The sequence below is a fragment of the Capricornis sumatraensis genome, chromosome 11 (assembly GCF_032405125.1).
Source record: "Capricornis sumatraensis isolate serow.1 chromosome 11, serow.2, whole genome shotgun sequence".
Taxonomy (NCBI): domain Eukaryota; kingdom Metazoa; phylum Chordata; class Mammalia; order Artiodactyla; family Bovidae; genus Capricornis; species Capricornis sumatraensis.
In genome coordinates, this window is record NC_091079.1 from 53,366,488 (window position 1) to 53,510,666 (window position 144,179).

The 144,179-nt window shown below is 40.4% G+C and overlaps 3 protein-coding genes and 1 non-coding gene across 4 annotated transcripts in view; 1 reads left to right on the forward strand and 3 right to left on the reverse strand.

Annotated features, from left to right (window-relative positions):
• Nucleotides 1-10,271: 10,271 nt before the first annotated feature.
• TRNAG-CCC (transfer RNA glycine (anticodon CCC)) lies at nt 10,272-10,344 on the reverse strand. The gene has a single exon. It is a non-coding gene; the product is annotated as a tRNA-Gly (tRNA).
• A 25,214-nt stretch (nt 10,345-35,558) lies between these two features.
• On the reverse strand, nt 35,559-67,063 carry TRAM1 (translocation associated membrane protein 1). Its single transcript, XM_068983270.1, has 11 exons — nt 66,787-67,063; nt 56,674-56,737; nt 55,089-55,210; nt 54,858-54,974; nt 53,519-53,577; nt 51,764-51,848; nt 45,265-45,335; nt 44,938-45,042; nt 43,985-44,128; nt 42,926-43,086; nt 35,559-37,122 (listed from the first exon to the last, which is right to left on the reverse strand). Exons 1-11 carry the CDS (start codon nt 66,907-66,909, stop codon nt 37,049-37,051), a joined length of 1,125 nt encoding a protein of 374 aa, XP_068839371.1. The 5' UTR covers nt 66,910-67,063; the 3' UTR covers nt 35,559-37,048.
• A 20,302-nt stretch (nt 67,064-87,365) lies between these two features.
• Nucleotides 87,366-121,422, reverse strand: LACTB2 (lactamase beta 2). The gene is made up of 7 exons (XM_068983949.1): nt 121,286-121,422; nt 114,471-114,634; nt 106,491-106,617; nt 94,883-95,061; nt 91,724-91,872; nt 88,562-88,643; nt 87,366-87,926 (listed from the first exon to the last, which is right to left on the reverse strand). Exons 1-7 carry the CDS (start codon nt 121,405-121,407, stop codon nt 87,883-87,885), a joined length of 867 nt encoding a protein of 288 aa, XP_068840050.1. The 5' UTR covers nt 121,408-121,422; the 3' UTR covers nt 87,366-87,882.
• An 8,657-nt stretch (nt 121,423-130,079) lies between these two features.
• XKR9 (XK related 9) overlaps nt 130,080-144,179 on the forward strand; it is a 22,181-nt gene continuing 8,081 nt past the window's right edge. Inside the window, exon 1 of the mRNA XM_068984114.1 lies at nt 130,080-130,351. Coding sequence (XP_068840215.1) covers nt 130,080-130,351 — 272 coding nt within the window. The remainder of the gene's footprint in view (nt 130,352-144,179) is intronic.

Consider the following 144,179-nt stretch of genomic DNA (forward strand, 5'->3'; position numbering starts at 1 on the left):
AGAAGCAAATGGCAACCCACTCCAGTATTCTTGCCTGAGAAATCCCATGGACAAAAGAGCCTGGATGGCTATAGTCCATGGGGTTGCAAAGAGTCGAATATGACTGAACAAAGATAAGCAGATGGCGGGAGCTTTAAGGAGCCTGTCAGTGAAGTTTCCTTTCAGAGAAGAGCCAATGGGAAGATGCTTCACTTTGGACATTCTACATCTTTTCTCTTTTCTAAGGAGAGTTTCAGCTTTTTTAGGCTTAGCCCATGTCAATACTGGAGAAGAGGGTCAGAGAAAAGCAGCTGGAAGTGAAAATTATTTACTTTAAGCACTTAAATGGTTCTGTGAAATTATGGTATTCAGTGGCTTTCAATCAAATTGATCTTAATTTTCTAGTCACTTCACTTCTAACTCGATCTTGTAAAATAGCTTCGCCATTAAGGATGCAGAACTGGGATCAGGACGTTGGTTTTCTGTTCTGCCTAGGATTGCACTGCTCTTCTTTCCTCATCTTTTGCCCACTCCCTGCTGAGACCTCTGTCGATTCCCACCTTGCTGCAAATGATTGCTTAGGTGTTAATTTAATCATGAAATTTAATATTTTACCTCATATTTATTCTGAAGCATTTCTAGGCTTACAGGGTGTTTAGAACTGACAGGGTCATTCATTCATTCAGTATCTCATATTTGTGCTTTGTGCAAGGCATTGCCCCAGGCCCTCAGTAGCTTCCCTTCCAATAGTGGAGGTAAATACGCAGAAAAGCCATTATAACCCGCTCAAACAAATGCTATTATAGAAGCGTGAGCCGGTAATAGGGAAGAACAAATCTGGCTCCATATTGAATCTGTTTCTTTTACTTTAACCTTTGTATTCTATTGCTTTTGATACAAGTTAATTATATTTCCTGTAGCCTGAAATATACAGGATAGCTCATTTTCAAGGCTCTGACCTTTAAAGGTATAAAACTTTCCCATTCATAGAAAGATTAAAAAAAAAACCTGCAGAATTGTGAGTAACATTTATCTTGTTGGAGGTTTACAGGAACAACATGACCGGACCTATGTGGACAGCTGTTAGAACAAAGGACTCTAGCACTGGGAAGTCTGCAGCAACCAACCACACCCATTCCCCTTTTAGAATAAAAGAAGCCTGGACTCTAACTTGGGTAAGATGGTTCTTTAGGACACTGGTCTACCATCTCAATCTGCTGGCTTTCTGAATAAAGTCACTATTTCTTGCCCCAACAACTCATCTCTCAATCTATTGGTCTATCATGTGGTAAGCAGTATGAGTTTAGATTGGTAACAAGCAAAGCACAGTGGGAAAAAAGGAGAAGTAGTTTCTATCAGGAGAAGATTGTGAAGACTTCCCAGAGCTGGCAGCGAGCAGATCATATTCAGAAAACAGGTGTAGGAATAATGTTTCCATTGGAGAACAATGTATACAAAGACATGGAGAAGCGGAGGGACCACTAGTGGCTAAGGACTGATTTGAGTATGGTGTCAGCAGTGAAGCCACTGCCAATGACCTTGAAATGCTGGGGTAAAATCTTGAAGGACTTTGTCTATGTGCAAATACAAGAGAATTTATATTTTAAACTAGTAGTGATGGGAAAAACATTGTAGATTTTTTAGCAGATATTTTATGTTAGAATGTCCACTCTGAAACTGAGGGTTATGGATAGGGTAGGAGGTGGAATCAGTGAGATGCAACTCAGGGAAATCTCGAAAGAGGCTAATGCAATAGTCCCAGCAATAGTGAAAGTCTGAGCCAGGGCTCTAGGCATAAAGGGGAGAGATGTTCTAGACTGAACGATTAACTGGGTGGGAAAGGGAAGAATATAAAATGAACCCAGGCTTTTTTGGCTTCACTAGTGGGATGAAAGATTGTACCATTCACCTACACAAAATCTAGATATTTTCATTCAGGGTTGAATGATGAATTCAGTTTTTTGCTTTCTAGGTTCTAATTAAAAACATGGAATCCTGGAAATATGCCATGTGAAAAATTTGAGACAGGGTCAAGGAAAGAATGGTGGGGTTTTTGCTGTTCAGTTGCTAAATTGTGTATGACTCTGCAATCCCATGGACTGCAGCACACCATGCTTCCCATGGATCCCTTCACCAACTCCCGGAGCTTACTCAAACTCATGTCCATTGAGTTGATGCCATCCAACCATCTCATCCTCTGTCGTCCCCTTCTCCTCTGCCTTCAATATTTCCCAGCATCAGGGTCTTTTCCAGTGAGTCAGCTCATCGCATCAGGTGGCCAAAATATGGGAGTTTTAGCTTCAGCATCAGTTATTCCAATGAATATTCAGGGCCGATATCCTTTAGGATGGACTAGTTTGATCTCCTAAAGGCCAAAGGACTCTCAAAAGTTCTCCAACACCACGGTTCGAAAGCACCAATTCTTCACCACTCAGCTTTCTTTATAGTCCAACTCTCATCCATCAGTTCAGTTCAGTTGCTCAGTCATGTCCGACTTTTTGCGACCCCAAGGACTGCAGCATGCCAGCCTTCCCTGTCCATCACCAACTCCCAGAATTTACTCCAACTCAAGTCCATCAAGTCGGTGATGCCATCCAACCATCTCTCACATCCATACTTACATCCATAGGGTTGACTGGTTTGATCTCCTTGCTGTCCAGGGGAATCTCAAGTCTTCTCCAACACCACAGTTCAAAAGCATCAGTGGTGGTGTACTCCACACTTAAAGATTAGAGATAATGTCCTCAATTCTGAATAGATTCCAGGTCCTGCCCTAGATGATTTAGAAGGTTCATGTGAGGCTTAAGAATCCGTTTATAAAAAGCTCTTTAGGGGATTCTGATTAACAGCTAGAGCTGAGAGCCATAAATCAGTTCAGTTCAGTCGCTCAGTCATGTCCAACTCTTTGCGACCCCATGAATCACAGCACGCCAGGCCTCCCTGTCCATCACCAACTCCCGGAGTTCACTCAGACTCACGTCCATCGAGTCAGTGATGCCATCCAGCTATCTCATCCTCTGTCATCCCCTTCTCCTCCTGCCCCCAATCCCTCCCAGCATCAAAGTCTTTTCCAATGAGTCAACTCTTCACATGAGGTGGCCAAAGTACTGGAGTTTCAGCTTTAGCATCATTCCTTCCAAAGAAATCCCAGAGCTGATCTCCTTTAGAATGGACTGGTTGGATCTCCTTGCAGTTCAAGGGACTCTCAAGAGTCTTCTCCAACACCACAGTTCAAAAGCATCAATTCTTCAGTACTCAGCTTTCTTCACAGTCCAACTCTCACATCCATACATGACCACTGGAAAAACCATAGCCTTGACTAGATGGACCTTTGTTGGCAAAGTAATGTCTCTGCTTTTGAATATACTATCTAGGTTGGTCATAACTTTTCTTCCAAGGAGTAAGCGTCTTTTAATTTCATGGCTGCAGTCACCATCTGCAGTGATTTTGGAGCCCAAAAAAATAAACTCTGACACTGTTTCCACTGTTTCCCCATCTATTTCCCCTGTTTCCCTATCTATTTCCCATGAAGTGATGGGACCAGATGCCATGATCTTCATTTTCTGAATGTTGAGCTTTAAGGCAACTTTTTCACTCTCTTCTTTTACTTTCATCAAGAGGCTTTTTAGTTCCTCTTCACTTTCTGCCATAAGGGTGATGTCATCTGCATATCTGAAGTTATTGATATTTCTCCCAGCAATCTTGATTCCAGCTTGTGCTTCTTCTAGCCCAGCGTTTCTCATGATGTACTCTGCATATAAGTTAAATAAGCAGGGTGACAATATACAGCCTTGATGTACTCCTTTTCCTGTTGGGAACCAGTCTGTTGTTCCATGCCATAAATCAAGTCCCACCCTATTCCAGGAAAGAGCTGGAGCCTGAGGTTCATGTGGTGGAATGACTTTCCCAAGGTCACAGAGCTCCCTAGACGCTAAATACAACTCAGATTCCCAATCCATAATCCTTTGTCTGCAGTCTCACTTCTCCATTTAGATTTGATTGTCTTTGTCTTATTTAGATTTAAAAACCACTGGGGATGGTCTGCACTTCTATCTACTGTTTGTAAAGTATGAAGTTATAACAGCCAGTCTGACTAAGCAGCAGCTCCGGTGGACTGAGAGACAGTTACCTCTCACATGTTCATGCCACTGGTTTCCTAACAACTCTGTCTTTCACAGCACTCCTATTTGTAGAGAGAAAACATTATCAGTGACTCAGCCTTGATATTCTGCTAGTAGCTTTTTGCAGAATCTGGTCTTGGACCTAATATCTTCATGTATAATCTAGACCGCGGAAGAAAAAAAAACAAAACTGCCTCTATTTTTGTGGACGAGAAACAGATCCAGAATCTGCAAGTCCCTAAGCATTTATGGATGATGCAGAAATAAATTCTGGTGGTGCTAGTGGTAAAGAATCCACCTGCCAATTCAGGAGATGCAAGAGACACAGGTTCAATCACAGGCTAGAAAAGGAAATGGCAACCCACTCCAGTATTCTTGCCTGGAAAATTCCATGGGCAGAGGAGCCTGGTGGGCTACAGTCCATGGGGCTGCAAGGAGTCAGACACAAGAGAGCAACTGAGCATACTTGCAGAAATAAAAGATGAGACTGAGGTGTTTAGAAAAGCTGCTATCTCATTGACTGTGGGAGACCGTCTGTGAGTACCAGGATTTCTCTCTGGTTCTTCAGTCCTTTGGGGCACGTATCTCCCTTGGAATGCGTCACAAGAACATGACTTGCTTGCATCGAAGAAATGGTAGCATAAGCAAAGTGTATCACTTCTAGATGGAATAAACATGCCAAATACCTCCATTCTCCATGCTCTGTGACCCTGCCCCAGCCAACCTAGAAGCCTTGAGTTGAGGTGGTAGCACAACAAAATGGACCAACCTGGACCGTGGAGTGACTCTGATTGGTCAGAGTCCCTCTGATAACCTGTGTAGGAAATGTAGTATGAGTGGAAAAGAGAACTCAAAACTATAGTTTTAAGTCACTGAGATTTGGAGATGGTTTGTTTATAGCAGTATAATTTAATGTAATCTGACTAATGCACTGATCAACAGAAAATGCAAAGCAGGCAACGAAAAACCCAAACCTTGAAGTGTCAAAAACAGAAAGATCTCTGCAGGCTGCAATGGTCCTAGAAGGTAATGCTGATCAACTGAAATAATGGGACATAGACCGGATGCAGTTCAGCAAAAAAAAATTCAGGATTATGCACTTGGAGTTGAAAAGGGAACATGTTCAAAGGCAAGGTGCCAGCCACTCAAAGGCAGTTGGCTGGAAAATTAAAAGTATAGCTTTAGTGGATAGCCAGCTGACCGGGAGGAATTGTCACAACCCTGCAGTTCTGTTGATTGAAAAAAAAAAAAATGCAAGCAGAGAACTGTGGCAAATGAAAAGCATGTCTGTATCATGAGGTAATTGCTACACAGCTCTGCACAGATCAGAACTGTAACGGAGCTGGGCCAGCTCTGATTCTCCATCGCTCAATGGGATTCAGAGAATGTGGAGAGAGTTCAGAGAAAAGCAAAACAGTCATTCAGTGACCAGCAAAGAAGGGCTAAAGACCTGGGATTATTTACCCTAGAGAGAAAAAGCTTCAGGGTCACTTGAGAAGCATCAGCGCTGAACACAGACTTCAGAAGAGCCATGGCATAGAGGATGACGGCTGTTTTCTCTGTTGCCAAGAATACAAAAAGAATGGGCTTATTAATGTTAAGCAAAAGGAAGAATTTCCTAACTCCAAGGCTTGTTTGACACCAGATAGCATGGGAGATTTCTCTCTGGAGGACAGGATAAAGATCAATGTTCTTTTGAAATTTATGGATTCCCTGGGTCCTTCCTGAAGCAAAGGGATGGAAGGTTCACCATCTCACTTTTCTACCATGACTCAGGTGATGGATGATGTCCACTGGGGTACACACTCCCATGGGCATGCTGATGTTTTACATAATTCCCAGTATGCTACTGGTGGCTATACTTTTCCTTCTCTCAAGAAAACATCAAAAACAAGAGAGAGCTGTATTGTGATCAGGATCACTGTAAATCCTCTTTTTTTGAAAAGGAAAATGTAAGTGTCAATTTTTTAAACTCTTGTTTGTAAAAATAACCTGTGCTGTGATAATTCAACATTTATTTAACAAATGGTAATTGAGTCAGGGGTGTGTGTGTGTGTGTGTGTGTGTGTGTGTGTGTGTGTGTGTGTTGGGTAGGGGATGTCTAAGGCTAAATCAACATGCAGTTACAATTCAGTGCAATACATGCTATTATGTGGAAAATGCAACCTGTTGTGAGACCATGGGGAGGGGTTGTCTAGGTGGTACTTGAAGGTCCAGGAAGGACATCAAAGAAAGGCGTGTATAAGCTGAAGTCCACAGTGGGAAGGAGAGAAAAGTTGGTTAATAGCGGAAAAAAGGGAAGAAAGCAGGAGAAAAGGCCTGTGTGAAAGCCTGGAGGCTGGACACATCCGGAGGAATAAAGAAGTGGGAAAATACCTGAACACAGACCTGGGGCTGAGGAGAGTGGGTGAGACAGGAGTCAAGGTAGGTTGCAGGAGCGAGGGCACTGGGTCCTGTCTGCCACACTGAGAGGCTCAGTTCCCAGGAGCATCATGGGGCCAGCACACTGTGATTTGTGGGGATGGACATGATCATGTTGATATTTCAGAAAGTTTACATATTTTTCTGGCAATCGTGTAGAAAACTGATCGTTGGAAACACTTTGAAATTAATCTGGCCTGGCTTTGAATCTATGTTCTATATGATTCAGTTCAGTTCAGTCACTCAGTCATGTCCGACTCTTTGCGATCCCATGGACTGCAGCAAGCCAGACTTCCCTGTCTATCACCAACTCCCGGAGTTTACTCAAGCTCATGTCCATTGAGTCGGTGATGCCATCCAACCATCTCATCCTCTGTCGTACCCTTCTCCTCCCACCTTCAATCTTTGCCAGCATCAGGGTATTTTCAAATGAGTCAGCTCTTTGCATCAGGTGGCCAAAGTATTGGAGTTTCAGCTTTAGCATCAGTACTTCCAATGAATATTCAAGACTGATTTCCTTTAAGATGGACTGGTTGGATCTCCTTCTTTTCCAAGGGACTCTCAAGAGTCTTCTCCAACACCACAGTTCAAAAGTATCAATTCTTCCATGCTCAGTTTTCTTTATAGTCCAACTCTCACATCCATACATGACTATTGGGAAAACCATAGCTTTGACTAGACGGATCTTTGTTGGCAAAGTAATGTCTCTGCTTTTTAATATACTATCTAGTTTGGTCATAGTTTTTCTTCCGAGGAGCAAGTGTCTTTTCATTTCAGGGCTGCAGTCACCATCTGCAGTGATTTTGGAGCCCCAAAAAATAAACTCTGACACTGTTTCCACTGTTTCCCCATCCATTTGCCATGAAGTGATGGGACCAGGTGCCATGATCTTAGTTTTCTGAATGTCGAGTTTTAAGCCAGCTTTTTCACTCTCCTCTTTCAATTTCATCAACAGGCTTTTTAGTTCCTCTTCACTTTCTGCCATAAGGGTGGTGTCATCTGCATATCTGAAGTTATTGATATTTCTCCCAGCAGTCTTGATTCCAGCTTGTGCTTCATCCAGCCCAGCATTTTTCGTGATATACTCTGCATAGAAGTTAAATAAGCAGGGTGACAATATACAGCCTTGACGTACTCCTTTCCTGATTTGTAACCAGTCTGTTGTTCCATGTCCAGTTCTAACTGTTGCTTCTTGACCTGCATACAGATTTCTCAGGAGGCAGGTCAGATGGTCTGGTATTCCCATCTCTTTCAGAATTTTCCACAGTTTATTGTGATCCACACAGTCAAAGGCTTTGGCATAGTCAATAAAGCAGAAGTAGGTATATTTCTGGAACTCTCTTGCTTTTTTGATGATCCAACAGATGTTGGCAATTTGACCTCTGGTTCTGTATGATTAGCTGTAAAATTTTTGGCAAATTAATCTTGTTGAATCTCAGTTTTCTCATCTGTAAAACAGACATCATAATGTCTGTCTGGCAGGGTGTCTCTGAGAATAAACTTAAGAATTGTATGGAAGAGGCCTTCTGATTCCAAGGTGAGTGCTCGACGAACTTCAGCTCCCTTCCCTATGAATTTATAATCAATCAGCAAATGATAAAGGTATTTGACACAGTGCAGAATCAAACACTTTTTTTCATTTGAGAGTGATTAAGCGGCTCAGTGGTAAAGAATCCATCTGTAATGTGGGAAATGCAGGGGACTTGGGTTAGATCTCAGGGTCAGGAAATTCCCCTGAAGGAGGAAGTAGAAACCTGCTCCAGTATTCTTGCCTCAGGAATCCCATGGACAGAGGAGCCTGGCAGGGTACAGTCCATAGGGTTGCAAAGAGTCAGATAGGACAGAGTGACAGAACACACACTCGCTTGCATCACGGGGGTAGTTTCTGGAATCCTCTGGACATGATAAAGATCAGACTAGATTTTCCTGCAGCTCTTTAACCATTTTTGTGGTTCTTTGTAGAATCCTCTCCAGTGTTTTTAAAATTCCTCTTCAGTTGTGGAGACCACAGCTAGATTAGTCACTGGAGAGAATTTGTGACTATTGGATCAACATTGTGTAGTCACTCTAGCTGCTGCCTAGCCACATAAACCCAGTCAGCTGGTCCCAGCTGACCAATAGGTTGTGTTCCAGGAGTTCAATAGTATGTGGGTTGTTTGGAACACAGAAAGCCTTTCCCCATAGAAACAGACTTATAGATAGTGGCTTGTTTCCCAGGCCAGTGTGTAAAAGTCTGTGTGCATTCAGCATGCACAGCTGAAACAGGGCCTGGCGGTAATAGTCACTAAAGCCCTTGACTTGCCTAAGTCCCAGTGGGACTCCTAGTGCCACGGAGGCCTGAGAACCTCTGAACCCCTGCAACCCCACGACCTCTGAGAGAGGTAAGAAATGGGCTGACAGCCTTTTCGGAAACCATAATTTGCAATATTATTTTGAAGAACACTTCTTTGAACTAGAGTTTTACTTGCAATTGGGGCTATTAGCGTATAAGCAAGAAATTGAGAATTATCTTATGATAAGGGGCTTCCCTGATGACTCAGATGGTAAAGTATTCACCTGCAATGCAGGAGATCCGGGTTCGATCCCTGGGTTGGGAAGATCTCCTGGAGAATGGAATGGCTACCCACTCCAGTATTCTTCCCTGGAGAATTCCATGGACAGAGGAGCCTGGTGGGCTACCACCCATTGGGTCGCAAAGAATTGGATACTACTGAGCGACTAACATACATACACTCCTTGTGATAAATACACCTATAATATGCTGGACACTTTTCCTAAATCTACCTTAATTATTTTTAATCCTCATGATAATCTTATAAGAAAAATACTCTTCTTATTTTGCTGGTGTCTTGAGAAGATTTATGGCCCTGGAACAGGCAGGTAGAAGGTGGTGAGAGTGATGTGGGAACCAGGCAAACATGCAAAGCTGAGAGCTTTTCACTGCACAACACTGCCTCCCAGTGGAGTGTTCTTGACACATAACCCAGAGTCACTAAATCAAGCACATATGATCTCCCCTCGAAGTAACAAGTTCTTCATTCATACCTCCAACAAAGAATCTTTGAGTGCTTCCAATGAGCGAGGCCTTGGGAACGCAAAATCAAACTAGACTTGGTGCTCTTACAGAGTAGTTGAGAAAAAGAACAAGTAAATCAAGAGTTGAAATCAATGAGACAAGAATATGATCAAATTAAAAAAAAAAATTACCCAGAAGAGAAATTAATCAGACTAGGGTGGTTGTCATGGTAATCCAGAAAGGCTTCCTGGAGACGGTGAGATGAGCTGAGTTTTGAAGAATGAGTTGGAGTTAGGTGTAAATCTAATGACAAAGGGTTGAAGGATTGTCCCTCTATTCAGAAGGAACAGCATATTTAAATGCACAGGGACACTGAACACATCAAAAATATGTCAAGCAGGGATTTTCCTGGTGAGTCAGTAGCTAAGACTCTGCATTATCAATGCAGAGAGCCCAGGTTCGATCTCTGATCAGGAAACTAGATCCCACATGCTATAAATAAGACACAGGGCAGCCAAATAAATAAATATAAAAATAAATATCTTTAAATATGTTAAGTATTTCTTTGACCCATCTGATTTGTGATACGTCAGCACCATGCAAACATGGAGTAGCTGATAATTTACCTTGTGGGACAGTAGGCAAGTGAAAATAGCATTTATTATAGCTTTTTGTAAGAAAAAAAATTATGTATTTGGCTATGCTGGGTCTTAGTTGCAGCATGCAGGATCTAGTTCCCTGACAAGGGATTGAACCTGGGCCCCCTGCGTTGGGAGCACAGAGTCTTAGCCACTGGACCACCAGGGAAGTCTCTGTTATAGCTTTAATTTGCCTTTATTTCATAGTGATGTTTTTAGATTCTTTATATATATAAGTATATATACATGTATTTTTTTCTGTGAACGGTGTATATTTTATTGATTTCTCTATTGGGCATTTTGGCCATTCAAATATTTGATTTGCAAGGAAATGAAAACACTAATTTGAAAAGAAACCTGTACCCATGTTCACTGCAGCATTATTGACAATAGCCAAGACATAGAAATGAACAGTGTCCATCATTGGATGAATGGATAAAGAAGCTGTGACACACACACACAGACACAATGGAAAATTAAAAAGAAATGGAAAAATAAAGAGAGGGAAATCTTGCCATTTGTGACACATGGATGGAATTTGAGGGCATAATGTTAAGTGAAGTAAGTGAGACAGAGAAAAACAAAGAATATGATCTCACTTACATGTGAAATCTAAAAAAAAATAAAAACATCTTGAACTCGTAGACACAGAAACAGATAGGTAGTTGCCAGAGACAGGGGGTGGTGAGTGGGCAAAATGGGTGAAGGTAGTTGAAAGCTACGAAGTTCCAGTTATAAAATAAATGTCACTGGGATAAAACATACAACCTAATGATCATGGTTAATAATACTGTGCTGTATATTTGAAAGTTGCTGAAAGAACAGATCTTAAAAATTCTCATCACAAGAAAAAAATGTGTGTCTATATATAGTGATGAATATTAACTAGATTTACTGTGATCATTTTGCAACACTTACGAATACTGAATCATTATGTTGTACCTCTGCCACTAATACAGTGTTACATGTCAGTCTCACCTCAATTAAAGCTTTGATTTGTAAGAGCTCCTAACTCATGGTATGATCCTTTTATCTTTCAATTAAAAAAAAATCCTTTCCTAAAAACCTTCCCCAACTTGGACTATTTTTTAAAACTTAGGTTCTCGTTTTACCTTCACATCTTTGATCCAGTTGAAATTTGGTCCACTCAGTGTAAGGAATCTGGTAGTAATGCCACTGTATTTCCCATCCTGCCTTGCAGCTTTTTGCCCTCAAGGCTGGGAGCCAGGAGCCAGGCTCCACAGGTGAACCTGGAGCAGAGATGGGCTTCATCTCAAGTGATAGGAGTCTAAGAAAGCTGGGGCCATACGTATGGGCCGCAGCTGGGAGGAGGGTAGTCGTTCACTCTGCCAGGATGGAGATGAAAGCAACTCAGACCAAGGAGCTGAGAGCAACTCCAGAACCAAGTCTAAGCTGCCTGGTGCCTCTTCACCACATGCCCCCAGCCCCCCGACTCCATTTCTGTTGAATAAGAAAACCTGGTCTTTGATGCAGGCAGCAATAAACCTGCTACAGGAGAGTGAGCTCACAGAGAGCCAACCACACACACACACACACACACACATACACGCACACATCCCTCAACAAAAGAAAATAAACAAAACAAAAATTCCAAAGCACAAGACGAAAATTAGCACTAAGGAAACCAACACAGGGAAAGGGGGAGAGATAAATTGGGAGACTGAGACTGACATATATGCACTGCTATATATAAAATAGATAACTATTAAAAACCTACTGTATAGCCCAGGGAACTCTACTCAACACCCTGTAATAATCTGCATAGGTAAAGAATCTTAAAAAAGAGTGAATCTCTGTATATGTATGATGGGTTCACTTTGCTATGCACCTGAAACCAACACAACATTGCAAATCAACTATACTCCAGTAAAAATTAATTAAAAATAAGAATTCAATAGGGTTTAGACAGGGAAATCAAAATACGTTTTGAAAATCAGTAAGTCTATATTTCCAAAGCAAATGACATTTAAAATTTGTAAAACAGAAAAAAAAAAAACCCAAAAAACCCAGAAAGCTGACACACTAAACAAGGTAATTTAACTACTACTGAAAAAAAAAAAAAAAAAAAAAAAACAAAACACTGGCAGCCTTTCCACCAAAATCTCTTTTCAGTCTATGAGGACTTGTCTCATTGTAACTTCAGCTATGCTCACTCACACCCCAGATAACTAAGCCACTTCTCTGCTCCTACCCTCCTCATCTCTGTATGGCTTTACCCTTCCAATATCCTGAGCATGTCTCCCACCCCTCCTCAACCCATCAAACCCTTGGCCATTTGAAAACCCCTACACCCTCTACCTCATTTGTGAATGCTCCCCTTGGCTTCTTGTTCTAAGCTTAACATGGACATCCACTCCCGCAGGTCACTGCTACCAAGTCATTCTCTTCCCAAGCCCCGCCTCTTGCACCCTGGCAACTCCTGAGCCTGAAGCTGTCCTCCTCTTCCCTCATTGATGCTTCCAGGCCATTCCCCACATCCTGCCTAGATTCATTCAGCTTTAACCTCATATTGTATTATCACTTGGTTCAGTAATTGGAGCTCCCAGCTCACTGTCAGTCTCTTCAAGTTCATTCTTGTCTTGGTTCTCGGTGATTTTTAACATACACACTGATGGGCACATCCATACCCAGGCCTCTCAGAATCTTGAGCCCCCCATATCATCTTTCCTTCCCCATCTGCACTTACCTCTGTGGTCATTCTCTAGACTTTCTCGATACCAGTCACCACGACCCCTCCAGGCCCTGCACTCTCTGAGACCTCCTGTCTCTCCAGCTTGCTTTTTAAAACACCGAAGTATGTGACATATAACATCATATTAGTCACAAGCGTACAACACAATGATTTGTACATTTGTACAATGATTTGTATAGCATAATATATACATAATCATTTGTATATATTACAAAATATCACCCCAATAAATCGAGTTAACATCTATTACCACACAGTTACAATTTTTCACCCTGTGATGAGAACTTTTAAGACTCATTCTTTTAGCAGCTTTCAAATATACAACACATTATTGTTAACTGTAGCCACGATGTGACACGTGACATCCCCAGGATGTATTTATTTTATAACTAGAAGTTTGTACCTTTTGACCCCTTTCATCTATTTCACCCATACCCCATTCCCCACCTCTGTCTGCTCTCTGTATGTAATGAACTTGTTTTTTTTTCCCCCAAGATTCCACATGTAAGTGAGACATGTAAGTCTCTCTCTCTCTGACTTATTTCACTTAGTGTAATGCCTTCAAGTTCCGTCCATATTGTCCCAAATGGCAACATTTCTTCCTGTCTTATGACTGAATAATATTCCATTCATTATTTCTTTATCCATTCATCCACTGATGGTCACTTAGGTTTTTTCTATATCTTGGCTATTTTAAATAATACAGCTATACACGGAGGTTCCAGCTCACTTTTCCTAGAGACTCAATCCCCATCTTTTCACTGCCCCATTCTCCCCCATACCCTCTCTTCTTATGCAAGTTAAATTCCATAATCAAATAGTATAATTACTCCTTTGCATGTACTGTAAATTACCAAGGCCCTTTCTCACTTATACTAGAAATTTAATCATATATTATATATACTTTTGTGTCTGGCTTCTTTGCTCAGTATTGTATTTATGAAATACTTCTTTTTGTTTGAGCAGTTTATTTTCATTTTGTATATCATCCTATAATACGAATACCCCACGACTTATTTCTTCATTATGCACTTGCTTTTGGCTAGTGCTCCTGTGAACATCCTACCACCTTCTGTGCATACGTTTCTATTTGGAGTGGAATTGCTGAGTCACTAGGAATGCACTTCTTCAGCTTTAATAGGTGATGCTAAACTGCTTCATGGTGGTGGTACTAATTAATTTATAATCCCATTTGCAGTGTATGAAAGTTCCAGTGGCAAACATTTTTTCTTACATTTGTATTGTCAATCCTTTTAACGTTAGCCATCCTGGTGAGATTGTAATTGTGTAACATTGGGATTTTAAATTTGCATTTCTTTGATTAAGGAGGTAAAGCACTGTCATACATATTTATTGGCCATTTGGAGAACACTCTTGTGAAGTATCTTGCACATTTTACCAATGGGTTGTCTGTGTTTTCATGTTGATTTCTATGAGTTCTTCATAGGACTGTGAGTTAAATGTGTTGCAAATAACCTCTCCCACTCTGTTGCTTACCCTTTCATTCTCCTGCTTTTTTGATGAATAAGAAGTCTTAATTTTAGGGAACTCTCATTTATCAATCTTTTCCTCTGTGGTTAAGAGTCTGTGGTTTTAAGAACTATTTAAGAAATCTTTTTCTACCCTGAGGTTATGAAGTTAATCTATATTCTCTTCTAGATTTATTTTGTTGCCTTTCACATTTGAATCTACAAATATTCTGGAAATTTGGTGTGAGGTAGTATTCAGCGTTATTTAATTTTTTTCTATTTGGAAATTGTCTCAGAACTACTTGTTGAACTGTTACTCTCTGTAACGTATCATACCTTCGTTGGGCTTCCCAAGTGGTGCAGTTGTTAAGGAATCCACCTGCCAATGGAGGAGACCATTTGATCCCTGGGTCAGGAAGATCCCCTGAAGAAGGAAATGGCAATTCACTTCAATTATTGCCTGGGAAATCCCATGGACTGAGGAGCCTGGCGGGCTGCAGTCCTTGGGGTGGCAAAGACTTGGACATGACTGAGCGGCTGAGCATGAACACACACACATAACTTTGCTGTGAACGGCAAGTATATAGATGTGAGGGTCTGTTTCTCTTTCATTTAATAAGGTTTGTTTTTATAAGAATGTATCCATTTCATTCAAATTTTCAATTGTGCTGCTGTAAAATTGTTCATAACATACTTCTGTCTTTTCAGTGTCTGAAAGATCAAAAATGATATTTCCCTTTTCAATTTTGACATTGATAATTTGCCTTTTTTCCTTTTAAAGTCAGTCTCACTAGAGATTTATCAATTTTGTAAGTATTTTCAAAGACCAATTTTTGGCTTTTCCATTCTTTTATTTTAAACTTTCTGTATCCTTATGTTATAAACAAAGTTGAGCATATATGTGTCTATCTACCCATATCTAATAGTCTAGGATCAAATTATATGAAGAAAAAAGTATGCTCATATATACAGTTTATAATATATTCATGCAAATTAAATGCCTCAGTGGGGTAAAAAATTACAGTACTATACAATCTGTGGTTGATTGAAACTAGTGCTGTTTAAGGGTCAACTGTAAAGTAATATAAGAAAGGCACTTAGAATGGGACTCCGACATGTAATAAGTGCTCAGGAAATGATAGCTGATCTTTTAAAATTCTCTTATTTTTAGTTTTTTGCTTATATTTTGTGCTAGGTGTTGTCTTATAAATAGCAAGTCAGTGAGTGTTGTTTTTAAAATGTGGTTTGGGAATTCCCTGGCAGTCCAGTGGTTAGAACTCAGCATTCCACTGCTAAGGGCCTGGGGTTTAATTCCTGGTAAGGGAACTAAGATTCCACAAACTGAGTTACAGCCAAAAAGAAAAAACTGTTTTTATTAAAAATAAACATCCAGAAAGCACACAAACTGTAAATCGATGGATATTCATAAAGTGAACAGAGCTGTGGAAACAGTCTTCAGATCAAGCACACCCAGAAACTCTCAACTTGCCTCCTTCCAGGCACTGGCCTCACTAAGGACACCATTTCTAACAGCACAGATGGCTTCACATTGTTTTGAATTTTATCTGAATGGATTTATATAATGTGTGCAACTTCATGTCTCGGCTCTTTTGCTCAACATTATGTTTGTGAGATTTGTCCACATTTGTAGGTGCAGCTGCCCTTACTCACTCTTATTGCTGCATAATACTTTATCATGTGATGTATCACAGTTTAGGTTTGCAAGACTCTGGAGAGTCCCCTGGACAGCAAGACAATCAAACTAGTCAATCATAAAGGAAATCAATCCTGAATACTCATTAGAAGGACTTATGCTGAAGCTGAAGCTCCAATATTTTGGTTGCCTGATATGAACAGCCGACTCTTGGAAAAGACCCTGATGCTGGGAAAGATTGAGGGCAGAAGGAGAAGAGGGCATCAGAGGATGAGATGGCTGGATGGCATCACCAATACAATGGACATGAACTTGGGCAAACTCCGGGAGATGGTGAGGGACAGGGAGACTTGACGTGCTGCCGTCCACAGGGTCATGAAGAGTCAGACATGACTGGGCAACTGAAGAACAACAAATATGGTTGATGGTCTTTTGGTCTTTCTTGGTTAGGATTATCTCAAATGTGCTGCTGTGAACACTCTTATGCATGTATTTTAGTGAACCTCATACGCATTGTGGTTGGGAATATGCCTTGAGATGGAATCACTGGCTCACAGGATATGCATTTTTTCAATTTTACAATGCACTGTTAAACTGTTCTACAGAGGGACTGTACCAGTTTACACTCCCACAAACCTTGCCTTTTAATAAGAGTTTGTAATTGTCATAACTGTTATGACCAATGTCATGTTATTTTGTGGTTTTGCTTTTGGTTTCCTTGCTGTTCTTATATATTTAGTTCTCCTTTCAGTATAAACAGAACTTTGTTTTGCTTGCCTTTTGAAATAACTTGGAGGATAAAGAATCTGTTTTTAATTTTACTAATGGTTGCTATAAGGCAATTCACAATCATTGTCACAAGTCTAATTATCAAAATTACAATAAAAACAATTATGTTGACTCGCTTTTCATGAAAGGCAAAGATTGCAGTGCTTTTGCTCCCTTGCCTGAGTCCTGTCTTCAATAAATTAATGTTGTGTCATAAATTCTATCATCTAAAACTTAGCCCATTAGACAGGTGCTAATTTGTAGGGCTTGATATTGGCCCATATTAAATTGATCCAGTGGCACAATGCCATTGACCTTGAATACTGTTGTAAGAAAAGCTATGAAACTCCTGATTGTAATTATGAGGATCTTGTTCATTGCATTACTGTGTTTTCCCAGCAAGGCATTGTTCCCAGATCTCAGAATCAGAAATTGTGCTTTTCATGAGCATGTGGCTTATTTTTACCTTACAAACCCAGATATTTTCCTTTTTATAACACTGACTTGTAGGAAATTCAGAATATATTAGGTTAGCCAAAAGTTTCTTTCAAGTTTTCCCGTAAGCCAGGAAAAACCCAAATGAACTTTTGCCCACCCAATATTTTATTTCTCTATCTTTATATTTTTGAAAACAATATTATACTCTTTTGGAAATGAGACAAAATATGAATCAGTGTGGCAGGGCAAAGATGGCTTCCATGTCAATGGTGGTTATCTCCAGGGAGAGAAGTGAGAATGAGAAAAATAAAAAGTGAAAATAGCTTATTCATTTGCATTATTTAAGTATGAATTTGTATGTCATTGGTATAACTTTAAAAAGAAGTATGTGTACATTGAAAAGAAAGAAACTAAAGGCAAATACATGTAGGAGCTGGGATAGAACTCCCTAAGACTTGAAACCATATAGAAATGATATAGTGATCTGACCCAAAATTTCAAAACTTTTTCTCCAGAAGAAACACTAAAAACAAAGTCCCCAAATCAGTAGACTACTGACAGACGAGATTAAAAACAAATGTTATAGACAAAGATGAATAACCTCAAAATATAATGAGCTTCTACTAATCAAGAAGAAAATGAGAAAGAGCTAATAAAAATGAGCTAATAAAATAGGATATAAACAAGCAAATCAATAAGAATGATAAAGGACCTATTAACATATATTAGTTAAACTAATAAGAAATGAAGAAATGCAAATCAAAAATAAATTTTCTATTTCAATTTAAGTTTTTCACTTATCAGATGGGGAAATATTCAAAAAATGCATATAACTGATGTAGGTGAGGGGGAAAAGGGCATGCTATGGATGGTTATAAAAATAGCACAGCCTATGGGAAGGATAATTGTGTACTATATGAACTAACAATCCCATTTTTTAGACTATTGTACAAATACACGAAGATGCATAAATATATATACATATATACATGCATATAGGCAGGCCTTCACAGACTTGCACTGCAGTATTATTTGTAGGAATACAGATAGTAGAAATTATTTAAATGATCATTTTGGGATAAATTTATTAATGGAACACTAAGCATCTAATATGGAAAATTCTGAAAGAGATGGGAATACCAGACCACCTGACCTGCCTCTTGAGAAACCTGTATGCAGGTCAGGAAGCAACAATTAGAACTGGACATGGAACAACAGACTGGTTCCAAATAGGAAAAGGAGTATGGCAAGGTGTATATTGTCACCCTGCTTATTTAACTTATATGCAGAGTACATCATAAGAAACGCTGGGCTGGAAGAAGCACAGGCTGGAATCAAGATTGCTGGGAGAAATATCAGTAACTTCAGATGTGCAGATGATACCACCCTTATGGCAGAAAGTCAAGAGGAACTAAAAAGCCTCTTGACGAAAGTGAAAGAGGAGAGTGAAAAAGTTGGCTTAAAGCTCAGTATTCAGAAAACTAAGATCATGGCATCTCATCCTATCACTTCATGGCAAATAGATGGGTAAACAGTGGAAACAATGACAGACTTTATTTTGGGGGGCTCCAACATCACTGCAGATGGTGACTGCAGCCCTGAAATTAAAAGACGCTAGCTCCTTGGAAGAAAAGCTATGACCAACCTGCTGCTGCTGCTAAGTCGCTTCGATAGTGTTCAACTCTGTGCGACCCCATAGACGGCAGCCCACCAGGCTCCCCTGTCCCTGGGATTCTCCAGGCAAGAACACTGGAGTGGGTTGCCATTTCCTTCTCTAATGCATGAAAGTGAAAAGTGAAAGGGAAGTCACTCAGTCATGTCTGACTGTTAGCGACCCAATGGACTGCAGCCTACGAGGCTCCTCCATCCATAGGATTTTCCAAGCAAGAGTACTGGAGTGGGATGCCATTGAACAGGGACATTACTTTGCCAATAAAGGTCCATCTAGTCAAAGCTCTGGTTTTTCTAGTAGTCATGTATGGATGTGAGAGTTTGACTATAAATAAAGCTGAGCACCGAAGAATTGATGCTTTTGAACTGTGGTGTTGGAGAAGACTCTTGCGAGTCCCTTAGACAGCAAGGAGATCAAACCAGTCCATCTTAAAGGAAATCAGTCCTGAATATTCCTTGGAATAACTGATTCTGAAGCTGAAACTTCAATACTTTGGCCACCTGATGCAAAGAACTGACTCATTTGAAAAGACCCTGATGCTGGGAAAAATTGAAGGCGGGAGGAGAAGGGGACAACAGAGGATGAGATGGTTGAATAGCATCACTAACTTGACAGACATGAGTTTGAGTAAGCTCTGGGAGTTGGTGATGGATAGGGAAGCCTGGTGTGCTTTAGTCCATGAGTCACAAAGAGTCAGACACAACTGAACAACTGCTGAACTGAACTGAAGTATCTAATAACAAAAATACGGTAGTTTTATTTATCAGTTCAGTTCAGTTGCTCAGTCGTGTCCGACTCTTTGCAACCCCATGAATCACAGCACACCAAGCCTCCCTGTCCATCACCAACTCCCGGAGTTCACTCAAACTCACGTCCATCGAGTTGGTGATGTGATCCAGCCATTTCATCCTCTCTTGTCCCCTTCTCAATCCTGCCCCCAATCCCTCCCAGCATCAGAGTCTTTTCCAATGAGTCAACTCTTTGCATGAAGTGGCCAAAGTATTGGAGTTTCAGCTTTAGCATCATTCCTTCCAAAGAACACTCAAGACTGATCTCCTTCAGAATGGACTGGTTGGATCTCCTTGCAGTCCAAGGGACTCTCAAGAGTCTTCTCCAACACCACAGTTCAAAAGCGTCAGTTCTTCGGCCCTCAGCTTTCTTCATAGTCCAACTCTTACATCCATACATGACTACTGGAAAAACCATAACCTTGACTAGATGGACCTTTGTTGGCAAAGTAATGTCTCTACTTTTGAATACGCTACCTAGGTTGGTCATAACTTTCCTTCCAAGGAGTAAGCATCTTTTAATTTCATGGCTGCAATCACCATCTGCAGTGATTTTGGAGCCCCCCAAAATAAAGTCTGACAGTGTTTAACATATTATGGCACGATTAACATATTGTGGGCTTTTTTAGGTCAGTATAGATAAAACTTTTCATACTGTAGAAGGGAATGAACAGTATGAAAAGTTTTGTCTATACTGACCTGAAAAAGCCCATGATATGTTAATCATGGTTGAATGAAAGAATGAGCAGATGGAAATACATAACCTGAATGAAAGCTCAAGTGGATCAAAACTAGATATTAAATAACCTCTGGGCTCAGAGGGCACCAGAGAGGGTTCTGGCTTCTTCCACCTTCCTTAGGGTTTGACAAGTAGGCAGTGTAGTCTTAAGTTTCCCAGGTGTTGCAGTGGTAAAGAACCCTTGTGTCAGTGCAGAAGATGCAAAAGGTGTGGGTTTGATCCCTGAGTGGGGAAGATCCTCTGGAGTGGGAATTGGCATTCTTCCACTCCGCTTCTTACCTGGAAAATTCCATGGACAGAGGAGCCTGGCAGATTACAGTCAGTTGGGTCTCAAAGAGTCGAACTACAGGACTACGCCTTTGTGGTCTTAAGGGGGCACTGGCCCTTCAAGATTAGCATGGGGCTAGTTTGCCTGAGAGGATTATAGTGTCCTAGGGGTGTTCGTGTGTGTGTGTGTGTGTGTGCACACGCACATGTGTAAGAGCTTTGTTGCCTGTATCTTTGTTTGAGATCGGCTTGTGAATTGGGTTCTGTTTTTACTCGCCCGCTCTTCCCCCTCTCTGCGACCACCCATAAGGACCTAGCACCTAGCCAGGGAAGCCAAACAGGATCTTGAAGAAAAGCCAGAACTCCCCCAAACCAGTAAGGCTCCCTCTCCGCACAAAGACTGCCTCCACTTTTCCAAAACGTGTTCTCAAATTTTGCACCGTCCCTTCCATTCTGGATCTGCTTCCAAACCCTCACCTCTGATGAGAGGGGAGCCTGAGTTCTCAAGGTGCAAGGGCACCAAGAAAGGAGTCAGGTATCTGTTTCTATGCTTGGGCCTGATCTAAACTTCTCCTGGTCTGTGTGGTAGGATTGCTTTTCTCCACTTCTCATTGCCAATGATCCCATAGCTCATGAGGAGCCTGGCAGGCTACAGTCTGTGGGGTCACAAAGAGTCAGACACTGCTGAGCCATTAAGCACAGGACAGCACAGCACAGGAAGGTCCTAGGAAGTGAGTGGATGCAGTTAACAAAAGATGTAGGGCAGCACTACCTGTGTCTCCTGGCCCCTCTGCACCCCGCCCCCGACACACACCCTTTAACAAGGTACACAAGTAACTGGGCCTCACGTTGGCAGGAAAAATAGTTTGTTCCCTTTCAGATTTGACTTAACATTTCTCTAGCTCCTTTTTTTCCTCTGTTCCTTCTACCCTTCCTGTTTCTTATTTTTTAAAAATAGTCTTTTTTTTCCCCCCTGATATCCTAGAAAATAACCAAAATAGTCTATGTAATTTCACCACAGGTAATGAAGTTCTGACCTCAAAATATATTGTTGAATGAAGTCCTGCACATGAAATAGCCTAAAGCTTTTGCCAACAGCATACATACCAAAATGAGGCTACAGAATGTATTTCTTGGAAAACCAAACAAAGGAAATAGGAAGAAATGGGCAAAGTCCATTTCTTTTCTCTGCCCGCCTCCTGTTGCCTAATTCTCAGTTTTCATGAGGTCTTTGGAAAAGGGCAAGATTCCAGAGTCGTGGGCCTGTGCTTATTTGATCCTGTTTTTCATGGCTCCCTTTCTTCTCTTTAGTTTCTCTCTCATGGATGGTGCTCACTTACTACATGAACCGTATTATTACCAAATGACATTCAGTGGAGACACCACATGTGCCTTTTCTGGAACAAGCTGTAACAAGAGTCTAAAACATGACTTGTGGTTCTCAAAGCGTTTGGTCAGTGTCCATGCACTCTTCCTTGGGGAAGTTGAGACTTGCTGTGTTTGAAGAGTGTGGGGTCTTTCTCGAAAAAACTGTGGTTCCACTTGCTAGGTTTGCAGGATGATTACAGAGCAATGGGGTGACAAGTGAAAATGAAACCCTTTATTGAAAACACAATGCGGGCCACTCCCCACAACCCAGCCAAACAAGTTCCCTTGTCTGTCTATCAGAAGGGAAGTGTGTTTGGCTAAGCAAAGATGGAGTGTGGTGGGCAAATGCAGGGGAGAAGGAGACAAGGGGATGGTGAGGGAAAATGGAACGAAGTTTCTGTGCCCTCGGGGCTCCTGATTGTCCGCAGCTTGGAGCTCTTGTCTACCACCATGGCCTGTGGTTCCCCACTCCCCCGCCTCCTTCGACTGGGCTTGCCTCTCTAGACACTGCCACCCTGACTCCCTCCAGGACCCCTCATAGCTGCGCCCCTTCTCACTGATGTTGTGGCCAAGAAAGAACACACGGGGCCTTTCTGGATAATTTTCAGGAAATTCAAGAAGAGATGAGAAAATGGAATGTAAAAAATCAGTGTTTTAGTTTTTAATTTCCCTTCAAGAAATCTGATTGGTGGAGGCCTCCTCCAATGGTTGGATGGCTTAGATATTCTCTGAGCTAATTAGGTCTTGACATATATTTGCCAAGTATTCTGTTATTCTGTATTATTGTTTTCTTTCATTTCCAAAATTTTAAATCTAATTCATGGAGCCGTGAATACAACAATATACCAGCATGGAAAATAAATGCACTTTGAAAGAGGAAAAAGGGAGCCTGCTGTTTGATTTACATCATTTTGTTAACGGGTTAGTCAACATTTACTCAGAACCCTCTGGATACAGAATGTAATAGGCATGTGGGAAAATTACCAAAGATATTTTTTTCTGCCTGCAAAGATCCAACTAATTCACTTTAGTGGAAGACACCAACTAAAGACATATGAGAACAGCTAAGAATGCAAATAAAGGGAACTGGTTGTATCCACTAAGGACATGTTAATTTCAATTGCCCATGAGTGCTGAAGGCTGGATCAGACTCACTGGCAATGAAGTAGTATCCCAGCTGGGGACTTTGTGGTATTTCCCTGGCAAAATCCATCCAATAGCAGGTTTCACCTTTCTTAGCAATCGAGGAGGAACCACACAGGTAAATGTGGCGAACTTGAAGAGCTGATTTCCTAACCATAATATTGTTTAACCATAATGATATTACAGTGGCCATCTTTGGATTTATGCGAGAGGCTTTGTAACTATATCAGCTCAGGACTCTTCTATTTTCCTTAGAGTCAGAAAAAGCAGACATGATACTTGGTTCTGAAGACATCAGTTGTTCGTTGTTGTTCAATTGCTAAGTTGTGTCCGACTCTTTGCAATCCCATGAATTGCAACATGCCAGTCTTTCCTGTCCTTCACTATCTCCTGAAGTTTGCACAAACTCATGTCCATTGAGTCAGTGATGCTATCCAAACATCTCATCTCTGCTGCCCCATTTGTCCTCTTGACCTCAATCTTTCCCAGCATCAGGGTCTTTTCCAATGAGTCAGCTCTTCAAAACAGGTGGCCAAAGTATTGGAGCTTCAGCTTCAGCAGCAGTCCTTCCAATAAGTATTCAGGGTTGATTTTCTTTAGGATGGATTGGCTTGATCTCCTTGCTGTCCAAGGGCATCGGTGATACCACCCAATCTTTCTGTGCCTCCTTCTGGCCAGCTCTCTTTTTGTGGACTTCTTGTAAAGTGTCTGCTTTGGATAAATAAGACTTTCAAGAGGAGTGTGCTCTGCTTTTTCAAAGCTTCCTTATCTGTGTTTACTGCTGGCAGAAATCTGGAAAGCTGCCAAGAACCTGGCCAAAGCCTCTATTTTGAATCAGAAAGTCTACAGGGTAGGTCCAAGCTCCCTTCTGATTCGTCAAGATTGTTTCTGGGTCCTTTTGAGAACTATCAGGTTTAACTGCCTGTGCTTTTGAGTGAAGTGCCTTTGAGGCCCACTTATTTTCTTGGGCTACAAAATCACTGCAGATGGTGACCGCAGCCATGAAATTAAAAAACGCTTGCTGCTTGGAGGAAAAGCTATGACAAAGCTAGACAGTATATAAAAGCAAAGACACTACTTTGCTGACAAAGGTCCACCTAGTCAAAGCTATGGTTTTTCTAGTAGTCATGTATGGATGTGAGAGTTGGACCATAAAGAAAGCTGAGCACCAAAGAACTGATGCTTTTGAACTGTGGTGTTGGAGAAGACTCTTGAGAGTCCTTTGGACTGTAAGGAGATCCAACCAGGCAATCCTAAAGGAAATCAGTCCTGAATATTCATTGGAAGTACTGACGCTGAAGCTGAAGCTCCAATGCTTGGCCACCTAATGTGAAGAACTGACTCATTGGAAAAGACCCTGATGCTGGGAAAGATTGAAGGCGGGAGGAGAAGGGGACAACAGAGGATGAGATGGTTGGATGGCATCACCAACTCGATGGATATGAGTTTGAGCAAGGTCTGCGAGTTGAATGGACAGGGAAGCCTGGAGTGCCACAGTCCATGGATGGCAAAGAGTCGGACACAACTGAGCAACTGAGCTGAACTAGTGGCTCAAAACAAAGCATGTCAGAGCACCTGTGTGGAAAGACAGACTTTTTTTTTAATCCATCACAGAACAATGTTTTGGAAAATAATAATAAACTACTAGGAAAATTCAACTTTAAAAAAAGCCCAAAGACTATTAAACACAAGTTTAGATCTCTCCCTCTCTTTTTAGATTCAACACACAAAAACTATTCTGTCAAACTTCCATAAAAGTTCTAAATGTTTACTCTGTTTCTAAACTTATCTCACTGAAGATTTGTTACCAACAATTTGCAGGATGGACTTGGGTTCAATCTCTGGTTCAGGAAGGTTCCCTGGAGAAGCGAATGTCAGTATTCTGTATCAGTATTCAGTATCCCACTGCAGTATTCTTGCCTGGAGAAGTCCATGGACAGAGGAGCCTGGCGGGCCACAGTCCATGGGGTTGCAAAGAGTTGGACACGACTGAGCAACTGAGCACAAGGTCCAATCTAACAGTGCTTGATAAATGCAGGCAGGAGGAATGAAATAAATAAAATAATACCAATTATACGTGCTAGAAAATAAGCACATATCAGCAGGAACCTTACCAGTAAGATTGAACAATATTGCTGAGAATGTCCCAAGAAATATCACTTTCACTGGCATCTTCAAAGGAGAAAGACTTGCTGACAAAACAAGAGGGAAATGGATGAAGCTTCCTTCCCTGGAACCTGCCCACTATACACTTGCAGGCCACAGTTCTCCATGAAGATGGCAGGAACAGAAGTACCTTGGAGATACGTTGGTGCCAAGGAAAATGAGTGCACCTGGCAGCCCAAAGCCTGGCATCAACGTCCTAAAGACCTCACCATGCTGGCTTCCCCATCCAATGGCACATTTATCCTGGGTGGGCTGCTCTAACGAATGCCCCCTTCGCTCTTGGCCCTAGCGGTACTCAGCCTGGTAAATACAATACTTCTCAGCTTACAGGTAATTTTCTCAAGAAATGCCTTTCCATCCTTTTCTCTCTCTCTCACATTTGGTGGACCCCTTTATAGTACTTAACTGGTGGCTCAGTGATAAAGTATCTGCCTGCCAATGAAGGAGACAGAAGAGATGCAAGTTTGATCTATGGGTCAGGAAGATCCCCTGAAGTAGGAGATGACAACCCATGCCAGTGTTCTTGCCTGGAGAATCCCATGGACAGAGGAGCCACGAGGGTTATAGTCCATAGGGTTGCACAGAGTCAGATACGACTGAGCCCACACCTCTACCTTTCCAGCACTTACAGTGTATCATTGTATTTTTGTACATGGTTACTTTCTTCACCCTTTCAGGTCAGTGAGGGTTGGGAATCATACCTGTGATGTCTGTTCCTGTGGATTCTGAGCCTTGTCATGTTGTTTGGAACCAGGGCACTCATATCTGTGTGAGCGACTGCTGGGCCTCAGCAACCACGCTGCTTGTACAGGCTCACCTTGTTTTATTGAGATTTGCAGATACTATGCTTTTTACGACTTGAAAGTTTGGCACAACCCTGTGTTGAGCAAGTCTGTTGGGGCCATTTTCCCAACAGCATTTGCTTACTGCCTGCCTCTGTGTCACATTTTGTCAATTCTGGCAATATTTCAAGCTTTTAACAAAATTATTCTATTTGTTTAGGTGATCTACATTCAGCGATCTCTAATATTACTACTATGACTCACAGAAGGTTCAGGTGATGCTTAGCACTTTTTAGCAAAACAGTATTTTCTACCTAAAGTATGTACATTTTTTAGACATAATGCTATTGCACACGTAGTAGGCTACAGTATGGTGAAAACATAACCTTTATACACACTGGGAAAGCAAAAAATTCATGGGACTCTTTTAATTACCATTTCTGTGTATTGCTGTGGTCTGGAGCCTAACCCTGCAATCTCTCTGAGGTCTGCCTGTAATGGATTTTTTCTCCATTTTCACTTGTAAACTTTTAATTCAATGAACTGACTTTGATAACGTGGAATCATGAAGTAACTTAATTTTGTGTCACTGTCCCTTCAAACCCACTCTGTGGACTCCTTCTCTTTCTGCTAGTGGGGATGCATTTGGAGAGGTCCTATAGCTTGTAATGTCTGTCATGGGTCATAAAAAGTCACTTGCATCTCAAGAAATGACTTATGTTACTAGACAGCCACTGCGAGGCCATGATGGAAGCTGTGAACCTTTGACCACCCCACCCCCAACCTGGGGTCTCTGGGCTTCGGGCCTCACCTGGGTCCTAGCAACTGGGGATCTGATCACTCCCATCAGTCCCTGGGGTCAGGGTCTTTAGTGAGGATGGTGGCCTTGCTCTGGGAGCCCCGCACACAGCAGACTCAGGAAGGCCCTAGCAGGCTTCCAATGACAGGGGCTGAGGGGCAGTGTCCCTGGGCCCCCACCCTTTCCTGCACTTTTCCACTGTGGGTGTTCTGCATGCTGGCCTCGGGGTTGGGGGGCGTTGCGGTGGGGTTGTGGGGGTGGTCAATGTCTCTTCCCTCATGCTGGGAGGGGTCCAGCACCTGCCGTCCTGTGGGCTCCCACCAGATCCTTCAAGGCCCTAGATCCATAAATGAAGTGAGGCAATGTAATGTTACCTAGCCCAAGCTCATTCTGCTAACTGCAGGACAGGCAAATACATCGGGAGGCCCAGTTGCTCGGGGAAAGGAATACGACTTTAATCGGAAAGGGAGCAGATGGAGCAGATGGCAGACTAGTATCTAAAAAACCCATCTCCCCTCAGCCTAACTCAGGCTCCTTTTATACCGAGGAAGGGCAGGGGGAAGGACCTACTGAGATGTTGACCAATGGCTGAGCAGGACTGCTAACGGTCGCTTCTAAGGTTACTAACTTGGGGGAGGGGCCCACTGCTGATGCCGACCAATGACTGAGCCGGACGGCTAACAGCTGTGCACTACCCCTCCCCCATTACAGTCACATCTTTTGCTCTTCTTAGGAGGACACGGAAGACTTCCTCAGAGATACATTTGAGGAAATTTTTTTTCAGTCTTTGCTTTTTCTCGCCACTTCTGACACCATTGACCGCTTCCCCCTTGAAGCCCTTTTGCTTGGTTTCCATGACCTCTAGCGTCTCTTCACCTCTTTCCCTTCCCTCTCAGGCTCTCTCAAAGGTTTGTGTTTTCCTTATTGCTCCTTACCTTCAAGTGTCTCCAAGTTACCCGCCCAATCTCTCTCCAGCCTTGTGTGCTAAGTCGCTTCAGTCGTGTCCGACCCTTTGTGACCCTATGGATTATAACCCTCCAGGCTTCTCCTTCCGTGGGATTCTCCAGACAAGAATACTGGAGGGGGTTGCCATGCCCTCCTTCAGAGGATCTTTCTGACCCAGGGATCGAACCCGCATCTCTTCCATCTCCTGCAATGGCAGATGGGCTCTTCACCTGGGAAACCCTCTCTAGCCTTAGCTGATTCCTTCTTTCACTGGTGGCTTGATTCATTCACTCCTTCATCACTGGGCCGTGGGCACCAAGCCCTGGAGCACATTCTTCAGATTCAAAACTCAGCTTCAGGACTTCCCTGGTGGCCCAGTGGTTAAGACTCCACACTGCTAATGCAGGGGATACTGGTTCAATCCCTGGTGGGTGAACTAATATTACACATGTGGCACAGTGCAGCCAAAAAAAGCAAAAATGAAACAAAACTCAGTTTCAGGTCATTCCTCCAGAAAACCTCTCCTCAGCTTCCAGACAGAATTCAGCCTCATACCTGAGGCATCTTCTGCTTGAGGTGCCAGGTACTGATCCCCGCTCTAAGACTTTGCTCATTGTTGTAATTATTGTCTGGGATGTCTGCCTCCCCCTTTAGACTGTGAGCCCTTAAAGGCAGGGACTCTGTTTAGTAAATTTTGTACCCCTGTCATATTCAGAAAAAGTCTATTAGTGATGATTGAATAAATTAAAATGCTGTGCCTGATTAATGCTGTGTCTACAATTACAAATAATTTTATCTTTGCAATATTCCCTGGAAGCAAGAACAGTGAACGCCAGATCTAAGGCTCCTCTTCTAAGGGCAGGCTGGGTGGAGGAGGGGTGGGTGGAGGAACAGATCAACCACACCTGTGTCCAAAGCCTGGCTTTGCATGCCTGTATGCTAAGTTGCTTCACTGGTGTCTGACTCTTTGCAACCCTCTGAACTGTAGCCCGCCAGGCTCCTCTGTCCATGGGATTTCCCTGGCAAGAATACTGGAGTGGGTTGCCATTTCTTCCTCCAGGGGACCTTCCTGACCTATGGATCGAACTGGGCTAAGAATGGTCCCTTTCTATTCATATGGCTCTTATGAAGAGTAAAAATGAGGGTTGGGGAAGCACTTACTATAATTACAACTTAGTAAGCCTTCAACAAATGCTAGCAGTTTTTTTTTTTAACTGCATTTCATAGAATCTAAGAAATCACCATTAAAAAAAAGTCCTTATTTTATGTGCATTGAGAAAAAATGCTGCCAGTCGTGACATGCCATTGATTGAAAAACCCCTTCTTATTTCAGAGAGGCTGAAGTATGGGGGTAGGAGAGTTCAGCCTAGAATCAATAGAGTATTATTTTGTCTTTTGGGGAAAAAAGAGTGTGGAGGATAAAGAATGGGCTGTGGGAAGGTATTTTGGGGATTGATGTGGGAGAGGCTAGTGCTTTGCTCTACCAGAATGTAAAAATGCAAATATCTTGTCCCCATTTCTTTCATTTCAAATGCAAGATGCTAGATATTGGGACCCTACTGCATGCAGGGAAAGATAAAGATGCTGTGGAATTAATGGGAAACAAGATCATACATTGGCAAGGAGGAGGGATCGAGGGAAGGGATTGTTAGGGAGTTTGGGATGGACACTTACATGCTGCTATATTTAAAGTGGATAACCAACAAGGACCAATTGTATAGCACATTGTATCTGCTCAATGTATGTGGTAGCCTGCATGGCAGGGAAGTTTGGAGGAGAATGGATACATGTAAATGTATGGCCAAGTTCAATTGCTGTCCACCTGAAACTATCACAACATTGTTTATTGGCTATACTCCAATATAAAATTTAAAAGTTAAAAAACAACAACAACAGACATTTGCAGAGCTCAAGGGAAGGCAGAGCCGAGTATGAATCCATTAAAACTCAGCATCTCTGAAATGAAAATCACCAAATATAAAAATACCCTACATAACTGGTAACTTCAGTTTTTTTTTTTTTTAATTTAGGCGATTAGAAATATCAGAAAGAAACTTCTACTTCTAAAGCCAGATTTCCAGATCAAAGAGTGGAGCTGTGGATCTGCATTCAGCTTGGTCCCTCCCATTGGCCATTCTATCACACCGGATCGTAATAATGTGTAGGGCTTCTATTTGGGATTTTGAAGCCCAGTGTGTGAAATGGAAGAGGATTCTTTCAGCTGGAAGTGTACCTCCTACATAAAGAAACAGCTGAAATAATCAATACCAAAAAAAAAAAAAAATCACAAGCCAAAAGTGGTTTCCTTTAGAAGAGAATTTGTGACATTAGTTTTTTAAAATGGGAACAAATGTCAAGGGCAGCTGGGTTAATGAGTACAGAAAGTACAGCTGCTCTTGCTGATAGAGACTGGAGCGCTGACGTGGATCGAGTGGGAGCGGAAAATGACGGTGGTGGCTGCAGCAGCCCTAACGGGGCACTTACTCCACGTCCATTCATAATGGAGGATGATTGGCACTGCCGGCTGAACGAGAGATGCTGGGCTGTAATTAGAACGTTGGCACTCATCAAAATCCAGTAAAGCAAGGAGAGCCATGATTACTTAAACCTGGAGCTACATTCTGCAAAATGGCTTTGCTTTTCAAATTCTTTATTGTTTTAGTATTCATTGAAAAAAAAGAAAAAAAAAAAAAACACAGACCGTGCAAAATTAAGATGCTATATCACAGAAGAATAAATGAGATGAGCTTGCTTTCTGTATAATGGCCAATATTTAGAGATGTGCTCTATAAATTTCAATGAAAATCACTGCAGAATATTTCACTTCAGAAAGACATTTCTTTCGGCTAAAGGGCTATTTCCCCATCCTCCTCTTGTTCCTTGGTACCATTATTTCTGGCCTGAGACAGAGCTGACCCACTATGTCATGGTATCAACTGAGAAATGACTTCTAGGTTAGAACTGGGCTTTCTATTCACGGAGAATGACTGATGTGTAGTTACCCAAGTTCTCTTTGAATTTAAGGTTGTACCAAGCCTTGAGTATTTTCTTTTGAACTCTTTAAAGATTCATATGTGTGTTAGAATTTGGTTAATCACCAGTCTTCTAGCGTAGTCCTGGTAGTCTTCTAGACCTTAATCCTACAGAATTGAATTCACTTTTTAAAAGTACTTAAGGCTGTGTATTGTCACCCTGCTTATTTAACTTCTATGCAGAGAACATCATGAGAAACACTGGGCTGGAAGAAACACAAGCTGGAATCAAGATTGCTGGGAGAAATATCAATAACTTCAGATATGCAGATGACACCACCCTTATGGCAGAAAGTGAAGAGGAACTAAAAAGCCTCTTGATGAAAGTGAAAGAGGAGAGTGAAAAAGTTGGCTTAAAGCTCAACATTTAGAAAACGAAGATCATGGCATCTGGTCCCATCACTTCATGGGAAATAGATGGGGAAACAGTGGAAACAGTGTCAGACTTTATATTTTGGGGCTCCAAAATCACTGCAGATGGTGATTGTAGCCATGAAATTAAAAGATGCTTACTCCTTGGAAGGAAAGTTATGACCAACCTAGATAGCATATTGAAAAGCAGAGATATTACTTTACCAACAAAGGTCTGTCTAGTCAAGGCTATGGTTTTTTTCCACTGGTCATGTATGGATGTGAGAGTTGGACTGTGAAGAAAGCTGAACACCAAAGAATTGATGCTTTTGAACTGTGGTGTTGGAGAAGACTCTTGAGAGTCCCTTGGACTGCAAGGAGATTCAACCAGTCCATGCTAAAGGGGACCAGTCCTGGGTGTTCATTGGAAAGACTGATGCTGAAGCTGAAACTCCAATACTTTGGCCACCTCATGTGAAGAGTTGACTCATTGGAAAAGACTCTGATGCTGGGAGGGATTGGGGGCAGGATGGAGAAGGGGACGACAGAGGATGAGATGGCTGGACGGCATCACCGACTCGATGGATGTGAGTTTGAATGAACTCCAGGAGTTGGTGATGGACAGGGAGGCCTGGCATGCTGCGATTCATGGGGTTGCAAAGAGTCGGACATGACTGAGTGACTGAACTGAACTGAACTGAATCTTTTATTAGCATAGATACAGTATAAGCATTTTCCCCTCTGATCTGAGTTGCAAATAACCTGTGTCTTACTGTTCCGGGTTTTTAAAATTGCTTGTCTGTGGCTGTGCCCTGTGGCATACAGGATCTTAGTTCCCCGACCAGGGATCGAACCCATGCCCCCTGCAGTGGAAATGCAGAGTCTTAAACACTGGCCTGGCAGGGAAGCCCCTACCTGTGTCTTACTGTTCTGTTTGTTTGTTGTGAATGAAATCAGCAAGAAATAGAAGAGGACCACTCTATTTGGTCAGATCACTAGTAACCTAAATTTGGTAAAGTTGCATTTTTGAAACATTAATCTCAAATTGTTCTCACAAGGAATATTACTATAGTTTCTCATATTTGAGGGAGGAAGAAACTATTAGTCCAGAAGTCAGTCAACCAACATATAACAAGAGGAGCAACCTCAGTCTTCAGATTTTGGTCTGTTTCATATATTATCCACACTTGGGTATCTGCCTAGGCCCTCCAGTCCAGTTGTAATTTCTAGGACATTTTATGAGATCAGCTCAAATTTCTTGATAAACACGATCTCGTAATACACCCGTTTCCTTTCCTAGGTAAATATGCTTATTTACCTGATGGAGTTTGAATCTTTCTGTTAGAAGGTAAGGCAATTCTAAGCAGCTAATAGCTCTCTGGAAGTGGTACACACCATCTAAATGAATGTATAGTTTCATAACCATAGGTATCTGACTTTAAAAAAAATCATTTTTTAGAGATTACACATACTATTTGCTTTTATGATTATTGTATCACATAAATGTAAACCATTCAATACAGACTTGAAAGTTTGCTTTATGAACATTCATGTTGGGTAAAAGCAGGCGTGCAGTCTTCCAATGACTAAATGCTGTGATGGTGACTTGAACACCTCTTGCATCGCTGGCCCACGAGCTCAAGGGCAGCAGCCATGGAGCACGGGCCTTGCTCAGTGAGCAAGAACTCATCAGCCTCATCCAATGAGGTCTTACAGGGAAAAGTAGTTAACTAAAATTACCTAATAATACTATGAGCCATTCATTTCATGAACTGTTTGTCACAAACTTGTGAGCTAACGAATAACATTTGACTTTGATAGGCATCAGGCATGGAGCTATGCACAATCCATTCTTAGAATGACTTCATGGGGACAGTGCTATCACTCTCAGGAAACTGAGACAGACGTTAACTAGATCATACAGAGCTGATGGGTGGAGGAGTCAAGATTTGAAGTTTGGCCTTCTAGTTTTGCCACTATGTACTTATTAGTGTTCATGGAAACCAGCAAGTTATTTAACATCAAAGTTTGGATCTTCAAAATAAGAGCTTTCTTTCTTTGGCCAATGTAAATTCAAAGTTACTAATAATTATGTGATGGAACCTAAGCTTCTTAAATTTTTGATTTTCTTTTTTTTTAGAACACAAAATGTTTGATTTCTGTTTTAAGCAAATGTCGTAATAATCTTTTCACAGAAATAGTTAAGCTAGGCAAATTGGCTTAGCCTTTCCTTGAATTTTGGATAAAGCTGGTTGATGTGTGACACATAGGTACCAAGTGCAGCTTTTTGTTAAGCAAATCATGCTTAGGTAAGTACGAGACTAGTTTCTCTTTTTAAAGACTTGGCTCTCTGCTGTCTTCAAAGGATAGAGCTGAGCCATAGGTGGGTGCTGCCTAATGTGAACGGCTAATGGCTCTACACAGTGTTCAGTAATCAGATGGACAAAGCCCTATTACTGAAGTACAGCTGATTTACAATGTTGTGTTAGTTTCTGTGGTGTACAGCAAAGTGACTAATTTATATCTATGTACATTCTTGTTCAATTAAAAATTTTTTTTGGCCACACCACATAGTACGTGGGATCTTAGTTCCCAGACAGGGTTGAACTTGTACCCCCTGCATTGGAAGCATGGTCTTAACCACTGGACCTCCAAGGAAGTCCTCATATTCTTTTTCAAATAACTGCCATTATGGTTTATTACAGGATATTGAATATAGTTCCCTATGCTGTAGATTTGCCTTCTTGTCTTCCATTCTAGTGGGTTGAGCTGTATACCCAGGGCTTCTAAAACATGTACTCAGTCCAACTCCCTTTACTCTCTTCAGGCCCTTAGTTAATTCTTTAATTAACTAAGTCTTTTTCTTTCAACACTAGCTAATTTCTACTCTGCATTATCTTTTTTGTTGAAGTTTTATACTAGATGATGCTTTGTAACTGAATCAAGTATCACATCTAACATCTCTTAGGGGAAAACCATCTGTTTAAGCACTAAGCTAGAATTTCCTCCAGGGTTACTTTGAAGGCTACTCTTTAAAAAATGCAAACAGGTGATCAATATCAACCGATTTTTATTGATTGTAGACAGGCCACAGAACTAGTTTTCTATGAAAACATCTGGCAACAGCTTGGAGATAAAGGTGTCATTAGGTATTGCCAACATCTGTGTGACAGGTTTCTCTCCCATTCCCTCACTTACACAAGCATTGCTCCAGGATTAGTTCTGAACTTCAAGACTATGCACAACTAATTTTAGAAGAATGTTACTCCATTTTTTCCAGAAGAGTCCACCTGGGCCACTCACAGCCATATCCTAAAATGCAGGCAAGAAGGCATCTTACGGAGGGAAAGACACTCCCCCAGTGGCAAAACAACTAGTTCAAGGTCACTCCGTGATGCTTCCCCCCAGGCTTCAGGGCGTGACAGAGGCTGGGTGACACGCAGCCTCTGGGGGCCTGTAGGGAAACTTTGCTTGGAGGGGATCTAGGGCTTACTCTTTACAAGTACACTGGGGCATATATATGTGTTTTGTAAGGCCAACGGCTTCCCATCAAAACCCACAGCATATGCTGTATGGGTTTGTAGCGCCTGTAGCAAGTGCTGTAATTTCACAGAAGTTTCCTCGACCGAGTGTGGAGTCACTGCATGTTGGGTTCCCAGTGCTGTCATTCTAGGTGTGTCAGGAAGCACATATGCATGTAAAGGATGACCAGTCTGGCAGTAAAAAAGACACACCTTTAAGTTTGTTTAGCCCAACAGTCCCTGAATTTGGTTAAAAACCATTTTTTCTCAGACACGCTCTCATAAATAATACATGAAACTAATCATGCTTTTTGGTAGAACACGTGTTACTTTGGAGGAAAGGCTATTCTAAATGTTTATCAAAAGTATACTCTTTAAACATGTGTACAGGACTTCCCTGGTGGTCCAGTGGTTAAGAATCTGCCTGCAATAATGCAGGAGACACAGCTCTGATCCCTGGGGTCTGGGAAGATACCACATGCCTCAGGGCAATGAAGCTGGTGTGCTGCAATTACTGAAGCTGGCGCATCCTAGAGCCCATGTTCCCAACAAGAGAAGCCACAGCAACGAGAAGCCTGCGAGAGAGTAGTCCCCTTTTGCTGCAACTACACAGTCTACACACAGCAGCAAAGACCCAGTGCAGCCAAAAATAAATATTAAAAAAAATTCACTTATACATGTGTACCTTTTAATGAGATTAGACACTAAAAATAGTGTAAAACTTGCTAACAAAGAAAACGTTCAAGATGCAGCTTGTGAAAGTAAAAATTTTTATTCTGATTGATTTCTCAACGTATAGTTCAATATAAGGCCGGTTTTCAATGGCAGAGATTTGGTTCCACGGAAACTCCATGATGCTACAGAGAGCTACTACTTTTTCCAGGAAGTAGGTAAACAGCTGGAAACAGAAAGCACTTTCTAGCAGCATGGCAACTCATTAAACTGCAGAGTGACCAGGTCTGCAACTTTTATACTAAAAATGGCGCAAACATTAGCTGGTGACAGAAGTGAGAAGTGGGGAGCAAGATGTGAACATTGAAAGGAGCGATATGTGTCTTGTAAAGATGACAAAAACCCAAGGACAGCTATAAAGATTTGAAAGGATAATTATAGAAAAGGGAACCAAATATTTTACTCAAATGTTTTTTAGAGCCTTTCTGTAGAGATACAAATATATATATATATTTATCCAAAAATATGTTTTTATACAGATAAATGGTTTCTCAAATAAGGATGGAACCAAAGCTACAGTTATAACATAAAGCACTGTCTTTTGTAAGACTATTTATCCACCTGAATTTTCAATCTGAGGTTAGTGCATTAAATATTTTCCAAATATTGACATCCTTTTCATGTATATAAATCAAGTAGGCATTATTTTTTAAAAGGGTTTTCAGGTTAAACAGTATTTTTCTAAGATCCTGTGCATATCAAACTTATGACAAGCCCCATTAAGAATCATTATTTAATAAACATATCAAAAAGGGCTATGGTCAAATTTTCTTTATAGGAAACATTTAATTTTCTGATTTCCAGTTTACAAGTGTTGAAAATGCACATGAAAGATATTACTTCACAAGTACTTTTATGTTAAGATATTTTGATTCAATATACATGGCAATAATATCTCCACACATCGTAACCAAAAGTATGTTTTTTTTCCTTAAAAAATGGGGATGTAACATTAATAATTACTATAAAATAAAGCACACAGGTATTTTGGTGAATTTACAAATCTTTTTTCCCAAGTGTAAAGGCTACAAAAATTCCTAAAAATTAGAGAACACTGAAAACATATTAAAATTTGACATCCAACTTTATATTATTTCCATTTTGCCCTGAAAGATAACTTAAAAAATATGACCCTGCTGGAACAGGCCATCTTGCTTAATATAAAAAATTGGTGAGAGCAAGAAATTGTATCACTGATATGTATAATTTCTGTAAATAGTTATCTCTTCAAATCATTAGAAAAATGCTTAAAGATAAAAAACAAAATAAAATAAAATATAATATGATGGTGGTCCCTAAACTATTTTGAAGGCAGGTAGCTTAGTCTAAGCTAAAACATTTTTTTCACTCATAGGAATCATCCTCCCCTCAAATGCCCTTTAAAAAAATGCATGAAACAATACAATAGTAGCAAGAATCAAAGAGCAGAAAATGTATTTTCAGGAACAGAAAAAAATCTCTAGTGCTGAAAGATACAGTAAAAAGCAGATTTCTTTGGGGACATTAATCAATTAGATTATAATTCATTATGAAGATTTCTCTTTTCTATTACGGGGAGAGTCTGCTCCATTTGAAGTTACTGTTCCATTGACACCATTTTCTGAAAAGAGAAAAAAAATCAGGATTACTTTCTTTTATAAATAAGTGCAAACAACAATATCTTTTATACATAAAGGTACCTTCAGAAAAGAAAATTTAAAACCCAATATATGCTCTTATGCCCTTAGGTGAAACTTACTAGTGCTTAATCCATTCACGTATTTAACCAATCATAAAACCTGCTAACAAGTTAAACGCAATGAACTGAAAGCAGCAAATTAAAAGGAATTATGTCAATTATATCTAAAAAAATAGTTCAAAAAAAAGGAAAGCAAGAAAACTGACAGAAACTCTGGGAAACAACTACAAGAACTATACAAAAAAGTCTGCAAAGCAACACTTTCATAGAAAAACAGGAATATTTTTTTACACTGGATAGCAGACAAGGGAGGTTCTTGGGGATATGTTTCTTTACAACATATTTTAAAATTGGCATTTAGGATAACTCATGTTTAAGAGTGTTATAATGGCCATCTTCAAGCTAGGGTGGAATGACTGATGTCAGACCAATCCTCCCTCCTAAAATACCCATAAAAGGAGAACATAAAAATGGCTATTTGAAGGCACTGGGGAAAGAAACAAGTCAGCTAAGTGTATTTCTCCCCCAAGGGATTTACCAGCTACTAAATGAGCACATAGCACACATACACACACAAATGTGCACCCATACCAACCAAGACTCAGAAATCCAGCAGAAAGTAACTGTGAACAAAAAGCTAAACAGAGAATTGGGATGTCTCACAATGACAGGGAGATAAAAATAAGTATTCAGTGTCTGTCAGAGAAGAAAGTCCTTAGAAACAGTTGATATCCTAGGAATGAGGGCAAATTGGAAATAGATCGGCTTCAGTGACATAGAATGATTCACTCATATTTAATCCAGAGTTTCTACTGATGCAGCCACAATATCTACAATCTTTTACACAAAACATTCAGTATTCAATTAAAAATTACCAGGTGTGTCAGAAAACAAGACCAAATGACTAAAAACTAAGAGAAAAAAAAAATATCAGAAATAGATCCTCAGATGAGCCAGATGTGGAGCTGTCAGACAGGGACATTAATGGAACAATGACTAATAAAAATGAAAGTAAAGACAAGTAGTTTCATCCAAGGACTCAAAGATCTTTAATCCTAGGACTGGAAAATACCACAACTAAAAATATAAATTTAATAAAAATTTAATAGCAGATTAGACACAACAGAAGAGATTAGTGAACTAGAAAAAATACTCATACTGAAACTCAGAAAACAAAGGATGGAAAAAAACAGAAATGCATGAAAAGATATAAAAGGACAGGATAAAGGGGTTTAAACACATGTACTGGAATTCTCAAAGGACAGGAGAAACAGAATGGGGCAGAAGTAATATCTGAAGAAATAATGGTGAAGAATTTCCCCCAAACAGTAAAAGAAACCAAGTCAAGATTCAAGAAGCTAGGTACAATGCAGAGCAGGATATACCAAAGATAATCAAACTGAGGCACATCATAGTATAACTGTCAAAAAGAGAACAATTTCGTCAGACTGGATGAAAAAACTAAAATCAAATTACACACTGCTTACAGGAGACACGATCTACATTTAGGGACAAGAAAAGGTTTAAGATAGAAAAGGTACACCATGATATAATATAACATTTTATTTCAAGAAAGTTGGTGAGTTAGAGTGAATTCAGACTAACTAGAGATGAAGATGGACATGTGACAATAACAAAGGACACATTCCACAGGGATTTGTAACAACCCTAAACTTTGATGCACCTGTACTATATCCTCACAATATTTAAAGCAAAAACGTACAAGCTACAAGAAGTGGGTCAATACCTTTTGTAATAACTGACTGAACAAGCAGAACTCCTTCCACCAAGTCAGTAAAGACACAAAAGACTGGACCACACAAATGGACCTGATGCCTACCTATAGAACAACATACTCAACAAACACACAATACGCATCCTTGAGAAGTCCAAAGGGAACATTCATCAGAACTGAACACAGGACAAGACATAATGAAAGTCCCAACAAATTTCAAAGAACTGAAATCATTCAGAGTATGTTTTTTAACCATAGAGAAATTAAGATAGAAATCACTAGTAAAAACTAGAGAACGCCCAAATACTACTGCGCCCAAAAATGTACACTACTATGTTGTGTAGTTTACAAATATTTACAATCCATGAATCAAAGAAGAAATAACAATTGGAATCATAAAATATTTGAAACTGAATGATAATGAAAAAGATGTATCAAAACCTGTGAAATAAGGGTAAAGCACTGCTGAAAGGAAAGTCTGCCCTTAATTGCAAATAATTCATGAGAAGGGATAAAAATCAATGATTCCTTTTAACAAAGCCACAAATAACAGAACAGCAAATTAAACCCGAAGAAAGGGAAATAAGAACAGAAATCAACGACAGAACTGAGACAATGAGCAAAAGAAGACAGATGTTGGTTCTTGGCTGATGGAAGTGAAAAAGAGAAAGGCATAAGTTACTAACATGGGAAGTGGAAAATGAGAATTATTGTTGTTTTACAGGCATTAATAAGTAGATACTATGAATAATTTTACATCAATACATTTCACAAATTTAGATGAAATGGAGAAATCCTTGAAAAATACAATTTACCAAAAGAGAAATGATAAGAAATAAAAAATCTGAATAATCCTATTATCTATTAAAGAATGTAAATCTGTACTTTCTTATAAAGAAGTCTAGTTTGGATAGCTTCACTGGTGAATCCTTCCAAACATTTAAATAAGAAATGATGCTGGCATTACATGAAGGATAAATCTGCCCAATATCTTTTATAAAGTCAGGAAAATTCATATCAAAACCTGACAAAAGGGCTAATTTTAGCTTAATCTTTTACATGAACACAGATGCAAAAATCCTAACAAAATATTGAAAAAACCATCCACCAAAAGAGATATTATGATCAACTTGGGTTTATGCCAGGAAATACATTACCAAAAATATATATCTATATTCTTTATGAATATAGATACAAAAAATTCCTCAACAAAATACTAGCATGTCAAATCAAGTGACATTCAAAGGATTATGTACATTACCAGCCAGTGAGCTTTATCCCAGGATTGCACTGTTTGCTTAACATTAAAAAAATCAATTAATATAATCCATGATAATAATCTAGAAGAGGAAATGGCAACCCACTCCAACATTCTTGCCAAGATAATCTCATGGACAGAGGAACCTGGTGGGCTACAGTCCATGGAGTCACAGGAAGTCAGACACACTTGAAGTGACTGAGCACACATGCCTGATGATAATAAAGGGTGCAAACCATGTGATGATCTCAACAGCTGCAGAAAAAGCAAGTGATAAAACCTAACATCCTTTTACGATAAAAATTACAAACAAAGGAAAAGGAAACTTTCTCTACATGTTGAAGACCATTTGGGCAAAACTCACAGGTAACATTATACTCAAAAGTGAAATACTGGATGTTTTCCTGCTAAGATCAGGAATAAGGTGAGGATGTCTGTTTTTGCTTATTCAAAATTGTTCTGGAGGTTCTAGCCAGGGTAATTTGGCAAGAAAATGAAATAAAAGGCATCCAGACTGAAGAGGGAAAAGTAAAACTATCTCTTTGCTGGTGACATGCGCTTGTACGTTGAAAATGCAAAGAAATCCACAAAAATGCAATTAAATAATGAAATAAAAATTTTAAAATACCCAAAAAGTACAGCAGTGTTGTAGGATACAAGATCAATATGCAAAAATTCCATTACATTTCTATACACTGGCAATGAAAAATCCAAAAATGGAATTAAGAAGACAATTTTATTTACAACAGCATCAAAAAGAATAAAATATTTAGGAATAAATTTAATGAAGAAGTACAAAACTTATATGCTGATACCTACAAAATTTAATTGAAAAAATTAAAGAAGACCCCAAAAGACATAAAGACATCTATCACAGACCCAAGATACTCCAAATGAAGCCCAGCTGACTTTTTGCAGGAAAACAAGAAAATGATCCTAAAATTTGTATGGAAATGCAAGGCACCCAGAATACCCAAAACATGAAAAAAACAAAAATGGCAGACTCACATTTCATGATTTCAAAACTTACTACAAAGCTACGGTAATCAAGACAAGGGCGTAAGAACAGATATCCAGATGAACAGAATAGAACAGAGCCAGAAATAAATTATTACTTTTATGATCAACTGATTTTTAACAAGAATGTCAAGACAATTAGATGAAAACTAGTTTTTTCACAAACGGTGCAGAGACAACTGGATATCAACATGTGAAACGATGAATGTATTAATACAATGTTATACTTCAGAAAACAGTCTAGCAGTTCTCCGAAGTGTTAAATATACAGTTATGATATGACCCAGGAATTCCACTCCTAGGTATGTATCTCAAACAGCAAAAACCAGGTGTTCAAACAAAAATATGTACATGAATATTAACAGCATCAGTCATAGTAGCCCCAACATGGAAACAACCCAAACATTCATCAATTTACGGATAAACAACACTGTATCTTCATACACTCGTTTATTATTTGGCCATGGAAAGGAATGAAGTATCAACACATGCATGTATGCTATATATAAATTTTAAACACATGCTATGTGAAAAAAAGAAATGTCCAAAAAAGGCTAATCTATAGAGACAGAGAACAGGTAAGAGGTTGCTAGGGGTAGAGGAAAGGAGGGAATGGAAAATGACTGCTAGTGGGCATGAGGTTTTTCTGGATGATACAAATTTTCTGGAATTAGGCAGTGGTATGATTCACAAAATTTTGTGAATATACTTAAGAACTACTGAAATGTACACTTTTGGAGATTCCCATGGACAAAGGAGTCTGGTGGGCTACAGTCCGTAGGGTCACAAAGAGTCAGACACGACTGAAGTGACTTAGTGTGCACATGCACACATACACGCACACACACGCGTGCACACACATACACACACAGGTAACACCATACTTAAAGGGGAAAGACTGGATGTTCACACACACATGCTCATGGGCTGAAATACTCAATTCTCCCTCAGGTGACCTATGGAGTCAATGTACTATCAACCGAATACCCCAGTGAAGCTTTGTGTGTGTGTGTGGAAACTGACCAAGATGCACTAAAATGCATATGACACGCAAAGGGTCAAGAGTTGTCGATACAACCTGAATAAGGACAAGACTGGAGGACATAAACTGTCAGATATAAAGACACAAAAGCAGCAAACCGCCACTGTTTATGACAAAGATTTTAAAACAATTTCTCATCTTATAGTTCCAACTATACTACTACAAGTTGAAAAATTATTCCACTGTCAATGCATTTTCAATCAAAAGCCAGAAGGAGAAAAGAGGTGAGATGCAAAGTCAAAGATTAAGGGCCAAACAATCAGGAGTTACAAAAGAGCTGTTCCTCTTGGGACTAAAGGGCAGATGGAAAGGAGCTGAAAGAGGTCTTGTTTTTTAAATATGAGTAAGATACTCAAAAGTACTATCACTCTTCAGGATACTCACTCATTAAAACTGCCCATGTACACATTAGTCTAGAGGGGCTCAAAATCACCAAGCCTGCAGAACTTGCGAGAGAGATCTTTAGTGGATGGCTTTTGAGGGGAATAACTGATTCGAGGGAACCACCAAACTTTAAGATGGGGCAAGTAATTTTCTTTCTAATTTTGCTAGTACGTAGAATTAACTCTTTTTAAGATTTTAAACCTTAAAAAGATTATAAATAAGACCCCAAAACATGAAAAAAAAAAAGTGTTTTCTACTTCAGGTTTTTCACTGTTTACTGAGTACAAACCTGTTCCTTTTCTAGAAGACCTGCCTTTAGTCACTGGTGGCTTCTTTTTCACAGCTGGTGCCTGAAAAGTAGAATGTTCTCTCCACCTTCGAAGCTGAAAATTAATGAACTTCCACATCATGAATGCTTGGGTAATGCAAATGGATGCCAGAACAGCAATTCTGAGAATACAAAGAAATAAAACAGAAAATTAACGTGTACCCAAGCAATGCCATTGAATAAAATAATCTCTCTTGCTTTGACAGTATTAACTTAGCGCTAAATTCCCACTATACTGACAAGGATTATATTAATGAATAATTATCCCACTAATAATTAACCCCAGGTGGCTTAGTGGTAAAGAATCCACCTGCCAATGAAGGAGATACAAGAGATCCAGGTTCGATCCCTGGGTTGGGAAGATCCCTTGGAGGAGGGCACGGCAACTCACTTCAGTATTCTTGCCTGGAGAATGCCATGGACAGAGGAGCCTGGCTAGCTACAGTCTACAGGGTCACAAAGAGCTGGACATGACTAAAGTGACTGAACACAGTAATTAACCCCTGAAGTTAAATAAATGCTTTAGTAATTTTTTTCCAAACTTTTTATTGGGGTATAGCCAATTAAAACGTGGTAGTTTCAGGTGAACAGAAAAGGGACCCAGTCATACATATACATGTATCCATTCTCCCTCAAATCCTTCTCCCAATCCAGGCTGGCACAGAACGTTAAGCAGAGTTCCCTGTGCTATACAGTAGGCCCTTGCTGGTTATCCATTTAAAATATAGCAGAGTGTACATGTCCATCCCCAACTCCCTAATTATCCCCTCCCCGTGGTAACCATAAGTTCCTTTTCTAAGTCTGTGAGTCTCTATTTTGTAAGTTTATTTGTATCTAAATGCTTTAGTATTGATACTTTAATTTATACATGAAATTGCAATAGGTAAGAAATCAAATCAAATGAGTATTTTCCCCTACCTCTCATAATTATACTTTTATATTTTAGACAATTCATATTTTAAATTGATAATACATACTACATTGTAGGGCAAGGTGAGAAAAGTGTTAAATCAACCCTACCTAACAGCTAACACATTGAAGTTTCCAGTACTGAAATCCAGCTTCTGGTTCTCTGCTCTTGCCAGGCCAAAGCCAACAGTGAGTACCGAGAGAATTAAAGTCAGAAGTCTTCCCAAAACAAACAGAACTGCCCACAGAGAAAATCTGTGAAAAAAATGTCAAAGTCAGATTCACAAAATTGCAAAGATAAGATTCTAGTAGAAATCAGATTCCTGTTAAGTAAATGCGTATTAAAACAGCATTTCTTACAGTTCTGCAAAAAGGATTCTGAAATAAAATGCTAGGGAAATGCTCCATATTATATCACATTCTTGGAAATTGTATAACATATGAGCATATTTCAGGTTCTAGAAGTTCAGTTAAAGAAATATTTGATTTTATTTTTCATTTAGCAGATTTTCTGTGTATGCGTATGACAACTATTAATGATTCTCAGAACTACTGGTATATAGAACAATTTTGGAAAAGGCTGAATAAAAACAAAGGCCATGTATTCAATTCTCATGAGAGTCCTCGCTTCACTTTTTCTCCCCCCAAGGCTCTTTACAATACATATTACTTCAATGCTGTCCAAGTTTAATTTTCCCATCAAAATATTTTTGTATCTTTAAGGTTCTAAAATCTACTATTTCAATTTCTTCTGAAAGCTCACTTTTCCTCATTATTCCTTCTCCAAAAGAACAATGTGCACTAAACAAGATAAGAAAAGTTGTATGAGAAAAGTAAACCCTCAACTTCAAAACTACAAGTTCCAATATACTATCTCTCAAGCTAAGAAAGACTATTTTAGAGAACAAACGACCAACTTAAATTGTTAGAAAGTGTCATTTTATTTAAAGCAGCTTATAAAGCAACATAATTGCCCATAGCATGGACCTTGGCAATAGCATGGTCCTTTGCAACACAGGCACTGACTTTAATTACACAAGAAACAGAATGGTTGAAAGACTCACCCTTTCTGATACTTTTCATCACTAAAGTAAAATAGGCGGGAAATGTGGAAAAGAAACTCAACAAAATAGTGTAGCACCAAAAGCACAAGTCCTAGATGATTCAAGCTGTTAAAAGAACACATTTAAAATAAAAAGATTAATTACGAATTAAGACAGAGTACCCACTCCAGTGTTCTTGCCTGGAGAATCCCAGGGACGGGGGAGCCTGGTGGGCTGCCATCTATGGGGTCGCACAGAGTCGGACACAACTGAAGTGACTTAGCAGCAGCAGCAGCAGCATATTATCTGCCCAGTCCACAAGCACACCCAAGAAAAATCCCAACTCACTTTAAAAGATAAGCTCCAGCAATGTGAAAGAGGTAAAGGCCGATGTAGACGAGCTGACGAGGAATATCTTCCTGTAAACAGAAAATTGCACAACAGGTTAAAACTGGGGGAAGTAGTTGTTTGGAGAAGTAGTGTGAAAATGGACTGTCACAGAAGACCTGAAGGCCACTCTGCCCAGCACCCACTCCAACTGGCCACAGTCCTTTACCCTCTCTTGGCTTCATCTACTCATCTGGAAATGTGAATAACACCTGGGTTTCCTTGAATCAGATGAATTCTATATCCCTTTTAGTACTGAGTGGTCCTTTTTATAATAAATAATATTAGATGACACAATCTTAATAACCATTATGTCCTTCTAATATTAAAACTACTATGTTTATACCAGCAGAGATTCTTTTGTTTACCCAAATAGTATTTACGTTTTTTAGTCCCTTTCATTTCACTGTCAGTCAAGTCATTAAAACCAAAGGTTAAAATTTATCTTCTCACTTAGGATACCACATACTTGTATATTCTTTCTCCTCTTAATAACCCTGTAAGTCAGGTATTCAGACTTCACTTTTGCTTTCCCCTCACCACCAGCCCCCCATAGTTCTTAGTGACTTGGTTATCTTAGAAATAGTGGTTTTCAAAGATGTTTAAGTCAAGTGACTCATAAAATTAATTTTGGGGTCACCCTAACATCTTTTGAAATATGAAATATAATGTTTAAAAAGGCTAGAGTGTACAGCATATTATATTGTTTCATGAAAGCTTTATTCCAGATTTTACACACACGGAGAAGGCAATGGCACCCCACTCCAGTACTCTTGCCTGGAAAATCCCATGGATGGAGGAGCCTGGTGGGCTACAGTCCATGGGGTCGCTAAGAGTCGGACATGACTGAGAGACTTCACTTTCACTTTTCACTTTCATGCACTGCAGAAGGAAATGGCAACCCACTCCAGTGTTCTTGCCTTGAGAATCCCAGGCACGGGGGGAGCCTGGTGGGCTGTCGTCTATGGGGTGGCACAAAGTCGGACATGACTGAAGCGACTTAGCAGCAGCAGCAGTACACACATACGCAGAATTATAATGTAAACTCTATAGTTTTTCACCTTAGGTTACAGTCAAAAATGTTTGCAAAAAATGAACAGCAGGCCCTATAAACACTTGTTAATTTAGGAAATGCCTGTACCACTCATTTCTACTCTGTTTTTTGGCAGTTTACCACATATATGGTTCTACTAGCCTGGCTAGTACTATTCATGTACTGCAGCTCTAATTAAAATGATTACAATATGGCTGATGTCAGCAAACTGAGCACCATTTGCCTGGAACCTCACTAGATTTGTCTCTGCCATATAGGAGAGCTGAACACAGATCACTTCTCTTTCAGCCCCTACAATTCAAGTACAGTTATTTCACCAAATCTTCCAAGAAAGAGCAGAGAGTTTTTAAGTGTAGTTTTGAAACTGGAAAGTCTTTTCCAGTAAGAATGGTACAAAGATCAAGTATTACAGAACGTACGACAGTTGAACAAAACAATATAGAGTCCTACACTGTGGAACTCTCGGGGAAAATTCCCAAGACACAATACTAAGTGTATAGTGGGGCTTTCAACTGGAGAGAGAACTAAGGCTGGCTGACTTTTTTCTCCACATAATTTTCACACTTCCAATGAAATATTTCTCCTTACTAAAGGAGTGAGAAAGGTGTTGTGATAACATGGCAAAGTTCAACCACAAGGCAGTCTCTTTACTCTCTTAAAATCATTTCAGATGAGCTCAGCTGTAGTGTTATAATTGCAATTTGACATCCTATGGAAACAGAGGTGTCACTAAATACATGGTAGTTGTATTTCTGAAAGTGTGGTGTATATATCATTGGCACTGTACAAAATGATTTTAGATGGTATACAACAAAACATTTTAACTTTCATGTTAATTTTATTGTTTCTAAAGATTTTTTTTTATGTAGACCATTTTAAAAGTCTTTATTGAATTTGTTACAATATTGCCTCTGATTTATGTTTTGGTTTTTCAGCTGCAAGGCACGTGGCTTCCCAACCAGGGATCAAACCTGCACACTCTCCATTGGAAGTCTTAATAACCACTGGACTGCCAGGGAAGTTCCTCACTACAATTTTAAATACATTTTAAGTTGCAGTGAGGTGGCATGTAAGTGACTGTGTATATGAAACAATACCATATTCCTTCAGATGTATGGTAAACAATGTTCCAAATTTCTGAGGGGAAAACAACACCAAGAGGACCCTTTATACTAAAGCTTTTTAAAAAGTTTTAAAATTGCTGATTGGACACTAAACTCATTTTATTACATAACAATTTGTGTAAATCAATGTAAAAAACTAATTTGCTGGAATAACTGATGGAAAAACTATAGCAGTGTAACTCCTTGGAAAGATTAAAGAAAAAAAAAGATTTTTCTTTTTTTAAAGAAGAAACACAAATAGGTTTTAAAAATACACCATTTAGCAGAGAACATAAGCTGCTTCTCTTTTTTCTTGTTAGACAAATCTAAAAATACTACTATAAATTACAAACATACTATATTTCAAAAAGTCATTCCATCTCTTTTTTCTCCTTAAATCTCAACCTAATTAATGTGAAGCAAGGTTTCGCTTGCTCTTAGGTAAAGAAAAAGTCCAGAGCTTCTTCCCTAAATTCAAGTTCAACTTTGCATCTCAGCCCTGCCTTTCTGATAGCAACCAACTGAGTCAATCATGGTGAGTAAAATACCACCACATGTCCCATATCTCCACAACTGTCAAATCCTTAGCAAGAGCTTTTCCAAAAGGACAGAGTACCAAGAAATCTTTTTCTAAGTAATGGAAACTTGAGCCTTCTATAAACTGGCCAGTGTCTCTAAAGCAATGTTTGCACATTCAAAGCTGAACCAGAGACAAGTGTCAAAATAAATGAGTGACAGGGAGGGGTCTACTGCAAGGAGTGGTGGAGAGCGCAGGTTAAAGGCGTTCCCCTATCAACAATAATGTGACAGGTGTGACGTAGCATGATTTTTAAAATGAGACTGGACTTCCTCTGACATTCTGCAATCCTCATAGGGTTACAGCCTTCTGGGGCTTACATGCCTGTGGCCAACAATAAAGACCTTACCCAGCACCATGTGTCCCTGGGGTGTGGGGATCAGTGAGAAAAGAGAAGGCTGGGTGAAAGATCAGTGAGAAAAGATGTCGGCACTCTTAGAGGCAGTTCACGGTATCAGTTAACTGGCCACATCACAGATTTCAATTAGGGAGTTAGCACGCCATCCAAGGGCGGCTCATAACTGTTCTAGAATCTAGAGTCTAGATGAATGCAAATGTGGATGAGAAAAAGCTATTTTGGTTTTTCAAGACTCACCACCCTATGATTTTGTTATGTAAATAAACTCTTTTTCACCAGAAGTCAGAAACAAAGTTTTGTTTATTTACAAACTTTCTTATACCTGAATGGAAAAAATATGTAATGAAACTGAGCAGTTGCCAAGTCCTTATATATCCTTAATGCTAATATTCCAGTAGTTTATATAAGAACAAAGTCATAGAATAATGACTTAAAATTCTGATAAGTCTCCTTTTTCATGGAATACCTAATAAACACAGTACACTTAAATCAAAACAAATACTAAAATTATAAATAACTTTAGGTGACATTTTTGGTTGTTATTCCAACATCTTTTATTAAAAAGGTCAGCTGTATACTTTAGTAAATTTCTATTTTATAAGGAAATGTTTTTCTTAACTACACAGTACTAAAATGTGAACTTTACTTTAAACTGAATATTGGATATATGCCCAAATATAAGGCAAAGATATTCCCCTAAACCAAAAATGTAGTCATCTCATATGTAAATTTTTTCAAAGCTCTCATACTACAGAGATCTGTATTGATTATTTTAAACAACAAATAAATGGGTTAAGATACATAACCTGAGAAAACTCAACCAATGTCATTTCTAACTGCTTACACAAGGTTAGTGGAGGAATCAATAAGACAGAGTAACGATGTACTCTGGAAAAACTGATTTAAATGAGTCAAGGAAGCTCCAGTGATGAAGGACAGATATTAACAAGTCGCACATGAAAAGTGTGAATGTAACCCTTAGGAAGGAGTGGGCAAAAAGCTTTTTAAGAATTTAGTATACTTTATATCATATACAACTATATGTATGGATAATTAAACCAAATAATCTGACTATCAGAAACAAAACATTTGGATATTCCATCCACACTTTCCTGAAACTTCTTATATTCAAGTTGGCTAAGAAACTACATTTTGAATCCTCTCATGGACAAAAGAGAGGACTGTTTATATTGAAACATACGTATTACATGGAATTAAAATAACCTTCTTAAAAGAAACTGAGTTATTTGTGACTAACACATCTCTTGAATTGCTACTGTGTTCCTTTTTCCACTTCTCTGTAAGACTGGGTCAAAACAACCACTGTACTAATTTTTTTCCAGTGAAGAGTTCTTCCAAAAATAATTCTTATAGAGTAAATTTTAAGAAACCGTTGAACACATATGCAGCTGTTACTTTCAAATTATGTTAATTACTTGAAACAGTTACTTTCGACTGTCATATGTAGATGTTAAAAATAGTTTCAGTTAAGTTCTAAGTTATGCAAATTATTCCATAAAAATTAGATTGCATTTTTGGAGAAATGCCATCTGGCAGGAACTGGGAAAGAGCTTTGAGAACTAAAATGAACAATTACTTTGAAATGTCCCTCTCTACTTACATGGTCAATGAACAATATATAGACATATGAACTCATAATGAAACCCAGAGGTAAAACATCCACAGGTACAAAAGTACATGAAGAAAGACCTAAACATCTGAACCATGGTACTAAGACATCACGGACTATACCGGTCTCAGCAGTGCTCCACAGAACTTTCTGCAAGGAGGGCTAGGTTCTCTGTCTCTGATTCAAAATGGCAGACTGTGAAACCATGTGTGGCCAATGAGCATTTGCGACATGGCTAGTGTGACCAAGAAAGCGAACTTTGTTTTTGCTTAATTAAGTTAAATGTGCTTTGTGGCTACTGTGTTGGACAGTGCAGCTATGGGACACCTATGGTTCACATTAGGTAATCACTAAATATGGAAAGGTTATTGAAAGTGGTGTGGCTAAAAATTTTATCTTAAGACAGTTCTAAGTCAAAGGTTTTATGGATCTTCATCCTAATCCTTATAACCAACTTAACTAGAAAACCATTCTACTCTACATGGACTCTAATTCAGTGCTATTCTCTAATCATGGCAGACATCAATGATGACTGACACACAGGACACAAAAACCACAGACACAATACATCAATAAAATCAAGCACTTATATTCATGAATTAACTACCCAGAGTACAAGTGTTTCTGGCTTTTAAGAAGGCAGAGATAAAATGGTCACTGGATGGGTGGTTACATTTCTGTTTTGGAAAAGCTTCTCAAAGTAAAGGGATTTTAAAACCAATGTTTTAAATGTGGAAAAATGTAAAATACACACAACCCATAGAAAGCATAATGAATCCCCATGTACCTGTCTCCCAACTATGGCTGTTAACCCATGAATTTCTTTTTATCCACCCACCCCCCCAAACATGTCAGTTCATATATAGGGATTTTAAAAACAATCTCTCCCCAAAGGAGAATAAAAGTGCTTGATTAATTTATTAGAAAAGGTATCCCAGAGAAAAGAACTATGTGCTGGGATTATAAAATTAGAGAATGTTAAAACTGAATGAGGTACAAAAAGGGAAGAAAAAGGGACCAGGGGACAGGGGCACAGATGGGAAGAGCTCTGGGAACAGGTGAGCAGCTTGATTTTGATTTAGAGTGAAAAGGACCTAGGACAGTTTTTAGAAGAGAAAGAGTTAAATAAAGGAAACAAAGTTTATTCTGTGACATCAGGTAAGACTGACTTCAGAGGTGTCGAGGGTAAAACTTTACAGGAGGCTACTGGAGTGCTCCAGTGGCTGACTTACTGTTCAAACAAGACAAATGAACATCTTTCCCACCTGTTTCACTAGGGAAAGACTCAAGGTGAATATTTAACTCTGGTTTACTTTTCTCAATATTGAATTTTTCTCTGGGACTTATACACAGTACCATTAGTTGTCGAATAATCTAATTAATCCGTTTGGTCTCACTTGTGAAACTGCTAAGCGTATCCATAACACAAACTGAGTATCACACTGCAAGATTTGTTTAAATTTTATTTTAAATTACCACTAATACAATTTTAAAATGAGAAATTAGCATGTCAAATGTAAGATCCCCACCTCTTAAGTTGAACCAAATAAAAGTTTTTGCAATAAATACTTAAAGACATTTAGTCTGTGTGGAAAAAAGGGAGGTGAGAGAATAGTGGGGGGATGGGAGAGGGGAAAGGGAGGCTAGAGATGTGAGGAAATATTTAATTTTAAAACAACTTTTCAAAAAAAGGCAAAAATGACAAGACAAATCTAAAAATCACAAAACCACTGCTTACTTTTTTGGTTTTCTGGAAGTAGAGTTCAGGAAAAGCATGAAACCAGTATGCCAATTGTGATATGTAGAAAAACTTCATCTGAAATCTGTGTAACACAAAAAAAGCAGAACATATCGTTTAAAGCACAACATCTTTAAAGATAAAGTAAAAACAAACACTGGAAATCAGGACATGCTAAGTAGCTACCTTTGTGTTGCCATTTCAGGTCCCCTTACTTCCCTTTATTTACTCTGCAGTAGCCCCCTTCCCGAGCCCCCCAGGGTCTCCCCACCATCAGTCAGTTCCTCTGGGCTAAAGAGCAGAAGCAAAAACATGATCCACAGAACCCTGGGAGCAACCAAGCAAGCTACGAGGAAACGGAGCCCCTTGCCTATGAGTGAGTTAGTACTGGTGAGTGCGCCTGTTAGCTACTGAAAATATGCGGAACGTGTCTCTGAGGGAATCAAATCACACATCTGTAAGGGTTCCTCAAAAGGGAAGTAGAAAGCGCAAAAAGGCGGTGAAGAAGTGAAGGTGCACAGATTCACCAGCACTGGAAGCCGAGACAGTCCCAATTACAGACAGCCTCTGGATTTTTCCTTAGGGAAACATGGTATCTCTACCTGGTTGAGACACTTGAGAACCCCCAATAAATGGAAGCAAACTCAGATTCAAGAGAGGAATAAGGCACTGAAGGGCTCCCAGGAGACATAGTCTCATCAGTCTAGAGTCCACAGTCTTTTCATGCCACACCCCTCTAGACCTCCTCTTTCTCCACCGCCCCCGGCCCCCTTCTCCTCCAGAGGTCTAAAGTGGAAAACACAAAGCCTATCTGAATAATGCTGTAGGGAAAGAGGGGGAGGAGGACAGGGAAGGGGAGAAAATACAGTCCCATATATGATGTTTATATCCCCATTCTACACAAGTTCATTGAATTAATACACTTTTTAAAAATTAGAATGGCTCAGCAGAATATGGTAATACTGTAGGTCATGTTACTCTCTTCATATCTTTTTCTCCAACTCTCCCATCACAATGCATCCACTGACTACTGCCTAGATGATAAGCCCCTACAGCGGGCACAGCAAAGGATATGAAAAGAAACAGTTCCTTCTGCTATCAATTACATACAGTCTTGGTGGGCATGGGCACAACATAAGACTGACTTACATAAATGAGACAATTAAAGAGCAGCCAAGACAATGTATAAACATAAAATACTGCACAACAAAAGGAAAAATCCAGGAAAGCAGAAGCCCACATAGGCGAAAGGAGCAAGGTAAATATGGAACAGATGTTTCAGAACTGGGCTTGAAGAATGAATAACTTAGCTAGCTGACTTGGCGACCCCTGAGCTTCTTATAGCACTGTACAGAAACCTTGGGGGCCAAAAAAGAGAAACAGTCTCTATCCTCAAGCTTATAGTGTAAGAGAGAAGAAATGGAAGAAAAGAGACTAGGGTAAAGAAAAGGAGCAAAAGTATGTAGAAGATGGAGCAGGAATGAGGAGAAAAGATGAGGGAAAAAAAGAACAGAGGACTAAATTAGGATTACCATTAAAATCAGTTTTCTTAAGGTAACAGACATACTGAAACGACTACAAACATAATAAAAGCACAAAGCAATTTTTTGTTTTTATGGCAGTGTGAGTGCCAAAGACATACCTATTATATGAATTTGCCTCACGTCTTAAAAGAGAGTAACAACAAATCCTGCTTAAAAGTGACATGACCATGGATGGCCCTTAATTGAGAAAAGCCTAGTAAAAATGACTTACGTCATCAGGGTATGGGGATAAGCCCTCCACAAGATAGTCGGGTCTGAGATGTAGTTTTCCTGAGAAGATACAAAAATTAGCCTAATGAGCATGTAAATTCCTTAGAAAATAAGACAGTATTTTCATTTCTTGCACATTTACAGCTCTCCATCTCAAGTTCCAAAGGGTCCATGGAAGTCAAACATTTTAGATGTTTTAGTTATTTTTCATTCAATAAAACTGCTTACTTTAGTGATGTGAAAATCAATGAGTGATGTGAAGTCCAAAAAGACATAATTCCTGGGCTTTTGAAATTCTTTCAATCCAGGGGAGTAAAAAAGACACAAATGCAAACACAACCAAAAAACAGTAATGGCACATAACAGTCATCCAAGGAATGATTTTTTTCTTGGGTCATCAAAGAAAGGGTTCCAAAAGAGGGGGCACCTGACAGGAGACAGAGGAGCAAGGTGCTGCCAAGTTTTATAAGATTATGTCCACGTAAGGAGAAGGAAACAGCAGCCCACTCCAGTATTCTTGCCTGGAGAATCTCATGGACGGAGGTGCCGGGAGGGCTGCAGTCCATGGGGTCACAAGAGTCAGACATGACTGAAGTGACTTAGCATGCATGCATGCATGCATGTCCACATAATAACCATGTCTTTTTCTTAGATAACCAGATCTGTTTAGTGAGAATTATCACATATGTATATATAGAAAAAACTGAAGCAACTTATCCTTAATACCCACTGAGGTTTTAACACATTTATTTTTTTAAAACTGTGTAAGACAGAATTTGTGTACATCAATAATTAAAAAAATTTCTGAGTATATAAGATAGATTTTAAGCTGAATTTTATGTTCATCTATAAAGTATCACTAAAGCAGCAATTTACAATGGAACAAGCACTGGACTTGAAAAGCTGAGTTCTGGTCTGTCTCCAACTGTGTCATACCCTGGAATATTCACCTGGCCTATTTATTCATCTCTAGTATATATGCAACCTTGTGAAAGTATCACTGATAACTTACCCTTTCTGCTAACACAGAGCCACTTGCAAGTGACTACAAGATATGAAGACAACATTCAGATCGACTAAAACTGAGTAAGGCTTTCTGGAACACTGAACATAGTTGGCAATTTTTACTGTATAAAAACGTAAGAGGCTTACTGATGAAACCTGATTTATACTAGCTCAATAGCAGAACTCCTAATCTTAGATAAGAACAACAACAGAAGAGGAATTTTTCTAAGGTTCAGGGTTTGCTTATGAGTGCTAAAAATAGGACATCATTTCCTGTTCTGAGTACATAATTAAATACTCTGAGAGATGAGAACTTAAGCATAGTACATACTTACAGATACGAGAATGAATGTGCCCCAAATACAAGAAAACAGGTAGAATGCACTAAGCTGACCAGATTCATTAAACTTGCTGTGTTTCGTTTTGGAGAAATGCATTCGCCTGTTAATTTTCTAAAAATAAAAACAATTGTTAATTTAAGATTATAAAAATGTATTTAACATAACTATCATGGTATGGAGAGCTAGTATTTTACAAAGTATAGATTTCTAAGATTGTATACTTACATCCAACACATATTCTTGAATTATGGCATGAATAATTATCGCCACCAGCATGTAGAAGAAAACTGTAGCCAAATCTTTGATACCATAGTAATAAAGGAACACTGATTCAGTAGCTTGTTCTTCTGAAGGCCAAAAGAACAGGACACACACACACAAAAAAAAATACATAAGATTATAAAAACAGCACTAAGTACAACACAGTTATGGAAACACACAAAAGAAGACTAATCTAATAAATAAGTTTATAGAAACATCACGGTAATATGCTTTTGGACACCTTGAGTCTTAGCAGCAATGAAAACTGAGATTACCCAGAAGTCTAAAGTTTCAGAAATTACTTACAAAGACTTGACACAGGTTAGTTACAGCCATTAAAGATCAGAGCACAGGGGAGGGGAGGGCACACTCAGACCCCTGGATATCCCAGGGGTAGAGCAGGTTATGTTTCAGTTATATTAAAGTAAGTTATACTTAGCCCATTTGCCTGTGTTTTCAAGGAACTTTCGAAACTTTCAACTTTCTAGCTCTATTTTTCAAACTAGATACCATATTTATAAATCTGATGGAAAAGCTGACTTTGATTTGATTTAGTTTGGAACTCTAAGCAGGGGAGACAGAAGCAACTGCTGCAATTGTTTTCAGTCTTTAAAACTGCTAATTTTCCAGAATAAGACTTAAGCAAATACTTGTGAGTTGATAAAAGAGCTTTGTTCTTCTCTGGCATATTCAAATTTCTAAACAACTTTGTGGTTTTCAGTAATCTGATATCTAAATTACTAAACCAAATATTTACAAAATGATAAAACTGAACAAAAACCCAACTCCATGTTGTGTAATTTATCTTACATCTAAATAGAGAGACTGGGAACAAATTTACTGCCTGAATATGTTATCTTGTTAAGTGAATACCCCACCCCTCATCCATGCTAATTAATTACATTACTATATTCAACGGTAATCAACTTTCAATAACAACCTGATTCTCACCTAGCATAATCTAGAAAAAATTTTTGAAATAAAACCTAAAAATGTAGTCTGTATTCTATTCCCAAGATACTTCTTAGAGCTTACTGTCATTCTCTCATCAAAATAACTGACAGAATGGTAGAGCACAACCAAAAAGCAACAATAAAATGGGCTTAAGAGGGTTGTTATTACAGTTCCCAAACAGAACTCATAGGTCAAAAAAACTGAACCTGAACACTGGGGCTTTAGAAACCTTGACTGAACAATGACACTTCAGACAAATGCAAAATATCCATTCTTAGGATTTTCTTACAAAAAGATCAGAGTGAGGAGAAGGACAAAAAAAAACTCACAAAAACCCTATTCTTCCATGGAATTTCAAGCCTACTTACAAAAGTACACAGTAAACATTAAACACATAAAAACGGATTTTCATACAGGATTTTCAACCCAAAACATCAGATCTTGCATTATTACAAAATCATCAAGAAAAATATTCATTCTCATCATGAATGAGTTCTGTGAAGATAATGAAGAACCTAGTGTTCACAGAAATTTCCATGTCTGCCCAGCTGAACTCTTCTACTTAACCAGAAAATTCCAAAAGTAAAGCACCTACCTGTGGCAGGGAGGGTAACATTGTACTGAAGAGTAACAAAAATGATAGAAACTTTTGCTGTTATCTGGAAAGAAAAAAAAGATCAAGTCAATTTGTGACTCTCTCCCAAACAGCAACTCCCGGGGAAAAAACATTCCAAGTTCTGTCCCTACATCTAAGAACCAAGGAGGGCCCCCCAGTTCCTGTGTCACCTGGACAGGCACAACTGGGATTCCCCCTTGCCAAGGAGCTTGAAGTTAACTTAATTCACCAAAGCAGTCTGCAATTTAGATGGGATTGTGCAATCCACTCCTAACTTTAAGATTTCAAAAAAGAGATACTGCAGTTCCAGTAAACAGTGTTTTTGATAAATAATGTTTCTCTCTCTACCTGTACAATGAACACAAAATTGCCTTCAAGAAAAGTTTTCAATGTAAATTAATGAAAGAAAAGGGAGCACTGTTACCAGGATGAAAATGGACCGAAGGTAGGGTCTGCGGTGTGTGTCTTAATCTCCTGCACACCTGGCATTAGATACATGGCCAATGAATATTTCACTGGCCTGACAACTGGTACAAGCAAAGTGGTCACAACAGAACAATGAAACACTTACTCAATATTTATAGGCACCAAGCACTATACTAGACGAGAGGATAACAGAGATGGATGATATGATCCAGACGACTAGAAACTTATTTGAGTTTTTAGAAGAAACGGTTGCAATACCAAAGAATCAGAGCCAACAGGAACCGAGGAAAAACAATGCATTTTTTTTGTTTGTTTTTCATTTCTTCCTGGGGTGAGGAAAGGCTCTGCAGAAGATGTGGTGCCTGAGCAGCTGCTGCTAGCAAAGAAAAGTTCCCTCACAGGGGATGGAGAGGACAGCCCAGGTAGCGAAAAGGGAAGTGCAAAGGTCAAGAAGCTGGAACCAGGAGGTCAGGTGTAACAGGTGGACATGAGGAAGGGCCTAGCGTGCTGATCTAAGTAGTGCAGACTTTATTTCAGCCTGACCAGACAAATTGAGGAGAGGGAGTTACTGGTGTTTAGAGAAACGGCTGGCTGTGGCTAGCGCTGGGCCCCCAAGTCACCCTCAGATCCACACTCCAGCTGGCAACCGGAATCTTGCCCTCCATCAGGTGAACACACTCCCCAGGCCCGCCCACCCCCGAAGGTCCTCCAGCTGAGTCCCATTCTTTCCAGGATGAGAACAAACTCCGGGGTCTGGCCCTGCCTCCTGCACTCCTCCCACCCAGGGCTCTGTGCGCTTGCGGTTTAATCTGAAACACTGCTGGAAAACCTCTCCACTCGGGATCTCAGGTCAACTACACCCTTTCAGGGAAGCCTTCCCTGCCTTTTAGGATAGGTCATTTCCTTTGTTAGATGACCTCAGAGACCTGGGCTTCATTCTTACAAAATGGACACTCCTGGCATGGTGATATTCATACTGCTGTTACCCATCACAGTAACCTCCGTAAAAGCCAGGACTACGCTGGTTTCTGTTCATCACTAGAAGCTCAAAGTCCAGTAGGGCGTGTGGCATTTATTCAGTGACTGATCAACATTACTAAATAAATATCAGACAAAAATAAATTGGAGTAAGGAGGCAAGTCAAGTATGAGAGAAACCCATAAAAGCTAATAAGGCCTGAACTCAGGCAGTGGTGGTAGAAGAGAAGCGGAAGTTTTGAGGCAGAATAAGGTAAGTGGAGGTGATGGAATTCCATTTGAGCTATTTCAAATCCTAAAAGATTTGATGATGCTGTGAAAGTGCTGCACTCAATATGCCAGCAAATTTGGAAAACTCAGTAGTGGCCAAGGTGTTTCCATTGGAAAAGGTGTTTCCATTCCAATCCCAAAGAAAGGCAATGCCAAAGAATTGCACTCATCTCACACACCAGTAAAGTAATGCTCAAAATTCTCCAAGCCAGGCTTCAGCAATACGTGAACCGTGAACTTCCAGATGTTCAAGCTGGTTTTAGAATAGGCAGAGGAACCAGAGATCAAATTGCCAACATCCGCTGGATCATCGAAAAACCAAGAGAGTTCCAGAAAAACATCTATTTCTGCTTTACTGACCATGCCAAAGCCTTTGTGTGGATCACAATAAACTGTGGAAAATTCTGAGAGAGATGGGAATACCAGAGCACCTGACCTGCCTCTTGAGAAATCTGTATGCAGGTCAGGAAGCAACAGTTAGAACTGGACATGGAACAACAAACTGGTTCCAAATAGGAAAAGGAGTACATCAAGGCTGCATATTGTCACCCTGCTTATATAACTTATATGCAGAGGACATCATGAGAAACACTGGGCTGGATGAAGCACAAGCTGGAATCAAGATTGCTGGGAGATGGTTTGGGAGAATGGCATTGAAACATGTATATTATTGTATGTGAAACAAATCGCCAGTCCAGGTTCGATGCATGATACAGGGTGCTCGGGGCTGGTGCACTGGGATGACCCAGAGGGATGGGATGGGGAGGGAGGTAGGAGGGGGGTTCAGGATGGGGAACACATGTACACTGTGGCAGATTCATGTCAATGTATGGCAAAACCAATACAATATTGTAAAGTAATTAGCCTCCAAAAAAAAATAAAAAAAGATTGCCGGGAGAAATATCAATAACCTTAGATATGCAGATGACACCACCCTTATGGCAGAAAGCGAAGAAGAACTAAAGAGCCTCTTTGATGAAAGTGAAAGAGAAGAGTGAAAAAGTTGGCTTAAAGCTCATCATGCAGAAAACTAAGATCATGGCATCCGGTCCCATCACTTCATGGCAAATAGATGGGGAAACAGTGGAAACAGTGGCTGACTTTATTTTTTTGGGCTCCAAAATCACTGCAGATGGTGACTCCAGCCATGAAATTAAAAGATGCTTACTCCTTGGAAGGAAAGTTAAGACCAACCTAGACAGCATATTAAAAAGCAGAGACATTAATTTGCCAACAAAAGTCTGTCTAGTCAAGACTATGGTTTTTCCAGTAGTCATGTCTGGACGTGAGAGTTGGACTATAAAAAAAGCTGAGTGCCCAAGAATTGATACTTTTGAACCGTGGTGTTGGAGAAGACTCTTAAGAGTCCCTTGGACTGCAAGCAGATCCAACCAGTCTATCCTAAAGGAGATCGGTCCTGGGTGTTCATTGGAAGGACTGATGTTGAAGCTGAAACTCCAAATATTTTGGCCACCTGATGTGAACAGCTGACTCATTTGAAAAGACTCTGATGCTGGGAAAGATTGAGGGCAGGAGGAGAAGGGGACGAGAAAGGATGAGATGGTTGGATGGCATCACCGACTCAATCCACATGAGTTTGGGTAAGCTCCGGGAGTTAGTGATGGACAGGGAGGCCTGGCGTGTTGCAGTTCATGGGGACGCAGAGAGTCGGAGAAGACTGAGTGACTGAACTGACTGACTGACTGAAAGCTTGTTAAGCAGGAGGGAAGAATCAGAGATCATGTACTGATGCTTCAACAAGTAGGTGAAAAACAATACTATTAACAAAAATGGGGAATACAGGAGGAACAACAGGTTTTAGGGAAAGAGGAGTTTTCAGTAAACTTAGATTTCTTTGAGATGCGCAGGTGGAAAGACCAACAGGCAGGTGAGGCCCACTCCTGGAGCCCCGCAGGGAGGGCCAGGCTCAAGGATTTTTGGAAGTCTCTCTTTACAGAGAATACACAGTACACAGTGGAGGCTGTGGAAATATGTAAGTCCTCTGTAGAGAGTGTACAGGATTTGATGAGAAGCAGGACAAATCAGAACCATGGAGAGGGCAGAGAAAAGCTGGTGGGGAAATAACAAGACATGATCAAAGAGAAACAGCAGAGAATGAAGAGAGCTGGATACCCCAAAAGCCAGAGGGGAAACATTTCAGGATGGTGTGGACAATAAAGCCAAAGCTTCAACAGAGATGTGTCAGGAAAAGACGACAGTGGACTGGACGATTTAAGAAGTCATCAGTGGTCACAGCTTTTGAGTGATTCCAACAGAGAGCACGAAAGGCACATGACAGTGGTGTGGAGAGCCCAAAAGGAATGAACACAGGGGTTCCCAGTGAGAGATACCAGGCCAAGGCTTACGTTGTTTTATGATGGGAGGGGTTAAGCTGGTGTGAGGGTGGTCAAGAAAGGGGCTAGGGAGAATTTACCACGTTAGGGCATAATGGACAGAAAGATCTGGCAGGGAATGAAACACAAGGATAGCTGCTGTTGTTTAGTCATTAAGTCATGAGCGACTCTACAACCCCATGGACTGCAGCATGCCAGGCTTCCCTGTCCTTCACTATCTCCTGGAGCTTGTTCAGACTCTTGTCCATTGAGTCAGTGATCCCATCCAACCATCTCATCCTCTATTGTCCCCTTCTCTTTCCCTCAATATTTCCCAGCATCAGGGTCTTTTCCAATGAGTGGGCTCTTCACATCAGGTGGCCAAAGTACTTCAGCTAAAGGTTAATCTTGAACTGTTTTCCTCTTACACTAAGCAGCAGGTAAAAACGATGGGACAGATAAATTCAAAAGACAAGAAACCGAGGACATTCTCTATGGTGTGGAGCGGAAGCAATGTTATCTGTTAAGCACAGCCGGGGAATCCAATGAGTATTTTTATAGTTCCTTTAGGGAAAGGAGCTGGCCAGGGAGAAGTAAAAAGATCCCTGAGTATTACTTTTGTCTGAGGTCAGAAACCTTTGACCTGTAATATTATCTAGCAGCCCGAGTCCATGACTTTCTCTGACAACCCTGAGCGATCCACAAACGGGGAGGGAGGGAAAACGCAGGTGCCAGGCTGGAACCATGGCTGGATATGTATAGGTCAAACAGGGAGAAAGACCAAGAGGGAAAGGCAGCTAAGGGCCTGGGGAGAGTGTGAACCGTGAAGTCTGCAGGGAGAAAAGCAAAGCAACGAGAGGCCACTATACTGGAGAAGAGGAAAGGGGATCAGGCCCCACCGAAGTCTGGACTAGACAGAGAGCCAGCAGGTGAGCAGCAGAGGTGGGGAGATGTACAACATACAGGTTGTAGCTGGGCTCTGCTGTCCTGGAGTATTACAGGCCTGTGAGAGGAAGTCAGGGAAAGGCCCCTCCAGCAAGCTGCTGTGCTAGGTAGATACAGAAAGCCGCTTGACTAGAAGAGGCCAGTAAGGCTTTTTTGTATTGCATTCTAGGTCATTCACACGAATACATTACAGCAGAGCGATGACATGTGTTTCCAGGGTAACACTGCTTTTCTGCAATTCTTTTAAATAAAGTTGATGACTAAATTTTATGCTTTAATATCTTGTTTAGGTTTCATATACAAACACACAAACACACTTTGCATCCCTGTTTCTAGTTTAAAATATGAGGGCACCACTATCGTAGCTGAAAAAACTTCTAAGTTTTTTTAAACAAATGACAAGGGAAATTCTTCAAAGATAAATTTAATATCAAATTCCCAAAGCAACAAAAATTATATTATCCTTTCATGCTAGGCTTCCAAATAAAATTAAAATCTGGCTTCCAGCTAGCTTAGCATGTGTCAGTATGTAGAATAATAAGAAAAATACAAACCACACACACTACAAAAGTTTATAGGAAATTTTTTTAAAAAAGAAGAAAAATTAAACCAATAATCATGCTCTTAGCCATTTCCAGGCCTCCTAAGTGTCATATCCCAGCCAACACTGTTTTAGTTAAACTAATATTACAGTTAATCAATAATAAGACAAATTAGTTTGGAATAAAATATGCTACAGAAATACATGGGCTGCCCAGGTGGTGCAGTGGTGAAGAACCCTCGTGTCAATGCATAAGATCCAAGAGACAAGGGTTCAGTCCTTGGGTTGGGAAGATCCCTTGGGGAAGGAAATGGCAATTGGCTCCAGTATTCTTGTCTGGAAAATCCCATGAACAGAGGAGCCTGGAGCACTACAATCCATGGGGTCACGAAGAGTTGGACACACTGAGCATGCACACACAAGAAATATATAATGCATTCAGAAGTAAAAATAACCAAGTTTATGACAATTTCGAACATCTGAAGCACTGCTCTCCTTTTATAAGAAAAATATGAGACTTATTCAGATATATCTTAAACAGGTTACCATGACGATTAATGAATTATTTAACTCAGCACTGATTACAATTATCATGAATATCATAATATTTCTTTCACGGTCACCAGCTGGGGCTTGGTAGCTTGTCATACAGAAATGTTAACTACGTTGTACTTGCTAGAGGAAGGAGTACTACTACACGGACTGGATGCCTTAGAGATAAAGGCAGTTTCTGAATACCTAATCCCACTTCCTTACTGACATATAAAACTAAGTTCTTAAAAAAAAGAAGGAAAGAAAATGGTGGCATTAAGACAAGCCACACTTAAAAATAAAACAAACCTCCAAGTCTGTTCCACGATACTTGGAATTGTAAAGGTCCCCCTAACCTGGCATGGCAAGAACAACTTGGACTCCTGAGTATGTGTAAAGTAACTCCCTTTCAGTAGATCTTCCTCATGGAGACTCTTAACTTCTCTTCTGCATCCTTGCTTTTGGAAAGGTTCTTAAGTATCCTTACATCTTCTAACTATTAAATTTTCCTCACTCCAATATGAAGTCATGAATTATACACCACGATTTGCAGTATGTGGACAGAAACTGACTATACTAAAAAATACATAATTTCAAAATTCACAGCAATTTCTGAGAACACAAAGTTCCTTGTAAATTAAAGTCTTCCATTTCCCACAAACAAACTATTGCTTTATCAAGAATGAACGTGTGTGCTCAGTTGTGTCTGACTCTTTGCGACCCCATGGACTGTAGCTTGCTAGGCTCCTATGTCCATGTGATTTTCCAGGCAAGAATACTGGAGTGGGTTGCCATTTCCTAATCCAGGGGAATCTTCCCAAACCAGGGATTGAACCTGAGTCTCCTGCGTATTCTGCATTGGCAGGTTGGTATATACAACTCTTTAGGTGCTGTTAGAACCTTCTCTTGGAGAAGGCAATGGCACCCCGCTCCAGTACTCTTGCTTGGAAAATCCCATGGACAGAGGGGCCTGGTAGGCTGCAGTCCATGGGGTCGCTGAGTTGGACACGACTGAGTGACTTCACTTTCACTTTTCACTTTCATGCATTGGAGAAGGAAATGGCAGCCCACTCCAGTGTTCTTGCCTGGAGAATCCCAGGGACGGGGGAGCCTGGTGGGCTGTCATCTATGGGGTTGCACAGAGTCGGACACAACTGAAGCAACTTAGCAGCAGCAGCAGCAGCAGCAGCAGCAGCAGAACCTTCTCTCACATAAAAAACCCGTCTTCTATTTTTTGACCTTGATAAATACCTAAGGAATAATGAACTATCATTTATGGCATATCTCCTGTAAGCTAAACTTTCAACTATGAATTATACAAATTAATTTAATTCTCAGAGTAATCCAATGAGCCCTATCTTACAGAAAAGGAAACAAGTTCGAGAAGTTAAATGACATGCCCTAGGTTAGCAAGCAGTGGAGCCCTACCTAACTCCCGTTAGCTTCAGCATTTACACTGAGTCTTCATTTTGGCTAGTAATACAGTATCTATTATTGCTTTGTCAATTTCACCATAAATCCTCTGACATTTTCTCAATATATTTACACAAAAGGCTAACAGTTCTGTTGCAAAAATATCAACTTCTCTATTATTCTAGCAGATACCGTCATTCAATAACTACGTTAATGGTGAGATTCATCAGCAATTATTTTGAAAGCAGCAAAACGAACCAGTAAATTTTTTTCCCATGTGTAGATAACACGCTTTTAAATCCTACAACTTTAACATATGGCAAGAAAAAAGTCATGGGACATGCATGAACTTTCTTCTGTATGTTTCTTCAACGTTCTTCTTTGAATTGACTTTAAAAACTTCTATTTAGATCTTTGTTGAGTCTATTTAAATTGAGAAATTTTACATATGTAAAGGTGAAAATCCCTTCACTGTTAAAAAAAAAATCATTGACGTGAGGAAGTTAACAGGTGGTGAACTTCCCTAGAAATGTGGTAAGAGAACAAAAAAAGCTTACATAAAAACAAAGTCAAAACATTTCTTAGTGTCAGCATTTCTGATTTATATTCCATTTCATTCAAAACATTTTGCAGATAATATTACTCCTAAATTATATCTTCAAAGTCAGGAATTTTTACCATGTGGAGATGGGTTATGGCAAGTCTTATAAAACTGTTCAATATGACCAAAGCAGAAGGTCATATTATATGTAAGTATAATATTCAGAAAGTGAGTACAAGTGTTTAGCATTACATTTTTAATACTGCACATATTCATATAGTACTTTATAAACCATAAGATGCCTTCATACCAGGCTATCTGATCCTTGCAAACAATGGTGGTGAGAAGAGCACATGTGGTATTTCCTTATACACAGCAGAAAAACTGAGGCTTACCCTTAGGTCATTCAGGTGTTAAGCAGCACAGGCCCAGCCTAAAATAAACTATATGGCATATGTTAGTTCCCTTCTATCTTCCCATTTAGGAATACTCACTGCTTCCTCAACTGTGGACTAAGTGGGCAAAAATGACGCTATCAAGATTAAAAAAGAAAAAAGACCAACTATATCTAGATCCAGAAAAAGCCCATTTGAAGATGAGCAGAAAGTTTGAAAATATTTTAAGTATTAAAATATTCAATTTCTAATAATAACATTTAAAAGAGCCACACAGGCTCTATTTTAACAATTTAGTCATCTTTTGGTCACTGGCAGTCTCATTCCACTAGTTTTTCTTAAGACTTTTTTTTTTAATTTAACTACTGTTTAATTATTTGTGAGTTGGAAGCAGGATTTCTTGTCTTTTACTGGAATCGTTCACACTGAACTGCATATGAAACTCTTTACTGCTCTGTCTATATTTTGCTAACATTTTTATTGGAGCATAGCTGTCTAACAATGTTGTGTTACTTTCTACTGTACTGGTAAAGTGAGTCAACTATACATATACATACATCGCCTTTTTTTGGATTTCCTGCTCATTTAGGTAACCACAGAGCACTGGATAGGGTTCCCTGAGCTACCCAGTAGTCAAGAATTCTTAATGTCACTCATTAAACAAATATTTTGTAAGCACTTCCTAAATGCCGGGATATAGTCTAGGCGCTGGAAATTAAAAAAACAAAACAAAATAAACCCTGTCCTTTCACTGAGGTTACATTCCAAGAAGGAGACAATAAATAAGTAAAATAATGAGTGTATTTGGTGGGGGCTCAGGAGCTACAGAGAAAAGTTAAAAAGGGAAAGAGGATAAGGAACGGGCGTGTGTTTTGGGGAGCGAGGGGAAGGAAGCCGTAGGATGTTACCCGTTCACCTGGCAAAGTTTATTACCCACATTCAACAGCTGTTAAGTAAGTCATCACGATACGCGCTACGTGGGAAGAGAATTTACACACTCCTGACATTTCCATCCTCTCCTACTTCAAGAAACAAAAAGAAAATTATTCGACTCCTCGGCACTGCTGCTCTGTACCCCGATTTCTGTATCAGACCTTGTTTCTTTAAGGAGAGAGCAAGCGCGGGACGGAAAAAAAAAAAAAAGTTCGATCACTGCTAACAATACCAGTTTGGGAGACCGAAGTTCTTAACAATTGGGTGGGTGATCCTGCGGCGATCGCTCGCCGCCCCGTGTGGCCACCGCCCTTCCAGCGGGCAGCCGGCGCCCGGCTCCGTCGGTTTGCCCCCCAAACCCCGCGCCGCCGCGGCCGCGGCCCCCGGCTCTCCCCGGCCCCGTGCGGCCTGGCCGGCCGGCCATTCCCCAGCCCGCCCACTGCCCGCAGCCAGCTAGGCGCGCAGGGGCCGCCCCCGCAGCCCGCCGGCCCCTCGCCGGCTGCCACGTAACCCTTCGCGGGAACCAGGAACTGCGCGGCCGGCGGGAGGGGGCGGCGTGCGCGGTGGCCGAGGGGGCGACGCGGCGGCCCCGGCCCCTGCGGGCGGGCGGCGGCCAGGCCCCCGGGGCTCCGCAGCCCCAGGCCAGCGCCGGGCCGGGCGGGCCCGCTCTTTGGGGGGCGAGGGGCCGGCACCTCCCCTCGGTCCCGGCCAGGGTCCCCCCGCGGTCCCGGACCGAGGGGCTGAGCTGGAAGCCCGGGCCGGCGGCGGGGCGGGCGGTTGGGCTCACCTCGAACATGAGCCCCAGCAGGAAGACCATCGCCACACAGGAGACGATGTCCGCGTGATTCTGCAGGACGAATTCGTGGCTCAGGACCGGGGGGTTCTTGCTGCTCTTCTTGCGAATCGCCATGGTGAAGCCACCGCCCGTGCCTGCAGGTGCTCCGCCCCGGCTCCGCTTTCCCAGCTGCTCACCGACTCCCCGCCGCCGCCGCCTCCCTCTGGCTGCTCCTCACAGCCCCGCCGCTGCCGCTCGCTGGGGCTTCACTTCCCATCCCACAGCCAGTACGCAGCCGCCTGGGCCACCCGAAAAAAAAAAAAAAAAAAGCGAGCCCACGGCGAAAGCGAGCATGCGCACTGGGAGGGACGGCGCTCTCTAGTGCCGCGGCCGCTCTTGCGAGCCCACAGCGCCGCCTAGGGACTGGAGGCTGTCCGCCCGCGGCCGGGCTGGTGGAAGGAACCTGAGCGGTGCCCCGCCGGCTCCGCGCCGGGGCGGGGGTTGGGAGTCGTTTGAGGCGCGAGTTCCCTGCGCCCCTTTAACAGGCTGAGTCCGCGCCGAGGTCCGAGGGCGACCACGTGCTACGGCGTGCTCTGCTGTAAGCGTTTCCCCCTGCCCTCCTGGCCACACTAGGCTTGGGTGTCAGTGCCTGCTTCCAGGTTGATTGTCTCTTCTTGAAATCCAGTGCCACCAGCAAGATAATCTTGCTGACTACATGACTACAACTTAACTACATCAGGATAGGGCCATTCTTTGGTGTTCGTATTTGCCTTAAAAGTTAACTTCAGAATTATTATTAACACACCTGAGGACTTTTTCTTGTTCTTTGTAGCCCTGAGCTAGTTTTTTAAAAAGAACAACTATTTGGTCTCACCTGTCCATTCCCATACCCCAACGATGTCTGAAGAGATCAGCTTGGGTTTACTTGCTTCTTACTTCTTAACAACACTTCTTGGTAATCAATGAGATGGTTTTTTAAAAGTTTATGGATTAAACATGTCCTCCTTTCTCATACTTCTACCCAATATAAGACTTCTGGTACACTTTCTCGCGATGGACTGTGTCACTGTCTACGCATTTGCCAAATCTAGAAATCAAGTCATCCTGGAGTGATCTCTTTCAGCGTCCTTCCATATACAGCCTATTGCCACACCCAGGCCATTCAGTCCCTCTCCCCATCTATCACTGCTGCAGCCTCAGGAGGGGACTCATCTCTAGCCTGCAATATTACAACTCTGGTGAATCCCTTAATGGTTTAAGAACATGGGTTTTAAAATCAGAATTCTGATCACCTGTATGATCATGGACAAGTTACTTCATCTCCATGAAACTCAATTCCTCATTTATTTAGGTATTCAAAAATTTTATTGGTTATCTACTCTATGCTAAGCACTGAGGATAAAGAACTGAAGGAAAAATACAGTTGAACCTATTCTTACAGGCTTTCATTCTAGTATGTGAAGAGGGTCTTTACACAAGATTTAAAAAGTGAAACATATCTTAAATTGAGATGAGAGTTCTGGAGAAAAAGAAAGAAAGGGGACTAGGGAAAATGGGAAATTACATTTGCCTGATGAAGAGGTGAGGGAGCAAACCATGTGGATATCATCAATAAAAAAGAATTGTATCTATTTTGGCAATTAAATGAGATGATTCAAAGAAAGTGCTTAGTAGAGAGTTAGGTATGAATGTTAACTATTATTATTTTCCTACTTTCTGATCAATTACTAGTTTCCAGTTCAGTTCAGTTCTGTCGCTCAGTCATGTCCGACTCTGCGACCCCATGAATCGCAGCACACCAGGCCTCCCTGTCCATCACCAACTCCCAGATTTCACTCAAACTCACATCCATCGAGTTGGTGATGCCATCCAGCCATCTCATCCTCTGTCGTCCCCTTTTCCTCCTGCCCCCAATCCCTCCCAGCATCAGAGACTTTTCCAATGAGTCAACTCTTTGCATGAGGTGGCCAAAGTACTGGAGTTTCAGCTTTAGCATCATTCCTTCCAAAGAATACCCAGGGCTGATCTCCTTTAGAATGGACTGGTTGGATCTCTTTTCAGTCCAAGGGACTCTCAAGAGTCTTCTCCGACACCACAGTTCAAAAGCATCAATTCTTCAGCGCTCAACTTTCTTCACAGTCCAACTCTTGCATCCATACATGACCACTGGAAAAACCATAGCCTTGACTAGATGGACTTTTGTTGGAAAAGTAATGTTTCTGCTTTTCAATATGCTATCTAGGTTTTACTTACTTGCAAATCCCCTTTCAATTTCATATTAAAATGATGCTTCTAACAATTTTTCAAAAATTTTTCATGATTTCCCTTCTCCTTCATGGAAAGCTGTGTGTGCATGCTGTCACATCCCTCTCTTTGCCAGACTGTAGCCCTCCAGGCTCCTCTGTCCATGGAATTTCCCAGGCAAGAATACTAGAGTAGGTTGCCATTTCCTCCTCCAGGGGATCTTCCTGACCTAGGGATTGACCTTGAGTCTCTTGTGTCTCCTGCATTGGAGAGAGGCTGAAGGGTCTAGGGAAAGCTTTTTTTTTTATGATCTATTTCTTAAAAATTAATTTTCTGAAGTGTAGTTGATTTACAATGTCATGTAATTTCTGCTGTATGGCAAAGTGATTCAGTTACACATATATTCTTTTTCATATTCTTTTCCATTATGGTTTACCTCAGGATACATTTCCCTGTACTATACAGTAGGACCTCGCTACTTATCCATTCTATACGTAATAGTTTATATCTGCTAATCCCAAACTCCCACTTCATTCCTGAATATGAGCTGTTGTATGTTTGCACACAGCGAGAATGACCCACTAGAGACGTTTCTTCTGTAGGAGATTCCTACAGATCTGTAAGAGGTGATGGTGTTTAGTGTACAAGCAGAGGACCCATGGTAACAGGGATAGTGTTTCCATAGTAACCAGAGGAGAGCAGAGTCTGTGGATAGGTTAAGAATGGCCAGATGAAGTTGTCTTCTGGTTGCTTCTATTGTCTCAGTAAACTATGACATGAAATCATCAGGAGTGGGTATAGCATACCCACTGAAGAGGAAATGGGGTAAAATTGTGGGAGGGCAAATGGATTAGAGGAATGTAATCAGACAGCAGTGCCTCCTTGAGACTTGGGGACCTTGGGGACCTATATTTAAAGTGAGACTCTGGACTTCATGGTGATCCAGTGGTTAAGAATCTGCCTGCCAGTGCAGGGGACAACGGTTCCATCCTGGTCTAGGAAGATCCCACATGCTGCGGAGCAACTAAGCCCACAACTACCTGAGCCCGTGCTCTGGAGTTGGTGCTCCACATCAAGAGAAGCCAGTGAGAAGCCAGAGCACAGCAACTAGAGGGTAGTCCCGCCATTCCCCAACTAGAAAAGCCACACTCAGCAACAAAGACCCAGCACAGCCAAAAAATAGAGTAATAAAAAAATCTTTTTAAAAAGTGAGGCTAGTAAGCAGAGTCCCACAATTGTTTCCAGTCCTCTCACCTTGCTTGGAGGAGGAAATGGCCACCCACCCCAGTATTCTTGCCTGGAGAATCCCATAGACAGAGGAGGCTGGCAGGCTACAGTCCATGGGGTTGCAAGAGTCGGACACGACTTGGTGCACTGTCTCTCACCTTGCTTGGATATAGCTCTGGAGAAGGCAAGGAGCTGGGGGTTGCCAGGCCAGGATGATGGAGGGGCAGGGGGAAAGGAATTGCAGATGAGGCCTGGGCTGCGAGGAGGCAGCTGTGCTCCTTCCACCCTCCACCCTCCACTCCATCCTTTTTTGCTGTGAAAGGCAAACCTCTCCAGACCGCCTCACTGAGACTCCCTGGTGCTCTGACTTCTAGTTGACTTTAGCCAGTGGAAGGCTCTGGCCCCAAACCAGAAGGGAGTTGGGGGTTTATTCTCCCTTGGTTCCCTCTTTGTCCTGACGTGGTTCTCGCTGGGAACATGTTCTCCTGAGGCCACAGCCCCTGTCAGCCTTTCCCTCACATTCCAGCTCTCGCTGGGCTCAGAACCTCCTCTCCACTGCCTCTTTAGGTTGTTCCTAGTGCCCAGGAGCCACCCTGTCTCCGGTTGGTTCCCTCAGTCAGCCTGCTCCTCTGTCCAAAGGCCTTTCATGACACTCCCTCCATCTTGGCCTCTCCTGAGTGAGCCATCTACGCCTTGCTGGTTCCATATTCCCAGATCCAGTGCTGGGCTCTCAGACTTGGGGTTGCCCGTGGGGTGGAAGATGATTGGAGCAGGGCTAGTTGGCCGAGCAGGACATGGTCACAGAGTTGGGTGCAGGGGATGATGAGTCCAGAGGGCCTGTGGTCATTGGCAATGAGACAGGAAAGGCATGATGAAGGACATGGGTGGCCGGAGGGGATGGAGGGGCGCACGTTGGAAGCGCTGAGTGAGGCAATGGGAGGGGAGGATGCCCTCCACACACTTCGTGAATGTTCTGTCACCAAGAGGGAGTTGAGGAGCAGAACAGAAGGGAGCCAGTGAAGGAGCCAGGTGCTGACATCTGGCACGAGTGAAGAGGATGAAGAGGAGTTGGGAGCTCGGTGAGTGGGCAATGGCGGTGGGGTGGAGGACAGTGGGGGGTGTAGTTGGAGGGTATGGGCTTCCAGAGAGGTGGGGGTTTTGAGCAGATGAGAGAGGGAGCTGTCTGTGAGCAGTAGCGAGGGCCGTGGGAACACCCACTCCTCCCCTCTGCTCTGTGGCGGGCAAGGCGTGGGAGGGAGAGCAGGTTTGTTTCCAGTTAAGCAGCACCAGGTTTCCATGCAAGAGGGTGAAGAAACTATGCAAAAGGGCCGGGGAGTTGTCAAGGATCTGGCACAGCTGGGGTGCTAGGGGGCGCAGCGGAAGGGTGAGGCGTGGGGAGGTCCGCGTAAGTCAGATAAGGGGAGGAAAAGCGGGTGGTGGCGGAGGATGTGCTGGTGGTGGCTGAGGCTGGAGACTTGCCTCCAAGGGGACTCAGGTGGAGAGCACCCTGCTGCGTGGGTGATTACCCAGGTGGCCATGTAGGGGAGAATGGGGAATCAGTTCTAATTTTAGCTTCCTTTTTAGGGTGGGCTGCTTCAGGAGCTTACTGGGGGGAAGGGGGACTGCCAAGAAATCCTCTGAAGGTGGGTCATGGTGGTGGGAAAAGTGGTCTTAAGAGGCCCTTAGGGCTCCAGAGACCTCTCTTAAGCAGACTGATTGCTCAGGCGTGTCCACCTCTGGCAGCCATCATGGTTCCAGCATGGTGCTGGCTCCTGTGTGCACAGGCGTCATGTTCCGGTAAGTGATGTACAGGCGTTATGTTCCGGGTAAGTGATGTACAGGCATTATGTTCTGGGTAAGTGACGTTTTGGCAAGTGTCACCTGGACCCCAGGATATTTTTAATAATTTTAAAAAGAACAAAGAGAAAATTGTTTGAAACTGAGTCTGTCGAGGAAAAACTGTGGCATGGGGGTGCTGTAATTATGAGAAATAGAGAAGAAAAGGAAAGACGATCTTTGCCCTCCAAAGAGTTATTTCTAGTTGGTTGTACAAGGCATATATTAAAAAGGGGAAAAACAGTTCTGAGATGATGTGAAAGTAAGTACAACAAGCGTGTCTAATAAAAGGAAGAACTAAAATGTAACTGTTGGGTTTTACTATCTCCTAGAGGACAGAAGGATGGGAAAATGAGAAACTAATATTTGTTGCATGACGACTATGCTCCAGGTTACATCATTTAGTTTTCATAGAAACCCTGTGAAATAGTTGTTAAAATTTTTAAATGGGGAAACTGAGGCTCAGAGAGGTTAAGTAATTTGCCCAAAGCCCCAGTGCTGGCAACCTGTTTGTCTGACAGATCCAGTCTTACTTCAATATAAACCGTCCTCCAGGAGTTTTACTTACCAAGATGACCTTGAACTTTCAGAAAGTGATGATTCTCAACCTACTCCACTGAAGAAACTGGCTCTGATGGAAACACAGAGCTCAAAAAAAAAAAAAAAAAAAAAGCAGGTCATATCATTTATCTGTTTACATTGTCAAATCATTTACAGTAAGTTTTAAGAATATAAAATTGCACTCATACTGTGAGGAAGAAATTGTATTTTTATGAGGAAGCAAAATCACTGCTTTAATAGTTGGAAATGATATAATTTTCTTGAGTATAAATGTTACTGCTATTAAAACTATAGACCAAATTTATAATATGGTCTTGTTACTCTTAGAAAAGATTGGCAGGGAGAGCTGACTGGTAATGAAAAGACTTTGACCCACTCATACCCCTCTTGGGTCCTGCTAAGGGCAGGACTGTGACCTTCTGACATCTAGAAGCTTAAGGAACCCTGGAAGGAGCATCTATCCCTTAAACTATAACTTACTTCACATTGTTTCACTTAATTTAGCACACCAAAGGCCCAAGTTAATGCTTCTCTGATAGACTAGAGATCAGTTTCATAAAGTGGTGAACATAGAGTGCAGAAGTAGAAACAGGAAGCGCAAATGGTTTCAAGAAGTTTAGCTTTGAAGAGGAGGAGAGAGCGGGGTAGGTCACTAAAGAGGGGGTTAAGGTAGGTTTTGTGTTTGCTTGTGAAGGATGTGACAGTTGAGCATGTTTAGATAATCAGAGAAGGGAAAAGAGGAAGAGGCTGAAGACACTGGGGACGTGGGGAGAGGTGGGAAGATTGATAGGCTGAGGTCTTGAAGGTCTGGGTCCTCCAGAACATAGGTAGAGGGTTAACTTTCTATAGGAGGGGACATCTCTTTTCACACTGAAATGGAGGGAGAAGGAGAGGTCAGTAGACACAAGGCAGTCATGGAGCTGAGTGGAGGTTCTCCTCACGGTGCTGAGATCAGGGCGGGCAGTGCCGAGAAGACTGTAAGCCACAGTCCTATTTCGAAGGAATGAGTAGGGAATAACAGCCATAGTGTGGAAGTAAAGGTGGCGGTAGGAGCAGGGTGGCCCTGGAGGGGTTGGGACGGGAGACTGTCAGCCCCACTAACAGGGCTTGGTGATTTGAGGCGAGGGTTAGGACACAGTTTTAGCAACCCATCAAAGGAATGTTTGGTGCAGTGGTGGAGGATGTAGGAGGTTTTCTTTATAATTAAGTAGATTATCTTATTATAACTCTCCTAGTTGCAAGGGACTGAAAAGAAAGAGTCAAAAGATTCAACAGATTCAAAAGAAGTTTCGGGAACTGGGACATGTTGTGGATTTTAGGAACTAGAACCAGACACCTAGAACCAGACACTTGACCTTATCAAGACCCTCTCTCCATAATCTTTTTTTCTGTCTTTTGTTTCAGGTTGGCTTTGTTTTTCCCTATTGTCAATGGACTTTATTTACATGTCAGAGAACATGGTCCCTTACAAGTTTTATCAGAACAATCCCAAGAAAAGATCTAGACTAGTGTGGCTTGGTTGTATGGTCATTTCCAGGACATGTGCTTTTCCCACGGGTTCAGTTCAGTTCAGTTCATTTCAGTAGCTCAGTCGTGTCCGACTCTTTGCGACCCCATGAACCACAGCACACCAGGCCTCCCTGTCCATCACCAACTCCCGGAGTCCACCCAAACCCATGTCCATTGAGTCGGTGATGCCATCTAACCATCTCATCCTCTGTCATCCCCTTTTCCTCCTGCCCCCAATCCCTCCCAGCATCAGTGTCTTTTTCAATGAGTCAACTCTTCACATGAGGTGGCGAAAGTACTGGAGTTTCAGCTTCAGCATCAGTCCTTCCAAAGAAATCCTTGGGCTGATCTCCTTCAGAATGGACTGGTTGGATCTCCTTGCAGTCCAAGGGACTCTCAAGAGTCTTTTCCAACACCACAGTTCAAAAGCAACAATTCTTCTGTGCTCAGCTTTCTTCACAGTCCAACTTTCACATCCATACATGATCACTGGCAAAACCATAGCCTTGACTAGATGGACCTTTGTTGGCAAAGTAATGTCTCTTCTTTTGAATATGCTATCTAGGTTGGTCATAACTTTCCTTCCAAGGAGTAAGTGTCTTTTAATTTCATGGCTGCAATCACCATCTGCAGTGATTTTGGAGCCCCCAAAATAAAGTCTGACACTGTTTCCACTGTTTGTGTCTATTATTAGAAGGTGTAGAGGAAGGGTGTTGGGCAAATAAGAACATGAACCAACATAGGTGATCCAGAGAACAATGTTCTAAAGGTAGAGGAACAGCAGCAGGTGTTGGATCAAGGGAGAAAAATCCAACAGCATATGAACATGAGTGAATGAGAATAATAGATGGATGGAATAGAATAAATGACTTGTGTTTGAGGCAATAGCCAAGGATTCTGGAGATGGGCACAGGGTGGATTTCTGAAATAAACTCAGCAGACAGAGATAGAGGAGGGGTCTTTGAATTTGTTTCACCAGCAAGAGGGTCTCAGGGGCTTCTTACTTGATAGAAGAATCCCATGAGACCTGAGAGACATGGGTTCAATCCCTGTGTCAGGAAGATCCCCTGGAGGAAGGAAATGGCAACCCACTCCATATTCTTGCTTGAAGAATTGTTGGACAGAGGAACCTGGCAGGCTACAATACAGTCCATGGGGCTGGAAAGAGTCAGACTGGACTAAGCGTGCAGACATACTACTGTACTATGCAAGAGGGTTTTAGTTCTCGTGAACAGACAGGAAAATAGTGGTTGGTAAGCGGTTCCTGGAAGATTGGTACATGAGGTCACCGCAGAATACTGGGGGAATGTTTCATGAAGTAACTGGAGACTTACTTGCCAGGTAACTCCTCTGACAGGAAGGCCACTCAGTCATTCATGTTCACCTGAGGAGCGCAAAATAATGAGTGCATTGTTTTGTGCCAAAAGCTTTGCTCAACTGTTTCTAAAATTAGAAGGTCTTATGCCTCAGGGAATTCATGACTGGTGGAGCTGACATGATGTCTTGTAGCCATCAGAAAAATGGTGTATGGCTCGGTGCCCAGTAGAGCCAAGGTCTTGGGGTGGTGGCCAAAGATGCTTTGGAGCCATTTCCCTGTTTGCATCAGCCCTTGTGCTCAAAGGCAAAGCTTCCAGCGCAAGTGAAAACAATTAACATGTGTATAATTCTTTGCAGTCCCCGAAGCACTGCTGATATACATTATTAATTTTAATCTTCATATCAACCAGGAACATAATGTTTTCCCTATTTCAAATAAGGAAGCTTCTGCTCAGTAAAATAACATAAGGCTTCACAACTACTACATTTTAATTCCCAAGATGAAGAATGTGCATTTTATCTTGTAAAGTTATGGTAAGATTTTACTAAAGAGTAAATATGGTGCTTTGTGGAGCTTAATTGGTATGAGTCCAAGTGAAATCATTAGGGAATATATGAGTGTGTTCTGTTAACAAAATAAATAGCAACTAACAGTGCCAAGCACTGTGCTAAACACAATGAATATTTAATACTCACAACTCCTTGTTGCGTTTGTTAGGTACCACTGTCAATCTTTATAGATGAGGAACTGATTGGACAAATGATATTCCTAAACCACTACAACCACCACTGCTACCACGATGAACGGAAACAGGAATAGGCCACATTCAGGGAAATCAATCAGCAGCAGTTTATTTTAAGTCAGGAAATGAGCACTAGGCCAGGGAAGGAAAGAGAGGGATACATCCCTGAGACCGTGTAAGAGAAATGACAGCCTGTATTCATACCTGTGAAGCAAGCCGCTTTCATTTCCTAAGCAGTTTACCACTCTGGGGCATCTCTCACAGCCACCACCATTTTATTTGGTCTTCAGATGGTAGCTACATCCTCAAACGATAATGTAAATATTCCCTTGCTCAGTGGTGTAGTGAGTGAGTGAAGTCGCTTAGTCATGTCCGACTCTTTGCGACCCTGTGGACTATAGCCCACCAGGCTCCTCAGTCCATGGGATTCTCCAGGCAAGAATACTGGAGTGGGTTGCTATTTCCTTCTCCAGGGGATTAAAAGAAATACGAGCAACCAGGGACAAATTCGGCTGAGGACATGAGAGAGTGGTGATGCTATTTAACCCAAATGGTGATTTGGGAAGGGGAGGTGATCAGGAATATGATATTGTGGAGTAAGCAGAAGAGTTCAGTTTTAGGCAGATGGAATTTCTTCACACTGAAGTCTGGACTTGGTCAGACAGCCGCACGAACAGTTCCTGCCGATAGCAAAAGATTCAAGCTCTAGCATATATTTGGTGGTGATGGTTAACACAACTAAATGGATTAGCTCTTTGAAGTGGTGAAGAAAAGGAAGAAGAACAACAAATTGAGTCTTGGGAGTGCCTGTAGTGAAGAGGCTGAAGCGGGGCAATCAGGATCTTAATTGTATATCAGCATTTAATAACAATGGTTTTCAGAGTACTTTACTAACAGTAATTTCCCTGAAGTCTCCATACACTCTGGATGATGAAACTTTTAAGAACTCACAACATTCTCTTAGTCTTTAATCCTAACAAGTGATTTATTTTAGGCTTAAATGGTATTGCAGGGAATGTGCTAGTCCAAAGAATAGAATTATTATAAAATATTTCCTCTGAAGTTGAAATTCATTAAAAAATACTAAATGAGACAATTAATAAAACAGGGAAAGAAAAGGACAATGATTATATTAAAAAACTGAATTCCAAGAAAAACTGCTTTAAAACTAGCTTCCAAGAAGGCAAAGTGTGAACGTGGTGAATTAAGTAAGATATTTGTCCCATGCAGAGTGTATGAAGCATGGTTAATTATTAATATCCTATGGATCCTCCCAAATCTGGAGACTCTGGTGGGTCTGGGAAGCTATATATATTTTCAAAGTTCCCTCTCATTTAGTCTCACTTTCTTGCAACCAGTGAATTTGCTTAGTCGTGTCCGACTCTGCGATCCCATGGAGCCTACCAGGCTCCTCCATCCATGGAATTTTCCAGGCAAGAGTACTGGAGTGGATTTCCATTTCCTTCTCCAGGGGATCTTCCCGATCCAGGGATTGAACCCAGGTCTCCCACATTGCAGGCAGATGCTTTACTGTCTGAGCTACCAGGGAAGCCCAAAGTTCCCTAGGTGATTCTAATAATCAGTCAAATTTGACAAGTCTTAGACTAATAAAGGGCTTCTCTGGTGGCTCAGATGGTAAAGAATCCGCCAGCTATGCAGGAGACCTGGGTTCTGTCCCTGGGTCAGGAAGATCCCCCAGAAAAGGGAATGGCTACCCACTCCAGTATCCTTGCCTGGAGAATTCCATGGACAGAGGAGCCTGGCGGGCTATGGTCCACGGGTCCCAAAAAGCTGGACACAACTGAGCGACTAAGCACACATACACAGACTAATAAAGGAAACAGACCAGTTCATATGAGAAAAACCTTTTCTCTAGCTCTAAAATCTGAAAGAGATTTCATTCTGTGAACATGAAGAACACTGAATAATAAAATACACAATGTCCTCAATAGCATAAAAAAAAAAAAAACAGGCAGAGATTTTATATGTGTGAATCTTACACTGACTTTGAGAAATAAAACCCTAAGACATAAAACTAAATTCTGTTCATGTGAGTAAAGAACCATATGGGTCAATGGGAAAAATTATATTCCTTGGTCCTTTTCAGGAATTCTGGTTAGGGACCAGAAATTTGCTTATTTGTAAAAAGTTGTTGTTGTTCAGTCCCTAAGTTGTGTCTAACTCTTTGCGACCCCATGGACTGCAGCACACCAGGCTTCCCTGTGCTTCACTGTCTCCTGGAGTCAAGTCGATGATGCCATCCAACCATCTCATCCTCTGCTGCCCCTTTCTCCTCCTGTAGTACTCCAGTTGATAGTGATGAAAGTGGTTCAAAACCATATTTTTGCACTAAGAGAATGGATGGTTAAAAATATTCCTTAAAGTTTTGGGTTTACATATGCCATTTGTGATTGACACATTCACCATTTTTGAAAACTGAAGCAGGAGAAAGCAGCAGGATTAATCTACTTCCACAAAGTGGGCTGGGAATAATTCTGTGGTATAAAACCAGAGAGCTTCTTTCAGTGAAAAATTTTCTTCAACCCTTGGGAAAATTGTAAAAGCATGGGCTGTATCATATGCCATTAGAATAGATGTCAGTCTCACTGAAAGGAAGAAATGGATAATAGGATTGACATTCTATTATCACAGGTGATGATTTAGCAGTCTCGACCTCCCATTTCCTCCCTTCCATTATCCTATAAGGCAATTTTAATCAGTGTTTACATTATTGCCTATGTAAAATTGAAGAGTCAGATAGTGTTTCGTACTTATTTCCTTCCTAGCATCACTTTTGTTTTCTGGAATCAATAACTGTCTCATTTCCACCTCACCCCCACCCCCGGTATAGTTTTCTAATAACTGATTGTTGCTTCAGTTGCTCAACTAGACCTGTTATCTGATCACCAGCAGTTCTTTTTCCCCCAAAGCCCCCACCATCCCAGGTAACATTTCATTTCCCATACCACCCGCCCCCCTCCATCTCTCTCTGAAGCCTTCATCTCTTCTTGCTCCAATCTACAGGCTTTGGGGACACTTTTGTCTTAGAACTCACTTTTTTGGTGTGTGGGGCCACAGTACTGCTTGTGGGATCTTAGTTCCCAGACCAGGGATTGAACCCAGAGCTCTCGGCAGTGAGAGCATAGAGTCCTCACCGCTGGATCTCCAGGGAATTCCTTTAGAACTCACTTTTGACATTTTTCTGTGTGGGATTTGCTGTTTCAACCGTGGGCTTTCCTTTCCCTTGTTTTTCTGAAGTGCATTATCCAGCAATTCCCCAAAGAGAGGTGTGTGGCAGACATTCTTCTTGAGTCCTTACCTGTGCACACAGTTGATGGTTGGTTAAAAACTTCTAGGACAAAAAATTCCTCCCTCAGGTATTTGAAGGCATCATGTCCTAAAACCCATTGTTACGCTGAAGAAGCCTGTGCCATTTAGACTCATACTCCCTTCTAAGTGAGTCTAACCCCCTAATCCTACTGACACACCCACAGCCTGAAGATTTGAAGGGCTTCTCCTTGTTTTCATTCCTATACCCAGACCCTCAACTACCCATATGTTCTCTCGGAAGGTACCACTGTTACTGTTTTTTAAAATTTGGGGGCCTTTTCCAAGAGACACTGTCTGCATATACAAGTAAATGCACTTATATAGGCCCCTCCTTCACTCTCCACTTCAATTTTATTTTTAAATTTTTTTGGAGTATAGTTGCTTTACCACGTTGTGTTAGTTTCTGCCGTACAGCAAAGTGCATCACCACAGGTATACATATATCCCCTCTTTTTTGAATATCCTTCTCATTTAGGTTACCACAGAGCATTGAGTAGAGTTGCCTGTGCTACCAAGTAGCTTCTCATTAGTTATCTATTTTAAACACAGTATCAATAGTATATATATATGTCAATCCCAGTTTCCCAATCCCTTCCTCCACTCCTTTCCCCCTTGGTAGCCATACCTTTGTTCTCTACAACTGTGTCTTTACTTCTGTTTGCAAATAAGATCAAGTATACTATTTTCCTAGACTCCACATACATGCAATACAGTGAACAAATACAATATTTGTTTCTCTGACTTACTTCACTCTGTGACAATCTTTAGGTTTATCCATGAGTATGTTACTGGCATTGCATTCTCTGCTTTAATTTCCAGATGTTTCAAAAGGCCCAGCATCAGTGTGGCTAGAACCAAGACTTTCACAATCAATATTTCAAATATTGAACTTTTTTCCTCCTAACAAACCCAAGTATTTTAAGCTTCCTGCAAAATGGGACAGACAGATGAATTTTCCTGGACCAATAACCGTGGAAACTGGTAGCGAGATGTAGGGGGATGCACTGTGCTGGTGAGTGAGAAAGACTGGCAAGGAAGCGGGTGCGAAGTCCAGCACTGGTAGAGTTAAGAGAAACCTGCACTTAAATCTTTTCTCATTTTCTCCAGGATTCTAGCCTCTCTGCTACTAGTCAGCTTTACTTTTTAATTTTTATATTGGGGTATAGTTCAATGTTGTGTTAGTTTCCAATGTACAGCAACGTGATTCAGTCATATATATACCTTTTTCAAATCAGTTTCTCATATAGGTTATTAAGTTTACTTTTTCTTGAAGTGACAACCTGGATGTATGAAAATAATCACAAATAACTTACAAATACTCAAAAGATCCCCCAGAAGCAGTCAGGAAAGATTCAGGTTTCAGAGAATTGGCCCAGTCATTCCATCAGCTACTGCAGAGCTCTAATTTATTTATTATCTATTGATCTTTTATACACACTGGACAGAAGGAAATGCTATTCAGGAAGGAACTGATACTGGTCAAGAATCCTTCTCTGACCCTTTTCTCCATCTGAGGACAGCCCTCGTCCTCTCTGGCCACAGGGGTGGCATGTGACCAGAGGCGGGCCAAATACAGAACTTCATGCTTCCTTGACCATGGGGACTGGCCTAACAAATGGGTAATGAGCCAGTGTAAGTCGCTGAGTCCTTCCCCTAGGAGTTTCCAAACTGAAGCTGGAAGAACCAGCTTTCCCGGCTGGTGAAGAGCTCACAGCTGCCCATAATCACGTCTGCACCATGTGAAGAAGCCAGTCTGTCATGGAGGCTTGGACTCAAAACAAGAAGAGACCAGAGAGGTGTCGGGGGTTGAGATGATAGGATCCAGTTCTTCACTCCTGTTCACAAGCCTGACTTCACCTTCATCCATCTCAGGTTGGTTACACTTGCCAACCAACTTCCTTTTTTGCTCACACTAGTTTCGTCACCTGCAATAGAGTGTCTCTAATCTATTCAGCCCCAGCTCTATATACCTAAGTGCTTACCAGGAATCTCCCTCTGGATGTCCCTTGGTACTTCAGACTCACACCTACAGTACAACGCATCGTTCCACCCATCCACCCTCTACCTACTCCACTTCCTGTATTCTACCTTCCTGGTTATCAACTCAGCCACTGGCCAGCTGCCCAGGCCAGAAACCTGCAGCCCCACTGGGTTTCTTCCTTTCCATCTAGTCCCCATCCCTCAGGGCCTGACGGGTCTCTAAGTTCTTTTCCTATCTGTTCCTCTGTCTCCTACTACATCTGAGACTCCTTTGGCCTATTTTCTCCTTTCCCTGTGGTGCTGAAAAGGCTATCTCAGAATGCTTACCCTGTGTATTGTCTCTGACGAATGGGGTATGCTTCTAATAAAACTTCCTGGGACCTTTCTAGTCCCAGATGATTGGTCTAGAGAATTTTACCCTAAGGTCTGGTCGATAACATATAAGCATGGCAGGAGAGCATTCAAGAAGAGATATGGAAGATTAATTACACCAGTCATGTCCTCTTCTGTGAGGTGATCTGAATCTGAGACACCTAGAGGGTTACTCAGTGGTTTCAAACAAAAGCTGAACATTTACAGAGAAAGGACGGAGGTGATGAGAAGAAGAATGTAGACACTCTTGAGAAACTAGGAAATGGGTAAGCAGAAGCTATGAGTAATCCACAATCTATGGGTGTACTGAATAGAGGGTAAAGTAATTGACTGGAGTGATAGAAACAAGAAGAGTGAAATTACCATCATAGTTGGGGGCAAACTCTCTGGTGAGGAAGCAACAAAATACTACTAGTCCTATTCCACCACCTGCTTTTCAATTGCTAAGCTGTGTATATTCCAGCCTGTGTGGCTGGAGGACAGCATAATTGGTTCCTATGAGTTTCTGTGTTCCCATGAGATGCTTTTTATCCTTATGACCTCTACCCACAAACACTATACAGTGTAGTGTAGTCATATAAATAAGTTAATTCCCCAACCACATGATGTTTTGCTCTGTTAATGTGCCTACATTATTTCCTCCAACTAGAACAATCTTCTCATGTCCCAAAGTGTTAGTTGCTCAGTCGTGTCTGACTCTATGGAACCCCATGGACTGTAGCTCACCAGGCTCCTCTGTCCATGGGATTCTCCAGGCAAGAATACTGGAGTGGGTTGCCATTTCCTTCTCCATGGGATCTTCCTGACCAGGGATAGAACCTGGATCTCCTGCATTGCAGGCAGACTTTACCATCTGCCACCATGGAAGCCCTCTCATGTACAAAATACCCCTAAATTCATCACCTGGCTGCACTGCTGCTTACTTTTCAAGACTGGGCTTACGCTCCTCTAAGCAGTTTTACATATCCCATCCAGGTTACACACTCTTCCTTTACTCCAGACTTACTGCTACTGCTACGTGTGTCTCCACAAGCAGATGAGCTTCTGATGAGAACGGGATGCTGTTCTATTTCTCTTTGTATCCCTAGTGCTGGCCCAGGATCCACACAAAGCAGATACTTAGTGGATGGTATAGTTTTTGTTAGAGGTACATATATGCAATGGAATATTACTTGGCCATAAAAAGGAACAAAATTGGGCCATTTGTAAAGATGTGAATGGACCTAGAGGCTGTCACAGAGTGAACTAGGTCAGAGAGAGAAAAACAAATGATGTTTATTAATGCATATATGTGGAATCTAGAAAAATGGTACAGATGAACCTATCTGCAGGACAGGAACAGAGATGCAGATATAACGGATGAGTAGACACAGGGGTGTAAGGAGAGGGTGGGGTAAATTGGGAGGGTGGCACTGACATATATACACAACCATGTGCGAAACAGCTACTGGGAAACTGCTATAGAGCACAGGGAGCTCAGCTCTGTAGAAAAAAATATAAAAGATAAAAAGAGAGACAAAAGAGATAGGGATAGAGATCCATCCCAGGAAGGGAGTCTTAAAGACGAGAGAAGTTTACAAACACTGGGAAACATTCTCACTGGCGAGCCTTGGAACCTCAGAGGGCAACGTAACCGGGAGGAAAAATAAATAAATAATTAAAACCCACAGATTATGTGCCCAGTGGTAACTCCCAGCGCAGAAGCAGCACAGACGCCCACATCTGCCACTAGCAAGTGGGGGCTAGGCAGGGAGGCGTGGGCTGCCTTGGTTAGGATAAGGACCGGGCCTGAATGCCCCAAAGGCAATCTGAGGGAACTAACTTGAGATAGCAAACCAGACTGTGGGACAGCTATCCTTCGAAAAGCCCTAAATGCCAGGCCCGCTCACAGAACAAAGGACTGAGCAGAGCTTGTCAGCTGTGGACCGGCCCGTCCCCTGCTGGAGACAGGCAGCCGAGGGCAGCCAGAGCCGGAAGGGGGCAATTGCGGCTCCAGAGAGGCATCAGATGATGCCAAACTGCAAGGAGGCTTTGTTGCTAAGACTTGTTGGGATTCTGGATGGTCAACATCCGCCAGGAAGACTGCAGCCAGAGATCGGCTCCCCAGAGGAGACACACGGCACACCTCAGAAGGTGCACCAGTTGTACACCCAGAAAACTGAGTGGCAGAGACGGGGGAGGCGATGAGTCACAGCCTTCAGTTGGGGGTGACCACGCTCACCAAGCACCTGGTCACCTGAGCTGCTCGGACCTGGGAAGGGCACAAAATGCAGGCCCAACCAAGTCTGCGCCTTTGTAGAGTACCCGAGTACCTGAACCTGAGCGGCTGAGACCTGGGAAGTGCATACAACCCAGGGCTGGCCTGAGACAGTTCCTGGCAGAGCAACCTAGACCCTGAGCAGTGTAGACAGGGAGTGGGGCAAACGCAGTGTGGCTGAGATGCTGTGAGCACACGCCAGTGTTGTTTGCAGCGTCCCTCCCTCTGCACAGCATGACTGAACATGTGAGCCTAGAAAAGTGACCACCACCACCCCCTTGTGTCAGGGCAGAAATTAAGACACTGAAGAGACCAGCAAACAGAAGAAGCTAAAACAAACAGAGGGAACTGCCTTGGAAGTGACAGGTGCAATAGATAAAACCCTGTCGTTAGCACCGACTACATAGGAAGGGGCCTATAGACCTTGAGAAGTATAAGCCAGATCAAGGAACTATTTGAAAATGAACTGACCCCACTGTCCACAACACCACCAGACAAAGTCCTAGATATATTTTAACTATTATCATTTTTTAAATTAAGAAATTAAAAAAAAATTTTTAAGTCCTCTATTACTCCTTTAATTTTCATTTTTATAACCTATTACTTTGCAAAAAAAGGACCCTATTTTTTAAAGCAAACTTCATATATATATATATATATTTTATACTTTTTGTGACTTTTTTTCTTTAATATTGTATATTTGAGAATCCAACCTCTACTCTAGATTTTTAATCTTTGCTTTTTGGCATGTTATCAATTTTGTACCTATAAGAACCCAATCTTCAGTACCCATTTCTACTTGGGAGAGAGATTACTGGCTTGATTGCTCTCTCCCCCTTTGGACTCTCCTTTTTATCCACCAGGTCGCCTCTATCTCCTCCCTTCCCCTTCTCTTCTCTACCCAACTCTGTGAATCTCTTTGTGTGTTCCAGATAGTGGAGAACACTTAGGGAACTGATAACTGGCTGGATCTGTCTCTCTCCTTTTGATTCCCCTCTTTATCCCCCTGGCCACCTCTGTCTCCTTCCTCCTTCTCTCTTCTCTGTAGACTGTGGAGAGCACCTAGGGAAGTGATTACTGCCTAGCTTGCTCTCTCCCCGTTTGATTCCCCCTCTTCTCCTCCTAGTCACCTCTATCCCCCTCCTCCCCCTTCTCTTCATGTAACTCTGTGAACCTCTCTGGATGTCCCTCACTGTGGAGAAACTTTTCATCTTTAACCTAGATGTTTTATCATTGGTGCTGTATAGATAGAGAAGTCTTGAGGCTACTGTAAGAATAAGACTGAAAACCAGAGGCAGGAGGCTTAAATACAAACCCCAAGAACACCGGAGAACTCCTGACTCCAGGGAACATTAATCGATAGGAGCTCATCAAACACCTCCATACCTGCACTGAAACCAAGCACCACCCAAGGGCCAACAAGTTCCAGGGCAAGACTTACCACGCAAATTCTCCAGCAACACAGGAACACAGCGCTGAGCTTCAATATACAGGCTGCCCAAAGTCACACCAAACCCACCGACATCTCATAACTCATTACTGGACACTTCATTGAACTCCAGAGAGAAGAAATCCAGCTCTACCCACCAGAACACCAACACAAGCTTCCCTAACCAGGAAACCTTGACAAGCCATCCGTCCAACCCCACGCACAGCAAGGAAACTCTACAATAAAGAGAACTCCACAAACTGCCAGAATACAGAAAGGCCACCCCAAATACAGGACTATAAGTAAGATGAAAAGGCAGAGAAATACCCAGCAGGTAAAGAACAGGATAAATGCCCATCAAACCAAACAAAAGAGGAAGAGATAGGGAATCTACCTGATAAAGGAAGCTCAGCTCTGTGTTGACCTAGAGGGGTGGGGTGAGAGGCTCAAGGGGGAGGGAATATATGTATAGTTATAGCTGATCCACTTGTACAGCAGAAACTAACACACTATTGTAAAGCAATTATACTCCAATTAAACAAAAAAATTCCAAGGGGATAAAAAGAAAGAAAGAAAGAAAAAAACAAACCACTTGTTTATAGGCTCGTTCAGTAACCAAGTTTAGTAACCTTCCATTATCAGTCCTTTCACTAGATCCACTTGCAGTCTGAAGTGTGTTCTGGTACCTTAGAGAAAGACAATGGTTCCATGGCTTTGTGTATGTGATCCCCTCAATTTGGAAAGCCCTTCTCATCCCTGTCCTCTAACTCACCGTGGTTTTAATTTGCATCTTCCTCATGATTAGTGATGTTGAATATCTTTTCATGTGCTTATTGGCCATTTGTATATCTTCTCAGGAAAAATGTCTCATCAAGTCCTTTGCTCATTTTGGGTTGTTAGTTTGTTGTTGAATTCCCAGTTACTTTGTAATATGGAATGGTTTCATGAACACACCAGATCTCCAGAGTTTAGGATGATATGAAAATGCTAGAGGCCTTGGGAAAAATGTGCTTCCCTGGTGGCTCAGCTGCTAAAGAATCTGCTGGCAATGCAGGAGACCTGGGTTTGACACCTGGGTTGGGAAGACCGCCTGGAGAAGGGAACGACTACCCACTCCAGTATTCTGGCCTGGAAAATCCCATGTGTGGACACAACTGAGCAACTTTCACTTTCACTTTGGGAAAAGGGGCAGGGAGAGATGAGGTTGTCAAAAAAAGAAGTTTTAAAAGAATTTTCTAAAAGTCTTAGAAAAGAGAATAGGAAGTAGTTTCAGGATTCTGAGCTAATTTTTGTACTGTTATTTAGCAACCTTATGGGTTAAATAAGCACTGGTGGTTGACCTTAGAACCTAACCACTATTTAAAAACACTATTTATATAAAAAATGCTCTTATAATATTCTAATCTTAAAAATCTTCGGTATGTAATTCATATATATTTTGATGATGGTGGTGGTTTAGTTACTAAGTTGTGTCTTGCAGTCCCATGGACTGTAGCCATCTAGGCTCCTCTGTCCATGGGGTTTCCCAGGCAAGAATACCTGAGTAAATTGCCATTTCCTTCTTCAGAGGATCTTCCCAACCCAGGGATTGAACCTGGGTCTCCTGCATTGCAGGTGGATTCTTTACCAACTGAGCCAGTATATACTAAAACCTAAATTAATAAAACATATTGGTTGTACTAATGGATTACAGAAATAATTATTTATACACAATGACTTTAATTGGGAATTTAATGCTTTTCTATTACCAAACGTTGATTTACATGAATCACTTGTAGGATGCCATTATAAGAAAATACATATGATACAGAGGAGCAGAGTTGATATTTAATCATGATATGATTGAGAGAAACATGAAAACAAGCCTCTAATCTACTGATATAGACAAAGGTTGTAGAAAAGGAAGGATGACATTGACATCTGTGCTGTTAACTGAAGCAGCTGGGAAAAAAAAAGTATTACTGACCACTGGTCATAGATAAATGATCTCTAAAAATAATATCCAGTTTAAATGACATAAAACTTATTTTAAAAGAAACCGTTACTTTGTTTATTGAAAATGCATAAACAATTGGATTTCTGCATTTTTGGTAAAATGTTATAAGAGCTTGGTTAGATAAATAGCTAATATTGTAGGTACAAAATGTGATTTACACATTTTAGAATAGATATAATGTTATTTAAAAGTATATCTAGGGTTATTTTCAGTGTTCCACAGGCTATATTCTCTGTAAATAATTCATAGTTAACAGAACATCTCATTCTCCAAAATCAAAACAACATAATCTTTCATTAAGCTGAAACTAAAGATGAGCTTTCCATTTCTTCTCAGGATCTGTGTTGCTAACTGTGGAAAGAAAATTACAGAGTAAACATTTAACTACAGACAAGTAAAATCACTGGATTTTAAGTTATCTTGTAACTAGAAAGAGCATTAATTCTTAAAAAATTTTGTTGCTCAATATAAAGTTGGGGTTTCTCTTGCGGCGGGGGTAGGGGGGTACAAATAACGTTGCTAAAACTTCTACACAGGATCCAACTTTGCACCTCTTGCTTTTTAAGCAGCAAACTTCTAAGATTATTAAGTTGACAAGTCAACACTAGTGAACAATTGCAGAATTACTGCTTTAGTATCTTTGAGTTTACTACCTTTACTACTGCGAAACCTTTGGCTGTTCCCAAATCTACATGTAAAATTCTTTGTGGTCACTCTGGCAAAGGCGAAGTTTTCTTCCCGCTACATTCGGGTGGGTGAGGACTGGAGCCCCCACGCAGGGCTCTCACTCCTGTGGGAGCTTTTGTTCTAATGTGTCGTTCCCTGGCCTTTTGCTACTGACCCTTCCTAATGACTGTCTCTCCCACTCACAGTGACATTCAAGGGAGAACTCTGGTAGGTGGTGTTTTTCCTCACAGGAAAACTAGTTCATTTGTTAACAAATATGTTCAGCACCCAAAATAAAAAAAATTTGGAAGAATACTTACATATTTTTCCTTCTTTTTCTAATTTTTTCAAATGTAGCAAGACATTATGTTGGGCCATTTTATGTAAATGCTCAGGAGTATCCTAAAGGAAAGATGAGAGTATATTTTAATTTTTAATTTTAATTAATTATTTCTGGCCATACTACACAGTGTGCAGGATCTTAGTTCCGAACTCTCACCCTCTGCAGCAGAAGCACAGAGTCCTTACCACTGGACCACCAGGGAAGTCCCTATAATATTTCTTTTTCAAAAAAATAACATGGTTAATCTTTTTGAAACTTTTAAAGAAAAAAGACAAAAGATGACAGTCTTTTTTGTTGTTGAGAAGTACTTTAAAAAAAAATACTTTAACTGAAGGATAACTGCTTTACAAAATGTTGTGGTTTCTCTGTCATACATCAAGAATCAGCCATAGGTAGCTCCATGTCCCCTCCCTCCCAGACCATGCTCCCATCTCCCTTTCCGCCCCAGCCTTCAGCCTGTCACAGAGCCCCTGTTTGAGTTCCCTGAATGAGACGGTAAATTCCCATTGGCCATCTGTTTCACACAGGGTATTGTAAATCTCTATATTACTCTCTCCATACATCTCCCTTTCTCCCTCCTCTCCTCCCACCTTGTCCATAGGTCTGTTCTCTATGTCTGTTTCTCTACTGCTACCCTGAAAATAAATTCGTCAGTGCTGTTGCTTCAGATTCCATATATATCTGTCAATATATGATATTTATATTTCTCTTTCTGACTTCCTTCACTCTGTACAATGGGCTCTAGTTTTGTCCACTTCATTAGAACAGATTCAAATGCATCCCTTTTTATGGCTGAGTAGTATTCCACTGTATATGCATACCACAGCTTCTTTATCCTTTCATCTGTCAATGGACATCTAGGTTGCTTCCATGTTCTAGCTACTGTAAATAGTGCTGCAGTGAACACTGGGGTACATGTGTCTTTTTCAGTTTTGATTTCCTCAGGGTATATGCCTAGGAGTGGGATTGTTGGGTCATATGGTGGTTTTCCTGGTTTTCCTCTGGTGGTCATATGGGGGCTTCCCTGGTGGCTCAGAGGATAAAGTGGCTACCTGCAATGTAGGAGACCTGGGTTCGATCCCTGGGTTGGTAAGATCCCCTGGAGAAGGAAATGGCAACCCACTCTAGTATTCTTGTCTGGAGAATCCCATGGACAGAGGCGGCTGGTGGGCTACAGTCCATGGGGTCGCAAAGAGTCAGACATGACTGAGCGACTTCACTTTCCTTCACTTTCACGGTCCTAGCTTTTTAAGGAGTCTCCATACCGTCAAGAAGACAGCTTTAACTCTAGGTTTTTATATAGTAATAACCAAAACTATTTCATCCTATATATGTCTCACTTTGGGTCACTGCTGCTGCTGCTGGTGCTATTAAGTTGCTCCAGTCGTGTCCGACTGTGTGTGACCCCATAGACGGCAGCCCACTAGGCTCCCCCATCCCTGGGATTCTCCAGGCAAGAACACTGGAGTGGGCTGCCATTTCCTTCTCCAATGCATGAAAGTGAAAAGTGAAAGTGAAGTCGCTCAGTCATGTCTGACTCTTAGCGACCCCATGGACTGCAGCTTACCAGGCTCCTCCGTCCATAGGATTTTCCAGGCAAGGGTATTGTATAATTCACTAGCTTGTTGTATTGTTTAGATTCCACATTATAAGAGGTAACATACACTTATTTATCACATACACTATTTGTCTTTTTTATTCTTTAAATAAGAATTTTTCAAAGTCAAGCTTCTTAACTAAATTGACTATCTCCATTTCTCAGCTCCCTGAAAATGTTTTGTTAAGGTCATCAAATTACATTTTAATGAAAATTCAAAGAATTCTTTTAAGTCCTCATTTTACCTGAAATCAGAAGCACACCAGGCTTTTGTCCTTCACTATCTCCTGGAGCTTGCTCAAACTCATGTCAAACTCAGTGATGACACATCTCATCCTCTGCCGCCACCTTCTCCTTCTGCCCTCAATCCTTCCCAGCATCAGGGTTTTTTCCAATGAGTCAGCTCTTTGCATCAGGTGGCTGAAGTACTGGAGCTTCAGCCTCACCATCAGTCCTTCCAATGAACATTCAGGGATTGACTGGTTTGATGGGACATTAAAGACCTTACTCAGGTTCCTTTTCAAGTTCATCTTTAGTTACACTCAGGTATCTTACGGCTGTATAGGTTATGGCCATGGAGTCTTAAAACCCAGATAATCTTATTACATTCTTAACCCCTAAGCTATACTGCCTACATAAGTTATCTAATACACATTTGCTCAGAAACTGAATCCTACACATGGATTGCCACATGCTGCTGTTAAACAAGAATGTGCTCAGAGGCCACTGTGTGAGGGGCTCTTTCTCTACTAAATGACTCTCCTCATGCTCTTCTTTGAGGCCTTTATCCTTTCAATCCTTTGGGCTTTCCTTGTGGCTCAGCTGGTAAAGAATGTGCCTGCAATGGGGGAGACCTGGGTTCAATCCCTGGGTAGGAAGATCCTCTGGAAAAGGGAAAGGCTACTCGCTCCACTATTCTGGCCTGGAGAATTCCATGGACTGTATAGTCCATGGGGTCGCGAAGAGTCGGATATGACTGAGCGACTTTCACCTCCACAGGCACTGCTACTAATTCTCACTGCTATTAGCCAGGATCTGTCTCCAGCAGATCACCCCTTCTCATTTGCTGCTGAGTAGGACACTAGATAATCAAGATGGTCAGAGTAATATATTATTAGCTGCTCAGTAGTGTCCAGCTCCCTGCTATTCCATGGACTGTAGCCCACCAGGATCCTCTGTAGCCTGATCATGGAATTTTCCAGGAAAGAATACCAAAGTTGGTTGTCATTTCCTTCTCCATGTAAAACATAAATCATAACAAAGGCTCATCACCAGGCTGTTGGCAATGATCTCCTACAGAATGAAGTATAAAAGGCTTAATAAAGGCTCAGAAGGGTTATTCGCTGGGCCAGTGTTTATCAACTTCTGTTCTAGAAACTTGAGATTTGATGATCTCAAATCTATACAAGTGACTAATATTACTTAAAAGATTAGCAGACTCATTCTGCTCCATGATGTGATGAGTTTACCACATTAATAGTCTAGTGAATAGATTCTTCTATTAAAATTGTGGCATGTACAAATAAGATAAACAAAATTTACCTTGTAAATACTTTTTACAAGTTCCATTGCTGTGAATGACTTTTCAAAGTTCTCATGAAATACTGTAAGAATCTGCTGTTCTCGGATGTTTCTGTGAGAAATGTACTGTAGAATTTTAGCTTCGGCATTATGGATAACTGGGCCATGTCCTGTATCAGAATAATTATAAAAATTATTTCAACCAAATAAAAAATTTTAAGTACAACTCAAGTTAATTCACTCTACTCAAAAAATATTTCATAGTGTCCTGGAAAAGGCATACTAAATATACAAGTGAGAATTATTTGGAAAACTATACAGGTAATAAGAGATTTAAAAATTACATACCAAGATAAAAACTTTTAGAGAATTGTCAAAATCTATATAAAATATTACAGTGTTCATTAGAAAAAAGAAGAACAATTAAAAGATAACAATAAAATTAACAATAAAAATAGTAACCACAACAGTAACAACAGGTAGTATTAACAGTGTTCATTATTTGCCAGTTGTTCAGTTGCTGTGTCCGACTCTTTGCGATCTCGTGGACTGTAGCATGTCAGGCTCCTCTGTCCTCCACTGTCTCCCAGAGTTTGCTCAAATTCATGTACTTGAATCAGTGATGCCACTCAACCATCTCATCCTCTGCTGTTCCCTTCTACTTTTACCTTCAATCTTTCCCAGCATCAGCTAATGAGTCAGCTCTTTGCAACAGGTGGCCACAGTGTTGGAACTTCAGCTTAAGCAACAGTCCTTCAATGAATATTTGGGGTTGATTTCCTTTAGGATTGACTGGTTTGATTTCCTTGCTGTCCAAGGGCTCTTAAGAGTCTTTTCCAGCACCACAATTCAAGAGCATCAATTCTTCATGGCACTCAGCCTTCTTTATGGTCCAACTCTCACATCTTTACATGACTACTGGAAAAACCATAGCTTAAGCTATATGCACCTTTGTTGGCAAAATGATGTCTCTGCTTTTTAATACACTGTCTAGATTTGTCATAGCTTTCCTTTCAAGGAGCAAGTGTCTTTTAATTTCATGGGTGCAGTCACTGTCCACAGTGATTTTGGAGCCCAGGAAAATAAAAAGTCTGTTGCTGCTTCCATTGTTTCCCCAATATTTGCCATGAAGTGATGGGACTGGATACCGTGATCTTAGTCTTTTTTTTAATGTTGAGTTTATTTGCCAGATACTGCTCTAAATGCTTGATACACTTTATTCTTACAAGAATCCCATGAAGTATGTATGTTTATTTTCTCCTTTGAACAGCAGAAACTGAGGCATAGGAAGGGTAATTAATCTGCCTGCAGTTACATAGCTAAGTGGAGCTGGGATTCTGACTCAGATGCTTTTAACCACTCTGCGTTCTTAACCACTATGCTTATCAAAGATTGAAAAGTGGAATATATAAAGTAACTTCATGGAAGTGATGAAGAGCTATTAAAAATTCACAAGGACCACAGGAGAACTTTGAGTTTTATGTACAGGCTGGCAGTTCAGAAACATTGATAACCCAGATAAAGTCATAATGAAATTTACCTTCTCTTAAAACAGTGAAAATGAATGTATTACACCAATCTGTAAGAGAGTTTTTTTTTAAGATATCTGAGAACAATCACCAGGGGTAGGGGCTTCCTTGGTGGCTCAGTGGTAATGAATCTACCTGCCAATGTAGGGGATGTGGGTTCGATACCTGGGTCAAGAAGATCCTCTGGAGAAGAAAATGGCAACTCACTGTAGTATTCTTGCCTAGGAAAGCGCACAGACAGGGGAGCCTGGCGGGTTACAGTCCATGGGGTCCATGACTTAGCAACTAAAGAGTAACAACAAGAAACCAAAAGTAGACTGACCTGTTTATATAAAGAGCTCAGGCTTTATGATACGGACTACCATTTACTAGCTGTATGGCTGTGAAAGTCTCTGAATCTTGGAGCTTATTTCTTCAGCTATCTGCTTCACTGAGTTTCTGTGAAGACAGCTTTGTGAAGATCCTGACACTGTACCTGCAGGTAGGGTAGTAGGCTTTAATATGTGGTAGCTATGGCTATGGAATACCATTGACAAATGGGCTCCTGCTGTACCAATAAGCCAGTTCACTGGATTCACTAAAGCCAACACCCCAAGAACCTGTACCAGGCACCCTCTCATTAGCTTTGCTCCAATGTGAGTACATCAAACGTCTACTCTCTTCTTTTTCAAAACAGTTGTCAGCCTCTGCTTCTTTGATGTCATACATTAATCCAAATGCCTAGTCCCACCAACTGTATGTTTCCCACCCCTCAGCAGTGGGAACTCATGAAAGAATATGAAGGTATTGAAGACATTGTATTCTAGGAACAAGTTAGAAGGACTTAAAAGAGTCAGTAATTGAGTCTCTTTTCCCTCCTGGGGCCTTCTGTTGGGTCCTGTATCTTTCTTAGGTTTTAAGAGGGAGGGGAGATTCATACTGTAGAGCAGGGCAGTGATAGCTGATATACTAATAATAGGTATTTTTTTTTTTCCTGAGGAACTGAAATAAATGTACAGTCTCACAGTTAATATGGAAAATATTGATTTCCATGCATGCATGCTTGTTACTTCAGTCGTGCCCTTCTCTTTGCAACCCTATGAGCCATAGCCTGCCAGGGTCCCCTGTTTGTGGGATTTTCCAGACAAGAACACTGGAGAGGGTTGCCATTTCCTTTTCCAGGGGACCTTCCTGACCCAGGGACCAAACCCACGTCTCTTAGTCTCCTGTATTGGTAGGCAGGTTCTTTACCGCTAGTGCCATCTGGGAAGCCCCACTGATTTCCACAGTGTGAGTTAAAAAACTAAAGCTCAGAGGTCAAATGTTACTTGGTCACATGGCTACAATTCAGTCCACAGCAGAAATCAAGTTAACAAAACTAAAGATAGCTCATGAAATGAAAACATTTTCTGGTCCCAATAAGTTTATTTCCTTTGTTTAAGAGTTCTAGTAACAGCTGGGTAGATGTTAAAAAATAACCCTATCTTTAAAAAAGTTATTAATAGAACTCTCAGTCTTCTTTTTAATTGCATTGCTAGACAAGACTTAGGGGTTAATTTAGAAATAAGCAGTTTATACATATCTCTTCAAGGCTGAAGACACACACAAACCAAAAGGAAATCTTTCTCATCATTTGAAACAAATGATTTGCTAGGTTAAAAGAATGACCCACCTGGATATATAACTTTAGCTTTGATTTTTAATAACTCTTTCAGGGAGTTCATATAATCATAGAGGTCTTCAAATACAGTTGTTCCTTCCCCTAGGATGCAATCTCCAGAAAACAGAGCATTTTCTTCTTCTAAGACTAGAGCCATATGATCATCAGTGTGGCCAGGTGTGTATATAACTCTAGTTCAAAGAAGAAATAGCAACAGTTGGAACTCGTAGGCTTGGAAGAAATTTTGAGTCATAAATTATTCTCTCCTTCTTCATGGAAAAGACACAAATAAATGATGTCAACACATTTTCTGAAAAGAGTGGAGTCTTAACCACTGGACTGCCAGGAAATCCCCTACATGAAGGTTTATGACCTTACAATTAATCAACCAGTTAAAAAACTAAGTCTAAATAATTTGTTCTGCAGAACACTTGATTGCTCAGCCACATACAGGCAACCCTCTCTAGTAGTCATTTTTTTCTGTTGTTACTCCTGTACTTTGAGTTGTATACTTTGAATTACTGCAGATTTCACATTGTTTTCTTGTTTACCGTTCTGCCTCACAAGGCTATGATCTCTGAAAGGCAGGACTCCTGTCTAATTCTCATCTTTATATTCCCAATGCTTACCACTCAGTAGTAGCTAATATCAATATATTGCTTTCCATGTGCCAGGCACTGACTTCAGGAATTTGCAAGCATTATACACTTAATCCTTCCTACTAGTAATGGGGTGGGTACTATTAACCTCTTCATTTTCTATTTTAGATAATGAAATCACAGGAGATAGGAAAAAATGTCTGATGGAATAAGATTTAACTTATGTTTTATTTAGCTTGAGAGGTTAATTATCCTTACCTCTTTTTTAAAATAAAACTTTATTTTTTGGCTGCAAAAACAGAGCTCTGTTTTGATTTTTTTAATTAATTATTTTATTTTTTCAGCTGCTCAGTGCAGCATGAGGGATCTTAATTCCCTGACCAGGGATCAAACCCATGCCCTCTGCAGTGGAAGCATGGAGTCTTAACTACTGGACCCCCAAGGAAGTCCTTCTCTTTGCCTATTCTAAAGAGTATTGGATTTTATTTGCCTGGAATACTTTAGATAATTTTTCTCAATAATGGACTTTTTTGGGGGGAAGATAGGGCAGATATAATTGCATATTTGCATTTATTGCATAGGAATTGAGCATGTGTTTCTGGTTAAGACTGGATTGAACACCTGCATCTCTTCTTTTCCTCCTAAAACATCAATAAATTACCATAAAGGGATATGTGAAAAATGGCATAAACCCATAGGAGTGAGGAGAATGGACCATATCATTAGAATTCTAGAAGCTAAAAGAAGACATATGAGTGAGAAATGACTTATTAGATGAGAGAAAAACTGACATCTAAGCTGGCAGACGTGAAAGCTGAGACCCAACCAGATTCACACTGCAGAAGTCTCCAGTCTCTGGACGTGGGGCACCAGGAATCTAGAAGTAGATGGGGGAGTGGAGATTAAAGGAAGAAAGATTGGCTGAGAGTGTATTTAACAAACATTCAGGTCTTTAGATTCCCCTCTCATTTGGAGCAGCCTGACAAGCACCCCAACCCCACTGAAGGAAAAGACTGGAGATTTAATCTTCAATGAAGGAAACTTCAATGAGGGTGAAACATAGACACCGACAGAGGTAGTGACACTCTTCTAAAAACAGGAAGACCACGTGAATACACATGGATTCGCAAGCCTTCTTTCCACACTCAGCTCCTATAATGCTGGCAGCCAGGCCTTTACTCCTCATGAAGATGAGAAGAGTCTTTGCTGGGAAACATTCCCAGCTCAGGAAGAAAGACTCTGATTCCTATGTTGGAAGTTCCCCAAGTAAACAATTCATCTAGATGACGCCACAGGGTGGCGCACAACCTACAGGAGCCCTCTTACGTTTTCAGAGCTCCCAAAGAGCTGTCATCTCCCTTGGAAGACATCCTGGGGGAGGGCATGGCAGCCCACTCCAGTGTTCTTGCTGGGAGAATCCCAGACAGAGGAGCCTGGCGGGCTACACTCCACGGGGTCACAAAGAGTCTGACATGACTGAAGCAACTGTGCACACATTCACCCTTTTACACTGGTAAACACCAGATCACCAGGCATCTGAAGAGAGCCTTTCAAACTGAGGAGAGCAAATAAAAACAAGCAAACCAATTTAGAGGCTACAAATTATAAGGAAGAAAATTTCCAACAAAAACAAAAACACACACAAACCTCCCCTCCACAGCCACAAAGAAAAACAGCCCCACTAATGTCCTAGGAGAGATGAGAAGTTGCAACAATGAAACAAGAAAGAATACTATGAACAGAGCATTTATGGGGCAAAAAGATCTCCTGAAAGCTAAAACTGTGAGAAGAGAAAGGGAAAAATTGGATTAGGAGATTAAAAACCACCCAGAAAGTACAGCAAAAAGGCAAAAAAGACAGAAAACAGGAGAAAAAAAAATAAAGTTAGGGGATGCGTCTACGTGTTCTAACAAAACAGGAGGGGTTTAATAAATGAAACAGGACAAAACAGATTAGAGAAAACATCAGTGAACAACTTCAGGAAAGTTGTGAGACCTGAAGGACACATGTTTCCAGACTGAAAAGGCCTTTCAAGGATCCACCATTATAAACTTCCTCCAAGGTATACCACTGGGAATTTCCAGAACATAGTGAAGAAGAAAGAAAAAAGAAAGAAAAGAAACAAACAGGTGGTCAAAAAAGTTCAGCAATCTGAAAAGTTTCAGATTTCTCAGTCTTGATACTGTATTAACTAGAAGGCAATGAAATCTTGCATATGAAACCAAGAAGGAAAAAAGATTTTCAACCTGGAATTTACAAACAGTGCATTTTAAGTCAAGTTGGATTAAACAGAGACATTTTTAGATATGAAAGGTCTTAAAAATGCACTTCCTCAGAAAGCTATTGGCGGTGGGCTCCACCAAAATAGAAGTATCAAGAAAGAAAATTATGGGGTACAGGGGACAGGTAATCCAAGACTGGAGGGAGGCAAGGGGAAGCCCCAGGTGAGCATGAAGGGAATTCTGGAAGGATCATAGAGTCAGCCTGGAAAAGACCCATCCAGGACAGCAAGTTAAGAGGCTCTGAGGGAGGTTCATCCAGAACACGGAAGCGCGAGAATCCCAGATACATTTAAACACTCTGAGAGAACATTTATGTGACTGGAGTTGAATTAATGATAAGTATACAGAAAATTATTCAAATAACAAAACAATTATTAACTGCAGGAAAGCACGAAAGGAAAATTAAGCACAGTTTACTACATGGTTCAGCTGTAAATAGTATCTATAGTCCTAGTAAGGTTAACATTGAATACTGAGCTAACCAAAATTATGACCCCAGAAGACGGAGAGACAGGAATGGAGCCCGTGAGTAAGAGAAGTGTGAAAACCAACTCTGATTTTTTTCAGAGTGGGAAATTAATTAAAAAAAAAAACAAAACTAGTATAGAACGGACTTTTGGACTCTGAGGGAGAGCGAGAGGGTGGGATGATTTGGGAGAATGGGGGAAAACCAACTCTGATCTTTTTTCAGAGTGGGAAATTAATTAAAAAAAAAAACTAGTATAGAACAGACTTTTGGACTCTGAGGGAGAGGGAGAGGGTGGGATGATTTGGGAGAATGGCATTGAAACATGTATACTATCATGTAAGAAATCAACCGCCAGTCTATGTTTGATACAGGATACAGGATGCTTGGGGCTGGTGCACCGGGATGATCCAGAAAGATGATATGGGGTGGGAGGTGGGAGGGGGGTTCAGGATTGGGAACTCATGTACACCGGAGGCAGATTCATGTCAATGTATGGTAAAACCAATACAGTATTGTTAAGTAAAATAAAGTAAAAATAAAAATAAAAAAATAAAATAAAAGTGACTAAGGAAAGTGAAAAGAAAAAGAAAACTAAATGGGAAAGTCAAGATGCAGCAACGGATCAAACAGTCCTTCAAGATTTGTTACTGTCACTGCTCCACCCTCTTTCATTTTTTCTCCCTAGAGGTGTCCACTTTTGCTAATTATGTATGTCATGTGCCTGAATTTTTTTTGAGTGTGTGTGTCTGTCTGGCCTAAAAAAGCTACCTACCGAAGGTAATTCTGCATTCCTCTCTGCTTCAAGACCTTGGAAAGCCTACCTAATGGCCTAATAAACATATTTTCAAGTTTGGTTTTAGATTCTAGCAAGTTATGATGAGTAAACCTTCTTCTGGGATTCCTATGTGGCGCTAGTGGTAAAGAATCTGCCTGCTAAGGCAGGAGACATGAGACTTGGGTTCGATCCCTGAGTCAGGAAGATCCCCTCAAGGAGGGCATGGCAACCCACTCCAGTATTCTTGCCTGGAGAATCCCATGGACAGAGGAACCTGGCAGGCTATACTCCATAGGTTTGCAAAGAGTTGGACATGACTGAAACAACTGAGTGTGCACATGCAGGTAAACCTTTTTTTAATAAAGTAAGTTAGATTACATGACTTTTTAAAGTCTGAAGTGAAGTGAAGTCGTTTAGTCATGTCCGACTCTGCAATTCCATGGACTGTAGCCTACCAGGATCCTCTATCCATGGGATTTTCCAGGCTAATCTAGAATTTAAAAGAGAATCTATAAAAAATAGACAAATAAGTTTAAATTATATGTCTTATTTAAGCTTAACTCACAGGACCATATTACTAGTAAGCAACAATGAAGCTTCACTAACAAGATGTGTAACTATTAGCAACTAAAGGCTCAGTATTTTTATGGACTACCTCTAACAAACACTTAAAAGTCAGATAGTTTCACTAGAATCTACACCAGAACTTAGGTAAAGAAAGAAAACTTATGACTGCCAAACCTGATAAGGCTGCACAAAAAGAAAATTAACTACCCAGTCTCATTAATAAATATTATTATAAAAATCTTAACCAAAATATTAGGTTAGCTAAAAAGTTTGTTTGGGTTTTTCCCATAAGCTGGCATGGAAAAACTTGAATGACCTTTTTGGTCAACTCAATATTAACAAATAGAATGCAAAAGCAAATTTAAAAATAACATAGTGATCAAATAAAGTTTATAAAAAATGCAAGGGTGTTTCAATAAGATCCCTGATAATAATAATAAAGCTATGGAGAAAACTAATAAGACCACTGCCCTAGACATTGCAAAGATGACAAAATTCAAATCGTAACAGTATTTAAGAAAACTGACACCACTCTAATGGCATTAATGATAAATTAATAATAATTGGATTTCAAAAGAGGAGCCCAAAATGCAGTACTTGGGTGGAATCTCAAAAATGACAGAAGGATCTCTGTTCGTTTCCAAGGCAAACCATTCAATATCACAGTAATCTAAGTCTATACTCCGACCAGTAATGCTGAAGAAGCTGAAGCTGAATGGTTCTATGAAGATCTACAAGACCTTCTAAGACTAAAACCCAAAAAAGACATCCTCTTAATTAAAGGAGACTGGAATGCAAAAGTAGGAAGTCAAGAGATACCTGTATAACAGGCAAGTTTGGCCTTAGAGTACAAAACAAAGCAGGTCAAAGGCAAACAGAGTTCTGCCAAGAGAATCAACTGATCATAGGAAACACCCTCTTCCAATATGTGTATGAAGACTCTACACATGGATATCACCAGAATGTCAACACCAAAATCAGACTGATTATATTCTTTGCAGCCAAAGATGGAGAAGCTCTATATAGTCAGCAAAAACAAGACCGGGAGCTGACCATGGCTCAGATCATGAACTCCTTATTGCCAAATTCAGACTTAAATTGAAGAAAGTAGGGAAAACCACTAGACCATTCAGGTATGACCTAAATCAAATCCCTTACAATTATACAGTGGAAGTGACAAGTAGATTCAAGGGATTAGATCTGACAGACAGTGCCTGAAGAACTATGGGAGGAGGTTCCTGACATTGTATAGGAGGCAGTGGTCAAGACCATGCCCAAGGAAAAGAAATGCAAAAAGGAAAAATGGTTGTCTGAGGAGGTCTTACAAATATCTGAGAAGAGAAGAGAAGCCAAAGGCAAAGGAGAAAAGGAGCGACATACCCATTTAAATGCAGTGTTCCAGAGAATAGCAAGGAGAGATAAGAAAGCCTTCCTCAGTGATCAATGCAAAGAAATAGAGGAAAACAACAGAGTGGGAAAGACTAGAGATCTCTTCAAGAAAATGAGAGCTATCAAGGGAATATTTCATGCAAAGATGGGCACAATGAAGAACAGAAATGGTATGGCCCTAACAGAAGCAGAAGATATTAAGAAGAGGTGGCAAGAATACACAGAAGAACTAGATAAAAAAAAATGTCATGACCCAGATAATGACGATGGTGTGATCATTCACCTAGAGCCAGACATCCTGGAATATGAAGTCAAATGGGCCTTAGGAAGCATCACTATGAACAAAGCTAGTAGAGGTGATGGAATTCCAGTTGAGCTATTTATTTCAAATCCTGAAAGATGATGCTGTTAAAGTGCTGCACTCAATATGCCAGCAAATCTAGAAAACTCAGCAGTGGCCACAAGACTGGAAAAGGTCAGTTTTCATTCCAAACCCAAAGAAAGGCCATATCAAAGAATGCTCAAACTATTGCACAATTGCACTCATCTCACATGCTAGCAAAGTAATGCTCAAAATTCAACAGTACGTGAACCGTGAACTTCCAGATGTTCAAGCTGGTTTTAGAAAAGGCAGAGGAACCAGAGATTAAATTGCCAACATCTGCTGGATCACTGAAAAAGCAACAGTTTCAGAAAAACATCTATTTCTGCTTTATTGACTACATCAAAGCCTTTAACTGTGTGGATTACAACAAACTGTGGACAATTCTTAAAGAGATCACCTTACCTGCCTCCTGAGAAATTTGTATGTGGATCAAGATGCAACAGTTAGAACTGGACATGAAACAACAGACTGGTTTCAAATCGGGAAACGAGTACGTCAAGGCTGTATATTGTCACCCGGCTTATTTAACTTACATGCAGAGTACATCATGCGAAATGCTGGGCTGGAGGAAGCACAAGCTGGAATCAAGACTCCTGGGAGAAATATCAATAACCTCAGATATGCAGATGACACCACCCTTATGGCAGAAAGTGAAGAAGAACTAAAGAGCCTCTTGATGAAAGTGAAAGAGGAGAGCGAAAAAGTTGGCTTAAAGCTCAACATTCAGAAAACGAAGATCATGGCATCTGGTCCCATCACTTCATGGTAATAGATGGGTAACAATGGAAACAGTGAGAGACTTTATTTTTTGGGGCTCCAGAATCACTGCAGATGATGATTGCAGCCATGAAATTAAAAGACACTTGCTCCTTGGAAGAAAAGCTATGACCAACCTAGACAGCATATTAAAAAGCAGAAACATTATTTTACCAAAAAGGTCCATTTAGTAAAAGCCATTGTTTTTCCAGTAGTCATGTATGGATGTGAGAGTTGGACTTTAAAGAAAGCTGAGTGCTGAAGAATTGATGCTTTTGAACTGTGGTGTTGGAGAAGACTCTTGAGAGTCCCTTGGACTGCAAGGAGATCCAACCAGTCAATCCTAAAGGAAATCAGTCTTGAATATTCATTGGAAGGGCTGATGCTGAAATTCCAATACTTTGGTCACCTGATGTGAAGAACCAACTCACTGGAAAAGGCCCTGATGCTGGGAAAGGTTGAAGGCAGGAGGAGAAGGGGATGACAGAGGATGAGATGACTGGATGGCATCACTGACTTGATGGACTTGAATTTGAGTAAGCTCCAGGAATTAGTGATGGACAGAGAAGTCTGAGGTTTTGCAGTCCATGGGGTTGCAAAGAGTCAGATACAGCTGAGCAACTGAACTGACTGACTGAGATGATACCATTCTAATGGCTGAAAATGAGGAGGAACAGAGAGCCTCCTGATGAGAGTTTGAGGAGAGTGAAAAAGCTGGCTTAAAACTCAACATTCAAAGAACTAAGATCATGGCATCCAGTCCCATCACTTCATGGCTGATGATGGGGAAAAGTGGAAACACTGGCAGATTTTATTTCCTTGGGTTCCAAAATCACTGTGGATGGTGACCACAGCCCTGAAATTGAAAGACACTTGCTCCCTCGAAGAAAAGCTATGACAAATCCAGACAGTGTACTAAAAAGAAAGACATCACTTTGCCAACAAAGGTCCGTACAGTCAAAGCTATAGTTTTTCCAGTAGTCCTGTAGGGATGTGAGAGTTGGACCATAAAGAAGGCTGAGAGCTGTGAAGAATTGATACTTTTGAACTGTGGTGCTGGGGAAGACTCTTGAGAGTCCCTTAGACAGTAAGGAGATCAAATCAGTCAATCTTAAAGGAAATCAATTCTGAATATTCATTAGAAGGACTGATGCTGAAGCTGAAAGCTCCAATATTTTCGTGACTTGACCTGAAGAGTGAACTCATTGGAGAAGACCTTGAGGCTGAGAAAGATTGAAGGTAGAAGGAGAAAGGGGCAACAGAGGGTGAGATGGTTGGGTGGCATCACTGACTCAAGGCACATGAGTTGAGCAAACTGTGGGAGATAGTGAAAGACAAGGAAGCCTGGCGTGCTACAGTCCATGGGTTGCACAGAGTCAGACATGACTTAGCCACTGAACAAGAAGAAAACAGAAATGAGTATAACTTAGAATGATTTCTCCCTTACCAAAAAAAAAAAAAAATCAAGTCCTTATAAAAAATTCTGCTAAAAATGTAATAGATATAAGGTACAAGAACATAAGCTACTAGTGTAAGGGGAGCAATTACTTTTGAGAGGCATTAAGAACTGACATTAAGAATTTTATGCTTTTATAGTTTCTAGGTATATGCTTTATATATTGCAAACAATTACAATTTTATAGTTGCACCAATGTCAAGTTATTAAAGAGATGTTAGAAATCATCTCTGGTCTGATTAAACCTGCTGAACCTGTTAATGAAAGTATTCATGTTATATGAAAATGATTCCAGTAGGTATATTTCTAGCAAATATAAAAATATGAAGACAGTCTACAGAATGGGAAAACATTTGCAAACCATATATGTGATAAGGAGTTAACATCCAAAATAAATAAGGAACTCAAACAACTCAACAGCAAAAAATCCAATTAAAAAAATGACCAAAAACTTGAATAGACATTTTTCCAAAGAAGACAGATGAAAGACCAACAGGAACATGAAAATTGTTCATTGGTCATTGGGGAAATCCAGATTAAAACCAAAATAAGATGGCACCTGATTCCTGTCAGAATGGCCATCATCAACAACACAAGAGATACTAAGTGCTGCTATGAGTGTGGAGAAAAGGAAACGCTTGTGCATTACTGGCAGGACTGTAAATTGATACCGCCACTACAGAAAACAAGATGAAGAACTCTCGAAAAATTAAAAATAGAACTACATATCACCAGCAATTCTACTCTCAGGAATAGATGCTCAGGAAATGAAAACACTAACTTCAAAAAATATCTGTAGCCCAATGTTCACAGCAGTGTTATTTACAATAGCCAAAACACGGAAGCAACCTAAGTGGCCACTGATGGATAAATGGATAAAAAAGTTGTGATATACACACACATATACACACAATGCAGGATTATTCAGTCATAACAAATGAGGAAATCCTACCATTTGGGACAATGTAGACGGACCTTGAAGGTACTATGCTAAGTAAAATAAGTCAGACAGAGAAAGACAAATACAACATGATCTCACTTATATGTGGAATCTTAAAAAAAAAAAAACAAACCGTCAAACTCACAGAAAAAGAGATCAGGCATAGTTACCAGAGGTGGAGGGTGAGGGGAGGGAGAAATGGAGGAAAGGTAGTTAAAGGTACAAATTTCCAATTATAAGGTTGGTACAAGGCATACAATGTACAACAAGGTGACTGAACACTGCTGTATGATCTATAAAAAAGCTGTTAGGAGAATAAATCCTGAGTTCTCATCACAAGGAGAAAATTGCTCTTTTTTTCTTTTTATTCTTCTTTCATTTCTTTTTATCTATATGAGTTGATGGATGTTAGCTGAACCATAATACATGTAAATCAAACCACCATGGAAAAAATAGTGTCAGTGTGTATCATATCTTACAGACAATCCTATGAACAATCACAATAAAATGCATTTATGAACAGACCCAGTGGTTTTTTTTCTTTTAATTGAGAAAGACTCATTTGGAAAACCATTCTTTTCAGAGTCTGCATATGGCCTTTTCTGTCAAAGTGCTTGCAATGCCTCTTTCTCCACCTGCTGGGTTGAGGGAGGTGACCATGGCAACTTTGAAAGCAAGGACTGAGGGTAATGGAATTACAAAATGGAAGGAGCTTGAAACCTCACTTGCAGGAGAGTCCCTCACTAATCACTACCCACTTTTGGACTTTCTGTGACTGAGAACTAAACTTCTTCCATGTTTTAGCCATTAACCATTTCTGGGTTGGTTGACCACAGCAACTAGAATTAACTAATATTAATTAGTGAAGCTAAGGAGTTGATTACCTGAGGTACCTACGTACAAAAAACCTTAAAATTTAATATGTGCTATGACGAAACAATAAAGGTTATAGGAAAGTTAGGGGAAGGAGCAATGAATTTTGCCCAGAAAGGGTTCTGCAACTACATAATGGATGGATTAGGTTTGAAGAATGAACAGATAAGAATCTGTCAGGGAGACAAGTTGAAGGGAAGGGGCAATGCCTGGTACAGGGGATGGTACGAGCCAAGGCCTGGATGCACACAATGTCCTTGTAACTGTGCCTACGAGGGCAGTGATGAGAGCGAAGACCAGGAACCTGTGGGGCCAGACTGTCACACATCAGGGGAGCAAACATCATCTTGTGTGCAGGGAGCGCTATTCTACGTTCCAGGTGACACGAGGTACAAAGGGTTAGATTAGGAAGCCAGATTGAATAAGAGGTAGTGGTTGTACACATGGTGAAAAAGAGGCTGCACTGCCAAATATTTCTGAGGTTAAAAACTGACCCGATTAAATGTAGCAGGCGAGGGTGGGGAGGGGAGAAGGAGGAACAACAAGGAGTGAAGAGGAGTAAGCTTCTATCTTAGCAGAAAAAAAATTCTATAAAGTACTAAGAAAAGTAACTATTCTGAAGTCGGAAAGCAAGTACAGTTTGTGGGGGAGAGAAAACCAGAATTAGTTCAGCCTTGAAGTTGAATCTGAAATACCCTTTCAAATCCCTCAGACAGGTCTCAGGAGAGATGAGTTTGGCCTGAAATGTGTTTACTTTAGGGACGGGGCAGCCTTTGGAAATGAGAGCATGAGAGAGCCCTGAATTTACCTAATGGGAAGGTCCCTAAATCACCCTAGCAGGAAGCTACTCCATTTTTTAACATTTAAATTTGATTTATTAACAAAGGTCCTCAATTAATTCAAATAAACAATTTTAGAAAGGCAGATTGAGTGAAAAGTCTTTTCCTCTGCTTATCAAGCAACCTGTTGTCTCCACCCAGAGAAATCAATGTCAGCACATCTTCTGTATCCTTCCTGAGATATCTTCACTCAGACAAGCAAATGTGATGAAATCTCCCTTCTCCCGCTTTTGTAACACATAGACATAGATCCCCATCCTGCCTTCCCCAGCTCAAGGACATTGACTTACCTTAGTGTGGCACCTTCAGTCTTAATTATATCTCCATCTTTCACATAAACATACTGTTGCTCTCCATTGCCTATAATTTCTTTTCTCGCAGGATTCCGTGGGAGTTTTTTAACGGAATAGGTAGTATCTAGTCACAAAACATGTAAAATATATGAAAGTCACATTTTAAATAATTCAGCCTTTTACAAGATCAACTTCCATAGAGCCACAAACACTTGAGTAAATTAACAGTAAGAGGCAACAGAAATTGGGATGAAGCATACCTCTGAGATGGTAACTATTTTTTCCCACCTTAACAAAGAGATTTTTATTCTATCATACCCTTTCAGATCTATATAAAAGCCTTTGTGTTTTTCTAGTCCCTCTTATTTTTATACAAAATTTGGAAATAGCACTTCACAGTCTCAGCTAGCTTTGAGATCAAGATGGGAACTGAATACTGTATAGCACCAGGAACTCTACTCAAACCTCTGTAATAATCTATATGGGAAAAGAATCTGAAAAAGAACAGATATATGAGTGTGTGTGTATATATATATATATATATATATATTTATGTCTGTCTATGTATCTATAAGATCCTCTGGAGAAGGAATGGCAACCCACTCCAGTATTCTTGCCTGAAGAATCCCATGGACAGTGGAGCCTGGGGAGGTGGGTGGGTGGGGGGGCTACAGTCCATTAGGTTACAAAGAGTGGGACACGAATGCATGCATAAGTGAATTACTCTGCTGTACACCTGAGACTAACACAACATTGTAAATCAACTATACTCTGATATAAAATAAAAATTTAAAAGAAAATGGGTGTTTAACGAGCAGCAGTACAGAACCCAGAAACTTTTTTCTATCTAAGTGCCTGCTGCTGCTGCTAAGTCACTTCAGTCTTGTCCAACTCTGTGCGACCCCATAGATGGCAGCCCACCAGGCTTCTCTGTCCACAGGATTCTCTAGGCAAGAATACTAGACTGGGTTGCTGTTTCCTTCTCTAATTTAAGTGCCTAACAAAATAAAAGAGATATGGCATCATGGCAGAACTTAATAATAAAAGGATGAGAGCATAATGTTCCTTCTATGAATGCTGAAAGGAAGCCCCAAACCCAGGGCTGAGATATGAAAACATTAAAATCACTGTAAACCATAATACCCTCCCTGACACAAAGACAATCAATTACTTAACCAATCAACACCTGAGTGGGCAATCATATAACCAGTATATCACGTATAGTGAATACAAGCACCATGATCCCAAAGTGCTTAAAAACTCTCATAGCTGGGGAAATAAAACACAAACAGGCAATAATTAGAGGACTACACTCAGACCTATTTCATGGATATACTAAATGGACAATGCAGCTAATAAAAGCAACAAGTGTTTAGAGAAAGGAGCAACAGTTAGGAAGGGGTTCATAGACAAAATAGAACTTGAGGTGTGACTTACAGAATGAGTAGGACGGGAAAAAGTTCAGAGAAAGACTTGTGGGGAGTCGTGCTAGTAAAGGCATAGAAACAAGGAAGAGCTCTGTGCATGTGCCAAATGTGACGCTGCCTACTTGTCCAAAGCAAAACAGTTCAGTTCAGTTCAGTCATTCAGTTGTGTCCAACCCTTTGCGACCCCATGAATTGCAGCAGGCCAGGCCTTCCAGTCCATCACCAACTCCTGGAGTTCACTCAGACTTATGTCCATCAAATCAGTGATGCCATCCAGCCATCTCATCCTCTGTCGTCCCCTTCTTCTCCTGCCCTCAATCCCTCCCAGGATCAGAGTCTTTTCCTATGAGTCAACCCTTCACATGAGGTGGCCAAAGTACTGGAGTTTCAGCTTCAGCATCATTCCTTCCAAAGAAATCCCAGGGTTGATCTCCTTCAAAATGGACGGGTTGGGTCTCCTTGCAATTCAAGGGACTCTCCGACACCACAGTTCAAAAGCATCAATTCTTCGGCACTCAGCCTTCTTCACAGTCCAACTCTCACATCTATACATGAACACTGGAAAAACCATAGCCTTGACTAGACGGACCTTAGTTGGCAAAGTAATGTCTCTGCTTTTCAATATGCTATTTAGGTTGGTCGTAACTTTTCTTCCAAGGAGTAAGTGTCTTTTAATTTCATGGCTGCAGTCACCATCTGCAGTGACTTTGGAGCCCCCCAAAATAAAGTCTGACACTGTTTCCACTGTTTCCCCATCCATTTCCCATGAAGTGATGGGACCGGATGCCATGATCTTCGTTTTCTGAATGTTGAGCTTTAAGCCAACTTTTTCACTCTCCTCTTTCACTTTCATCAACAGGCTTTTTAGTTCCTCTTCACTTTCTGCCATAAGGGTGGTGTCATCTGCATATCTGAGGTTATTGATATTTCTCCCGGCAATCTTGATTCCAGCTTGTGCTTCTTCCAGTAGCGTTTCTCATGATGTACTCTGCATATAAGTTAAATAAGCAGGGTGACAATATACAGGCTTGACATACTTCTTTTCCTATTTGGAACCAGTCTGTTGTTCCATGTCCAGTTCTAACTGTTGCTTCCTGACCTACATACAGATTTCTCAAAAGGCAGGTCAGATGCTCTGGTATTTCCATCTCTTTCAGAATTTTCCAGTTGATTGTGATCCACACAATCAAAGGCTTTGGCATAGTCAATGAAGCAGAAATAGATGTTTTTCTGGAACTCTCTAGCTTTTTCGATGATCGAGCAGATGTTGGCAATTTGATCTCTGGTTCCTCTGCCTTTTCTAAAACCAGCTTGAACATCTGGAAGTTCACAGTTCATGTATTGCTGAAGCCTGGCTTGGAGAATTTTGAGCATTACTTTACTAGCGTGTGAGATGAGTGCAATTGTGCGGTAGTTTGAGCATTCTTTGGCATTGCCTTTCTTTGGGATTGGAAGAAAATTGACCTTTTCCAGTCCTGCAGCCACTGCTGAGTTTTCCAGATTTGCTGGCATATTCAGTGCAGCACTTGAATAGCATCATCTTTCAGGATTTGAAATAGCTCAACTGGAATTCCATCACCTCCACTAGCTTTGTTCGTAGTGATGCTTTCTAAGACCCACTTGACTTCACATTCCAGGATGTCTGGCTCTAGGTGAGTGATCACACCATTGTGATTATCCAGGTCATGAAGATCTTTTTTGTACAGTTCTTCTGTGTATTCTTGCCACCTCTTCTTAATATCTTCTGCTTCTGTTAGGTCCATACCATTTCTGTCCTTTATCGAGCCCATCTTTGCACGAAATGTTCCCTTGGTATCTCTAATTTTCTTGAAGAGATCTCTAGTCTTTCCCATTCTGTTCTTTTCCTCTATTTCTTTGCATTGATCACTGAAGAAGGCTTTCTTATCTCTTCTTGCTATTCTTTGGAACTCTGCATTCAGATGCTTATATCTTTCCTTTTCTCCTTTGCTTTTCACTTCTCTTCTTTTCACAGCTATTTGTAAAGCCTCCCCAGACAGCCATTTTGCTTTTTTGCATTTCTTTTCCATAGGGATGGTCTTGATCCCTGTCTCCTGTACAATGTCATGAACCTCATTCCATAGTTCATCAGGCACTCTATCTATCAGATCTAGGCCCTTAAATCTATTTCTCACTTCCACTGTATAATCATAAGGGATTTCATTTAGGTCATACCTAAATGGTCTAGTGGTTTTCCCTACTTTCTTCAATTTAAGTCTGAATTTGGCAATAAGGAGTTCACGATCTGAGCCACAGTCAGCTCCTGGTCTTGTTTTTGCTGACTGTATAGAGCTTCTCCATCTTTGGCTGCAAAGAATATAATCAATGTGATTTTGGTGTTGACCATCTGGTGATGTCCATGTGTAGAGTCTTCTCTTGTGTTGTTGGAAGAGGGTGTTTGCTATGACCAGTGCATTTTCTTGGCAAAACTCTATTAGTCTTTGCCCTGCTTCATTCTGCATTCCAAGGCCAAATTTGCCAAAGCAAAACACTGGCTGGAAATGTGGAGGGAAAGTGGGGTAAGTAAGATGAGCTCAGATCATGGAGGTCCTTAAAGTGCCCTTCACAGAACAGAAGGATTTAAACTTCACTGTATGTGGCTACTGTACACTCTTTAGTAAGAAAACAAAATAGTGTTAACAGGTAGATGAGTATGATGGCTGAAGGTGGGGAGACTGCAGGGGGAGAGATCAGAAAGACAGGGGTGGGGTGAGGTGACTGCAATAAATCCACTGAAAGATAGTGAGCATCAGGGCTAGGGTGGCATCAGTGGAAATACAGGAGAAGAAAACATTCCGAGGAAAACTGACAAAGGATAGAAATCTGGCTGGTAGGGAGGAGACAGAAATACCACAAATAAAAGAAAACAACAGCAACTAGACCTTCCCTCTTCTCAGCTCTAAACCCCATTACTTTGCATCTTAAGAGGCAGAGGCAAAAAATAGTATGTCATGCTGGGAACTGACATTACACAATAAGGCTGTCTTCATTCTAGAGTGAGATAGTGAGGCTTTTTTGTTTTTATTTTGTAATCTACACAATTTTGCCTTTCAGTGAAGCAGTGGAGATATTTTATCTCTAGTTATGAGATCTTTGGCAGACGACCCTTCCAAAAAACTCACAACCATCTCAAAATTACAAAACAAATATCATATGATAAAATAAGTCTGTATCATAATGTGCAAATTTGAAAACACATATCCTAGTCACAACAGCAATCTATACAGGCAAGATGAAGACAGGCATGCTGAAAGCAATCATATTATTACTGAGATGGAATTCACATACTATAAACTCGACCCTTTTGAAATGTGCAACTCACTATTGTTAGGTTTTTTTTTTAAAGTATATTCAAAGAACTATACACCATGAGCACTATAAAATTTTAGAATGTTTTCAAATCCTCCTACTCAATGGCATTCACTACTTATTCTTTCCTTCTCCCTGCTCTTGGCAACAACTTATCTAATTTCTGTCTCCATCATATAATTATTTAAACAGGAGGAAACCCTCAGTCATTTGTTAAGGTTTATGGATTATAACAACATTGTTGATGCTAATTATTTAAGCTGATACAAACATGTGATATTGCTCATGTATAATACTTTCTAATAAAAACACATTCTAATTAAAAAGCAGGAAGCAACTGTTTGACTCCTAAGGCTTGGATGTTAAACACATGGCAAAGGCCCAACTTCAGCTGCAAAATAATTATTATCAGATAACAAAATATACTTTATAAGATTTACCCCAAACCAAACCAAAATACTCAGACAGCCAGAGGCCATCTAGTTCTCATGTCTGGTAAAATTCTGGTTCCCTGTAAGCCACTGCTGCTGCTGCTGCTGCTAAGTCACTTCAGTCGTGTCCGACTCTGTGCGACCCCACAGATGGCAGCCCACCAGGCTCCCCCATCCCTGGGATTCTCCAGGCAAGAATACTGGAGTGGGTTGCCATTTCCTTCTCCAATGCATGAAAGTGAAGAGTGAAAGTGAAGTTGCTCAGTCGTGTCCGACTCTTCACGACCCCATGGACTGCAGCCCACCAGGCTCCTGTGTCCACGGGATTTTCCAGGCAAGAGTACTGGAGTGGGGTGCCATAGGAGTTCCCAAATCACATACTGATTGTGTTTTACATTTTGTAAGCAGTTTGCTTAAGAGGCAGTCTTCCCTGGTGGCTCAGATGGTAAAGAAGCTGCCAAGAATGCAAGAGACTCAGGTTTGATCCCTGGGTTGGGAAGATCTCCTGGGGTAGGGCATGGCAACCCACTCCAATATTCTTGCCTGCAGAATCCCCATGGACAGAGAAGCCTGGTGGGCTGCAGTCCATGGGGTCATAAAGAGTAGGACATGACTGAGCAATTAACTTATCTTCCCAGAAAAATGTTATAAATGGCATTCATAATTTTGGTGTGTCCTGTTAGAAACATAGGTGGCTAGCACTGTAAAGTAGTTGAAATTTTCTGCCATGCTAACAGCTAAACAAAATTATAAAAAAATTTAAACTAATAATTAAAATATGGAACAAAAAAGTGAAATGGAACAAAAATGATAGTGATTAACAATTGAGAGAACACAGAAATATACGGAACTTTGGGGAGGAGACCCTGAAAGTTACCTCTGAACAATTTTAGTGCTGAGCACCTCAAGGTCTGCATGTAGCTGGTCTAGTTTCCACAGAGTTCAGAATGAAACACTAGCCACGTCTCAAATAAGCACTAAAGTTTTTGTGGCTATAAAGCTGTGTCAAATTTCTCCTTTTAAATCAATATAATAGTTAATTTATTAAATAAATATTATTTTGTAGGGAACGCAAACCTATTTTCATGTTTAATTTGAAGGAAGTGGGTCAGATGGCCATTAATAGGTGAATGGATACACACCGATGGTGGTATATTCCTACCATGAGTTACTATTTGGCAATAAGAAAGGGACAAACTACTGACGCATGAAACACAGGTGAATCTCAGAGACAAGATGTGGTGTGAGAGATGCCAGGCAAAGAGTGGTTCTGTATTCTTCCATTATAGGAAACTTCAAAACACACACAAAACTAACCTATGGCAAAACAAAGCAGATGTGTGGCTGTTGAGGGTGGAAGGGGAGTCACTACAAAGGGCCACTGGCAGATCTTTTTGGGGTGTTGGGAGAATTATCTTGATTGGAGTGGTCACATCAATGTTTGCCAAACTATACACTACACATGGGTACATTTTACGTATGTGAATTCAAGCTCAATAAAGCTGATTCATGAAGGGGAAAAAGGGGGCCATAAGTATTTTAATTCATCACCTTGACCCTCACGTTAAAAGAACTGACCAGAGGTAATTAAGGGTCCTCAGTATAGTTTTTTACTTTGCAAAATTTAATGATGGACAAGAAAAAGAAAGGCGAGGACAGGTCAGACTAAGAAAGAATAATCTCCTGCAGTGGACAGTCCCCTTGGATTGGAAGAAAGGAATTGAAAAGGTAAGACAGGTTAGACAGATTTTCACAATCAGCATCATGGTGATATTGGTGCTGGGCCTGAGAACATCTTGGTGTCCCAATTAGTCTCAAGGCCTAAAAAGACAGTAATACAGATAATACTAGTTGAATGCTACGTGCATCCCTTGTGTGAATGAACTTTCTCAACTTCCTTGTCTTTCCAGTGCCTTGGACAGGCCAAGCACAGTCCTATTCCAGTATCTCTGGCCCTGCAATGCCCTCAGCCAGGTAAGCCCCGCTCTCAGACACTGTACGGCTTACCGCCTCTCCCTTCACCCTGGATCTCTCGAGTGCCACTGCCCTCCTCTGCTTTACCCTCTCTCCCCTTGCTTTCACGTTGTCGCTTTACTTTTCTTTGTAGTACCTGTCACCATCTGATCTATGATCCATTTACCATTTACCTTCCCTCTGAGAATAAAGCTCCATGTTTTGTTCACTGCTAGGTTCCTTGTGTCAAGAATAGTACCTGCATATAGCAGTCACTCCAGTGTTAGGTAAAGGAATGGATGGGTGGATGAAACTGTGTGTGTGATGGGATGAGGGAATGAGAAAGATGGTGAAGTGCCAGTACTTAAGAGGTTTCAAGGACAGAGAATTACCAATATGACACCCCTTCCCCAGTAGTTCAGTTTATCACGGTGGTTGCCTTATGCTCTGGAAGACATATGGATAAGAACACACCCACCTCACAGTACTCAGGCCACGTGATCAGCACAGTGCAGGGCACACAGTAAACATTTAACAGTAGCTGCTCACTATTTAATCTGAAATAGTTAAGTGTCACACAAACTAAATTAAAACTGACCTTTGTTATGGGCATCGGGGAAAAATACCACGTAAAAGAGATCAGAGGTAGAAAATAGGACTTTTCTTTCCTTCTTTGTTAAAATTGGGGCTAGTTTTCAAGTTACAGTAGTTTCTGAAAGTACCATTTAATTATGGGGTATTCAGTAAATGGTTTACTAGCTTACTTAGCTCTGTTAACCGAATTAAATGATCCTGAAAACAGTTTTCTTCAATGAGCTTAATGAATATTTTCTGTTTACCATTATTGATGCTTTTACAAATATCTGCTATGCCTCCAGTATGATCATAGTGCCAATGGGTCACTATGATTTCCTGGATGGCTGTGTTAAATTCCGTCAGAGCCTGCTTTAAACAGCTGATATATTCTGGGATTGACGGTTCTCCAGTGTCGATGAGGATCCTCCTGAAAATTAAATGGAAGATAATCACACAATCAGAACACATAGTATCAATATATTTCTCACACAGATAATTTACAGTACGTGTAAGAAACTGCATAAATTGCCTTGCTTCTAAAGTCCTTGAAAACCAGATGCATATAAGCTTAACTATAATCATCTCACCTTAAGAAGATTCTTTGAAAAAACTTAAAAGCTAAATGCGTGTCTCAACGAGGAATAACAGCAATGACATTGAACACTTACATAGCATTTAAAAGAAAAAAACAAGAAAGAAGGCACAGTTCCAAGGATCTTACATGTTTTTACAACTGTATTCCTTGTAACAAACTCTGAAGGTAGGCTTTTCATTATTATATCCAGAAATTAAGTAACTGGCCCAAGGTTACTTTGCAAAGAAATGGCAGAACCAACATTCAAGCCCAGGTATTCTGATACCAGAATATGCATGTTTATTCACTCTGCTCTCGAGATTTTTTACAGTATCCTCAAATGTCTGAGCAATAGGAAAGAAGCTGATTCAGTGGTTTCCCTAAGGAAATGTAGTCTTCTGCACTATATACAAAATGAAGTACTGGGGTTTCTGTATGGGAAAGTGAGGGCAGCAGGGGAGCAAGGGGTGGGGGTGGGGGAATGTTTGAGCTGTTTCCTTCCTTTACTTAGACAACTTACTTTTTCTGCTTTGTGGTTCTGAACCCTCCTTCTGCTTTGTTTGCCCTTCCTCCCTGTTTTATCAACCTGAATATTCACTGGAAGTACTGACACTGAAGCTCCAATACTTTGGCACCTGATGCAAAGAGCAGACTCAATGGAAAAGACCCTGATGCTGGGAAAGACTGAGGGCAGGAGAAGGAGGCAACAGATGATGAGATGGTTGGATGGCATCATCGACTCAACAGACATGAGTTAGAGCAAACTCTGGGAAGACGGTGAAGGAGAGGGAAGCCTGGCATGTTGTAGTCCATAGGGTTACAAACAGTCAGACACGACTGAGCGATGGAACAGTACTGTTTTATGGGGGTAACAGTCTTTCTCTCTGAAGTGAAGAAATAATGGGGACATTTTCCTCCTCAAGAACCAATTCACCAACTTCTTAAATTCATGCTGTTTCACAAGAATCCCTCTCAAGTTGAGGCTGGGGGAGACAGGATTCATCTTGATAAAAAGTCTCAGTTATTCATTTGTGCATTAATTCCTCAATAGCTGTTTATGAATGATCTACTATGTGCTATGCTTTTCTTTTTTGTTGCTTTTTACATTTTTAACATCAAAAATGTCTTATGCTTGTCTCACAAGGCAAAAACCCATCTTGCCCTGGAAAAACCTGAGTTTAAATGTTAATGATATCTCTTCTGTGATTTCTGATGTTGACTGAATTGCCACACTGGAAACTTCTGACAATGATAACTGGATTAAAACCTTTAATTATACTATCCTAGACTTACTCTTCTGAGAAGGCAATGGCAACCCACTCCAGTACTCTTGCCTGTCAAATCCCATGGATGGAAGAGCCTGGTAGGCTGCAGTCCATGGGATTGCTAGGAGTCGGACACAACTGAACGACTTCACTTTCACTTTTCACTTTCATGCACTGGAGAAGGAAATGGCAACCCACTCCAGTGTTCTTGCCTTGAGAATCCCAGGGACGGGGGAGCCTGGTGGGCTGCTGTTTCTAGGGTCGCAGAGTCAGACATGACTGAAGCGACTTAGCAGCAGCAGCAGACTTACTCTTCACTGGTCGCATCAAATATTAAATTATATATTCATTTTGGGGGCTATCTGATGATTTATGGTATCTACAAGTCTCTAAGCCAAGAGAAAACAAAGCTTTTGTTAAAGGTGTATTTTTTCTGCCAAGTTCATAGGACACCCTTAATACACTACCTGAAAACACTGTAGGCACTTAGGCACTTTTCTACTATGAATGAATGAAAGCTTTCTTTTTTCTCTTTTAATTAAATCCCATTTAAAACAGTAAGAAATACTATGTCTCCAGAAATTAAAAAAAATACCAGAAGTGTTTTATTAAAGCGCAACTTAATCAAGACTAAGTTGTATTAATACGTTACAAACAGGACCTCATTTTATTAAGCATCCTGCAAGGAAAAAATGAAGTTTCACTTTTCATCTACATTTAACAGTGTCTCATGAAATGTCACTTTGAAGTTCCTGCCACCAAGGACTAGGGCCTGTTTCCTCATCCTTTGAGTATGGATGTACACTGGGTTTTCCTATGGGCAATGGACTGACATGAAAGTGATTGTAAGCCTTTGCCTCTAGGTCTTTACATACTTCCTCTCATTCCACTGGAACCCTGCAATCAGCCAGTGAATAAGTTAGGCTAGCCTGCTGCAAGATAAGTGACCAAAACACAAAAATAAAAACCATACACTGCTACTTTGGCTACGTGGGGAAGAATGGATTGAACAGGGACAAAAGTAAATGCAGACAGGCCAGTGAGAAACTATTTTAAAAGCCTAAGCTAGAGTTGTACTGGTTTGGACAGGTTAACAGCAGTGGAAATGTTGAGATCTTTATAATGGCTTGGATATGTGTGTGCAGGAAGAAAAGAAAAGTGGACAAGGAGGGTACTTAAGTACTTACCTTGATTATATATGAGGATGGTTCTGTTTACCAAGATTCAGACAACTGGAAGAAGCCAGGTAGTTTTGAGTATCCAATCAGAGATATAAAAAAGCAGTTGGCTACCCTTGTCTGAAGATGAACCTGGACTTGTCTACAATGGAGCTATAAATTCGGGAGTTATTAATGAATACAACAGGTGAAGCCCAGGAAGTAGTCAAAATCCTCTGGGTAGAGAATACAACAATGAGAATAGAATAAAGAGTAAGACTGTCTCCTGAGGAACTCAATAGCTTAAAATATCTGGTAAAGAGGATGATTCTATAAAGGAGATTGCTAGAGAGTAGAATAGCTAGAGAGGTGAGAACAAACCAGGAGAAGGCCGTGTCAATAAATCAGGGAGTGGTCCACAGCATCAAAAGATGCTGAAGTTCAACTAAGATGGGAATGGTAAAATGCCACTGGGTTTAGTGATACAGGAGCCACCAGTGATCTTAGTGGAATAGATGGATCTCACTTATCAGAATCACCTGGACCCAATTACTATTCATTTCTAGCCACCTAACATCTACTAGACCTGCCTTTTGAGAAACCTGTATGCAGGTCAGGAAGCAACAGTTAGAACTGGTCATGAACAACAGACTGGTTCCAAAAAGGAAAAGGAGTACGTCAAGGCTGTATACTGTCATCCTACTTATTTAACTTCTATGCAGAGTACATCATGAGAAACGCTGGGCTGGAAGAAGCACAAGCTGGAATCAAGATTGCCAGGAGAAATATCAATAACCTCAGATATGCAGATGACATCACCCTTATGGCAGAAAGTGAAGAGGAACTAAAAAGGCTCTTGATGGACGTGAAAGAGGAGAGTGAAAACGTTGGCTTAAAGCTCAACATTCAGAAAACGAAGATCACGGCATCTGGTCCCATCACGTCATGGGAAATAGATGGGGAAACAGTGGCTGACTTTATTTTGGGGGGCTCCAAAATCACTGCAGATGGTGACTGCAGCCATGAAATTAAAAGACGCTTACTCCTTGGAAGGAAAGTTATGACCAACCTAGACAGCATATTCAAAAGCGGAGACATTACTTTGCGAACAAAGGTCCGTCTAGTCAAGGATATGGTTTTTCCAGTGGTCAGGTATGGATGTGAGAGCTGGACTGTGAAGAAAGCTGAGCACTGAAGAATTGATGCTTTTGAACTGTGGTGTTGGAGAAGACTCTTGAGAGTCCCCTGGACAGCAAGGAGATCCAACCAGTCCATTCTAAAGGAAATCAGTCCTGGGTGTTCTTTGGAAGGACTGATGCTAAAGCTGAAACTCCAGTACTTTGGCCGCCTCATGCGAAGAGTTGACTCATTGGAAAAGACTCTGATGCTGGGAGGGATTGGGCAGGAGGAGAAGGGGACGACAGAGGATGAGATGGCTGGATGGCATCACCAACTCGACAGATGTGAGTTTGAGTGAACTCCGGGAGTTGGTGATGGACAGGGAGGCCTGGCGTGCTGCGATTCATGGGGTTGCAAAGAGTCAGACACAACTGAGCGACTGAACTGAACTGAACATCTACTTTATACAGCAGAGCAGCAGCACCGGCACATTAACTTATCACAGCTCAGTTGCATGGGCTCAACATCATCTCTCTCGCTCTCATCTGTGAGTGATTCCACTGGCCATTCATAGTAGTCTAAGTAGTGCAACATCAAAGACAGTGAATCTGTTCTTCTCTCAATCAGCTTCAGGTTCTTCATGTCTTTTAGCACCAGCACTTTGCCACGCTGAGTGTGATTCTAGTGTTTAAAGATACAGTATGGATTTTTCATACAACATTGTCCCCAACCCCCGCCAATTTCTTCATCTGGCTTTCAAACAGAACCAGCCATCTGTTTCATCGCTGGAGGAAAAACAGGTTGTGTTGAACTTATTGAGACACAGTACACTGATCTCCTATGTTGTGTTTTCCTGAGAGACTTCCCAGGATAATTTTGACTATATGCAATTTTCATCTTAAGTACTGACTTTAGAACTCATTTAAGATGACACACTGAAAAGTGAAGAGCACACCTATGGACTTCCTGGGGTGAGTGGGTCTAAGCCAACCCCGACTCTCTGCTAGATATCAAGTATTTTTTTCTGCCTAATTTTCTGTTCGCCTAGACCCCAGAGGCAGCTTAAAGCTCTGACTCTGCGTTGTTTATCCTGACTCAACTTTTTGCTTTCTGCTAGATGGTCAGTACATCCAGATTCTCCAAGCTGCTGCTTCTAAAACTGATTTACCAGAAAAAGGCAAATACAGTGGATACTTCAAATGAAAACCCAATAAACTATACTTATTAAACTGTTTATTAATCAACTAATTTTACTAATTGTAACATGTCTGCTGTTGCTGCTAAGTCGCTTCAGTTGTGTCCAACTCTGTGAGACCCCACAGAAAGCAGCCCACCAGGCTCCACCATCCGTGGGATTCTCCAGGCAAGAACACTGGAGTGGGTTGCCATTTCCTTCTCCTATGCAGAAAAGTGAAAGTGAAGTCTCTCATAGTCGTGCCCAACTCCTAGCGACCCCATGGACTGCAGCCCACCAGGCTCCTCCATCCACGGGATTTTCCAGGCAAGAGTACTGGAGTAGGGTGCCACTGCCTTCTCCGTAACACGTCTAGTTCATGGCAAATACATGGGGAAACAATGGAAACAGTGAGACTTTATTTTTGGGGGCTCCAAAATCACTGCAGATAGAGACTGCAGCCATGAAATTAAAAGACACTTGCTCCTTGGAAGAAAAGCTATCACCAACCTAGACAGCACATTTAAAAGCAGAAACATTACTTTACCAACAAGGTCCATCTAGTCAAAGCTATGGTTTTTCCAGTAGTTATGTAAGGATGTGAGAGTTGGACCATAAGGAAAGCTGAGCACCAAAGAATTGATGCTTTTGAACTGTGGTGTTGGAGAAGACTCATGAGAGTCCCTTAGACAGCAAGGCGATTAAACCAGTCAATCCTAAAGGAAATCGATCCTAAATACTCATTGGAAGGAGTGATGCTGAAGCTCCAATACTTTGGCTACCTGATGCGAAGAACTGACTCATTGGAAAAGACCCTGACGCTGGGAAAGACTGAAGGCGGGAGAAGAAGGGGACGACAGAGGATGAGATGATTGGATGGTATCACTGACCGATGGACATGAGTTTGAGCAGGCTTCCAGAGTTGGTGACTGACAGGTAAACCTGGCGTGCTGCAGTCCACGGGGTCACAAAGAGTCGGCCACGACTGAGTGATTAAATTTAACTGACGAACACGTCCAGACTGAATAATTAAATTCTGGGCTCAAGGTAAACTATATCTTATTTTCAATTTTTATTATCTAGAGTAAGGACTACACAAAGATTGCTCAATGCACTTGCTGTGCAATAACTGACATGTTACCGTTCCTCCATCATACCACTAAAACAGAATGCGTCTGAACAAGACAAAAATCTTGGAAATACAGACAGGTTATTCCATTCGCAGAATAATTTAAAATAGTTAAAAATATTTAAAATAAAGTCACACAACAGTAACAAGAAACAAAGTTAGCTCTTCTTTCCCCAAGCTGGCTAGCTTTTTCCCTGACTCGAGCAATTTGAAGCAAGGAAATCCTTCTCTCCGCTAGAGTTAAGAAAAAGGCCTCAATACAACCTCTCGCTTTTGCGAACGGAAGCCAAACTCAGGGCCAAACACCAGTGAAAGTCAGGTGAGGAAAGTAAACGCATTCTTGGATTCTTAACTCCAAGCGATCCTAGTGTCTCAACAACTTAACCTCACTCTGGCTTTCAAAATCAAAGTAAATTGGGTCTCGAAAACAGGAAACATGTCTGTTTTTCCTTAGCCATTTGTAAGTTAAGACAGTTGACTACCCCGGGTGGAAGTGATTTAGGGGAGGGGGTGTCCGAATCGGGGTGGGCTGGGGCACGACCCCACGGTGCAGGCTGCGGGCGCACAGCCTCTCCACCCGCCGCGAGCAGTCCCCGCAGGCCCAGCTCCGTGCGTCCCGAGGGTCGGTAGGTATGATGGCGAGGGTGGAGAAACGTTTACCTGGGGCCGGTCCCCACCAGGTAGGTGTTGGTGCCCTGCAGGGTCATGGGACCCGGGTTACAGCCTAGGACGCGAATCACCCGACTGGACAGCCGTTCTATGCGCTGCAAGGTGGCAGCCATCTCCTCCCCTGCCGCTCGCCGCCGCGGAGCAGACAAGACCGCCCAGGCGCGGAACCAGCAACAAGGCCGGGGGCGGGGCCGGCGGTCACCTGACGCCGCGCGAGTGGAATGGGGCGTGGACCCGTAGCTGTGCGGGGGGCGGGGACATAGGTCACGTGGTGTAGCACGAGCGAAGTGGGCGGGCCGGGGAAATCAGCCCTGGGGCCGTGGGCGGGGCCGGAGATCACGTGTTGACGCGCGAGCCCAGCAGGTGGGGGAGTCGCGGACTTGCGGTGAGGCGGCCCAGTGGCACGTGACTCTAGCCGAGTTTCGTGGGCGGCAGCGCGAGGTTGTTCGCTGGCACGAGGCGCGCGGCGGCCTGAGGCGAGACTGGACTCCGGCCCTTGCGTGCTGCCGCCTGTCACAGAGCCTGGTGGTTTTGCAGGAGTTTGTTTTCAGGCAGGCTAGTTTGTTCGACTGCGAAAGACACATTTTAACCCGGGAAGTCTTGTGATGGAGCAAGGGGTAGGCAGGTTTCGGGTTAGTTACAGAGCACGGAATCCGGGAAGGGTAGCTAGTCGGGTTTTCAGGTGAGGGTGGGGTGTGTGAGGAGGAACTGGTTTATCTTTTATAATAAATAGCAGTGAAAGTGAAGTCGCTCAGTCGTGTCCGACTCTTCGCGACCCCATGGACTGTAGTCCATCAGGCTCCTCAGTCCATGGAATTTTCCAGACAAGAGTACTGGAGTAGGTGGTTTATTTAGCACTTACTGCTGTGGAGAAGGCAATGGCAACCCACTCCAGTACTCTTGCCTGGAAAATCCCGTGGATGGAGGAGCCTGGTGGGCTGCAGTCCATGGGGTTGCGAAGAGTCGGGCACGACTGACCGACTTCACTTTCACTTTTCAGTTTCCTGCATTAGAGAAGGAAATGGCAACCCACTCCAGTGTTCTGGCCTGGAGAATCCCAGGGATGGGGAGACTGGTGGGCTGCTGTCTATGGGGTCGCATATAGTCGGACACGACTGAAGCGACTTTGCAGCAGCAGCTGTGCCGAGTGCATTTTACAAACGTTCAGTTCAGTCGCTCAGTTGTGCCTGACTCTTCGCGACCCCATGAATCGTAGCAGGCCAGGCCTCCCTGTCCATCACCAACTCCCGGAGTTCACCCAAACTGATGTCCATTGTGTTGGTGATGCCATCTAGCCATCTTTTCCTCTGCTGTCCCCTTCTCTTCTTGCCCCCAATCCCTCCCAGCATCAGAGTCTTTTCCAATGAGTCAACTCTTCGCATGAGGTGGCCAAAGTATTGGAGTTTCAGCTTTAGCATCAGTCCTTCCAGTGAACACCCAGGACTGATCTCTTTTAGAATGGACTGGTTGGATCTCCTTGCAGTCCAAGGGACTCTCAAGAGTCTTCTCCAACACCACAGTTCAAAAGCATCAATTCTTTGGCACTCAGCTTTTTTCACAGTCCAACTCTCACATCCATACATGACCACTGGAAAAACCATAGCCTTGACTACTATCTCCTTTAATCTTCACAATGTGAAGAAGGAAATATTTTTATGTCCATTTTACAGGCGCAAAACGGAGGTTTGCAGACATGCCCCAACCTTGTACTGACACCCCACGCCCCACCTGCAGTGGGTTCAAGGAGCTCTGCTCCCTTTTGTGCCACTTGCAGTACCCCCACCAACCCCAAGACTAGGGGAGACGCGAGCCCGTGTGTTGGGGGTGTGGTCTTGGTGGGAGGTTGTGGCCAAGAACTTATGTTTCTTTGTAAGGAGTCCTTTTCTAATCTGCTGAGGAGTTAACTACCCCAGTGTTAACTAACCTTCCCCATATTAAAAAACAAAACAAAACCAGTTACTGTTTATCTAAAAGGGAATGCACAGATCTCATGATCAGTTTCATTCCCTTATGGGCAATTTTATGTATGTAAAAGATGTGGAACACGTGTGATATCCTAGCCCATGCCTTTTTCAAAAGAAATGATAAATTGATACAGTAGATGCTAGTGGTTCTAAAATTTAGGCCTTTTTAAAGATAATTATTTCTAATTGGAGGATAATTGCTTTACAATATTATGTTGGTTTCTGCCATACATTAACATGAATGCCCCATAGGTACATACACACCCCCTCCCTCTTGAATCCCCCTCCTACCCCATCCCACCCCTCTAGGTTGTAGGGCATGCATTTTTAACATCCTTTTTGGCAGGTGTTTCTGGAGAAAGGATTGTTGCTCTGTATGCAGTATTTATATTACAAATCAAAAGTTTAATATTCCAGATTTCTTGAAAACACACCTGGATTATGTGTGGCAAATTTCTTTCCCCGTGTCTTTAAGATGTACTTTTAATAGCAAAATGTTTCAAAAACCTTCATTGAAACAATCATGTGAATTATCTCCTTTGCAATGGGAAGGCAAGCAACAAGTCCTTTAAAGACTGCTTGGAATAATCATCAAAATTCCCTATATCAAGTATTTTCAACTCAACAATATTTATTTGTCTGTTATCAGTAGCTCTTCCAGCAAGAAGCTGGCTTCCCATTTTAAAACCTCTCTCCTGGAAAGTCAGCAAAACTTTGAGAAGAGAGTGGAACTATTTTTGTGGGCAGCTCAACTTTCTTATTCCTTAACTTTTTTTTTTTTTTTTTCTCGTGAATTAGAATTTCCCTTGTGCATTCCATCTCAATCCCATTTAGTTCCTTGCCAGGGTCTTCATTTGGTAGATGAAGAAATGGGCCCAACAAATAATTTAAAAGTGACTTGAGTCGTAGAAGGAGAAGTTAGACACTAGCAGAAAAGCAGAACAGAGTGTAGGTGATGAACTTGGTTTAGAGGAGTTTAAGTTGAGTTCATTGTGGGATATCCCCATAAAGAAATCCACAAATAGTTAGATGTATGGCTTGAGCTAGGAAGAAAGATAGAGGCTGCAGATTCAAAACTGAGTCTTTGTGAATATCAATGTAACTTGAAGTTTTAAGTTCCCACGAAAGAAGACCAATGATTTTTACATTCTGTTCAGCTACAGTTACAATAATTGATCAGCTACCTCTAACATGTATTGTCATTGATGTGCGGGAATGTGTGTAAAAATGAATAGGATAGCTTTATAGAGGCTTATAACTAAAAAGGAGATGTACATGATAATATTTTAAAGCATATTCAGGTGAATCCTATAGAAGTATAGTGAAAGTGATGAGATTGCTAGAAGGAAGGAGAGAAATTAGGATGATCTGAGAAAGCTTAACAGTAGTAGATGTTAGCTGATTCTTAAAGGATTGATATAACTTTTATCAGGTAGCTGGAGAAGAAGGGTTTTCCGGACAGTAAATAACCCTGAGCAAAGGCTTGGAAATAAGAATTGTAATGTTTGTTTTGGTAATAGAAACCAACGATCATATGTTCTTGGGGCATAGGGTTTGAGAAGGTATAAAATTTGAAAAATTAGGTAGGTAGGGCTCTATTAATAATACATTGTAAATTCTTTATTAGAGTATTTCAAATTCAGGAATCTCTCTTTCAAACATGAATTGTCCATTTAGATATGCTGTGAGGCAAATTGTATTTTTTAAAAAAATTAATTGATTATATAGTAAAAACTTGTAAACTCATCAGCCTTAAAAGGAGCCATATAATTCCTTCCCCCAAAGTGATAGTTAAAAAAAAAAGGATGTACTATGGTCACAATGATATAGACTCTTATCACTGGATTAGAATATCACACATGTGACTAACAGGTGATTTCAGTTTCATTTTGGTTTGGATCTTAAAGGTTTATACACTCCTTAATAATGCTTATTTTCCGTGAGGAAGAAAAAAAAATTCCCAGGATGAAGATTTTCCAGAAGGAACTTTGAATTAAAGAAGTCTTTTTATATATGGCAAGTAAGTCTGTATATTATGTGTATTAAATTTGATTGACAAATGAACATTTGCTAGTTTGTACTTCTTCAGGTATCTGCTTTATTGCAAAGAGAGGAAGAGAGCTGTACAGTGGGCAAAGTTTATATATTTTGGCTGGCAGCCAGATAGTTACACAGGTGGGTTGACCTCTGAATGAGAAACTGGATTGAAACGCCTATTAAGTCAGTGTTCCAAATTCTCTAAGTGAAGTGAAATTTTGTAGATTGGCAATATTTCTCATAAGGTGGTATTGGAACAGTGATCAGTTGTAGGGATAAAGATGAACATCCTTCATACAAGTTATCCGACTATGTGGTTATTGAAGGAAGTGCAGGCCCTTTTTTATGAGAGCTGCTATATTTATTAAGTACTTTGCTGTGTAGTTTTCTTTCCAGTTGGCATTATGTTCTGCTTCACTAAATTGGGAATTTAAAAGCTGCCAGATCAGATTAGTTTATTGAGTCTGATATTCTGCCAATAATGCAATTTCTAAGTTTCTTAGAAATTATTTTTTCCCATCTTGTAAATCTTGATTCAAATGGCTAGAGTTTTCCTTTTCCGTGCCAGGTAAAGTAAGCTATATTTGTGGGGAGAGTGTTTAAGAATTGTGTACAAGGAGGTCTACCTCGTTTTATTGCACTTCACTTTATTGCACTTCTCAGATATTGTGGTTTTTATAAATTGAACGTTTTGGCAACCTGCATGGAGCCAGTCTACCAGTGCCATTTTCCCAACAGCATTTGATCTCTTTGTGTTACTGTGTTCAATTTTGGTAATTCTCACAGTGCTTCAAAATTTTTTTTATTATTATTATGTTTGTCACGGTGATCAGTTATCTTTTACAACTGCAAAAGGATTTTGTCTCGCTGAAGGCTGAGATCATGGTTAGGAGTTTTCTTAGCAATGAAGAATTTTAAAATTTAAGTGTACACAGTTTTTAAACATAATTAATGTGTTCTTGCCTGGAGAATCCCAGGGACGGCAGAGCCTGGTAGGCTGCCGTCTGTGGGGTCGCACAGAGTCGGACACGACTGAAGCGACTTAGCAGCAGCAGCAGCAGCACACTTAATAGACTACAGTTACAGCTTAAACATAATTTTTGTATGCACAGGGAAACCAAAAACTTTGTGTGACTCACTTCATTGTGATATTTGCTTTATTGTGGCAGTCTGGAACTGAACTCATAGTGTCTCCAAGGCATGCCTGTACATTAAAATTAGTTTACTCATTAGAGATAACTCACACAAATACCAACATCTCTAAGCCTCAGTTTATGATCTGTAAAATGGGGCCAATGATAATCTTACAGAAATTTGTGAGAATTTAATAAAGTTTATAAAACATTTCACACATAGTAAATACTCAGCGTCTATCAGAATACTAGCTATTCTTCTACTATGGGCTTCCCTAGTGGTTCAGATGGTAAAGCGTCTGTCTGCAATGCAGGAGACCCGGGTTCGACCCCTGGGTTGGGAAGATCCCTTGAAGAAGGAAATGGCAGCCCACTTAAGTATTCTTGCCTGGAAAATCCCATGGACCTGGAGCCTGGTAGGCTACCGTCCGTGGGGTTGCAACGAGTCGGACACGACTGAACGACTTCACTTTCACTCTTTGTTTTCTTCTACTATATATGGAAATATTTTTTTTCCTCAATAGGAAGCTTAGGAAATTGCAGTTTTTTTAGATGATGTTAAACAGGACTTGGATACATATTAAACACATCCAATATAATCATGTTAAGAAATTCGTCAACATTTTGGGGAATTTTGTTCCACATACTCAAAATCTAGTACATTAGACTTCTGAACTCACTGTTCCTTCCACCTGGCAAGCTTTCTCATATGATAGCAATATGGCTAATTTCTTTACTCAGATGCCATCTTAGTGAGGCCTGCTCTGACCATTCTAATTAAAATTACAACCTGTGATGCGCCTGCCTCTACTCCAACTCCTGATTTCCCTTAAAATGCTCTGTTCTTTCTGTAGCACTTATCACCTTCTAATATGATGTCTAATTTTACTTATTTTTATTATTTGATTATCTTTCTGTGCTAGGATGTAAGTTCCACAATGGCAGGGATTCTTGTTTCTTTTACACATGATACATCTCAAGAGCTTAAAATAGCACATCATAGGTGTAAATATTTAATTAAACAGAACTTTTTGATGAAATCTCATCCTGCTAAACTCCATGCTTAAAGTGACATGACATCTTTCATTTAAGATAAGAAACTGGCTGCAGGGAAATTCATGCCCTATTAGATTAGAAATACTCAGACTTAAAAAATTTTTTTTCCATCCTGTTGGCCACAACATTCTTGGTAGGAAAAGTAGCAATAATGAGTGTTTTCTTTTACTGTAAGAACAGTGAACTATCTTTTAATATTATTCTGAAAACTTTTAAAAGAAATTACATACAAGTGCTAAAATGACAGGAACACTGCTAGTATTAGATTGTGTGTGTGTTTTTTAAATAACATCTTCCCCTCCTAATTTTTAAAGTAATAAATATTCTTTATAGAATACATAGGGTGTTAGTCTACTCAGGCTGCCTTAACAGAATCCAACAGATAGGTGGATTAAATAATATAAATTAATTTTTCCCATAGTCTGGAGACTGGAAGTCCAACATTGAGGTGCCAGGAGGGTTGGTTTCTGTTGAGGCCTCTTTCTTTGGCTTGCAGATGGCTCTTTTCTTGCTGTGTCGTTTCTTATAAGGACACCACTCCTATTGGGTTAGGGACCCATCCTTGTGACTTCTTTTAGCCTTATTACCTCTATAAAGGCCTGTCTCTAGGAACAGTCACTTTGAAGGTTAGTGTGTCAGCGTATGAATTTTGAGGGGAAACTGTTCAGCTCATAAATATAGAAAAGAATGAAGAACAAATCATCTATAATACCATTAATTCCCCAGATAAAACTACTGTTAACGTTTTTCCTACTTCTCTAGTCCTATTTCCTTTACATTTTCAAAGCTTTGAGATTATGACAGTATTTTTTCCACTTAACATTCTTTAAAGTGAAGTCAAAGACTGCAAACTCAGATGCTTACAGGTATCAGGCAGACAGGCAAAGTAATAATGGTAACTAACAGTTATTAAGCTCTAATTGTATCAAGTACTTTTCTAGAGGCTTGTATGAATTATATATATATATTACCTTTCTTAACCTTAACAACAACCCTCTGAGATATATACCATTATTATCTCCATATTTCAAATGAAGATAAAGGATAGGGAGGTAAAAAGAACATATTTAAGGAAATACAGCTATTAGATAGCTGCATGGGCACTGAGACCTCACTGTTGAAATGACTGAAGTGGGGTTACTGGCTACTGTGGTGAAGTTAAGAGAGCCTTTGCCATCTAGGGTGAGTACCCACTGCTCATGAAGAAATGATAGTCTACTGTAGCAGATCTTTGAGTTCTTTGATAGCAGTGAAAACTCTGGATTTTTATATGAAATCTTGGCAATTCATTAGTACAATTAAAGAAATCCCTGTTGAGTTGAACAGATGTCATCTGCAGATTGCATTCATGTTTATAAAATAGGCTTCATAATAGTAATATCTACCTTCTAAGTTTGGTGTAAGAATTATATGAAGACATTTTATTTGCAACATATAGGTCAATTCCTGGCATGTAGTAACTGTTATTAATATTTTCTCCAGTCATCAAAATTCTTTATAAGTATCATTTACTACTGTTTTTGTTTTAAGAAATTATAAAACACATTAGTGCATATCTGTTGTAAAAAACTCAAACAATATGAAAGAATATTTAAAAGATTGAAATTGCACTTGCTTCCCACTCAACTCCTTTCCCCTCTCCATGTATATTAAAAAAGCATATACTGCAACACGCTATATTTATCCTTCTGGTACTTGCTTCTTTCATTTAATATGTCTTGGAGACCTTGTGAAATCAGTTTATACAAAGCTACTTCATTATTTTTAAAGGCTGTATAGTATATTCTTTAGTGTGAATGTACCATTATTTATTGAATTAGATTTCTCAATTGTCGTTTGGGTTGTTTTCAATTTTTGCTGTTTTAAAAAAGGTTCTTCAAAGAGCATATACCTTTGTGCATGTTTGTAAATATTTCCCTAGGCTTGATTCTTAGATGGAATTGCTATATCAAAGCACATTAAGAATTTTCACAACTGCTGGACCTTTGTTAAATATATTTTTAGTAGCTTTGTGATATTTCACTTTATGAATCTATCATTATTTAATTCTTCTTGTTGATACATTTAGATTATTTCCAATTTTTTGCCACTATATATAGTCCTTTAGTAAATATACTTGTGAGTACGTTATGTTTTTTAAAAAGCAAATAGTCTGAGAGGAAGTTGTCAACTATTAAGTATATTTCTAACACTTTACTTTCCCAAAGCTATATATTGTAAGAAATGTATTTAGTGGTAATATATTATTTTTAGAAAAAGTAGAGCTTTGATAAAGTCACGGCCTAGGATTTTTAATGTTAGAATCAAGATTTCTTGAAATTTTTATGTTTTATTTTAGGTGTTGTCATCTGTAATGAAGATCACTGTGAAACAAGATTGAATAAAGCCTAGTAACAACTGGACTAGAGGTTTAGAATAGAAAGTTAAAATTAGTCACTTTGGTTTTAGTGTTCCAATTTCATAATGTTTATTCTTTAAAATATTTAGGGAGTGAAAATTAAAATTCAGTGCTACACCAAAGAATGCACTAATATGTGTTTTTTTCTTTATGTATGAGAGGAGGAGGTAAATAACCAAGAGATACAGTGATTCATAATGAAATATACTAAGTTGAATTTTATGATGTCAGTCCTTGGCATTATGATCTATGTTACTGATTTAATTGTGGACATCTGGGTGTCTGTCAGATTTTTTCATGAAAGACAGTATGTTTTTGGTGTTTTAACAGTAAGCTTTATGCTCTTTGGAACACTTGTGGTCCAGTGTTTTAGTTATTCTTGGTTCAAGGCTGATTTAAAAGAAGCAGGCCAAGAAAGTCATCATTGTTTTCTTCTACTTCATTGCTTGCAAGGTGGAGTTTTTACAAGGTGAGCATATACTTTTGATCTTTAATACTGTTATTCTCTGATTCAGACAGAAGCTACTTTCTGTATCTGGTTAGTGAAATGTACAAAGTTTCTCTATTTGCATGTAGGACAAAGGTTACTTGCTTCTCACTAGCAATGCTTGCATGAGTCATTGTACTGTCAGAATTTCCAGGTTCATTAATAGAATGTTTTAATTTACCTAATTAAGTTGCTTTTTCTAATATATTATCATGTTTTTATGAGAAAGAAAAAGACTCATTTCTATGTCTTGTGAATCTTTTCTCCTCTGTTTTATATTTTAAAACTGATTATGTAAATACAGCCTATCACTTGCAACTCTGATGGAAAGAACTTACTTTTTTAAGTAACTTGTATTATTGATTTAATGAGATGAAATTTTTACTGCGTAGCCATGTGGTTAGCTAGGGTACAGAATCACTCAGAACCAAAAACAAACTTAAAAATAGAGTTGTTTAAAACCTATTTTATGGTTAAAGAAAGTAGAATCTAAATGAGCCTGGAGAATTCTGATTATCCATATATCTAATTTCACATGACCTTTTCTTTCATTATCTTAAGAGATTTAATTCTGTTCAAAGCAATATATATATTAAAGGTAAGGAGAAGAATTAAAGACAAATATTAAAAGGATAATGTACTATTTTGTTACAGTTAGGTTTTGAATTTGAGCTATTTTAATAGTCATCTTTCCTGAGAAAGATGTTAGTGGTAGTAGAATTCTAGATAAATAGGTATTTTCTCTCTGTATGTTATGTTCTGTCGTCTTTTTGTTTCCATTGTCATTATTGAGTAGTTAGATCAGTCTTGCTGTTGTTCTTTAAAAGGGTTTTGTTTTCTTTCCCCTCTGGTTGCACTTATGATTTTTCTCCTTATATTTGGGTTTCTCCAGTTTATGATATATCCATGTGAAAAATTTATTTTTATTTCTTTCACTTGGGATTTGCTTGCTGTCTTGATTCTGTGAATTATTAGCTTCCATGAGTTCTGCACAATTCTCAGCCATTATCTTTTCTAACATTTTCTTTACTATATTTCTGTCTCTTTTCCTTCTGGACTCCAAACAAATTTAAGATAGATTTTCTTGCTATATCCAACATGATTGTTACTGTTAGATTGGTTATCTGAGATCTTTTTTGTTTCCTAATATAAGTCTGTATTGTTATAAACTTCTCTCATAGAACAGCTTTTGCTGTGTCGCATAGACTTAGTATCATTGTGTTTTCATATTCACTTGTCTCCAGGTATTTTTTGATTACCTCGTTGATTTTGTTGGTGACCCATTGATTGTCTAGTAGCATATTATTTTTGTTTTTTATGCATTCTTGTAGTTGATTTCTAGTTTTATGCCATTGTGGTCAGAAAAGATGCTTGATATAATTTCAATACTCTTAAATTCATTGAAACTTGTTTTTGTGGCTTGTCATGTGATCTATCCTGGAGACTGTTCGATGTGCACTTGAAAAGAGTGGGTATCTTGCCGCTTCTGGATGGAATGGTCAATATATAATCTCTTAAGTCCATCTGGTTTAATATCACTTAAGATCAGTGTTTTCTTACTGATTTTCTATCTGGATCTTACATCTCTCCCCTGATGTAAATGGGGTGTCAGGGTCCACTATGTCAGTTTCTCCCTTTATGTCTGTTAATATTTGCTTTATGCATTTAGATGCTCCTATGTTGTGTATTTATATATTTACAATTGTTATATCTTCTTCTTTGACTGATCCCCTTATCATTATGTAAGTCTTTTTTGGTCTCTTGTTACATACAGTCTTTGTTTTAAAGTCTGTCTTGCCTGATATAAGTATTACTACCTCAGCTTTCTTGTGATTTCCATTTGCATGTAATACTTTTTCCTATACTTTCTCTTTCAGTCTATATGTCTTTAGCTCTGAAGGTAGGTAGCATATACAGGTCTTGTTTTCGTGTCCATTCAGCTACTCTGTGTCTTTTGACTGGAGCATTCAGTCAATTTACATTGAAAGTAATTATTGTTAGGTATGTCTTATTGCCATTTTGTTAACTGTTGCAGTTCTTTTTCGTTTTTTTCTTCTTTTGCTCTCTTCCTTTGTGATTTGATGACTGTCTTTAGTGTTATGATTTGGTTTCTTTCCCTTCTTTTGTGTATCTATTATAAATATTTGTTTTATTGTTACCATGTGAAAGTGAAGTTGCTCAGTATAGTCCAACTCTTTGTGACCCCATGGACTGTAGCCCACCAGGCTCCTCTGTCCATGGGATTTTCCAGGCAAAAGTACTAGAGTGAGTTGCCATTTCCTTCTCCAGGGGATCTTCCTGACCCAGGGATCGAACCCTGGTCTCCTGCATTGCAGGCAGACGCTTTTACCGCCCGAGCCACCAGGGAAGTCAACAATCTGTTTATCATACTGATATGTGATTATTTTAAGTTGATGATGTTTTAAGTTCTAACAGTTTGTAACAACCATGCACTTTTGCTTCCCACCACTCATATTTACTGTTTTTGATTTCATATTTTATATCTTTTAAGGCTTCCCTGGTGGCTCAGAGGTTAAAGCGTCTGCCTCCAATGTGGGAGACCTGGGTTCGATCCCTGGGTCGGGAAGACCCCCTGGAGAAGGAAATGGCAACCCACTCCAGTATTCTTGCCTGGAGAATCCCAGGGACAGAGGAGCCTGGTAGGCTACAGTCCACGGGGTCGCAAAGAGTTGGACACGACTGAGCGACTTCACTTACTTTATATCTTTTTTTTGTGTGTGTGTTCCTTAGATACTTATTATGGATATAGATGATTTTACTCCTTTTGGCTTTTAACCTTCCTATTAGCTTTATGAGTGGTTGATTTACTACCCCTACTGTATATTTGCCTTTACCAATGAGATTCTTCCTTTCATAATTTTCATATTTCTAGTGGTGGTCTCTTTTCTGCTTAGAGAAGCTTCCTTAACATTTTTTATAAAGCTGGCCTACTGGTTCTAAACTCTTTTAGCTTTTGCTTGTCTGTAAAATTTCATATCTCTCCTTAAAATCTGAATGATATCCTTGCCGAGTAGAGTTTTCTTACTTATAGGTTTTTTTCCTTTCATCGCTTTGACTACATGGTGCCACTGCCTTCTGGTCTGTAGAATTTCTATGAAAAAGGCAGCTGATAGTTTTATGGGAATTCCCTTGTACATGTAACAGAGATTCTACATTTTTACTGATTTTTATGCTTAGTAATTAGAGATGTTGGAATAAGAGATTCTACATTCTTACTGATTTTTATGCTTAGTAATTAGAGATGCTGGAATAAGTAGATAGTCATTTGGAAGAATAAGTAAATTATAAGTGGACCTTCACACAAAGGTCATACTTAGCTTATGCTCTAGCATGGTATGTGATCTTGAAAAGAGTTTAGCCTGTTCTGTAATGAAGGTGAAATCTTTAGAAATATATTGGTAGAAACATAGAGATGGGTACAGTATTGGGAGAGTTTTAAAATGTTGCAGTTTATGTCTTCAGTTTCTCAGTCTTTGATATGACAGGACATGGGCGCTAACTCCTAATCAGAAGAAAATCTGAAAGCATAAACTGGAAGACTTTTGTTTCCAGAGAGACACTAAGCACCACTCACCTGCAACCCGCAACACCAAACCCAAACCACAAGGACAAGAAAACAGATTTTTTTCCCATTTGCCATTTAAATGAATAGACCACAGGTTGTAGAAATTGACTAGAATGGAAATAAGAGGAAGTAATAACCAGTATATGCAACATAAGAACAGTAAAAGTTTTGATTCACTTTAGAGTTGGGATAATTTAAGGTTGCATATTATAGACTATACAGCTAGGTAAAATACCAGACATCAGGATAAATTTCAAATGACTCAAATATTTAATGCAAGAAATGTACTATTAGAAAACATAGGAAAATTCCTTTCAGCCTTGAAATGGAGAGGCTTTCTAACCATAACTCAAAATCCCCAAGCTATAAAAATTATAGATTTGACAATAAAAATTGCACACAATAAATAAAAACAAAAATATCCCAACAAACAAAAGCAAAGCAAAAAGGAAAACAGTTTTCATAGGGGAAAATATTTATAATTTTTAATAGAAAAAGACCTAATCTTTTCATATTTAATGAGCTTCTGAAGTCAAAGAGAAAAAGGTCATCCTCCTGGTTGAAAAATGGGGAAAAGAATGAGGATATTTTAGAGAAGAGGAAATGCAAATGGCTCTTAAGTTGTCTGAAGGATACTATACCTCATTCATAATTTAAAAACTGCCAATTAAAACTTCACTGAGATACTTTACCTACCAGATTGGTGAAAATCCAAGTGATAACACACTGTCATGGTAAAGTATGGGAAAATAGGTATTCTCCTACTTTGTTGATGGGAGTATGGATTGATACAATCCATACCAGTTCATAAACAGTTTGAGCATATTTCAGGTGCACATATCTTTAGGCCAGAGGTTCCTCTTCTGGGAATCTATCATGCCTGCATACATGTAAAATGACATATGCATAGCTTTTCAGTTGTAGTATTGTTTATGACAGCAACATACTGGAAACAATTGAAGGTCTGTTGGTAGAATTTATATATCTATGCAATGTCATACTACAATAATTATTACAAAGAGTGATAAAATACTTTATATACTGGAATGGCAAGATCTCCAGGATGTACTTTTAAGTGAAAAGACAGGGTGCAGACAACAGGTATGATATAATACAGTCTATTTTTAAAAGGTGGTAAAAAGGCATATTTACATGTGCTTGAATATGCATAAAGAAACTCTTTACAATGAAAAAAAGATCTTCATGACCAAGATAATCACGATGGTGTGATCATTCACCTAGAGCCAGACATCCTGGAATGTGAAGTCAAATGGGCCTTAGAAAGCATCACTATGAACAAAACTAGTGGAGGTGATGGAATTCCAGTTGAGCTATTTCAAATCCTGAAAGATGATGCTGTGAAAGTGCTGCACTCAATATGCTAGCAAATTTGGAAACTCAGCAGTGGCCACAGGACTAGAAAAGGTCAGTTTTCATTCCAATCCCAAAGAAAGGCAATGCCAAAGAATGCTCAAACTACCACACAATTGCACTCATCTCACATGCTAGTGAAGTAATGCTCAAAATTCTCCGAGCCAGGCTTCAGCAATATGTGAACCGTGAACTTCCAGATGTTCAAGCTGGTTTTAGAAAAGGCAGAGGAACCAGAGATCAAATTGCCAACATCCGCTGGATCATGGAAAAAGCAAGAGAGTTCCAGAAAAACATCTATTTCTGCTTTATTGACTATGCCAAAGCCTTTGACTGCGTGGATCACAATAAACTGTGGACAATTCTTCAAGACATGGAAATACCAGAGCACCTGACTTGCCTCTTGAGAAACCTATATGCAGGTCAGGAAGCAACAGTTAGAACTGGACATGGAACAACAGACTGGTTCCAAATAGGAAAAGGAGTATGTCAAGGCTGTGTATTGTCACCCTGCTTATTTAACTTCTATGCAGAGTACATTATGAGAAGAAGCTGGGCTGGAAGAAGCACAAGCTGGAATCAAGATTTCCAGGAGAAATATCAATAACCTCAGATATGCAGATGACACCACCCTTATGGCAGAAAGTGAAGAGGAACTAAAAAGCCTCTTGATGAAAGTGAAAGAGGAGAGTGAAAACGTTGGCTTAAAGCTCAACATTCAGAAAACGAAGATCATGGCATCTGGTCCCATCACTTCATGGGAAATAGATGGGGAAACAGTGGAAACAGTGTCAGACTTTATTTTTGGAGGCTCCAAAATCACTGCATATGGTGATTGCAGCCATGAAATTAAAAGACACTTACTCCTTGGAAGCAAAGTTTCCAAGACGCTTACTCCTTGACCAACCTAGACAGCATATTCAAAAGCAGAGACGTTACTTTGCGAACAAAGGTCCGTCTAGTCAAGGATATGGTTTATCCAGTAGTCATGTATGGACATGAGAGTTGGACTGTGAAGAAAGCTGAGCACCGAAGAATTGATGCTTTTGAACTGTGGTGTTGGAGAAGACTCTTGAAAGTCCCTTGGACTGCAAGGAGATCCAACCAGTCCATTCTAAAGGAGATCAGTCCTGGGTGTTCTTTGGAAGGACTGATGCTAAAGCTGAAACTCCAATACTTTGGCCACCTCATGCGAAGAGTTGACTCATTGGAAAAGACACTGATGCTGGGAGGGATTGGGGGCAGGAGGAGAAGGGGATGACCGAGGATGAGATGGCTGGATGGCATCATCAACTCGATGGATGTGTTTGCGTGAACTCCGGGAGTTGGTGATGGACAGGGAGGCCTGGCGTGCTGCAATTTATGGGGTTGCAAAGAGTCAGACTCGGCTGAGCGACTGAACTGAACTGAACTGAAAGAAACTCTGGAAAGGGTATACATGAAACTAGTAACCTTGAATTGTTATGGTCATGAGGGAGGGTGAAGACTGGGTAGTTAGGTCATAGGAGTGGGATCAGTTCAGTTCAGTTCAGTTCAGTTGCTCAGTCGTGCCTGATTCTTTGTAACCCCGTGAATTGCAGTATGCCAGGCCTTCCTGTCAGTATTTTCAAAAAGTTAGTAACTTCTTTTGATTTTTGATTTATGTGAATATTTTACCTATTAAAATAATTAAAAAAGAAGAAAAGGAAAAACTGAAGTAGGTTTGCTATTACTGTTAAACAGATACTTGATAAATAAACATTTTCCTCTTTTTGTCTCTTTTTCTTTGTTTTCTTGGTGCAGGAAGTGGCCCAAAACAGACATGAATAGTGAGGAATAAGCAAAAATTAAAGCAGTTCTTAAAAGTGGCCAAATTATCCAAGGATTTGTTTAAACTAAGTATGCAAAAACATGAGATATACTAAACTACAGATTCATTTCCCTACAAAATAGATAAATTGAGTTTGTGTTGGTAGATGAAAGACAAGGATGTCAACATAAATTATTTATTCTGTATAAGTGTTTTACTATTAAGTGTGTTCTTACTGCTTAGTGGTCTGTGGAGTAGAACAATTCATTTTTCAGAATATAAATTATATGACACTTTTGTATTTCTATTTTATGTATGACTTGTGATAATACCTTTTCTTTGCCAAAGGAGACTTTTTCCTTTGATGGATATATGAAAGGAATTTGCTTTATTTACAATATGGAAGGTATTATTGCTGTTTTAAAATAGCTGGTAGAAAAGTTCAAATTGTGTGAAAGAGAGTACAATGGGAGAAGAGTTTCAATTCCTCCACAGGTCCCTAGGCCCTTTTTTAAGGGGTTTCTTAGATTGTGAAAGTGAAAGTTCTTCAGTCATGTCAGACTCTTTGTGACCCCATAGACTATAGAGACCATGGAATTCTCCAGGCCAGAACACTGCAGTGGGTAGCCTTTCCCTTCTCCAGGGGATCTTCCCAACCCAGGAATTGAACCCAGGTCTCCCACATTGAAGGCAGATTCTTTACCAGCTGAGCCACAAGGGAAGCCTGAGAATGCTGGTGTGGGTAGCCTATCCCTTCGCTAGCGGATCTTCCTGTCCCAGGAATTGAACCAGGGTCTCCTGCATTGCAGGTGGGTTCTTTACTAGCTGAGCTATCAGGAAAGCCCGAAGTTTCCTAAATGGGCATTAAATAGTTGAACAGTTTTTCCTTACCTATTCTATTTAAAGCTCTTTAGAGAGAGGTCATCTGGTAATGTTCAAATTTCCTAGGGTGCAATATATATGAAACTTGAGAGTCTGGGCCCTTCAATCCCTAAATATGTGTGGATTTTCCTAGATATGTTATTGTTGTTGATTTCTCACTCAATTTAATTTTGATCAGAAAACATAATTTGTGTGATTACAGTCTTCTTTAATTAACTGACATTTCATTTCCCAGCACAGAGTCTAACTTGGTGAATATTCCATGGGCATTTGAAAATAATTTGTAACTTGCCTTTGTTGAGTGTCCAACTTTTTGAGATCCCATGGGCTGTAGCCCACCAGGCTCCTCTGTCAGTGGGATTTCCCAGGCAAGAATACTGGAGCGGGTTGCCATTTCATTCTCCAGGAGATCTTCCTGACCAAGACATTGAACACTTCTTCACTGCGTGTGGATTCTTTACCACTGTGAGCCACCTGGGAAGCCCCTCATTGAGTATAGTGGTCTATAAATGTAAATTAGGGCAATATGTTGATAATGTCATTAAAGTCGTCTATATTCTCACTGATTTTTTTCTTTTGGCCTATCTTTTCTTTCATTTACTGAGAGATGAGTGTTAAAATGCTCTAAGATAGTGGATTTATCTTTTTCTTCTTGTACTTTTGACAGTTTTTGCTTCATGTGTCTTAAAACTCTATTATTAGGTACATTCAGATGTGTTCGGAAAAATTGATTCTTATATCATTATGACATGATCCTCTTTATCTCTGTAAATGCTCTTTGATTTGAAATCTGTTTTCTCTGGTGTACTGGTATAACCATGCTACTGCTAAGTCGCTACAGTTGTGTCCAACTCTGTGCGACCCCATAGATGGCAGCCCACCAGGCTCCCCCGTCCCTGGGATTCTCCAGGCAAGAACACTGGAGTGGGTTGTCATTTCCTTCTCCAATGCATGAAAGTGAAAAGTGAAAGTGAAGTCAAGTCATGTCTGACTCTTAGCGACCCCATGGACTGCAGCCTACCAGGCTCTTCCATCCATGGGATTTTCCAGGCAAAAGTACTGGAGTGGGGTGCCATTGTACTAACTACTTTTTGTGATTGCCCTTCAAGCTGTCTGTATCTTTATAAAGAGTGAAAGTGAAAGTGAAGTCATGTCTGACTCTTTGCTGCTCCCTGGAGTATAGCCTACCAGGCTCCTCAGTCCATGGAGTTTTCCAGGCAATAATACTGGAATGGGTTGCCATTTCCTTCTCCAGGGGATCTTCCCAACCAAGGGATCCAACCCGGCTCTCTCGCATTGCAGGCAGACGCTTTTTTACCCTCTGAGCCACCAGAGAAGCTCAAGATGTATAAAGAGAGTCTCTTCCAAATCACATAGAGTTGAATCTTAATTTTTTTATCCAGCTTGACAGTCTTTTATTAATTGAAGTATTTAATCTATTTCCATTTCATATATTATTGCAATTATTGATATAGCTGTTTTCTGGCCTACATATTGTTTTCTTTTTATGTTTTCTTTTTGTATTTATTGAGCTTTATGTTGTTTTTAATCAACTTTGGAAAATATTTTTGGCCAGTGTGTTGTCAAGTTTCATTTTTCTCCTGTCCCATTTTCTCTGTTTCTTTTGTGACTTCAATTACACCTTTGTTATGAGGTTCTGTTAGTTTTTTTCCTAATTTTTTCTCTCTGTGTTTTGTTTGCTAATTGCAGTATCTGGGTCATCTGTGGGTATGTTTCTATTAATTAATATGTTTCTATTACCTGGTTTTCTCCTTTAGCATAAGTTACATTTACTCTTAATTTGCATTAAGTAAATTTGCTCAAGTAATTTTTTAATTGTGTAATGGGCATTTTGATTGATACCTTGTAGTGACTGTAATTTCTGTTATCTTCCATTGAAGAGAAAGCAAATAGCTAAATTATTGGTAAATTACCTTGATGTATTACAGAGGCTTGGTTTAAGCTTTATTAGGGAATGTCTGTTTTGCTTTTGTCCTTAGTCCTAAGGAGAGTCTCACAGACCTGAAATGTGGTCTTTACTTCTAAAACATGGCCCTTTTGGGGTTTCAATAGGATGCCTGAAGTATTTAGCAAGCTCCTTGAATTTGATGGATTGCAGACTCCAGACTCTTCCTTATGGTAGCTGCTGAAATCTCTGCCCAGGTCCTATTTAGACATTGTTCCTCAGTTCCTTGGAGTCTCACCCTACATATACATAGTAAGGGTTTGACTGGGGATTTAAGAAGAGTATATAGAGATTTGGGGTTTCTTTTACTCTGTGGCTCCCTCTTTTCTGAGGTCCCTATTAATTTCTAACCACTCTGGCAGATTCAGCCTCAGTCCTCTGACTCTTTGAGCCAATAATAATTTGACTTTCTGCTTGAACTGTGTCTGCTTTGTGCCATTTGGACTGTGCGATGCTGTTAGAGGAAAAGCCACATGTGCTTCTCATGTAGTATGGTTCCCTTTTCTCAAGGGTTAAGTGACCTCATGCTTCTTCCTGCTTTTAATTGCTCTTTAGTGCCTTGTTATCTTTAATATTTTGTCTATAATTTATCATTGTCATCAGTAGGAGGGTGAGCTTGATGCAAAGGAATCTATCATTACTAGAAGCTATTGCCTCTTTATCTCAAATAAAATAATACATTGTGATAAAATATGCCAAGAAAGCTCCTTCTGTTTATTTTTCTTTGGCCTCTTCATCATTTATCCCATAAAACTGAAACAATATCCTGTTGATTAAAAAATTATATTCATACTCCCCTTTGCATGAAATTATCCTTAGATAAGCAGAACTTTGTATACATTTGCCACTAGGTGCTACAGATTTGGACTTCCCTAAAGTCCCTGGAAATATTAATGTGCACATCTGTGAACAACCTCATCTGTTTTTGTTTTTTGTTTGTTTATTTTAACAGGCATTGACATAGCACTTGACATGTGCCAGTTACTGGTCTAAGCATTTCACATGTGTTAGTTCCTTTAATCCTCATATCAACCCAATGAGGTAGGTATGATGATTACTCCCTTTTTCAGATGAGGAAACTAAAACATCACTAGGAAGTATTGGAGCAAGGATTTGAATCTAAGTATCCTGAGTTTTTTTGAGTCATTACTGTTAAACACTGTACTCTGCTAGCTCTCCCACTCTGCTGCCTATATTAATTTGCTCTGAGCATGTACCTATAATTTTTGTGTGTTTTTCAAGTTTTTCAGTAAGTGGTATTTATCCTCTTGCTTTGAAAGGATCGATACCTTTAAGAATAGGAACCACATACTGTATTGCTTATTAGTCTTACATAATATACATACAGGAACTCCTTATTGTACCAGATACCCAGAAAAAACTCAAACACAAATTATCTTATGAATCTGGCCTGTAAATCCTGGACAGTGTTAATCATTTTTTCCTGTGCTTTTATAATGTATCAATAGTATTTATATTTCTGTTGAGTTGTTATTTCTTCTGACTCTTATTGCAGCTAGCAGTTTATAGGCTTGATCTTCCTACTAGGCTGTAAGGTCACTGAAGGTAGAGGTCATGTCTTCATCATTTTTGTAGATCCTCTACCCTGGCATCTAGTCCACATGGAATATAATGGACTATGTTATTCTAAAACTCTTATGATAAAAATATACTTTTATTTGCTAGGTAAAGAATCTTTGCATATTCATATATGTATATATCAGGTTTACAATCAGAATATCTTATATCTTTCAACTTTTCAAAGCCTTTTTATATCTACTGTCTCTTTATGGAAAAATTGTCATGAGTTTTTCATTTGTTCATTCCTTCAGTAAATATTTTCTGAGAGCCTGCTATGTCCCAGGACTGTTCTAGTTGCTTAGGATATGCCAATGAACAAAACAAAGTCCCTGCTTTCAGGCAGATCTCATTCTTGTGAGAAGGTACAAATAAAAATATATAATGCGTCAAGTGGTAATAAAGAAAAATAATAGGATAAAGAGAATATGATGGATGGTGTGATCTGGAAACATATCAGTAAAGACATGGCATTTGAATAGAGGCCTGAATGAAGTTAAGGAGTAAGCCTGTAAAATCTCTGGGGTTTAGAAGAGTTCCAGGAAGAGGGAGTAGCAAAGACCAAGGCCTTTAAGTTGGAAAAAACAGCACAAATAGTACCCTGGAAGTGTGGGAGACTTGAAAGGGAAAGGCAGTGTTATAGTGTGTGTGGGAGTCAGATTACAGGGGCCCTTGTAAGATGGGGTAAAGACTTTGTGTTTTATTCTAAATATTATGGAAAGCATTAGAACATTTTGACTGAAGGGATAGCATCTGAAATATGGTTAACAGGTTCAACCTAGATGCTGTATAGGGAACAAGAGTAGAATCAGAGAGACCAATTATGAGGCTATTGAAGTAATCCAGGCCAGAGACATTGGCTGTGGAAGTGATAAGATGTGTTTAGATTTGGATATATTTGGAGTTTGAGCTAAGAACCAAGAGAACCTGCTGGGGAATTTTTATAGGGTGTTAGAAAGAAATTGGAAATTATTCCCACATTTTGTTCTGAGCAGCATGATGAATATTAGTGCCATTTACTGAAATGGGAAACATTGACAGAAAGAGCAGGTTGAAGCAGGATATATATCACTGTTGTAACTTTATATATGAGGAAACTGAGGTATAAATAAAGAATTTTGATAAGCTTTGGGCTAGAATCCTGATTGTCTTATTTCTAGCCTCGGCTATTTTAAAAATAATTGTTTCAATTATTTTTGTCATTAATTTTACTTGAATGATGATAACTCATGTTAATTTTAAAAATTCCTTGTATTATAAACAGTGCTGCAATGAACATTGGGGTACATGTGTCTCTTTCAATTCTGGTTTCCTCGATGTGTATGCCCAGCAGTGGGATTGCTGGGTCATAAGGTAGTTCTATTTGCAATTTTTTAAGGAATCTCCACACTGTTCTCCATAGTGGCTGTACTAGTTTGCATTCCCACCAACAGTGTAGGAGGGTTCCCTTTTCTCCACACCCTCTCCAGCATTTATTGCTTGCAGATTTTTGGATTGCAGCCATTCTGACTGGTGTGAAGTGGTACCTCATTGTGGTTTTGATTTGCATTTCTCTGATAATGAGTGATGTTGAGCATCTTTTCATGTGTTTGTTAGCCATCCGTATGTCTTCTTTGGAGAAATGTCTATTTAGTTCTTTGGCCCATTTTTTGATTGGGTCGTTTATTTTTCTGGAATTGAGCTGCATAAGTTGCTTGTATATTTTTGAGATTAGTTGTTTGTCAGTTGCTTCATTTGCTATTATTTTCTCCCATTCAGAAGGCTGTCTTTTCACCTTGCTTAAATTTTCCTTTATTGTGCAGAAGCTTTTAATTTTAATTAGATCCCATTTGTTTATTTTTGCTTTTATTTCCAGAATTCTGGGAGGTGGATCATAGAGGATCCTGCTGTGATTTATGTCTGAGAGTGTTTTGCCTATGTTCTCCTCTAGGAGTTTTATAGTTTCTGGTCTTACATTTAGATCTTAAATCCATTTTGAGTTTATTTTTGTGTGCAGTGTTAGAAAGTGATCTAGTTTCATTCTTTTACAAGTGGTTGACCAGTTTTCCCAGCACCACTTGTTAAAGAGATTGTCTTTACTCCATTGTATATTCTTGCCTCCTTTGTCAAAGATAAGGTGTCCATATGTGTGTGGATTTATCTCTGGGCTTTCTATTTTGTTCCATTGATCTATATGTCTGTCTTTGTGCCAGTACCATACTGTTTTGATGACTGTGGCTTTGTAGTAGAGCCTGAAGTCAGGCAAGTTGATTCTTCCAGTTCCATTCTTCTTTCTCAAGATTGCTTTGGCAATTCGAGGTTTTTTGTATTTCCATACAAATCTTGAAATTATTTGTTCTAGTTCTGTGAAAAATATGGCTGGTAGCTTGATAGGTATTGCATTGAATTTGTAAATTGCTTTGGGTAGTATACTCATTTTCACTATATTGATTCTTCCGATCCATGAACATGGTATATTTCTCCATCTATTAGTGTCCTCTTTGATTTCTTTCATCAGTGTTTTATAGTTTTCTATATATAGGTCTTTAGTTTCTTTGGGTGTCCATCAGCAGATGAATGGATAAGAAAGCTGTGGTACATGTACACAATGGAGTATTACTCAGCTGTTAAAAAGAATTCATTTGAATCAGTTCTGATG

Bases quoted from the DNA above. Each gene is read 5' to 3' on its own strand.
- TRAM1 (XM_068983270.1), bottom strand. From the start codon at position 66,909: ATGGCGATTCGCAAGAAGAGCAGCAAGAACCCCCCGGTCCTGAGCCAC. The intron at 45,336-51,763 runs GTAAGCAGTGGT...TTCTGTTTACAG, and splicing joins ACTTCCAGAAAACCAAAAAA to GAAGATATTCCTCGTCAGCT. The intron at 43,087-43,984 runs GTAGGGTTGATT...TTGTATTCTCAG, and splicing joins TTCAATGTGTTAGCTGTTAG to AATTGCTGTTCTGGCATCCA.
- LACTB2 (XM_068983949.1), bottom strand. From the start codon at position 121,407: ATGGCTGCCACCTTGCAGCGCATAGAACGGCTGTCCAGTCGGGTGATT. The intron at 114,635-121,285 runs GTAAACGTTTCT...TTTAATTTTCAG, and splicing joins CTGGTGGGGACCGGCCCCAG to GAGGATCCTCATCGACACTG. The intron at 88,644-91,723 runs GTAAATTTTGTT...TCTTTCCTTTAG, and splicing joins TTGTAAAAAGTATTTACAAG to GATACTCCTGAGCATTTACA.